This window comes from Eutrigla gurnardus (assembly GCF_963514095.1).
Source record: "Eutrigla gurnardus genome assembly, chromosome: 21".
Lineage (NCBI taxonomy): Eukaryota > Metazoa > Chordata > Actinopteri > Perciformes > Triglidae > Eutrigla > Eutrigla gurnardus.
The window spans coordinates 3,055,701-3,176,333 of NC_139932.1; the positions used below are offsets into that span (position 1 = coordinate 3,055,701).

The 120,633-nt window shown below is 41.9% G+C and overlaps 3 protein-coding genes across 9 annotated transcripts; 1 reads left to right on the plus strand and 2 right to left on the minus strand.

The window, feature by feature from the left end:
• Positions 1-8,634: 8,634 nt before the first annotated feature.
• On the plus strand, positions 8,635-20,405 carry tymp (thymidine phosphorylase). Of its 2 annotated transcripts, none has more exons than XM_084038380.1 (10): positions 8,635-8,669; positions 11,115-11,238; positions 11,315-11,517; positions 11,600-11,698; positions 13,094-13,223; positions 13,761-13,879; positions 17,360-17,522; positions 17,929-18,156; positions 19,318-19,458; positions 19,541-20,405. In XM_084038380.1, exons 2-10 carry the CDS (start codon positions 11,121-11,123, stop codon positions 19,684-19,686), a joined length of 1,347 nt encoding a protein of 448 aa, XP_083894506.1. In that variant the 5' UTR covers positions 8,635-8,669; positions 11,115-11,120; the 3' UTR covers positions 19,687-20,405. The 2 variants fall into 2 exon arrangements, with proteins under 2 accessions (XP_083894506.1, XP_083894507.1); XM_084038381.1 differs by lacking the exon at positions 8,635-8,669 and adding an exon at positions 8,752-8,841.
• A 2,386-nt stretch (positions 20,406-22,791) lies between these two features.
• Positions 22,792-26,694, minus strand: lsm8 (LSM8 homolog, U6 small nuclear RNA associated). The gene is made up of 4 exons (XM_084038780.1): positions 26,514-26,694; positions 26,211-26,251; positions 25,265-25,392; positions 22,792-23,219 (listed from the first exon to the last, which is right to left on the minus strand). The coding sequence occupies exons 1-4, from the start codon at positions 26,542-26,544 to the stop codon at positions 23,129-23,131; spliced, it is 291 nt and encodes a 96-aa protein (XP_083894906.1). The 5' UTR covers positions 26,545-26,694; the 3' UTR covers positions 22,792-23,128.
• Positions 26,695-27,367: 673 nt separating this feature from the next.
• On the minus strand, positions 27,368-109,722 carry grip1 (glutamate receptor interacting protein 1). Of its 6 annotated transcripts, XM_084039189.1 has the most exons (26): positions 76,377-76,587; positions 54,292-54,372; positions 52,490-52,625; positions 50,435-50,580; positions 48,848-48,931; positions 48,694-48,769; positions 48,433-48,578; positions 47,919-48,066; positions 46,961-47,130; positions 46,205-46,342; positions 45,902-46,051; positions 44,732-44,918; positions 42,953-43,098; positions 42,033-42,113; positions 41,719-41,788; positions 40,022-40,167; positions 38,625-38,769; positions 37,101-37,240; positions 36,759-36,950; positions 36,533-36,677; positions 35,356-35,394; positions 35,007-35,118; positions 33,291-33,401; positions 33,070-33,186; positions 32,812-32,958; positions 27,368-32,723 (listed from the first exon to the last, which is right to left on the minus strand). In XM_084039189.1, the coding sequence occupies exons 1-26, from the start codon at positions 76,507-76,509 to the stop codon at positions 32,424-32,426; spliced, it is 3,486 nt and encodes a 1,161-aa protein (XP_083895315.1). In that variant the 5' UTR covers positions 76,510-76,587; the 3' UTR covers positions 27,368-32,423. The 6 variants fall into 6 exon arrangements, with proteins under 6 accessions (XP_083895315.1, XP_083895319.1, XP_083895317.1 ...); XM_084039193.1 differs by lacking the exons at positions 46,205-46,342; positions 76,377-76,587 and adding an exon at positions 109,538-109,722; XM_084039191.1 differs by lacking the exon at positions 46,205-46,342 and having other exon boundaries at positions 76,377-76,590.
• Between the last annotated feature and the right edge of the window lie 10,911 nt (positions 109,723-120,633).

The window sequence follows — 120,633 nt, forward strand, 5'->3', positions numbered from 1 at the left end:
TGGTCCAGAATTGGTTCCATGAGCACCCTGAATTTGAAGTCTTATACCTTCCCCCATACTCCCCCTTCCTGAATCTAATAGAAGAGTTTTTTTTCAGCATGGCGGTGGAAGGTATATGACCTGCGGCCCTATGACCGTTTGCCCCTCATTCAGGCCATGGAGCAGGCCTGTGATCATATCGAAGCAGCTTCTTTGCAGGGGTGGATTCGTCACACGAGGTGATTCTTCCAACGGTGCCTTGCCAATGAAGACATAGCCTGTGATGTGGGTGAAATCTTATGGCCTGATCCAGCCAGACGGAGAGATGATGAATACTTACAGTATTCTTGTTGCACATGCTATTTCCTAAAATTAGTTTTTTTACAAATGTGTTTTTTATTTATCACAGCAGTGTGAAACTGGCTGCAATAGTGTCTGATCATTGAGGACTGTGTTGGTTAAATGAAAACTAAAATCATTTTCACAAATATGTGTATATGTTTTGACTGAAGTGAGTATGTTTTGACTGAAGTGTGTCATTTTGCAAACAATCTAGGAATTATGCAAATTGAGTGTGGTGTTTGGATAATTCTGATTATATTTTGAAAAAAAGAACCCGGTTTTCAAAATTGCGTGTAAACAATTGAAAAAAAAAAAAAAAAAATGAATGGCCAAAAGTTGAATGTTTATAATTTAAAAATAAAATGTGGAGTGCCACGGGTTGCCTGGCAGTGCTGCGGCCGCCTCTTGTGGCTTAAACAGTGAAACAAGTGTTGACATTCAAAGCCACATGTCTCCCTGACAGCTCTCTGAGGTGCATGTGAAGTTCGGAGCAGATCAGACAATGTATATAGTCATCATGCTTAGCAGATGTTCAAAGTTTCATGACCGTTGATCTGGTGTAAACCACAGTGGAACTGCATTTAACAGTGACAGAGGTCACATCTTCTCCATGCCTCCTTGAAAGCTCTCTGACGTCCCCAGGTGTTTCTTGCCCCCTCCCCCTCTGTTTCTCCTCTCTGCAGGGTGAAATGACAGAAATTAGTGAAATAAGCAGGTGGTTCAAAACACCTTGTTTTTTAAATTCCTGTTGACTTTAGAGTAAGGGTCCAAGAGGCGGGGCTGCATGGTGGTGTAGTGGGTAGCACTGTCGCCTCACAGCGAGAGGGGTCCCGTGTTCGATTCCCAGGTTGGGCCCGGGTTCCTTCTGTGTGGAGTTTGCATGTTGTCCCTGTGTAAGCGTGGGTTCTCTCCAGGTTCTCCGGCTTCCTCCCACAGTCCAAAGACATGCAGGATGGGGATAGGTTAATTGGTGACTCTAAATGTCCCGTAGGTGTGAATGTGAGCGTGAATGGTTGTTTGTCTCTACATGTCGGCCCTGTGATAGATTGGCGTCCTGTCCAGGGTGAACCCTGCCTTCGCCCAATGACAGCTGGGATTGGCTCCAGCCCCCCCGCGACCCTGAATACAGGATAAGTGGTAGACAATGGATGGATGGATGGTCCAAGAGGCTTTTTTGTATATCTCTACATTCGTTCTCTGTACAAATAATGTCATGCAGGCAGGTACATCCAACCTAAAGGGGGGAGGGGGCTGTTACTTAGAAAAAGACACAAAATCAGTGGGACTCTAATCAAGCATGCAAAGTTTGGACCACATCAGAGAAGAAACACTGAAGTTAAAACAGCTTTGATGTTTTTGGCAAACGTTCAAAAATCGTAGCGCGGTCATGGCGTCGCCCTGGCCACGCCCTTTACAGTTTTTCTCCATTGGTTTGGCTCATTTCTTGAAACAGAAATTACATTCTCAAAACTCTAAGATCATTATGCATAACAGTCTTACAGTTCACCACAACACCATAGTTCACTTGCAAAAGCTCATATCTCTCCCAAAACTGTTCACTTATGCTTCAAAACTTAATTCCTTCCCCATATAAAGAGTCAGTGCCACAAAATTGCAAAGATCCTTCTCAATTGCTTTGGCTCATTTCTTGAAACAGACCGGACGTTCTCAACACTCTTGGTGCTTTTGCCAAAATAACCTGGATGGTTCAGCACAACACCATGGCTCACCTGCAAAAGCTCATATCTCTCCCAAAACAGTTCACTCATGTGTCAAAACCAAATTTCTTTCTCATAAAAATAGTCAGTGCCCCCAAAATGCATCATACCTTTCGCATTGTAAGGACTGCAAGTCAAAATGTTTGGATGTTTTGTCACCATTGGTTTGGCTCTTTTCTTCCATCCATCCATTTTCTACCGCTTATCCTGTATTTAGGGTCACGGGGGGGCTGGAGCCAATCCCAGCTGTCATTGGGCGAAGGCAGGGTAGACCCTGGACAGGACGCCAGTCTATCGCAGGGCCGACATGTAGAGACAGACAACCATTCATGCTCACATTCACACCTATGGGCAATTTAGAGTCACCAATTAACCTATCCCCATCTTGCATGTCTTTGGACTGTGGGAGGAAGCCGGAGAACCCGGAGAGAACCCACGCTTACACGGGGAGAACATGCAAACTCCACACAGAAGGAACCCGGGCCGACCCGGGAATCGAACCCAGGACCCTCTTGCTGTGAGGCGAGAGTGCTACCCACTACACCACCGTGCAGCCCAGCTCTTTTCTTGAAACAGAAATTACATTCTCAAAACAACATGGACAAATCTCCAAACCACTTGGCAATTGTCCACAACAGAATTGCATTTCTCATTCATTAATCAAATTGCAATTGTCTTAGTACATGTCTCAATATCTCATTACATCTTTGCAAATGATTAAGTACAGGTAGCCTACATTTAGCACAATTTCCAGGTGAATAGATCTTGTTGATCTAAACTAATTGTCGATTCTCAGTCTAATGGTTGTTCTCTTCAAAACATGTCAGCATCATTTCATTGTGTAAGTCATCACTTGCACAATAGTCTGATCAATTGTCAAAATTAGTCAAGAACATAATACCATGAATACCATATATGAATGTCTTGGAACATTTGATAAATTGAGTACAGTAATTGACAGTCAGGTGAAACTAGAACTTGACTAACGGAGGATGAGTTTCACTCATCTCAGATGACCAATCAAACCGTATGTTTAGTTACCTGACAGGTGCTGTCTATGATTGTGAATGCTGCCAAACATATACAGTAAAGGTTGACCAGGACCAGTACCATTTCTGAACATCGAGGCACCTGGCCAAGCAAATGAACAAGGGCAACTGCCTGCTCCATGAAGAAGAAGAGGAAGAGGAGTAAGGGTGCGTGGTGGTGGAATAGGGGGAAGAGGCCGAGGAGCACAAAGACACCATGTTGTCCCGGATGAAATTCGGGCCACAATTATAGACCATGTTGTCAACCACCGTCTCACAATGGTGGAGGCAGGTCGCAGAGTGCAGCCTAATGTGCCTCGCTCTACAGTCTCCTCCATCATCCAAACCTTTTGCAGGGAAAACAGGTATGTACTCATATCAGTCAATAATTGAATTATATGTTGTATACTGTAGGACTGGACACTGTGCATAAAGCAAGAAATGTGCATTTACCTATTCATTTAGTGTGCGTGTGTGTGTGTGTGTGTGTGTGTGTGTGTTATAGCCCTGTAGTAATGTACCTCAATGGGATACAGTAGTATTCCAGTCACTGTTCATTGATGCATTAGAATAGTGGTAAAAAGTAAAGCAACAATACAATTTCATTGGTAACTCATTCTGTAAGAAATACATAAGAAATACATTACGAATGGAGTGTTGTCCTTTGAATTCTATGTTGAACGACAACCTGACACGAGTGGCTACTCTTACCGTAAAATCCTATTTTTTTCAGTTTTACACACAATTGTATTCTGTTAGCTAGACAAAACAACGAGTACAGTAACCGTCAATGAAGGACTGGGCTAAGACTTAGTGGTGGACATGAGGGATATTTCAATTGTCCTCTGCCATAGTGACAAAACGTCTAAACATTTTGACTTGCAGTGCTTACAATGCCAAAGGGATGATGCATTTTGGGGGCACTGACTATTTATATGAGAAAGAAATTTGGTTTTGACACATGAGTGAACTGTTTTGGGAGAGATATGAGCTTTTGCAGGTGAGCCATGGTGTTGTGCTGAACCATCCAGTTTTTTTTTGGCAAAAGCACCAAGAGTGTTGAGAACGTCCTTTCTGTTTCGAGAAATGAGCCAAAGCAATTGAGAAGGATCTTTTGTCTTTTGGGGGCACTGACTATTTATATGGGAAAGGAATTTAGTTTTGAAGCATGAGTGAACAGTTTTGGGAGAGATATGAGCTTTTGCAAGTGAACTATGGTGTTGTGGTGAACTGTAAGACTGTTTTGCCAAATGATTTTAGAGTTTTGAGAATGTAATTTCTGTTTCAAGAAATGAGCCAAACCAATGGAGAAAAACTGTAATATAATAAGATTTATTAAAATCAGTAATAATGATCACAATCAATAACACTGCAATTAACAAAGCCTTATTACCTAACTACCTAACACACAAAGCTAAGCTAAACAAAGGGAGAGACACACGTGAAGTGTGTGCGTATGTGTGTGCGTGTGCATGTGCGTGCGTGTGTGTGCGCGTGTGTGTCGAGAGAGAGAGAGAGAGAGGGAGAGATGGCTATGTGCGGCCACCAGATGGAGCTATTCCTCACAGCGTTCAGGGTCGGAGCCACTGACGTCAGATGGCGTAGCGAGAGAGGGAGAGAGAGGGGGAGAGATGGCCGAGTGTAGCCACAGGATGTAGCTATGTCCCTAGCGTCCGCCGGGAACAGCTGGCTTAGGACACGTGTGTGCGGCGTGTATGTGTGTGTGTGTGTGTTAGCGGGACACAAACAAAGAGAGAGAGAATGCGCGAGCGATATTCTGAGGCTCAGAAGGCGTGCCGCTATCACACGGGCTCGCGTGAATGAACTGGCGTTTATTCCGCGAGACCGGTCTTTTAACTGATAGTAGAGGCTTTCTGAGCTCGCGAATATGGCGGAGGTTAGTCGAAAACACTGTTACAGAAATCAACCCAGCTGCGTGGGTACACGATCAGCATTCACATACAGCAGCACATGAACAAACGGACTCGGCGGTCCGCGATCAGAACTTAAAACACATTAACAAGAATTACAAGCATGTCCTACACTATCGAATCTCTGCTTCTGCCCAGAGAAATAGCCTCTTACTTTTGTCGATGTGAGATGCGTCAATGTGAGGGTTTCGTCCCGTGCGGTGATGGCGTTCCTTGACGCCGGCAACGGACGGTAGTTCGTGGGCGCTCGTTCAGCGCCGGATCCAATTGGTTGAAGAAAACCGTTAGTTATTCTTCCTTCTGCAGGGAAATGAGGGACAATCGCGGGGCTCGGCGATTTAGTCAGCTGATTTCAGACAAAGACGGGTCGAGTTATCCGTTCTGCTGGCAGCTGGGACGAAGAAAGTTTTTCTTCTTACCGCGGGGAACGGGAGAGTCGCGCTGTCGCGGTGGTCTCCTCGGGATCCAAAATGATAAACAAAAGAAAAATAAGTAGATAATAGTAGAGAAAAAGAGGGGTAAAACAGTCTGTTGCTCGTCCAGCGAGTTTGGGGGAAAGACTGCGGCCTAGGACAAAGGGAAACGCTGCAGACGTAATGTTCACCTCCTGGTGTAACGCGAGTTACTTTGGAGAGAGAAAGTTTTTCTGGTGGCGCTGGGATTTATAGCTCACGGCTGGTCCGGGGGACCCCCTGGAGTCCCCTGCAGTTGTCAGCCAATAGGGCACCAGTTGTGTGACGTCAGATCTCGCGACCAGGTGGAGGTGACACTAAAATGGTGGTTGTAGTTTTTATCTCCTTTGTTCCTTTGTCCGGCCGCATTGTGTAGGCTTTGTAGGCCGCATTGTGTAGTCCTAACGGTTAGGTCCCAACATTACTGTACTAGTTTTTTTTGTCTAGCTAACAGAATACAATTGTGTGTAAAACTGAAAAATCTATACATCAGAGTCAAAGAAAAGGTATACAGCATAATATTCTGTAATATAAACACATAAACAAAAAACAAGGGACATTATAGGCTAATGAGCACACCATTAGGCTACAGTGCTGTAAATAAACACTTCATTGGTCCCTGTCCTCATCCTCCTTCTCCTGGCCACCGTCCTCGCCCTCCTGGCCATCCACAAGCTGCTGTCTGTCTGGCCAAAGATTCTCATCCACATCACAACGTATATTTTCCCTTGCGATGCAACGAGGGAAGGAACGGCGTGGATGTCGCAACCATCCCATACACTGATCTCCTGTTATGTCTTCACACGCAGCGTCCATTGCCTGGAGCAGGGACCTTTGATTTTCCGCCTGATGCTCATACACTCTCCACCTCCAAGCAGAGAAAAACTCTTCAATGGGGTGGCCAGGTGCCTCTATGTTCCGAAATGGTACTGGTCCTGGTCAACTTTATATATATATATATATATATATATATATATATATATATATATATATATATATATATATATATATGTGTGTTTGGCAGCATTCACAATCATAGACAGCACCTGTCAGGTAACTAAACATACGGTTTGATTGGTCATCTGAGATGAGTGAAACTCATCCTTTGTTAGTCAAGTTCTAGTTTCACCTGACTGTCAATTACTGTACTCAATTTATCAAATGTTCCAAGAGATTCATATATGGTATTCATGGTATTATGTTCTTGACTAATTTTGACAATTGAACAGACTATTGTGCAAGTGATGACTTACACAATGAAATGATGCTGACATGTTTTGCAGAGAACAACCATTAGACTGAGAATCGACAACAGTTTAGATCAACAAGATCTATTCACTTGGAAATTGTGCTAAATGTAGGCTACCTGTACCTGTATCGTTTGCAGATGTAATGAGATATTGAGACATGTAAGACAATTGCAATTTGATGAAATGAATGAGAAATGCAATTCTGTTGTGGACAATTGCCAAGTGGTTTGTTGTTTTGAGAATGTAATTTCTGTTTCAAGAAAAGAGCCAAACCAATGGAGAAAAACTGTAATATTCTGGAGGATATTTTTCAGGCCCCATCATCGTTGAGCCTTTCGAACAGGCTAAACTTTGTTCGGTATTAATCGGATCAGTGATGTAGGAGTAACTTGGATAAATAGAACCCTGAAAATTGGCCAGAATTTTCTCAAGTAAACCATTTTTTCAAAACCTTTTGCAACCATGGCCCCAGCTTGGTCTAATGAGTGCCAAAAATGGTTTTCATCAAATACAAGATGGCGGAAAATGTTTCTAGGCGGACTTTAGTACTCAAAGAGACTTTTGTGTAGAGCACCCTCAGGTCAATTTCAGGTAAATCGGGGCTGGGCCTAGCTGGCGCTAGGTGGTGCTAGCGAGCCACTTTTTTGTGAAAACTCTGCATGCGCACACCAACTCTGATAATTTTATGGTCCAAAAGGCACATCAAACTCATGAAAGAATAATAAACATACGAAATACAATAGGGCCTTGCCGGTCCCGACGACCCTTAACAAGGACTGGGGTATGGATGTGGACTGTGGGTCAGCAGGCTTTCATACTGCAAAATGTGACTGGATGCAGCATCCTGGTGTTTCTGTAATACTGCATTTGACATACTATGTAATGGGACATACTTTTTCTGGTACTAGCACTTCTCAGGATCATGGTTAGCCTAGCTTAGCATGAAGCCTGGAAACAGAGAAAAACAAGGAGCCGCATGCAGGATTATTACAGCTTTTAGGTTATCACCCAAATTTATCATCATCGTTTAGTGTGTAGACTGAAAGAATTTAATAAATAATTGACCAACAAAATTTGTCCTTGAGTCCAAGGCTATTTTCTTTTTTATTTTTTATTTAATACAATACGTTTTCAAGGATTAAACAACAGAACAAAAAAATAGAGCTCTCATACAGAGTCACTTCAATCCTACAAACAGTCAAACAAAAACAAAACCAACCACCACCATCTTGGTTTTTGTCCGTCGGCATATTTGTTTTCGGCCGTCACCATTTTGGTTTTGGCCACCACCATATTGGTCTTTGGTCGTCGCCATCTTGGTTTTAATTTAAGCCTTCACCTCATGGTTTTTGACTGTCGCGATCTTGCTTTTTGGCTATCACCCTCTTGGATTTACAGTAAGCAATCATCTCTTTGTCGCCACCTTAGTTTTGGGCCATCAACCTTTTGGATTGGATTAGAACTACATTATACTCCAGAGGAGTATTGAAAACTAATCTCTTCCACAGAAAGGTAATCCAAATAAACAGATATGTTTATATTCTATTTCATGGCCATTTACACACACAATTACAAAGTTTGTAACAAAGGCTCTGCGGTCACAGAATCTGATTGGACACAGTCAACAAAACAGAGATTTACACACTTTACACAGGATGATTTGCCTGATTTTGGCATTAACATGTTTAGCAGTTTTCCTCTTTGCTACAGTTTGAGGATGCAGACGTCAATACTTCACATCCAAAGGAGGCACCACCTTGTTGCAAAGTCGCTTAAACGTACAGGATCACATAAAGGGGTGTTTAGGGGGGGGTCTGAGGACGCTGAATAACCACAACTGGATCCGGATTGGCTGTTAACCTCCTCCTCCTCCGTGCTCTCTTGACCGATGGACTCCTGACCTTGGACACCTATAACGAGCTGCAGGGTGAGCCTATCTCATTTTCATTGAGTGAAAACACCAGAACAGGTAAGCTCCTCTAAGTGGTGAGTTAAACAGTCACGTTTTCATGTTAAGGTCAGAAGAGTGGTGATAGTTAGGTAAAGTCAGGTTCATGCCAATGCAACATACAGCTAAGCAGAGGTGGAAGAAGTATTGAGATGCTATCCTGCAGTACGAGTACTAATACCACACTGCACAAGTGCTGCTTTCAAAACCTTACTGAAGTACCAAATAAATATTAGCAGCTAAATGTAGTCAAAGAATGTAAAGTATTGATGATGCAGTAAAAGGTTTTACCAATAATTATGTAATTATCGGATGTTTCTGAATAAAAATTACCGCTGCATTAATGTGTATGTTACGTGTTTAAACTAGTTTCAGCATCACATTCTATAAGCTGATCATATGTCCTGTGAGAAGCACGTATCTCTAAAGTCTTTCGGGTTCTCGGCGGTGCAGCTGGACGCCGTCTGTTGGTGCTTCTGTCGACGTTTACAGAAGTCCACAAATAGATCCATCGGTTTCTGTGGTGTTCAGGACCAGATCATTGTCTGCACCAGATGAGACCTCGTCTTTGAATGTGTCTCCATGTAGTGGTGTCATGAGCAAACTTCACTATCGTATAGTGTTATACTATACTATAGTATTATAATAAAGTATAGTATAGATGGGGGGGGGGGGTCAGGATGAGGGTCAAGGATGTATCGGTGGCTATTGAAGTGAAACCTTGTGATTAAAGTGGAGCTTGGAGCCGTGGATCGAACCAGCAATCTTGCGGTTACCAGCCAACCCGCTCTACCTCCTGAGCTAATGCCCCCCAGTAAGCAGGTGTCATATTTTGAATATCAAGACAAATGTCTGCTAAACTATTTAGCTGTGATTTAATATCAATAACCAAATGGAAAGGATGCTGAAATACCTAATAGTGATGTGATCAGTAAAAAGTCTGAAGTCATGCTTTGTTAGGTCTGTCTGCAAGACCATAAGCCATCCATCCATCCATCCATCCATCCATTGTCTTCCGCTTATCTGGGGCCGGATCGCGGAGGCAGCTGCCTGAGCAGGGACTTCTCTCTCCCCGGACACTTCCCCTAGCTCCTCCGGGAGGACCCCAAGGCGTTCCCAGACCAGCCGAGTGACATAGTCCCTCCAGCGTGTCCTGGGTCTTCCTCGGGGTCTCCTCCCGGTGGGGCATGCCTGGAACACCTCCCGTCCGATACAGATGCCCGAGCCACCTCAACTGGCTCCTCTCGATGTGGAGGAGCAGTGGCTCTACTCTGAGCTCCTCCCGTGTGACGGAGCTCCTCACCCTATCTCTAAGGAAGCGCCCCGCCACCCTGCGGAGGAAGCTCATTTCGGCCGCTTGTATCCGGGTTCTTATTCTTTCGGTCACGACCCAAAGTTCATGACCATAGGTGAGGGTAGGAACGTAGATTGACCGGTAAATCGAGAGCTTCGCCTTTCGGCTCAGCTCTCTCTTTACCACGCATGCCGATACAGCGATACCATAAGCCAACTACTTTTAAAATGCTTGTTTTCTGAATGGAGTCTGGTTGATGGGTGCTAGGCTATGCTAACATTGTAGCTGCTCATCAACATTACAAATAAGGTCATCTAGACATAAATACAGCAGAGACCTTGTTGATTGAACCAGACAGTCTCTGGTATTCATGTCTTTGCATTGACCTTGGCTCCTTCATTATAGTATAATTAGTAGTTTGAGTAGTTTTAACTCATACTATTCCAAGTGTCATGAGGTAACCTGTATTCTGTACTTATGTCATGTCATGAGTTGTAAAATGCATCTTGTGACACCAGCACAGCTGGCAAGTCAATATGGATCTATGGACACTGATGAGTGGTTCAAACACCACATTCTGGACAAAGTTCTCCGTCTACACAAACAACGGTATAAAAAGCCCTTCTCAAGACTGAAGACTTGGTCAGACTCTTAAGGAGTCTGCCCCTATCTGGCCAGATAGTTTGCTCTGAAGCTGTATTTCGGTGATGCGGTCCGCTTGGACACCCTGTTTGCGAGGGCTTTGACTTATTAGACTTTGTCTGTTTACAGTCTGTCTGTAGCGACTGTTAGCCTGTTTTTGGACTCTTTATAGAATAAATTACTAAAAGCTCTGTTAGGAGTTGTATTCTTATTTCTCATCAGTTGATCATAAAGTGATTTCCACCACAATACCAGGTTGTCCACCAGTATTAAAAAACATCATCATGACTGCACGATCAGACTGCATCCTCCATAGAACTTTTCTGTTTTGGTTTTTGATATCTGTGTATGATTATGTTGTTTTATTATAAGAGCTCTGTATTTTTGGTCTAAAACAAATTTAGCTATTGACCTTTGACCTTGGTCATGCAGTTGTATATGGTTGCACAGTTTTTCAGTCCGATAAAGTTGTATCTTGTTGTTCGGATACTCTCGCTAATGAATTAATCGAGTGGTTTTTGTTTTCTCAGGTCGACATGTCGACCATCCCAGAACTGATCAAGAAGAAGAGAAATGGAGAAGCGCTGAGCGATGAGGAGATCAGAACCTTCATCCACACCGTCACTCACGACACCATACAAGACTGTCAGACAGGTACGAAGGGTTCAACTCGCACATGAAAACACTCCGCCGAGGTCCTCTTCATGCTCCCTCTACGTTCTTCGTTAAGGTGCCATGCTGATGGCCATCTGGCAGAAGGGGATGATTCACATGGAGATTGAGACCCTGACGAGGGAGATGATGTCATCGGGAGAAGTGATGTCATGGCCAGAGGAGTGGGCTGGGCTGATGGTCGACAAACACTCGACGGGAGGGGTGGGGGATAAAGTCAGTCTGGTGTTAGCGCCTGCGCTAGCTGCCTGTGGCTGTAAGGTATACACATGTCTGCACTCACACGTCACACCTGTCTGTCTGCTCTACTGTGATGTCATAACACCAGGTGTGTCTTCGTCAGGTGCCTATGATCAGTGGGCGGGGCTTGGCTCACACAGGAGGAACTCTGGATAAGCTGGAATCAATTCCAGGATTCAACATCCACCAATCAGGAGCTCAGGTGCAACAAACTAACAGTGATAGGAGAACTGTGTAGAAATACTCCACTATAAGTACTCAGGTATTAGCATCAGAATATACTTCAAGGACCATACCAGTGTGATTCTGACTTCTCTCCCTTAGCAGAGGTCCCTCCTGTTTTCATCAGTGTTTACTTTAGTAGAGCTCCGCCTCCCTGTTTGAACCTCTGTTCACTGACGTTCATGTTGAATCGGTGTTTAATATAGGTAGTTTAGAGAAAGAGTGCAGTTGATGTTAACTTGACTGATGACTCATGTCATGTGACGAACGGCTTGGGACAAAAATGGGATTCTCCCATTGAATTTTGGATTATTGCAGAAAACAAGCTTGTGATAAACATTTATGAGACTTGGTTCCCTCCGTCAGGACCATTTTTAGAGCTCCCTTTATCATATATATGCTCCAAATTTGGAATTCAAAACTGGCAAAGGGTTATTAGTCATTTAAACAGCAATGCTCCTCTGAATTTAATTAGTTGTTTTTTTAATTCAATACAAGTGGAGATGTGATGTAACGAGAGACGAGTCCGCCAAGTTTCCTTCACGACAGGTCATGTTGTCAACAAACATGTTTTATCTCGACAGCAGGACTTTGACTTCACACAAGTTGATTTAGTGCAACAGAACTTTACTCCTCAGCCGAAAGCAAATATAATATTCCCGACATTAACCTTTCCTTATTGCAGCTCTCAAAGTATCTTATTAGCTGTTTTCAGAATATAACCAGGAATCTTTGAAATTTGGAAAGAATAGTTGCAGTCTAGATGTATGATGAATGATATACAGCATATTCAGGTCGGACTACCCAGTCGGTAGGTTTCAGGTTGAGAACTCAATAGTCCATAATGCATTTTAATAGGGTTGTGAATTTATCAAATATGAAAGCTAATTTCAGAACCTAAACACAAATTAATCAGGAGACATTGTGGTGACACTGTTGAACATCATAATCAATAAAAACTCAAAGTCACCAAATAAACACTTTTAAATACTTCTCATTTCTAAAAACTAGTTTGTAAAATGTTAAATATTACTTGTATTAAGAATTGAATAGTAATATTAAATATATGTGTCATATGGCCAAACATTTCCTCTATTTTAAGCTTCAAGCTGCTATTTGTATCTACAGATGCAATTACAAAAGATGTATCAAAAAATATCACATAGAAACCATGTGTTCAATTTAACAAACTTCTCAAATATGAATAGTTGTCTAAACACAACAACCAACAAACAAATAACCAAATTAAATTTAAAAAAATGGCAAAATGACAATTTAAAAAGAAAACCAGCTGTTTTCAATGCTCAACAGTTTTTCACACTTGTGAACCTCCCTGTTGTACTGATTAGTTGTAGTTTAAATATGCTGACTGCAGATTCTGGAGATCATGGACTCAGTGGGCTGTTGCATTGTGGGTCAGACGGAGAAGTTGGTTCCTGCAGATCGAGTCCTGTATGCCCTGCGGGACGCCACCAGCACTGTGGACAGCTTACCGCTGATTGCTGGTACTGAACTGATTTTACTTATGGAAGACTAAAGCTACCATTATAATACAGAAATAAATGACTCAATTAATAAATAAAGTCAAAATAAAAGCCTCTGCTATGTGCAGGTTAAACTTTGGACAAATATTAAAATATATATTTGAATACAAATACATTTTTATTTGGCACATTTTGTATCCATTTTTTAGTGATGTCCAAATGAAGCTTCGTGAAGCATTTTCTTTATTTTCTGAGCCCAATAGATGGCGCTCTCTGTTCAACAAAGGGTTGAAAGCAATGGAAATATATCGGCCTTCAACCCTTTGTTGAACAGAGAACGCCATCTATTGGGCTCAGAAAATAAAGAAAATGCTTCACGGAGCTTCATTTGGACATCACTACCATTTTTTAATATTTAATTATTTCCCAAATTATCGGGAATCATTTTCCGACCATTTTTCTAATTATTTATTAGTCATTTATTTATTCTAATGGCAGCGTCTGTCCTCCATAATTACTAACACGACCACAGAATACTACATGTGTTTGTTATTTCAGGCTCGATTATCTCAAAGAAAGGCGCTGAGTCACTGTCTGCTCTGGTGCTGGATGTGAAGTTTGGACGAGCTGCTCACTACAAAGACCTGGAGAGTGCTAAGGAACTAGCAGAGCTACTAGTAAGTACTACAGGTAGTAATCACACTACCATGTACTCATGTACCACTGGTACTACACAGCTGGCAGTTTGTCTACATGCTTAAATATGATGTTACATAAAGAGTGTGTTCTCTAAAAGTAATGGAAAATACTAACATCATGGTAAATATAATTTTACCATATTATATGTTTTATTGTTTTCATAAAATAAAAAACATAAAACAAAAAGGTCCTCATAAAAAGGCCTAAATAAAGTCTACACGAGAAAAAAGGAACAAATCATTCAATCAATCTTTGTATTGAATAGGTAAATATGATCAGGTTCAGGTTCAGAGACAATAATCAGCAATCTGAAAATAGATGATGATGATGATGATGATGATGATGATGATGATGATGACGACGATGATTTTGTTGATGATGAGGAGGAGGATGAGGATGATGATGATGAGGAGGAGGATGATGAGGAGGAGAAGGATGAGGAGGATGATGATGAGGATCATGATAATGATGATGATGAGGAGGAGGAGGAGGAGGAGGATCATGATGATGATGAGGATGGTGATGGTTATGATGAGGAGGAGGAGGCGGAGGAGGAGGAGGAGGATGATGAGGAGGAGGAGGAGGAGGAGGATCATTATGATGATTGTGATGATGATGATGATGAGGATGAGGATTATGATGAGGAGGAGGAGGAGGAGGATGATAAAGATGAGGAGGAGGATGAAGATGCAGCAGCACACAATTAACATAATAAGGAAAGACAAGCTAATAAATAGATACATAAAACAAAAACATGAGCAGACAAATTGGAATGTTCGGTTCAGATATGACTTAAACTCAGTGAGTGAAATGAAAGCAGGGAGTTTGATAGATGCAGCTGGTGCACTTTGAATAAAATCAGTCTTTCCAGACTCTTCATTAATGGAACATTTAAAAGAATAGATCTACTTGAGTGCAGATTATACTCTTGTCTGTCGACTGTTAAAAGACTAGTTATGTACAAAGGAAGCTGGCCAACTACAGCCTTGGACACAAGTATTAGCCAATGCTTGTGCCTTCTTATATAAAGTGAGGGCCAACCAACCATTTCATACAGTGTGCAGTGATGAGTGGAATGATTTGTATGAGTTATAAATCTGAGAGCAGAGTGATAAACAGAGTCTAATAACTGCAGAAGAGCCTTGGTGGTATGTCTATAGAAAACATTTCCATATTCTAAAACATTCTAAAAAAGTAGCTTCCACCAGCTTTCTCTTGGCTGACTGTGAAAAACAAGCGCTGTTCCTGAAATAAAACCCCAATTTTAACCTTAGCTTAGTCAACAATTGCATAACATCTCGTTTAAATGATAAGTCCTCCTCCAGCACAAAACCGAGGTATGGGGAGACCAATTCTATTGATCTACCCTGCAGTGTGTAAAGAGGTGGTGGAGTGGTGGAGAGGATCCACACTTCCGTTTCTTTGAAAAAATCATGTATTTTGTTTTCTTATCATTTAAATCATCATCAAATATCATGTACATTATGGTATCATCTGCATATAAATGAATGTTTGCATCTAATTGGTTATCACTAAGATTGTTTATGTATATTGTGAATAGCAAGGGCCCCAAAATGGACCCCTGTGGCACACCTGTTTCAACAATAAGCTCATCTGAAAGATACCCCTTAATTTGCACCCTTTGGCATCTATTATTTAAGTAATTCCTAATACAGTCTAATGCGGTTTCAGAAAGACCAATACCATCCAAACGTGATAGAAGAATGTCATGATTGACAGTGTCAAATGCTTTAGCTAGATCAATAAATATTGCAGCATGAATTTCTACTATCTAAGGCGTAGGTTATGTCATTTAGAACTTTCATAATGGCAATGGCATGATTCTTTCTGAAACCAGACTGAAACATAGACAAATATTCTTGCCAACCAAAATTCCTTTAGTTGTTCGCTGACGATAGATTCTAAGATTTTGCCTATAGCTGCTAGCTTAGACATTGGTCGATAATTATCTAATCTGGTTAGATCACCACCTTTCAACAGGGGTACAACCAGAGTAGATTTCCAAATATCAGGGACAATATCCTGTTCAAATGATATTGAAGAAAAAAAGGATTAATTTCATCAGGCCCTGCAGAGTTTTTATGTCAAGATGTTTTAAGGCCCCGCGACAGGATAAGCGGTAGACAATGGATGGATGGATGGATGGATGGATGGATGGATGGATGGATGTTTTAAGGCATTTAAAACCTAATTTCTTGGGATTGGAGAAAAGCTAAAGGTCTATCTTCTCTCAGTGGGGAGATGGAGTTATTATATTACAATCAGCAATCCCATTAAAAATAGAACCTGAAGAAATAAAGCTTATTAAAGCTGTTTACCATCTCTGTCCTGTTAGTGATAAAACTTAAATGTATTAATAGTTGACCTGGGAACTCATTAGATAAAGTGGAGGGATAAAAGTGATTTGATGGTTTTACAGAATTTAACAGGATGAAATTGATTATGTGATGTTTCGTTTACGTAATATTCAGATTTGATTTACGTACAAGAGCTGTAAATTTGTTTCTCAGTACTCTAAATACCACAGAAATCCCTCTCTGTGTCCGATTTCCTGGCTGTGGCCCAAGCCAAATTTATTTCATGAAAGAGTTTGGATAATTCATTAGAGAACCATGGATTATCATGGCCTTTTACTCTGAAATTCTTAACAGGTGCATGCCTATTCACAAGGTGTGGAAATACTGCCATGCAGTGGTCACATCAGGAATTAGAAACAGTTTTTCCCAATCAGATGCAAACAATTCATGCAAAAACCCTTGAGTGTCAAACATTTTAAAACTCCTTTTTGTAATAATTCTAGGGTAATTCTTTGGGGATTTTACAATTTCTTACAGTTACTACAGTACAATGATAAAAAAAATACTGTATGGGTGAAATCATGGGGTTTGTTTGTAAGTATGATATCAATTAGAGTGGACTTGCTTGGGTTCTTATGATTAGGTCGTGTAGGTGATTCAATAAGTTGAGTAAAGTTCACAGAATCACAATATGCTTTAAAGTGATTTGAATTTGATGACAACCAATTCCAATTCAAGTCATCCAGTAATACAAGATCTTTAGAAAGCACGTCAGTCATGGTGAGGACGAGGAAGAGGAGGAGGAGGAGGAGGAAGAGGATGTTGATGATGATGATGAGGAGCAGGAGGAGGAGGAGGATTATGATGATGATGATGAAGATGAGGAGGAGGAGGAGCAGGATGATGATGATGAGGAGGAGGAGGAGGAGCAGGATTATGATGATTGTGATGATGATGAGGAGGAGGAGGAAGAGGAACAGGATGATGATGATTGTGATGATGATGATGATGATGATGATGATGATGATGATGATGAGGAGGAGGAGGAGGAGCAGGATGATGATGATGATGGTGATGGTGGTGATGATGATGGTGATGATGGTGATGATGATGATGATGATGGTGGGTGTCTTGTTCCAGGTGACTGTAGGGAACGATCTGGGCATGCGTACGGGGGCGGTCCTCAGCTGTATGGACGGTACGATTGGTCGATGTGTTGGTAACAGTCTGGAGGTGATGGAGTCTCTGGAGACGCTGAAGGGAAACGGACCAGACGACCTGATGGAGCTGGTCACAACTCTGGGTAACCACGTTATTCTAAAACCATTTAGGACTCATGAACATGGACATATACATTATATATAAAGATGAATTATTTCTGATTATTTTACTTCTTTATTTCAGACATGATAGTAGATGATTAATAAGTTAATTAGTAATTAGTTATTGATCAAAAACTCCTTTTTTAATGTTCTTTGAAAAGAGTTCAAAAGCGTATTTATAATAATAAGTAATTATTCAGTATATTACAGGATCGTTTAAAATCAGGATTTTAGTTATTAATCAATTAATAGGTCATAATCATTCTGGGACCAAAAGCAGCTAATTTATTTGTTGTAAGTAGAAAATAAAAGGGAATAATATTTATTTTAATTCCAGTTGTCAAGAGAAACAAAGTGATGTGTTGAGTAATGATGCCGTTTCTGTAGGCAGCATGTTGCTGAAGATGACGGGCTTGGTGTCTGACCAATCAGAGGGCAGAAGGCAGATTTCTAATGCTGTGATTGGTGGACCTGCTCTGTCTAAATTCCAGGCCATGATGGAGGCTCAGGGCGTGGCCAGTGAGACGGCTCGGTCGCTGTGCTCCGCCCACACAGATTACTACAGCATCTTGAGAAAGGCTGAGCATCAGCTCCAACTGAAGACGCCTGCAGATGGTAAACCCATACATAAATAACAATAAGACAGAAATACACCATTTTGTTAAAGATTATTTTTGGGCATTTTGCCTTTATTTCATAGATGAAAGAGGAGGATTGCAGAGAGTGGGAGGCAACACACATGAGGGAGAACGAGAGGAGAGCTTAGAGCAGGGAAATAATCTAAAAATAAAGCTTAAAGAGCAGACGTGACACCAAATGGATTCTGAAACTACGCTGTTCATTCATTCAGCTGTGTGTTTAGCAGCTTAGGTAGTGGGATGAAGTGGACCACCTTGGAGAATCGGACCTCCACTGTGAGTATCGTGGAATAACCTTCAGAAAGGTCATCTAGGGCGCTGTCGGACCAGGCAGATGTGGGACTAGGAGAGACTGCAGAAGACCAGGAGACCAGGATCTGGGCGATGGGACACCTTGTTTCAGGCACAATCAGTCATGCAGCAACATACTGTATATGATAATATATGATTATATGATAATATGTTCCCGTGGAAGGCTACCAAACCGCTGTCTGACTGCAAACAACATCCTAGAGGTCCCGGGTTGCAACAAAGACAGAACTTCTCTGTTCCCACATCATCATTTCTCTGCAGGCGTCACTCTGAGTGAGAGCAGGTTTATCGCCTCGAGCCGACGGCAGAGAACCAGCAACCACAACCTGCCGAGACGGATCAGGAGCGGTGCGGAGGTGAAGAGGAGCGTTGAGTGTTTTAAGGCCTCTACGGCAGCGAGGCTCCAAACAAAAGTGCACTTGGAGGAAGTAGAGGCATCCAGAGGGGCATCCAGGGACCCGACCTCTCTCCACGCTGGAGTCTGAAAGCCGAGGAACCATTGACCTCCTTCCCGCTGGATGGAGACGGCCAATCCACACGGCTCTCAGCTTCTCCTTGCCATGGAAACCCTTGGACACGACGGAACCTCGGAAGGAGACGTGGAAACACTCTTAGCACTTCTCTGCTTTTACAAATAACTGACGTTCCAGCTCAGATCTAACGCGGCCGACATGATAATCAAATATTAGGTTCTTAAACTTCCTCTGGTGGACCTTTTTAATCATCACGTTTTGGAAAAAAGACGTGATGAACCCTAAAAAAGGGATTATTAAGATAATTAACGTCCACATGAAATGTTAAGGCCTGTCTGTGTGCCTTCCTGCAGGTGTCGTCATGGACATCGATGGCTTCATGATAGCTGAGGTTCTTCACAAGTTAGGGGCGGGCCGAACGAAGGCCGGAGAACCTGTCAATCACAGCGTAGGGGTGGAGCTGCTGGTGTCGTTGGGTCAGAGGGTCAGTGAAGGTGAGGATCTGTTCATGATGATGACGTTGTGACTTCCAGGACTCGTTAAGCCTGGAGGATATTTGATTGTGTGTATTTCCAGGCGCCTTCTGGCTGCGGCTCCATTACGAGGATCCGGCTCCGAGTCCAGACCAGATCCATCGACTGCAGAGCGCTCTGACGCTTGGAATACATGAAAGCACAACAACACAGACTTTAGTGAAAGAACTACTGCTACCTCCGTTTTAACCCTTCAAAATAAAACCTCTGCAGACTGTTGAGTACTGTCATGTGACTGTTTGAGTGTAAAGAACTGATCTGGTGGTGAGGTTGCCAGTAAATCCTCCTCAATTCTTCATACTGTTCCTTTAAGTCCATCAGGCCATTCTCACATGGAACATCATAGAGCTCACCATGACGATGACAGATGCTGAAGACAAAAGCAGCGTTTCATTTCAGAAGTAGTAGTTCCTACTATTACTTAAAGTACTATCATATTAGAGGCAGAATAATATCATATTATTGGATTATGATTATTGATGCATTCATGTGTTCATGACTTAAACGTTGGAGCTCCTTTTACCTGCTCTATAAACTGCTATGATGTTTCATCTATAATTATACATCATCATTTATCTGTTGATTATATTCTGTTTTAAAGTCATCAAAGTTAATGAGTAAATGTAGTAAAGAAAAAAAAGTGCAATAAGTGCAGAGTAGAAATATAACATTGCAGAAAATGGAAATACTCAAGTGAAGTATGTACAGAACTTGAGTACATGTACTTAGTTACTTTCCACCCATAGACCGCTTGTATGCAGGAAGTGGGCCTTGTCATTGTGACGTCACCTATTAGTTTTTGGACGACATGTTGGATGCCGCCATCTTGGTTTTTGGATGCCGCCATCTTGGTTTCATCCTCTTGTTTTCGCAAACAGAAGTGACACGTGAAGGTGAAAGGACACAGGGATGCTGAAGAAGACATTTATTAATACTTTTCATGGATTTAAAATGCAGCATGTGCAGGTCAGTAGAGCTGAGGCCTTTGTACACTGAGTCCATTCTGCAGGGTTAGGGTTCTAATCCCTTTGCTGCATGTCATCACCTCTCTCTATATTATTCACAAATGTTCTGTTGGACTCTAAATGGACCTGTCAATCAGCAGGTAGCCCCGCCCCCTAATGCCTCCCCTGCTTCCTGGTCTGTTGGACTCTAAATTAATCATAATGTACTAAATGAACATCATGCTGTATTGAAGAAGACTTGAAATTAAATATTGTAAACTCATGTTTACAATATTTACTGAGATAATACATCAAGAGAGAAGGACCATTTTCTCATAGACTTCTATACAACCAGAGAGGAGTCGCCCCCTGGTGGCCAGTAATAATATTATAATAATAATAAACTTTAATTGTGTTGCACCTTTAAAAGAAAAGTTAACAAATTGCTTTAACAGACAAAGAAGCATATGCATATCTATACACATCTTTGAGATAGTGAAATCTAATATTATTAATATTAATCCCTTTAAAGGACAGTAAAAACAACAAATGAATAACTATGACTGAAATGAAATAAACAGACATCACATGAAAGCAAGTCTATGAAAGTGTGTTTGTGGATGGTGACCAGGACAGCAAGTATGTTCTTTAAAAACCAAAGTCATAAAGAAGGCTTGGAAAGAAATACAGAATCAGTTTACTTATAATATGTCGTATATGAAGTGCTGAAAAAGGTATTATATACAAAGGTCATAAAAAGTAACAGTATTTTTTAGACATATTACAATACTATAACAAAAAAGTCAAAAGACAGTTTAATATAGTTATTGAAAAGTCATAAAAAGACAAACTTGAAAACAGCCACAGTCATAGCATACTGTGCCAAAATTGGATAAAAAAAAAACATAAAAATGGAAATAGTACATTGAAAAGAATAATCTAAAAGTCATGCTTAAATATGTCTTGTGTATGTAATTAAAATGTATGTAATTAAAAAGGGATAAATGATGTATGAAGCCAAATCAACAGTCCACTAAACTCCCAACAGTCAGTTTGAACTGAAGAAGCCTCTTAACAAAAACCTAAACCAGGTCCAGCTTTCAAAGAGAACCAGGACCTGGAGAACCTTCACAGACCGTATATAGTAGAATATAGTAAAAAGGTGATGTCCAAATATTAGTATGTCAAAGAAGTTTAAAATAGTATAAAATCATAACAATTCAGTGTAGATTTTCTTTTAATAAATATGAAGTTTGTCAAAAAGTTAGTCAAAAGCAAAAGTTTAGTGTAAAATAAAAGTATATGTAGAAATGGCCATGAAATATATCGTAGTAGTTCTGTCGTAAAAAGGTCCTGGCATAGTGTGTCATAAAAATATTATATGTATGTTTCTCTTCATGATGTACTATATGGACTCTTGTAGGAAGTAGAGCACTTCAGCAGGACCGGCTCCATGGTGGAACTACAGGCCAACATTTTCACTTATATAACACTATTTAATACACAAAAACATCATCTGTGGTTGTTGTGCATTACAACTAGTGATGTCCAAATGAAGCATCGTGAAGCATTTTCTTTATTTTCTGAGCCCAATAGATGGCGCTCTCTGTTCAACAAAGGGTTGAAGGCCGATATATTTCCATTGCTTTCATCCCTTTGTTGAACAGAGAGCGCCATCTATTGGGCTCAGAAAATAAAGAAAATGCTTCACGAAGCTTCATTTGGACATCACTAATTACAACTTGAACCAGACGGGTTGTAATGCAGCAGTCTGGCCAGCAGGTGGCGTCGAGAAAACGCACTTACAAGAATCTTAACGAGGTAAAGCATGTTTCCATCTTCCACTATTAAACATCAGAAAGCAGCAACCCTGCCGTCATTTATGTTGAATTTAAACTTAAATCCTCTTTAGGATTTATTAAATATTTGTTTGCCGTTACATTTTCACCACAATCGATCAAAACCTTAAAGCTGTTCAGTCACATGTTTAACTTTAGTAAACAAGTACTGTACTTGGATACAATTGAGGTACTTTATTGAAGTATTTCCATTTTATGAAACTTTATACTAAGATCTCCTAACATCTCAGGTAACTATTGTAAAAATTGTTACTGTTAAAAACTTAAACTAATAAATAATGAAGCTATTATACATTACACTACCATGCAGTATATTAAATAATTAAACAGATGAACACATTAATGCATCAATATACTGTATATCATATATAATATTCTGCAGTTTTACTTGGTTTTGAGTATTCCTACACTGTGGTATTGCTACTTTTCCTTAAATAAAATGTCTGAGCACTTCTTCCAACACCGTAAAATAAAACAAAGAGAGAAAGATGTTTTGTTCGAAATATGAGAAAAGAAACTTTATTCAAACAAATCTCAGACAAAAACTGACTCGAAGCATAAAAAAATGTATTCAACAACTCTAGCAATTCTTTATTATATAAAAAATACAAAGAGAAAACTGTCAGTGGAGGAGTCTGATCGCTGTTTACTGAGTCTTCTGGAAAAACATTTGAACTTTGATTTTAATTTAACATAATTTTAGGAGATCTCAGCTCAGTAAACAGGCCCTGTAACACATGCTGTCGTTGGTTACCATGGCGATAGAGAGAGAGAGAGAGAGTGTGTGTGTGTGTGTGTGTGTGTGTGTGTGGGAGGGGGGGTCAGAGGTCAGTGGACCACAGAGTTGAGCGGCTCGGCTCTGATGTTTCCTAAATCCAGAGTTGAGTCTGTCTCCTCGTCGATCTCGCCGATCACCGCCCTAAAACACACACATACTTCCTAGATTAAACGTGAACATTAAAGATAGAGACGCACAGATTACGAGCTGACAATGACATTTTTCTTTCTAAAACTGTAACTGACAGGAAGACTCCAGACTCAATGTATTCACCACCTCCCTGAAAAATCCTTTCAACCATCCTGAAATCGTTTACACCCCCCTTTACACACAGGGGGGTTTAGCTCAGAAGGTAGAGCGGGTTGGCTGGCAACTGCAAGATTGCTGGTTTGATCCCCGGCTTCTCCTAGCTGAGTGCCTTGCGTCCCTGAGCAAGACACCTCACCCTAATTGCTCCTGACGAGCTGGCTGTCGCCCTGCCTGGTTGACTCTGCCGTCGGTAGGGGTGTAAGAAAATATCGATACACTTAAATATCGCGATATTTTATTTGACTATACCGTATCGATGTATACGATATACTGTATCGATTTTTTTATTAACAATTAACATGCAAATATTCACGGTGTTTGTTCATTTTTGTGTTGCAATTAAACCTCCGGCCGCTAGTTGGCAGCAGTCATTAGGTCCTCCGCGCCAAAGGAACAATAAGATCCCGAGATCCCGCGAGAGCGCTAGTCTGTGGCAAACTGCATGCTAACCGCTAACTTAGCACAGTTCACCGGCGAACTATTGAAGAAGTTAACTTTTCGAAACTACCAGCGACCTCAACTCGCACAACCAAGATAACACAGCCAGTACTTTTATTTGTAAAGACATGCGTCCTCTGAGTGTTGTGGAGAATGAGGGATTTCGTAATATGATGACAACACCGGAGCCCCGTTACACCATCCCTTCCCGACAACACATCACGGACATCGCTCTCCCGAAGTTGTACAGAAAAGTCAAAGCGACGGTGCTGGACTCGCTCAGCTCAGCAGAGAGAGTCGCTTTGACATGCGACGCTTGGACTTAAATAAAAACTTAAAAGTAAATTCCTTTATTGAGATTACACTGAAAAAGTGGATGTTGTAGGGCTTTGTACTTTATTTTGTCAATAACAGTTTACATTTTTTGTTAATATTTTAAGAATCCTACAAGCACTTTCATATTTGATTATAGAGAGAGTATATGCTAATTTATTTGTGGTAACAGCCAGAAAAAGTGTTATGACGTTTGAAGGTATAGAGACCATATTTTCTTTCGATAACTACTTTGAAATCAAAAACTCCTCACTGTTTGTGAACCTCTAAGCAGATATCTTAAAATATCTACAGCCTTAATTAACATTGTTTACATATTTTTTCTTCATTTTAAGCTAACGACTGTTGATATTGCAGGAAAAGTATTGTTATGTTAGATTATACAGGGACCGCATATATTTGCAAGTATTTGAGACTTTTACTGAAAGGCAGATATTAATTTCTTCAGCCTGCACATAAAGAGCAGATGTTGCAGTGACTTTGCATTTTCTTTTTCAACTTCAGAAATTTGAACCTGCTTATTACAGTTAAGGGATGCTTATTACTTGTATTTCTTCTCTTGTGAAATACAAATATAGATCCCTTTGTTCGAATCCAGTAAGCTGATGTTAAGCATGTAACAGCATTGTGTGTGCTATGTGCTACAGTTTTGTTACAATTAAATTAAATTCTTTCAAAGAAACTCAATATATCGTTGTTCCTACAGTATCGCAATATATCGCAATATATCGCATCGTTGCCCCTGTATCGTGATACGTATCGTATCGCCAGGTTCTTGCCAATACACACCCCTAGCCGTCGGTGTGTGAATGTGTGACTTTTTGGAGAAAAGCGCTATATAAATGAGGACCATTTACCATTTACACCCATATTTGAGTAACTTATATTTTTATAATAAATAAAACAAATCTATTCATCATCATTATTATTATAAGTCATGAAAACATTCTGAACCGTGACCCCAAAACCATGACCTTTGTGTCCGGTTCCACCTCCAAGAGACAGACAGATATTTATTTATCCTGAAACACCTTTAAATATTTTCTATGCCATCTCTGGCCGATATGATGGATTACTATGTTTATGATGATTAACAGACAACTTACACATTGTCTCCTCTGACGATGTAAAGTCCCAACACCACCTGCTCCACCCCCTGACTGGAGCTGAACACCCGCTCATGACTCTCATCCAGGATCAGGTTGATGGTTTGGTCGAAGCCCTTCAGAGTGCCCTGAAAACACAAACACTTCACTTTCTGCACGGATCTCCAGATGTGTGATGGTTCACACACACCTTGCCAGCTCAGTTACACACCTGTTTACTTTCTACTCTACTTTCTATATTTTCTTTTTGTCTGCCCCGGATTGCCTGCAGATACCAACAGAATTGAATGTTCTGGTACGGCCACATTTTAGGCTAAGTAACAAAAGGATTTTTTTTTTTTTTTTTTAATGTTTCTGAGTGTTGGGAAATATGATTTTATTTTCTATTATATCCCACGATAATGTAATGGTTTTTAATTAAAACATCTTAATTCAACAAACAAATATTGATGGTTGTGTGTTTAAGCATGTTTCTGCCAGTCGTTATCATGCCTCCCTCCATCAACCACAGAAATATGTATCTACATCCTTCTCTGCACACCTGTGACCGGGAGCCACGGAGTAACTCACGATATCATAATATCACGATATTTTGCCCATGCCAACGATAATGATATCATGATACATCGCAAGATAATCATCTACAATATGCATCACAATATCTGTATCTGAAGGAGAACAAACCAGTGAAAATGGAAAGGGAATTAATCGTATACCGTGTTGATTCACTGCATTGTGGCGTCATCTTTACAGAATTTGTCCACTGAGATTAAACAATGTGACAAAGTGCAGTCTACTTTTACTTTAAGTACATTAGACTGCTGACAATACGTATCTTACTTCAGTAAGGTTTAGAGCTGTGGTGTTTTATTTTCTTAGTGTGGTATTAACACGTTTTCTGTTAATTTACCACAGAACACACGTAGTTAGCAGTTAATGAACTCACCACGATCATCCTTCCGTCCGAGGTGACGATGGCCACAGTACCTGAATCACACAGAGTTAAAGGAACAACACACGCTGCTGGACAAAGAGTTGAATTAAATTAACATTATTCAGTCAACAACTAACACAACTGCAACTCCTGACGCCACTCCCGCACTTCAAAGCAGAAAAGCTGCACCACTCTACGGAAATAACTCAAGAAATCTCTCTCCTGGCTCCCACGCTAAGCTAGCTAGGCATTTATTCATTCACTCAGACGGACTGTTAGCATGTTAGCCAGCTAGCGGCAGCAGCAGCAGGATACGGTTGATGTAGCTCTCCAGGGCGGTGGACATGCTTCCTGTCGGGCTCGGCGTTTATTTATCCAGAAAGACGTCGGTTTAATGTTTCCACCGGTTAGCTGGTGCTAAAACGGTGCAGCAATGTGACGGGGAAACAGCGACAGCTGCTAGCATCGACAAAACAACGGAGAACAGGCCGAACTAATCCACTACCGATTCACCGAGCACACAGGAGAGAAGAGCGCCGAGCGAGAACGTCACATCCGGTTCACGTTTCAACAGAGAAAATGCAGCTTTATTCCTGCATTTAAATCCACCTGCTGGACTGCAAACAAAGATGTTTAACCTATTTTCCAGTTGTTTTGATTCTTATTTCCAAATCCATACTGGTGGCAGGACATCAAGTTAGTGTGTATGAAAATTCAAAAATAATGGCAGGTACTGTACATATATACAGATATGACTAATACAAAATGAAACATGGTTTTACAGAAGAAATGTCACTTCTGGCGGCCGTCTCTGCTTTGGCTTCAGGAACTGACGTGGTCCAGATTCACACTCTATGTATAGTACATACACTCCCATATGTATTTACTATATTTACACTGTAAAATGTGCAAACATCAAAAATAAAAAATGATATTGTGTTGCATTAACCTCACTCCCACTATGAACCAATATCTCTCTAGGTATATAATATAATACATTATTTGTATACAACTACCTGTTTATTTCATTTTTTTCCATTGTCATTTAAATCTTAATGTAACTTAGTATGTACGGGCTACAACTTAAGCTTCAATGTGCAACACTGTGCTGTAAAATGACAAATAATTAAAATGATGTTATTTTAAAAAACAAACACGGAGTCCAGTCCTCCCAGCAGGTCTTCATCTTTATTGTTGCTCAGTAGTCGTCCATACAAAGGGGGGTGGAGGAGAGCAGTGGAGCCCAACAGGACAAACACCAGGAACGTCATGCTACCAAAGTATTAAATTTGTACAAAAATACTTTACAACATCCCTGTTCCTTTAAAGAAAAATACAGTTTGGTTGGTTGGTGAAGCTACATGAAATCTAATCTGACCCACTATTTCAAATGGCAGTGCAATGCATGTGTGTGTGTGTGTGTGTGTGTGTGTGTGTGTGTGTGCGCGTGTGTGTATGTACGTGTGTGTGTGTGTGTGTGTGTGTGTGTGTGTGTGTGTGTGTGGGCAGATGTCTTGCTGTGGTGAATCACTAGAGTGCAAATCCCTGCAATGTTATATACACACACACACACACACACACACACACACATGCACGCACACTCTAACACACACATACAGATGGCTGCCATTATAGGAAATAAATGAATGAGTCAAATAAATACAGGGAGTAAATGTACAAATAAAAGCCTCAAATATCAAATAAATGTGCAGGTTAATTTGAAAGGAAATACATATGCACAGAAAGAAATTAAGTAAAATAAATAAATACAATTAATCTATTTATTTGACAAATTGCTTATTTTTGTATTAATATATTTTCATATTTAATTATTTCCCCAATGTATTATTTTCTGTATTCTTCATTTTTCTATGATTTATTTCATTTATTGAGTCATTTATTATAATGGCAGCTTTAGTCCTCCACACACACACGCACACGTAATACATGCACACAAACAGTGTGTATGGCTTTAGATCTCAGTCATCAAACCCTCCTGAAGCCACGCCCCTCAGCTCTGTGGCGTTTTCCCATTGGTGGAACAGTTTTCACTAAGCATCTGGCAAGGCTACCACCCAGTTACCGTAGCAACCAATACCAACAGGATTGTTGGATATGAATGCTAACCATGTGCTAACTGAATACTAGCTGTGTTAGCCCTGTGCTAGCCATGTGCTAACTGAATATTAGTGGTTGCCCTGTGTTAGCTGTGAGCTATCCAAATATTGGTTACATTTATAATGCGTTAGCCTTGTTCGAGCTGTGTTTACCAGATGTTAGCCCTGTGCTAGTGGTGTTCTAACCATACGCTGGCTTTGTTAGCCAGGTGTTGGCCAGGGGTTAGCCATGTGCTAACATATAGGTATGTTGGCTAAATGTTAGCCCTGTGTTAGCTGTTTGTTAACCATATATTTATGGTGAACATATGTTTGCTAGGCAGTACCATAGCCAGTATTAGCATTGTGCTGTGGGTTTTAACCCAATGGGAGCCACAAGTTAACCGTACACTAGCCCTGTGCTCAATGTCTGCTAGCTACAAGCTAACTATACGCTTGCTCTGTGCTTAGGTTTCAAATCATCACAGTTGACAACATTTTGGAGGGAGTCCAACAGCCAATCGCAACTATTCACACACAAACAGCCAATCACAGCTCTCCGATCCAAGCACAGAGTGTGATTGGTTGTTAAAGCTTAGGGGAGGGTTTCCACTGGTGGTTGGTGCTGAGGGAGGGTTCGGATTGGCCACCTTAAATAGTGAGTTCAGACTGAGATGAGAGCACGAAGATGTTGAAATCTCTCCAAAATAAACACACACACACACACACACGCACGCACGCACACACACACACACACACACACACACACACACACACAGGTATTTACTGTCACAGGATTCCTGTTCTTTCAGGATTTTTTTCTTGTGTAACATCATTGTTTTCGTGGTAATGAGGTGAAGGTTTTGGGGGTTTGATGGTCTCGATGTGAACAGCGACAGGACTGAACTGTTTTTTAATATATTTTACATCTTTTCAGGTTCAGCCGCCATAGAAACAAACAAACAGAGAAAATTGACAACAGTCAATCCAAAAAACACACAGATCGATTAGCATAATAGATCACTGTTACTGGGGTGGGGGGGTGGGGGGGAGTCAGGGTGGGGGCATGCTTGGCTTCTTCCTGGTAGCTGATTGGTTGGCTTGTGTGTTGAGGAGAACCAATCACAGATGGACAGGGAGGATTCTGTTGTCTGATTGGTTCCAGCCAATCAGCTGAATTTTTCAGAACTGCCATCTGCCATGCCTGGACGGGTGAAGAAGGGGGGGGGGGGGCAAAGCCAAGACGAGGACTTGAGGTGAGAGGGGCTTAACTGGCCTTGTGTTTAACAAACATAACATACCAACACACACACAGACACGCACACATACATACACACAGTGTGGCCAGTCCAACAGGTGTAAACAGTAGAAAAAGATTCTTATTGAACTGCTCAGTGTTGTCATCATCATCATCATCATCATCATTATTATCATAATGATTATTATTACTCTTCCAGCCTGCAGCTCGTTCATGGCACAGAACTAAAATCTAAACAGTAAACCCTCTGTCTCATGTCATTAGGGATGCTCCGATCACAGCTGATCATTTCTTAACTTGATTTTTGTCTTTTGACGGATCTTTCTTTTCCACCAATAGGACTGGAAATCCTTTTAGATTTGCGCTACCAATGCAAAAAAAAACATACCTTGAGAAATATATAATATAATATAATATATGCAGATGAATAAATGGATGGAGTTTACCCAGTTCTCATGGCAAATTTTAATTTTTGTCTCAGGAATTTAAGGACTTTTAGTCGACTTCAAAATTGCCAGTGGTGCTAGTCAGAGAGCGTGTTATGAGCTGTTGGGGACATTTTGAAGATATAGACTACACAAAAATCTAATTCAGGCAGCTGCATCTCCTGTTTACACTTCATTTTAAAATGCGTCTTGGACAATCAGATCAAAATTGGAGTTTAAACGCCAAGGACCAGACCCAGTCTGTATTCTTTTTCATTTCGGACAGACTCGGCACAGGAAGTGCATTTCTGCCTCCTGTCAGTTAATAACAACATGCTTTGTGTTTTTTGCATAGGGCAGGGAAATGAGATCTTATCACCGTGCTGTGTGCACAACAAACAAGAAGTGCATTTGTCGATTGCATTCAAAGTCAATGCAAAGATGCATCCAATAGATATGGATTTGTGCCGTATTGTTTGTGGTCACCGCTCTACGATAGTAGCTCTTAGTAGACCAGAGACCAGACTATGTGGAGACTATGTGTACTATATGTTGCTGCCGTATTTATGCCTAGATAACTTTATGTTAAGGGTTGATGGAGCAGCTACATTTTAACATAGCCTAGCGCCCATCAACCAGACTCACATTTCACATTCAGAAAAAAAAGATTTTAAACGTTGTTGGAATCACCATCATTGTGCAGTTACTTCAGCAATTTAATCACAGCTTAATCGTTTATTTGGGTACATCCAGCTGTGGTAAACCAATGAATGTGCCAATGAATACAACTGCTGCTTCTCGTTTGGTGTGAATAAGCACAAGCTGTCACCAGAGACATGCATGATGTCTAACGGCAGGTGTACACTGAAGATGCATTTCGGTGCCATGTGGGAACAAGTCCTTGTTGTGGTCTTATGGATTCCATCCTGAACTAAAGAGCAAACTAAAGCAAATCTTCCCTTCACCGCATCCATATCTGATTTTAAACTTAAACAACCATTTTCAGATTCGTACATACACTTGTCCTTAACCGTAACCATTTATAATCTCAAGGTACGCTCACACCAAAAGTGAGGCAACATTTTCACGCAGAGCAATTGCATATAAAGTCAATTCAAAGGCCTGAATACACACTAATGCTGACTGATGCAATTTTTTAATTTCGCATATAATTTGCGCGTGACGCGTGTTGTACGCGTGGGACAGCTGTACGACATAAATACATAAATAAAAAGGACCTGGAGTGAATATGTGCGAGCAAGGACATTGGACTATCTAGTAAGTTATGGAAGTATGTGTCTATTCTTCTAGCGGTCTCATTTCTCATTTGGTTGATGGTGGAAAGAAATTACAGAAAGAAATGGGGATAAGCCCCTCCCCCTCTACGACGCGCCTAGAATAAGTGACGGGAAAAAACACAACCTAACCTCCATGAATAATGCCAGGTGAAAATTTGCTTCCCTTTTGGTAATGAATGTACCTTTAAGCCTTAACCCAACCTTCGAGGCCAATAAAGGTACTTCTACCCAGAACTTGCGGCATATCCATAAGACTTTGACATAAATCAATAAGAACAGAAACCAATCAGCAATCAGCATTGGTTGGATGACATCGGAGCATCCCTAGTCTCCTTGGCAACCTGTTTGTCCACAAGCAGGTCGTAGATTCTGAAGTCCCATCAGTTTTTGTGCTGCTGTGGTCCTTGGCCAGTACAACTAGAAGCCATGGTTTTGATTCTAGCAAGATGGAGTAAATTGAGCCACAGTTCAGTACCCATAATTCTGTGGCCACGGCCATCAAGAACAAGAACCAAGTGTTGGACCAGTAAGACCAATGGGTCTGGCTTTAGTTGGACCAGTACCAATGGTTCTGTCAAGACTTTGGACCCATTTTTGAACCATTTGTTTTGGTTTCAGTAGGGCCATGGTTCTGTATCCACTAACACCAGAGCCCATATGTCTTGGCCCAGTAAGACTATTGGCTCTGGCTCGGACTTCAGTAGGACCAGTAGCCCTAGCCATAGACTTGCAGAATCAGTAACCATTAATCATAAACCAGTAAAACCATAGGCTGTGGCTTCAGTAGAATCAATAGCCATGGTTCTGGGCAAGTACCCATTCATCTCAGACCAGTTCGACCAGTAGAATCAGTAGTTATGCTTCTGGCTCCAGTGACAGGACCAATATGCAGAACTGGTTCTAGTGAAAAGTGAGAAGTTGCTCTGGTCCATCAGTGTGCTTTCAGGCTGCTTTAGCAGTTCAAAGGTCAAACTTAAGTGGTCAAAGGGCAAAGTTCATCCAGAAGGTGTGTGTAGCACCATGGGGGTCACTCTGAACCAGTTTGGACGGATGTAAAACCAGTTTAAATCAACTTCACTGTATGGTTGACCTCTCCAGACCAATCTGGTTGGAACTGGTTTAATCCTGGTTCTCCCAGTTTTTGTCTGCTATAAGGAATTATTATTCATCTGAGCCATGCCAAGCCCCGTCCCTAGCCCGTCGCCCGGTTGGCTCCACTTGATCGGACCACCATCCTCTCCCTGGACAATGGAGAGTTCCATTGGTCCCAAATCGCTGCTGATTGGCTGAGAGGAGTGGTTGCTGTTGGCGATGCCATCAGTGTGATTGGCCAGCAGGGAGGAGGAGTTGGGGTTTCGGCTGATGACAAGTTCCAGATGGTTTGGAGATTCTGCAATCAGTGGAACGACGAGGCAGCAGTCAAAGTCCCTGGTCCGTACATGGTTAATCTGAAAGTCATAACAGGTAGATTGATCATGATGCTGAGTAGCCTTCACAGAGAAGCTAGCATGGCTGTAGATAGTCGTGTTTTTGTACCTGTAGTATTCGGTCGTAGGCTTGGAGGCTTCCTCGCTCTGCCGGGCCTCCCGGTCGGATGTTGTTAACGTAGACGCCGCGGTCCAACATACCATCAGAGACACTGAAACCAAAATCCTCCAGATCGGAGGCCTTCTCTAGAGTCAGCTACACGCACACACACACACACACACACACACACACACACACACACACACACACTGTTAGGATCACAAACGGTAGATTTATGTCCACTCACTTTGAAGGATTGCACGTCACCTTGTGGAGCTCAACAGGGTTCTGGTTTAGGATCTCATTGACTTCCTGCCTCATCTTCCTCATTGCAAAGGCTCGGCGCTGGGGGTCAGATGGCAAGGTGTTGGAGCGAGTTGTCACCTGAGAAAAGACACAGGAAGGATTCCTCAAAAAGACACAAACACTCAGTTTAAAGACGTGACATATTACAACACGAGCAGAGGTCAGGGGTCAGCCGGGGTTACCTGTGGCTTGGAGTTGCTGCGTTCCTGGAAGCTCGCCTGCCGTCCCAGTGTGCTGCGCAGGGGGGTGGGGTCATGGTTCAGACTGAGGCTGGAGCCTGACATGATGGTTGCCTGGAGACAGGGAATCAAAAATATCCAATCACAGACAGCCACTAAAAATCTAATTCAGTTAGGTCCATCAAATACATGGAGGGTTCATAGGGTCCGACCTTTGACCCCAGCTGCCATGAACACACCAGGACAGATCTGTAGGAACAGGATCTACTCACAGATCCTATTCTACCTTCTTCTGATGGGATCTATTGCTCTTCTACTGCTCTGACTGACTGATTTAGTATTTCTAGTTGAGTTGGGTGATATGGAAACCAATCTTATCACAATCATTTTTTTCATATCAGAGGGTATCGATATTTATCACGATATAAATCGTTATTTTTCTTAACCAACACGATCCATATATTGTTGTTTGTATTGACAGGATCTACTACTGTAAGGGCCGACGTCCGACAGGATCAACCTCTGAATCTACTGTTGTTTCAACTGGCAAGATCTACTAACCTGATATACATCGTCATATCTTCTAAAAGGATCGACTGTACTGCAGAGATCGACTTTCCCTTTTTCTATCTAGCATTTTCTACAGACTAGATTTATTTGAATTTAAATTGGTATGATCTTCTGACTTAAAGGGATTTTTTTTTCCTTAAATGATTGACTGTTGTTTTGACAGATCTACTGTCAGGATCTGCTGAAAGGACCAACGGCTGTTTGGACTGAATTTGCAAAAACGTATTTTGAGAGATTTTGTGGACTTTTTCAATTATCATGTTCTACCTGACAACAGTGTCTTTCTTTTACCGAAGTCTTCTCACATCAGTCAACACTCCTCAGTCAAAACCAGAACCAGGACTCATCACGTGCATGCACCACTTGGCAGATCTGCTTCATGACTGGCAAAACAAACTACCCATCAGGCCTTGCACAAGCTCTCCCACCATGCCTTGCTTAAACTGCCATGCCCGGTGCAACATGACTCGTGCCACGTGATTGGTCAGAAGCTGGGTGATGTCACTAAATGTCACAATGACGTCACCATGGTGTGTGTAGCTTTGCTGCTGGGTGCAGTTAGAGTCACATTCAAAGAAAACAGCTAAACGTCTCCACGGTGACAGAGGGGAGAGGACAGGGGAGAGTTAGTAGTTATAGAGGGAGGAGGAGGAGGATACCAGAGTGAGGAGGTGCGTTTCCTCTCCAGCCTCCTGGAAGAGAAGGAGTCATTTCTCTTTTCAGCTTCTTGTTACAGAAAAAAGTTGAAGGAATTGTCATCTGACAATATCGATGTTGTTTCCTACGGTGTGTGTGTAAAGTGTGATGTGACGCAAACAGTGGATTATTTTTCAATTACATTAACAGCTTCTGTGTCATTTTGCCTACATTTACAGAATAATGTATATAATGACTGTCTGTCACGATATATTTAGACAATATCAAAATATGAGAATGTTTTTTTGTTTTTTTTCTGTAGAATGAAAAGTAAGGTATTGATAAAATATATTATTGTGGTATAAAACTGTAGTAGTATCAAAGTACTAAAGATATGAGAATCAAAGAATTTCAAATTTATCCAGCCCTACATTTAAAATTCTTATTCCTACTACCATCGCTCGTACAACTACTACAACTACTAGTACTACTATGTCTTACTGTACTACTCACTTCCAGCTCTCTGAGGATGCCACTCTGGCCACAGGTCTCCAGATCCTCCAGAGCCTGAGACCAGAAGTTCTCCTCCTGGTCCGGTTCTGTCCCATCATGTCCCACGGTGAACCTGGAGTCAAAGGTCAAAGATGAGCCAATCAGAGAGAAGAACATCCTGGCGGACTCACACACACTCACACAGACGACAAACAGGTCATGCTGGTGAGAGTTGTGAGGGACGACAAGTGCTGCGACTACATACACATCTATCAGGTGTATGTGTCAGTGAGGACGGGGTCAAAGGTCACCAGGTGAGGGTTTCTGACAGAGGACTGTGGGGGTTAAAGATCAAAGGTCAGTGTGGTACCTGCTGTCAGTGATTAGACCGCTGGGCAGATTAGAGCCGCTGCAGACAGAGACACACTGCTGTTACTGCTCTTAGCTCGCTGCTAGCAACTCCCACTGATTTGAATACGGAACGCTAACATGCTAATGGTATAGATGAGTAAAGCCGCCATCATAACAAATAAATAATTAATTCAATAAATAAGAAAGAAATGATCAAGATTTCAAAAATAATAAATACATATGCACAGATATATAGATTTAAATAAATAAAATATATGTATTTTTTCAGGATTAGGCAATTTGCTTATTTTTTCATTCATTTATTTCATATTAAGTATTCCCAAATTCATTCTCTTCTGATATTTCTTGGCTATTGTTTTGAAATAATCTCTTACGGACAGAAAGTAGACCCTGCTGACTTGACACACGGTGACATTAAATATTGAGTTTGAATGCATCGCTGTTAAATAAAATATTATTTTTTGTATTTTAAAAATATACAAAGTGATTTTGGAAAGCTATTCATTTTGGACATATTCTGAAGTATATTTATTCCTTATGTTTTGCGGCCTACATTCAGGGCTAACAGGCTGGTTAGCTGGCTGGTTGGGTGACTGACTGAGTGAGTGACTCCCCATGGTTGAGGATTGAACAGTGACTGAAGGCTTAAGCTGTTGAACTTCTCGCTCCAGAACTGTAAATATACCACTTTGATTTTTGAAAATGTTGCAGTAACCAAGGAAAAGTAAGATTCCCAAGTTTGTCAAAATAAAGTCTGTTTCTAAATGTTCTGAATCAAACCCATTGGAGACCTTGGAGAGTCTTCCTTCCTATTTATTGGTAAAGTCAACGTGATCAAAGGTGATAAAGTGTAAACAGTTCTGCTGTGTTCAACATATGATACACAGATAGCTGTGTACATGAATCGTAATTCATCATCACATATCCCCACTGGTATGGATCCGGGTCTGGCTTTACTAGGCTGGTCTAGTGCTTGTTTATTCTTGTCCATTGTAATCTCAGAAATATCAATATTGTTAGATTTTTCAGTATTATTTTATTCTTTATAAGAGTCATCTTCACAGATATAAACCTGTTCCAATATTGACAGGTTTCTTTCACTTTTATTCTGAATCATTGTTTAGAAATTCTATCATAGTAAATAATCGGTAGATATTATATTCTCTCTCTCTCACCCTCCGAGTGGTGGGCGGTCCCAGTCGTCGTCGCTCAGGCCCAGATCTGACAGCGGATTGGCTCTCTGACGATTGGAGGAAGATGATTGGCTGTTGGTTGTCTTGGCGTTGCGCCACTCATGGAAACTGTACGACTGAAATGTTGCTACACGCAGAGAAATATTTTTTTAGTACAGTGTTGATTTAATACTTCAGGAGGTCAAAGGTCAGGGGGTCAGCTCCATACCCGGAGTGGTAAAGCTGCTGTCCATGTTGGATCCGTCCCAGGACTCCACAGCGCTGTCGACAGACGGCAGCGTGTTGAACGCTCGCTGGCTTGACAGAGGCGCAACCATGACGACAGGCTCGTCCACCCCGTCCTGGTGCTCCTGGACAAGCCCCACCCCCGCACCAATCACGCAAGACTTTGGGCTGGACACTAAAGAGAGATAACACATTCCTATACTTCCTGTCTTGGCGTGAGGAATGTCCAAAGAAAGCAGCAGGTTTTGTCTGGATGTTGATGGAAGCAGTCAGACTCATGTGTGTGTATAAGTGTGTATAAGTGTGTATAAGTGTGTGTACATACACTCGCCCTGCTTCTTGATCTTCAGCGTCACCGTCTCTCCTGCCTGCTGCAGCAGACTGATGGCTTCACTCAGAGGTTTCCCTTTCAGGCTGTTGCTGTTGATGGCTAGAATACGATCACCCACGTGGATCGCACCGGTCCTACAACACACAACGAGCCGGCGGTCAGGGCACCCTCGGGTCTTCACAACGGGGACGCTTACATGTTCTTTAGTCACTATTTGCAAACTCCACCCTCTTTGTTTTAAACACCATGCAGGTGTGTTATGATTTAAAACAGACACATTTGACATATTTAAATGAAATGCATTATTATTATTATTATTATTATTATCATTATATGTTTCATCCTTGTCTTTTACATTACTTTTTTCCTTTCTTTTACTACGACAGTTATGGAGTTAACAGTAAACATGATTTGATTCCTGCAGCAACATCTCAGAGCTGTAAGAAAAATTACAAAACCAATATAATATTTGCTCTATTCCATAAAAAAAAATAGAAATGAAAATAAAAGGTAAATAAAAATGTATTTAATGTAATTTGACAACATTTAAAGAATCAAATAGCAAAACATAAATACATTCACCATAAAGAAAATAATATTACAATGTTATAAGATGGATAGGTTCATTGATGACTCTAAATTGCCCGTAGGTGTGAATGTGAGCGTGAATGGTTGTTTGTCTCTACATGTTGGCCCTGTGATAGACTGGCGACCTGTCCAGGGTGTACCCTGCCTTCGCCCAATGACAGCTGGGATCGGCTCCAGCCCCCCGTAACCCTGAATACAGGATAAGCGGTAGACAATGGATGGATGGATGTTATAAGATCAAAGTGTTATTTATCATGAACAGCAGAGGGCGACATTCTCCTCTTCATCCTCTGAACACAATCACTGTTTAAAGCTTAGAAGAGAGAGAACGTTTATTTTACATCTGCATCTGTTTCAGAGTCAAATAAAGTGGGTCGTCTTATTCAAACTTCACTTCCTTGTGCATCACCACACATTTTTATATTTATGTTTAATCATTGTGGTTGAGTTTATGTATATTTTGGCAACGTAAAAACACTTAGACTAAGACAAAGACACACATGCATTTTAATATACTAGAGCCCCTTTTCATCCACATTGGGCCATTTTCAGTGGGGTAACATTCAAGCCAATATTAGTAAATATATATATATATATATATATATATATATACTATATTATATATACAGTATAATAATAAGGAATAATGAAATGTTGCATTATGAAATAAAAGTCTACAGGAATGTATACATAATTGTCTCATTTTTTATTTCAGGATTTATTATTTATTTCATTGGAATATTTAGTTATTCATGTATTTTTTTATTTATACATGCATATTGGATTTATAGACATATAAACTCATACATATTGGCTTGGAAACACTGTGAACCCGTTTTGAACTGAGTGAAATGAGAAAACAAGATGAATTATTAAAGATGTGTTATTATGGTAAACATATGTGAGAGTTGTGTCGTCAGAGTGATGTACCTCTCAGCCAGCCCTCCTTTGCTCAGTGAGGAGATGATGATGGGATCAAAGGGCTCTTCGGTGCCTGAGATCGTGATTCCCAGCGGGCCTCCGTACCTCTGCAGCTCCACCGTGTAGATGATGCTGCCAGACACTTCCTGTTCATCTGAAATGTTCAATAAAGATTCATTCAACAACAGGATGACTGCTTTAGGGCTCCTTGAGGACATTTGAGAAATGCAGCTGCTGCGAGCCACGTTTTGGTGCCCTAAATCCAGTGGTGGACAGTAACGGAGTAAATTTACTTACTGTACTTAAGTACATATCCAGAGGATTTGTACTTTACTTGAGTGTTAGATTTCTTTGGTACTTATTACTCTTACTTGAATACATTTCCAAGACAAATACTTTTACTTTTACTCAAGTTAATTTCTAGAAAGGCTGAAAAGTACTCGTTACTTTCAGGTCTTCTCTTTTGTTTGTTTCTTTTTTTTTTAATACTATTGAACACAAGCTGTGTTTGTCAAAGAAGGAACCCTATCACAGTGCACGCTCTCCACTGGGATCTACGTAAAAGTGGAAATACGTACCCCTTCCCATAAGGATACCGCCAAAGTAGCCACGCTCTCGACTGTGTTTGTCAACACAAAACCACGACAACGGCTGAGTCTCAGACTGAGTGTGATAATGATCCGGAGGAACTTTCAGAAAATGTTAGAGCTATGTTCGATGCAGCATCGAACATGGCTACGACAGTGCAGTTTCCTTGGCAATATTACACTGTAAGATACATTATGATAATCTAGTCATACTAGTTAAAGGTATATGTACTGTATTATATTTTACTTATCTTGTGTGACTGTATTGCGCATAGGAGTGGTTGGTATTTACTGGTGGTGCAGGAAGACATGAACCCCCAAAGACTTTTTTACACAAATATTTATTAACTATGTTAAGCCTAGAACCATTCATTTGATTTGAAATGTACTCTTACTCTTACTTAAAGTACATTTAAAAGCATGTACTTTTGGATACTTAAGTACCTTTAAAAGTAAGTACTTTTTACTCTTACTCGAGTACCATCTCGACTGAGCTACTTTTACTTGTAACGGAGTAAATTTTGATCAGTAGTATTTGTACTCTTACTCAAGTACTCTAGTACTCTGTCCATCTCTGCCTAAATCTAACATTTTTCACCAGATCTGATGTACCTGCAAATTTGCACGTTTAGCCTCTCAAAAGTCCTGAGACATACTACGAAGAACAGAAGGCATTCCTTGACATACAGTAGGACCTTCGGTTGGTGCTCGGGCCCTAACGACAGCACAGTTTACAGTCTAGTTAGTGACCTCCAGAGCATGCCATGTCACTACAGCACACAAACAGAAAACAGAGATAAAGTCAGATACAAATCCTACCGGAGTTATCTTCGTCCTTTCGTATCTTGAGTTTGACGAGCTCCTCACACTGCTGGAGGATCTGAACCGCTTCCTCCATGGAGCAGTTCTCCACCCGGATGTTATCGATGGCCAGCAGCTTGTCCCCGAGCTCTAGTGTCCCCGTCCTGAACACACAAATAATATTCTTGAAACACCCAAATAATACACCTGAACACACAGATAATACACCCAAATAATACACCTGAACACACAGATAATACACCCAAATAATACACCTGAACACACAGATAATACACCCAAATAATACACCTGAACACACAGATAATACACCCAAATAATACACCTGAACACACAGATAATACACCCAAATAATACACCTGAACACACAGATAATACACCCAAATAATACACCTGAACACACAGACACATTATCTAGCCTTTATATTCTGTAATGTTCCCTCGCTGTAATTTTCTGCTTCACACTCCAAAATACATGACCTAAAAACACAACAAACAAACACACACACACCCACACTCACACACACACACACACACACACACACACACACACACACACACACACACACACACACACACACACACACCACACTCACACACCCACACTCACACACACACACACACACACACACACACACACACACACACACACACACCCACACTCACACACACACACTCACACACACCCACACACACACACACACTCACACACACACACACACACACACACACACACACACACCCACCCACACTCACACACACCCACACACACACACACACTCACACACACACACACACACACACACACACACACACCCACACTCACACACCCACACTCACACACACACACACACACACACACACACACACACCCACCCACACACACACACACACACACACACACACACCCACACTCACACACCCACACTCACACACACACACACACACACACACACACACACACACACACACACACACACACACACACCCACCCACACTCACACACACACACTCACACACACCCACACACACACACACACTCACACACACACACACACACACACACACACACACACACACACACCCACACTCACACACCCACACTCACACTCACACACACACACACACACACTCACACACACACACACACTCACACTCACACACACACACACACACACACACACACACACACACACACACACACACACACACACACACACACCCACACTCACACACACACTGACCTGTTAACCTAATTAACCATGACTGCAGACAGCTGACAATCACTAATTTAACTCCCACTCTCACAATGTGACTCCTCGACCACAGATCCAAACAGTGAGCCAGAAACAAACATAGGGAGAGCAGCTCGGCAGCCACTAGGGGGCGCATGCGGCGCTCTGCTGCAGCAGGAATGAACCCTGGGAGCAGAATGAGAGGAGCAGGTGACCGCTCTACTCGCCGTGGTCGAAGTCTTGGTCGAACTTGAATGTGACGTCATAGGTGAGTTTTACCTGCTTCACCTGGTCACAGTCACATTGTGGAGAAGGTTGGACGTCCACAATACATCAGCACGTTTATGGTGAAGACTTGGTAAGGCTAGGTCCTGTTTGAGTTAAGTAGTGCCAGGGTCTCCAGGAAATGAATGCAAGTCAATGAAATGTCCCCAGATGTCATCAAAATGTGAGTGTGTGTACCTGTGTGCCACGCTGCCCTTCTTGATGTCGGAGATGATCAGAGGATCACCTGGTTTCCTGTTGGACGGAGCTGCAGACAGACAGACAGACAGACAGACGGGTTACAGATGATTTCACACAAAAGATCAAACAGAAAACTGTAAATAATTCAGTCTGTTTGCTTCACCACTACTAGAGATGGTTATTAAATGTTAAAAAGGAGAAACCAAATCAAAGTAGGTCATTTCATATTGAACTGACAAACGTGTCTCCCAGCATGAGGAGAATATGTTATGATGATGATGTTTGCAGATGGAGGAAGGCGTCAGACTCACAGCTGATGGTGATGCCGAGCTCCACCCCGGGTTTCTTTGGGAGCTTCACATGGAACGTTCCTGAACTGGGAATCACCGACTCTGGGAGACACAGACAAGTCATGATGTTCATTCATAATATTAATATTGCTCATTAATGAATAATGGCCTGGAGGTTTGGACTAAACAAACATCCTAAACATTCTCACTATTTTTACAAACCAAACAATCAATCTAATGGAGAAAATAATCAGCAGATCCATAGAGAATGAAAATACTAAGTTGAAAATGAGCTTGAGACAACAGCAGCATTAATGCTGAGTCATGATAATGTAATGATAGAATATAATAGTTTATAAGAGTTAATCATTACTAACGAGTACTGTAACAGAGTATTTATACTGTCTAGTATCAGTACTTTGTCTGTAACAGAGTATTTATACAGTGGGTTATTAGTAAATGAATGTGAGTATTTTTACTGTCTAGCATTAGTACTTGTACTTAAGTAAAAGATGTGAACACTTCCTCAACCACTGACTTAATTTCCATCCTTCTGGTCATGGAGCTGCTGATCTGCATCCTGTGATGAGCATCAGAGAAACAGTCACTCCTTCCTTGGTTTTTCTGAAGAGTCTGGATGCTTATGATAATTAAAATCAAGGTTGTTTCATAATTTGATTAGGCCGTCCACTGCAGGCATAATTCACAGCAAGCAGTCACAGCTTGTGATATGAGGATGTTTCAATCTCGAAATCCTCAAAGAAAATATTTACGTATATTTATTTAATATTTCCCTTCTCTCTCTGCTCCGATATTTGTTTTTCTTTTTACCTAAAGGCTAAGCCGTCATAAAAACAAGACCAAGACTTAAAAAGGAACTTTGAAAATGAGAACTTCTGGTGAAACTTTGTGTGTGTCTTTAAAGATAAAGAGAAAGTTACCAGCCACGTCGAACTCGATCTCCAGTGTGAGCTGCGACGTGATGGACGAGTCTCTGAGCAGCTGATTGGTTTCTTCCAGTGTCGAGTCTTCAGTAGGAACTCCATTTATGGACAAAATCCTGTCACCAATCTGCAGTATACCACATCTATACACACACACACACACACACACACACACACACACACACACACACACACACACACACACACACACACACACACACACACACACACACGTTATTATTCTTGTTCATTATTATTAATAATGTTGTTCTGTATTGTTTTATATAATCTTAATATTTGAATATCTATTGATACATGTCCTGTGTTTATCAAAGAAAATAAAGACAATAAAGCTGAACCTTAAACCTGGAATCTTATAGAATTAAAGAAATTATACTTTACAATAGTAAACAATAATAAAATAACATTTAAGTATATTAAGGAAGTTTCCATGAAATACTAAGAGTTTTTTTATATGTCAAATATAACAAAAAATACAATAAAATACAGAAGTAAAAATAACTACTGAAATATATGAAAATCAATCAAATGAATAGAACTAAACTATTTGCTTTTAATATTCTACTTTTCCCACTAATCCTGACAGTAGAACATGAGACAGACAACGTGTGAAAAAATCCTCCTTTTAGTGCGTCTAATGGCGTTGACAAGATTCTGCGGGGCCCGAGGGAAAACAACCAATCAGAGCTGAGAAGTCTCGAACACAAGCGTGAAACTCGGAAATTGTCAACCCAGTCAAACTACAGGCAGCTCATCAAAAATAAACACCATTCTGCTCCCGGCTGCCATGTTGAAAACAGTCGAGCCAAACCCAGCATGTGTTCATGCAGCCTCAGAACCGTGATACATATTTGATCTGAATTTACAAGCGTGTTGACGGCTGTGTTAGAGACTCTTTGCTCTGATTGGTTGTTTTCTTTCAGAGACTAAAAGGAGGGAAATTAACCTGATTATCTGTCTCAGTGTGACAGTTTGAGCAAATATTGTAAAAAGTTATTTTTTATAAAAATGACAAAATGCAGCTTTAACTATGACGGCGTGTTAGGGCCACTGTGGGGAAAACAAACAAACGGAGCTGAGGGGGCAATGCTCCAAGAAAAAAGGCAAATATGCAAGTTTATTACGTGTCAAATTTGCTTTTTTTCTCTGAATATCGCCCCCTCTCTCAGAGACGTGTTTATGTAGGCCTAGAAAATGATTTTTTTATGTTGAACGTGTACATATAGCCGCTATAAACAAGTTGCTTGGTTCCGCTAACACCGGATGTTTGCCGTTGCTATCAAGTGAAAGCTACCGCTAGCATCTTAGCCCAACCACCCGATCAATAAACACCCATAAACAATTTGACAATTTGACCCATAGACAATTAAAAAACAACAACAACCATCAACAGCCGTCACCCGTCAGGACCTTAACGAGGAAAATAAGAAAAAAAATAAAATAAATAAGAAAAATAAATGCGTAGATTCATGGATTAGCTAGCATAAATGACGGTTAGAATCGTAAATGTATGACTTTTATAAACTCGCAAATTTGCGACATTTTTTCTCTCTGAATATTGCCCCCATCTAGGAGTATTATAATAAATAAAAAATAATAATAAAAAAGTAGAAGAAATAATGTCGAAATAATAAGGAAAAGCCAATAAGGAAAAAATAAATAAATAAAATGTATGAATGTACTGGCATTGGCAGCTTTCGTCCTCCATATAGAAGATGTTTTGTACTTATGATTATGAATCATGTTTAGACTCACCTCTCCGCTGGGCTGTCGGGGTCGATGTAAGCGATGAGAGGCGGCGAGGAGAGCGTCTCCGTGGCGAAGACCCCGCCCTGCAGCTGCAGGCCGAACCCCATGATGCCGTCGCCTAGCAACGTCACCTCCGTGGTTTCCGTGTGAACAACCTGACCGGCGAGACCTACGGTGCTGGAGGCCAGAGACACTGGAAGAGAGACAGGCAGGTTCATATTTCATATTGTTATCACATGTTTTTGGTCTTTTTTGTTTTGTGGTTGACTTGTAACTAAAGCATACGTAATAATACCACAGTAAACATACCCACAGAGTAAAAATACTCTGTTACAGTAAAACTTTCAGTAGAAGTATGTCAGTAAAATCAGTCAAATGTAGTTAAAGTATTAAACTGTGACTGTTCTACTATCATATATTCTATTATTAGATTATTAGATTATTTCATTAGTACTAATTGGTTTTGAACTGTTAACTAATGATTATTTTCATGATGAATTAATCTGCTGATTATTTTCTCCATGAACTCAGTAAACTTGATTGTTTGGTTTGTAAAAACAGTTAAAATAGTGAGAAATGGTGTCGCAATGACCCATCAAAATAGTTTCATATTCTATGAATTGCAATCCACTAATTCATTATAATCCTTCAGCCATATTTGTATACTGTTAGGTCATTTAATTCATCACAAAACTTATTTTACAAACTTTTCCTATGTTTTGTGTGTAAAATTCTCAATTTGTAAAGTAACTAAACTTGTCATATACATGTAGCAAGAAAGGTAAAGTTAAGTGAAGTGAAATCATAACTTACACAGACTCTGACTGACTCAGATTGTTATTATTTGTTCACGCTGAGAAGTCTTGTTCTCAAATGTTGCATTACATCCACATTTTGGCAATTAGCTAAATATTCAGCCATGACACTGATAATAATGTAGACTCAACACATCCTGTTGTTGATGTGATCTGTAGGCGTTTGTCAGCCACATATTGGTATTTAAATGTATTCAAACTGTATTTGATTGTCATTTTATGTGGAAATGTGTGAATCAGTCATTTTGTTCCATCAACAGGTTGTTCCCTTTAAACACAGTGGTTTAGGAAATGCACTTAGCAACATTCACTACTGGTCACATCTGGAGTGTCACAGTCAGAGGTCAGAGGTCAGACTCACAGGAACTCTTGAAGTCTTTCTTCTTGGCCTTCCTCCTCATCAGCGTGCCCCGTGGACTTGTGGGATACATGTTCCTGGGCAGGGTGCTCATGTTGAGGGACGAGAGACTGTAGGCCGACATGGACCCGGGAGAGAACGAATGGCTGAGAGCTGTAGAGAGAGAGAGAGAGAGAGAGAGAGAGAGAGAGACACTGACAATGATGGCGAGACTACATGTGATGATGACAACGGAACATCACACTACAGGAGGAAGAGAGAGAGAGAGAGAGAGAGGGAGGGAGAGAGAGAGAGAGGCGGACGTACGAGGGTTGTTTGTATGGCGGTTGTGCGATCTGGCAGCTGATTGGTCGGGGTGGTACGTGTTGTAGTGGTAGGGGGGGAGGATAGGGGCGGAGCCTCCAGTCTCCCAGGGGAGGGTGCGGGGACTACGCTGTACCTTGACTGCACACGCACACACACACACACACACACACACACACACACGCACACACAGAGGAGGGTGTTAAGGTGAAGACAGGAGGAAAGGTCAAGTGTCAGGTGTCTGTATCATCAGTTTATAAAAGATTCCATCTTATGAATGTCATCTTTTATTGAAGCATTTATCTGTGTGAGTGTATGGTGTCTCAGGCTGACTGAGACATACGTTAGGATGTTTTTTCAAATGTGGGAGATGGATTTGTGTTTCCTGTAAGTGATGAGTGTCTTATCTGGCCGAGAGATGGATTGTTTCATCATCCAGTCTGTTGAATGTGGACAGACTGATTGCTGCCCTTATGCTGTTGGATATACAGGCTTATGATCTGAATCCTCTTCTGCATTTGTGTTTATTTTTTTTCAGCTATTTTTTATTTAGTCTTCTGGGACGAATCCAGCAAAGCGTATTTTTCCCAACTGACAAGCTTGGAACGCTTCAGATGCTTTGAAGGTGCAGCGTTTTTTTCAGCGCTTTGGATGTGTCTGTGTTTGTGCTAATTTGCTGAAAGGACACTGATGCGTGCTATGGTGATTTCATGTTGTGGTGCATTCAGGGCCAGTCGGGCCCGGTGTATGTGATTATACCGTGCTGTGGTGCGTTCAGGGCCGGTCGGGCCTGGTGTTGTGGCAGGATCTCCATGCGGACGGTCTGACAGGAGGCAGCGAGCAGCTGAGTGGCTTCAGCCAGAGAACAAAACTCCATTGATTTCCCATCAACAGAAAGAATGTGATCTCCTGCATGAAGAGCGCCACACCTACAGAAGAAGAAGAAGAAGAAGAAGAAGAGAAGTAATTTTATGGAAGCCCATATGAGACATTGATAAATTGATCATATAAACATGAATATTATATTATATAATTATGCCCAAATGTGTATATGAAAATTAAAATGCAAATTGGATTATTGCATTTTAATTGTTACTTAAATAACATATGGAAAAAGCATAATACTAGTGCGGAATTACACTTTTATTTTGATACGAAATACATTTTACTGTATGGCTTTTTTCTGAAATCTCTCACTACTCACTATATGGTGTGTTCGCCATGCTATAGTGTTTACTCCCCTCTCTGGCACTGCATTTTATATATGTTTTACCTACCTTCTACTAGCTTTGACAGAAAAAAAACATGTCAAATATTAATAATCTATATCTAAATTAATGGCAAAGATTTATTCCCATCATGCAGTATTGTGGCTGAAATCTTGATGATAACTCTGAACTGATGCTGATGTTCTGTCATCCAACATGGACCATCACACTGAACCAGTGCACTCATGAACGTGGATTGACAGCTTACAGCAGCCAGCCAGTTTATTGACTTTTTCATTCAACTTTTTATAATATCATTATTGTAGGTGTGCGGTGATTTAAGATGGGTTTTTGTATTAATAGAAAAAATATCTCAAGTATCTTTTATGAATATAACAAGAGTGTGTGTGTAGACAAAACTATGACGAGGAAGTTGGTGCACTGTAAAGATCTGAACGAGGTCAGCGGATAAAGCGTTGGTTGGGAGTCAGAGGTCGGAGGTCATGTACCTGTCTGCTATGCTGGCTGGTTTCACCTTGTCGATGACGATCACCTGCTTGCTGCAGAACATGGAGGTGGACAGAGCCACGCCCAGACTGGAGCCTGTCGCCTTGGCAACCTCCACCAGCAGGGGCCCCGACGCTGTGGCAACCGAATCTGACAAGAGGAACCACAACAACCTTCCATGAGGATCAGCTGCTGAACAATCCACTAGTTTATTCTATGAATGTCATTCTGATTTAATGGTTCTAGAGGGACCGCGGGCTACGCTAACGTTAGCTAGCCTGTCGCTTCTGAGCAAAGTCACGTGGAGGGACACAGGCTACCTAACTATGCTATGCTAATTACGCTATGCTTACTACGCTAAGCTAACTACGCTAAGCTAACTACGCTAAGCTATGATGCAATGATGCTCTGACAGCCAAGTGTTGTTGGTCAACTGCAGCCATCAAGTAGCAGCTATGTAGTTTAAAGACAGTTTAACAGCGCTACGTCGAGGTGTGATACTGGCATTAGACTGACCCATCACTGAGACGTCGTACTCCAGCAGCAGCGTGGCTTCCTGCCCACACTGCTTCAGGATGCTCATGGCCTCTGACAGCGTGCTGCCATGGAGACGAATCCCGTCGATGCTTAGCAACCGGTCGCCCGGCTTCACGGTACCTTCTCTGGAGAGAGAGAGAGAGAGAGAGAGAGAGAGAGAGAGAGAGCTTTCAGTTTCTACAGAGGCTCCCGAGGGACAAGAAGCCTTCAGGTGAGACGGAGAGGTCAGAGGGCACGCACCTATCAGCCGGACCGCCGGGCCTGATGGTTGTTATGACTATCGGGCGTGACTTGTTCCTGTCTTCGTGGACGCCACCTGCAAACACAAGTATGTATTTTAACACACACACACACACACACACACACACACACACACACACGGATCTCGACTCACCTCTGATGACGAAGCCAAAGCTGTTTCCTTCTTTGTGAAGCGTGACCTCTACGTTCTTGAACATGACCCCTGACCCCTGGACCGCTGCAACACACCATGACAGCAACACATCAACATCAGCTCTCACCTCCAGCACCTCCAGAGCCTTTATCATGCAGTTAAAGTACTAATACCACTCTGCAAATACTTTACTACACCTAAAATACCTGCTTTCAAAACAGCCCTGAAGTAAAAGTATATAACAAGTAGGGGTTTGATTGCCTATTTACGGGCAGGATTCCGAGCGGCGCGCTAGAGTTTACGGTTCTCCGGACGGAGCAGAACTGCGGGTTCGCGGTGCGTAATTGTAAGCGTGGCCGTGTGCTGGCCGGTGCTGTTGTGAGCTTCAAGCGCTTTTCACACAGCATTGAGGGCATGAGGACCCACTTTTCGGCCGGGCTCGATTGCCTATTTACGGGCAGGATTCCGGGCTGCGCGTGTTTACTGTCCGCCGGAGGGTCCGCATGTGTGGATCTGCGACGCCGTGTGCTGCCCGGTGTTGCTGTGAGCTCCAAGCGGTTTGAGGCCCGACTTCCCAGGTACTGGATGGGTGAACATAACTCTGCACATAATTGGTTGCATACTGAAATGTGCCCAATATTTCATTTAATTCTGATGTTATTCTTATCTTGTTTAGCTATTGTTAAACTAAAACGGGCCCAAGTTTACATAAAACAAGTTGCTACTGACTTTTCAGTATCAGAAAGCACTGTCCTGGTTTACATAAGACATGTTATTAATGTTCATGCACTTTATTGTTTATTCATTTGTACATTGTACGAAGTTTTGGAATTTATTTTTTATGCATATTTTTTCTTTTTCAGTCACATATCGTGATATATCGTTGATGAAATTTCTTGCAATATATCGAATATCGCAGATATCGTGTATCGTGATATTATCGTTATCGTGGGCCAAATATCGTCACAGTATCGAATCGTGAGTTACCCGTATCGTCCCACCCCTAATAACAAGTAGTTCAAGTATTGATTGTGCAGTAAAATGTTTATTATATCAGATGTTTCTAGATTTATATTACTGCTGCATTAATGTGCATGTTGCATCCTTTTCACTCATTTAATCTGCAGCAATGCATCATATTTTATAAGACCATCATCATATGTCCTGTGAGAACCACGTATCTCTAAAAGGAAAGCCCTGCTGTTCCTAGAGACTTCTTAAAGAGTTTCAAATCCTGACATTATTGTGGCACATGAGTTAAGGGTTGCCATTGAATGGGAAAAAAAAGTTAATATTCAGATTTATTTTTAAATGAAAAAAAAAATGTTTTCATTGAACATAAGTCTATCACTTAAATGTGTCCATAACAGATCATTAAACTATGTGTATTCATTTATGTGTTCCTAATGAATCTAAATGAATGCGTGAATTTCTCATACAGGAACACTTCACTCCTCAGTTCATCACAAACATTCAATGAGGTGGTTTGAACTTAAATAACTAAAGATGTCAGACAAATGCAGTGGAGTAAAGAGTACACTATAATAATGAAAGTATTCCACCACTGATACAAGTATCTGTACTTACAGACAGGCGGCAGTTCGTACTCGACCTCCAGGACGACTCGCTCCCCGACGTTCTTCAGCAGGCTGATGATCTCGTCGTGTCTGAACTTGGCCAGGTTGATGCCGTTAACGGCCCGGATGTAGTCGCCCACGTTCAGCTGGTCGCTCCTGACAACAACACAGCGTCAGCTCACTCAGGACGCTAACTTTGTTTAAGTTAATGCTGAAGCTTCTAACAGCGTCAATAACTACATCTTTACTGGTTTAGGATCAAATAAAAAATATATGCAGAATGTTGACGATTGATGAATACGAAACGATGAATAATGTATTGTTCTCCTCCATGTGAAGTTTGATTTAGTTCAAATAATGAATGCTATGACATGAAAATAACAATAATATATAAAAATAGATTGTATGTGTAGTGCACTTTTCATTCAGTGATTCTCAGAGTGCTTACATTACAATAAATAAAAAACATCAAATAAAATAAGCATAAAAGCATAGGCATAAAAACATGGCATCATATCACAGGGGGCAGTCAAAAGCCTTGATAACAATATGGAACCTTTTGGAGAAGCCAAATTATGGTTTTACATTGTGTTATTATCTTTCAAACGTCTGACATTAAGGGGATTTATTGACTTTCTTATTGAAAGTTATTTTGTAAAGTTTATAAAGTTATTTGTAAGAGATATTGACGTGATGTGTTGTAGTGACCAGCAGAAGCCACCAGAGGTCGTCTGTGTCATCTTACAGGCTGCTGAGCTTAGAAAGATGGAAACTCAGCACTGCCATCGTTTTGAAACATTTCCACTGTTCTGTCACGCCTGCTTTATAATTGGCTCTGAGAGCGACACGATGGTGCTCCGTGACGCCCGGCCCGAGTGTGACGGCCGTATAAGTGTGTTTCCAGCTGCAGCGTGTCCAGTCTGAACCACTCCATTGGTTGGTATATACATATAATGAACCAAGACCGACTTGCTAACCAAAAACGTCCTAGTAAACCGCTGACATCCCGAGTTTATAGTCACATGATTTATTCAACTGCCAGTGTGCCGCCACCATCTGCTGTGTTCGGCCAGTGATGTGCCGCCACCGTTGGTGCCAGCTGTGTGTGTGGTTGAGAGATAGAGAGTAACTTGAATTTGCATTCTCTCCGCTGGCCATTATCTCAGTAAACATTGTAAACATGAGTTTATGGTCTCAATCTCTAGTTCCAAGTCTTCTTCAATCCAGCATGATGTTCATTTAGTACATTATGGTCCATTTAGAGTCCACCAGACCAGAAAGCAGGGGATGCTTTAGGGGGCGGTGCTTACCTGCTGACTGACCACGGCTTGCTGTCATTGCTACCAAGGCTACTAAGATTAATTTTAACACTGTTGTAAAGTTGACGATGAATTATGGAAGCTAACTTTGTCAACAGTTTCACACCAGAAGGCAGCTGGAGTCCGATGCAGGAAAGTTCGCTCCTGAGCAGTCGTAATATAGTCACTATCGTTAACTGGTTGTAAAAATTCCAAGATGGCGACGGCCAAAATGCTGAACTCTGGCTTCAAAACCAGAGTCCACAAACCAATCGGTGACGTCACAATAACTATGTCCACTTCTGATATACAATCTACATCAAAAACTGTGAGAAAAACGTGATGATTGGCACAAGCAGTAGACGCCAGTATAGGAAAACTATGATCTATCTGGTTCCAAAAAAGGGTCTGGGACTCTACCAGTTCCTCTAACTGGATCTGATGCTCCATCTGGTTCCCTAACTGGATCTGGGTCTCTGTCAGCTCCTCTTACTCGGTCTGAAGCTCCACCTCTTCCTTTGACTCATTCAAAACCTTTGTTTGAACCTCATCCTTCAATAACTGGTCTTGCTGGTTTTCAGTTCCTGCAACTGGTTCTGAAGCACCAACAGTTCTGCAAACTAGTTAAGATCCAGTCATCACTGTAGAAACAGCAATCTGGGGGATGTCCATCATTGTGACAGCTCTCTACTATCACTGACATGTGGAGACAGCTGACTCAGCTCAGTGATACAATGTTGTGGTTGCAGCAGTGTGATAGTTGTTACCTGGCAGCGATGCCTCCCTGTCGCAGGTTTGAAACCCGGGGCTTCCCATCTTTGTCGATGCCGCCGGAGACCGTCAGCCCGAGCGTCGTCCCCTCCTTCTTCATCAGCTCCACCACGGAGCAGCCGCGGAACTCATCTACAGGGACAGGTGGACAGGTTACCTCCCAGACTATCACTTTGACTTCATCCCTGTGTCCAGTTGTTCTATGTCTGCACTCCATAGTTTTATCCCCTAGGAGAAATAAAATAATCATCTGGAAAAAGGAGAGAAGTCATTTTCTTTTCTGTCATCCATCTATATTTCATCAAATGGCTGAAATATTTAACAGCAGGAGAGAGGGAAAGAGAAGGGAGATATTTCAGAGCAGACCTGGTACAATCTGATGTGATGATGATCCGCCTCCAGGTGATCAAACAGAACGCATGATTTCATTGAACTGTTGTGTTTTAATATTAATCAGGCAGAGCTTCAGCCTCTTTCTTTCAGACAGAATTAAGATGTCTGACCATCACCGGCTTCTTCTCATCTTTGTCCTCCAAAGATGATTTACAAAGAGCAGCAGTGGCCTTTTCAACATTTCTGAAAACGTCAGCTCTGACTTACAGCCTCCAACGTCCTCCACCCTGATCATAATAGAAGAAGCCGTTTCCTGTGGCGGCGGAGGAGAACTTTTGAAAGTGAAAGTGACATTTAACTTCACGCTGAATGAACGTGAACAACAACAAAGCTTCTCCCAGAGAAACAGAGCTGCACAGCTTCAGATGTTACTATCCGTATGAAAGTTTGCCTGCAGCATCGGTGCATTTCAATTCTATGACCACGAAGTGGTTCCAAACATCTTGTTACTTAAACAGTTACAAACCTCTACCAGTTACTGTAACTGGTTCCAAACCTCTACCAGTTACTGTAACTGGTTCAAACCTCTACCACTAACTGTTACTGGTTCCAAACCTCTACCAGTAACTTCAACTGGTTCAAACCTCTACCAGTTAGTGTAACTGGTTCCAAACCTCTACTAGTAACTGTAACTGGTTCCAAACCTCTACCAGTAACTGTTACTGGTTCCAAACCTCTACCAGTAACTGTTACTGGTTCAAACCTCTACCAGTTAGTGTAACTGGTTCCAAACCTCTACTAGTAACTGTAACTTGTTCCAAAGCTCTACCAGTTACTTCAACTGGTTCAAACCTCTACCAGTAACTGTTACTGGTTCCAAAGCTCTACCAGTTAGTGTAACTGGTTCAAACCTCTACCAGTTAGTGTAACTGGTTCAAACCTCTACCAGTAACTGTTACTGGTTCCAAACCTCTACTAGTTACTTCAACTGGTTCCAAACGGGGGCGCCGGATAGCTGAGTTTGCCTCACTTCAGTGGCCCTGGGTTTGAAGTTTCTACGTGTCATCCCCTCTCTCCCCTTCCCAAACTAGTGCTTTAAAATCCAGTCATCACTGTAGAAACAGCAATCTGGGGGATGTCCATCACTGTGACAGCTCTCTACTATCACTGACATGTGGAGACAGCTGACTCAGCTCAGTGATACAATGTTGTGGTTGCAGCAGTGTGATAGTTGGAAGTGGGCCACCAGCTCCAGGTGGGAGGAGATAAACTGCATGTTCAAGCATCTTCCTGCAGGTCACACAGATGGAGAACATCAGCTCTCTGCTCATGAGGGTTCTATTTTCAGAGATCTTATCTTTATCGCTAATTATCTGCTGCTGGAACGTCGCAGAGAAGAACAAACAGATCACAGAGAATAAAACAAACCAGACCATAAGAGCATAATAAAGGTTAAGTGGGTTACCGGGAATACTCTGCCTCCTGATAGCCAGCGCTCCATCTGGAGGTCTTGACCCGGCAGAGTGTTTGGTGTATGGCCCCTCATCTGAAACACAAAGAAACACACGTTATTATGACTTCTGACACTTCCTGTAACTGGTGCTGAAACTCAGCCATTTCCTGTTTCCTGTTACTGGACCTCCGTTGCTCTAAAAGGGTTCCGAAGATCCGCATCTAATCTGTGAGGTTCTCTACCAATTTCTCTTAATTGGTCCCTGTATGGAGCTCCAAAACGCCATCACTTCCTCAAAGTGGTCCCAGCCAGTTCTTCTAACTGGTTCTAAAGCGTTAACAATCCCAGTAACTGGTACCAGACCTTTACCAGTTCATTGAACTGGTTATAAAACATGACCAGTTCTCTGAATGTGTCCAATGCTTGCCCAGTTTCTCTAACTCGCTCTGATGCTCTACCAGCTCCTTTAACAGGTTCTGGAGCTCTAGCTGGAGCGTTAACTGGCTTCAGATCTTTGGACAATTGTGAAGCTCTACCAACTCAACTTTTGGGGACTTTTATGAACTTTAAACTCTAGATTTAGGTCAGATTAGGTTAACGTAAGAGGTAGGTCTAGATGTTCTAATGCCTCTTAGTGGCTCCAAGTCACAACCAGTTTCTTTACCAGCTCCTTCAATTGTCTTCGAGGCTCTAGCAGTGGGTTTAACTGGTTTTCCTTTAACTGTTTCTGAGGCTTCAATCGAACCATCACAGAGCTTTAAATTAACGCCAGAAACAGACAAACCACAACAGACAGAAACCTCACAGGTGTCAGCATCTGCTCTTCTGATTGGTGTCAAAATGAAATGTTATTGAGAGACTCCCATAATGCATCGGTACTCACATCTGTTGTCATCAGACATTGCAGAGCTTCCACCACAAAAATCTCAGTGCTCCTACCCTGCTACTCTAGCCAGAACACATGCAAGTTCACATCATTGCTTCAGACGATGCTACTTGTTAGTCTCTATCAGCTCCACAAACTGCTTTGCAGTCTACAGCTGCTGCTGAGAGGCTTGTAGAGCCATCCTGTGCTTATGAATAAAGAAATTACTGGCAGAAAGGCATGACCTCATCAGTACAGCGACCAATCCCTGTGGAGAACACAGTGGTCTATCTAAGTCTGGTCTAATCTCAGCAGTCTGCTGGGAGAACTCTGGGTGAATTCATCATACAAGCAGAGGCGGAGCTAGGCCACAAACCACGACACGATTCATTGGAATACAGAGATTTGATTGGATAATATTGATGATTAAAATTATTGGGAAACCGGAGGTGTTGTATTTGTGGTAATGAAATAAAACCCACAATATTCTCAGTCTCAAACCACCTCTTACTTGTAATGATTCTAAAATAAATGATAGCCATAAACTGAATGAAAGCTGTGCTCTCCCCAGATCACTGGACTGAGAGGCTGAAAGAAATCCACACAATGTACTGTATAAGGTAGTAAGCTTATTCAAATTCCACATGTCAGATACCATTAAAAACAATACAATAATGACTATTGCTCACTTAACCAATGAATAGTTATTGTCAGCCACCTGAACCTCTATGACATAAAGATAGTAAAGTTATGCTATGGACATTATATGTGTCAAAAAATATGTCCAGTCTGATATCAGAAGATGCATATTGGCCGATAAAAAGTGCTGATCCGACACAAAAAACAGGTTAAAAAAAGGTCCCTCTCTAATATCTAGTTTATATGATAATAAGATCTCCTTCTAACAACTGGATTTATTCAAGTTTCCCACCAAAAACTATATTTACACAATTACATTTGAAGACACCATGATAGCATTATAATAGGGATGTGAATCTTTGGCTTCACAGCGATTCGATTCGATTCGATTAACGATACAGTAGTTGGCGATTCAATTCAAGGATGATTTTTTTTTGTAACGATTCGTTTCGATTCTGTAAACCACGATTCGATTCAGTAACTTGTAACCAAAATTCTATATCCATTAAATAAATATGCAATGATGCGAGTGAGACTATCTGTATTCTTCTGAAAGGTTAAAAATAACATATTTATTCTATAAAAAAGTAAACCTGCATAATATTTTATGCTGAATACAAAAATGTAATGAAACATTGCTCAGTTATTTGTAACATTTTTCAGTAGACTACATGCTGGCAGGGGAGAGAGTGTCTTAAACGTATTAAAACATTAATCATAAGTAAGAATCACGATTAATCCGATTAAATGCATTTATATCGATTATTGGTGTAGCCAAAACGATTCATTCTATTTATTTATTTTAGCAGATCGATTTAGTTGAATCTATAGGACTGACAATCGATTCATCGATTAATCGAATGAATCGTTAAACAACTACATTATAACATACCTTTGCCCAAAACAAAGTTTTATTGACTAGAGCCTGATGTATTGAGAATGTAACTCAATGCAACCTCCGTTAACGTTAACCGTTAGCTACATTATTGTACACAACTGTGTGCTTGTTTGCCCACCAGCTGCTGTGTAGTATGTTTGCACATGTGCAGTAGCGGTAGAGTAGAGAGTGACACATGTTGTTCCCGTGTAGCACCGTTTCATAGCCCCGTCTACGCTTCCTTTTCCTTGTGGGCATTTTGCTCCTTTTTTACACAAAAGGTACCGAGACGGAAAGTGGTGACAGAATCGTTACTCCTCCGAGTCGCCAACGGAGGTCATCACAGAGAAACGAGGAGGGCCGGCCTCTTCATGAGGTCACACAGCGAGGCGGGAAAGTTTTGCTTTGCGTTACGACACAAACCAAAGTTCTTTATAAACGGTGGGATTGCAGCAGAATCTCTGTGTAAAAACACCTGATGACTGTGTGACGGTTCAAACCTTTCATTTTTAGTGGAATCGTGGCAGAGTTGTGTTTTGTCTTCTTCCATTTCAGTGTTTTTGCTCTTCCGTTTGGTTCTTTTTTATGTCGTTTTGGTCTATTCTAATCTGCTCTACATCTAGTCTGTTCTGTTTGGTTCCAGCAGCTGAGCTCAGAAACACAAACACACACACACACACACACACACACACACACACACACACACACACACACACACACACACACACACACACACACACCACAGCTAACTGGAGATGAAAGCTGAGCCTCCTCCACATGTTGGACAGCATCATCTATTTCAGGCTCCGGCTTCGCCACACATCGCCTATATAAGGATATGCTGCACACTGGTGGTGGGAATCCTCAGTCACCTCACACTTCCATTACGATTCAGATAGTCACCATTCCATTATTAAACGATTCACCACACATCACCGTGCATCTCTATTTTGCATTTTAATATAATGAGAATTTGTCCTTCAAATGTTTCAAACCAATTCCTCTTTGAGTACAGCTCTACAGCTGATGTGCTTCTTATAGAAAATGTGCATGGATGCAGAATCGTTCAACAAAGCACGGCGATGCATCATAGAATCGATTCTTTCTCCCACCTCTACTGCACACTGTGGGATACATATTATTATTATTTACTCTATTCTCTGCATCTATTGTGATATATATTGTAGAATTCTGCACATAATAAAGGTTTTTACTATATTTCTTTATATAAGAGCACCTATGTAACAAACAATTTTGACCCTCCTGCATCAATAAAGTTGTTCTGATGCTCATATAAAATATAATGTGAGCTTATATTACTTTTAAACAAGGTCACACATAAGTATTAAGATATTTAATTAAAAGTATTAATACCACACTGTCAAATACAGCAAAAGGACAAATACTACTACTACTGGGGGGGCTGTGGCACAGAGGTAGAGGTTTGCATCCCGGCATGCTGAAGTGTCCTTGGGCAAGATACTGAACTCCTAAGTGACCCAAATGCTTCCATTAGATGTGATGTGTATGAATGGGTGTATGAATGTGTGTATGAATGTGTGTATGAATGTGTGTGAATGTGTGTATGAATGTGTGTGAAGGTGTGTATGAATGTGTGTGAATGTGTGTATGAATGTGTGTATGAATGTGTGTATGAATGTGTGTATGAATGTGTGTGAATGTGTGTATGAATGAGTTAGATCCTGATGTGTATGAATGTGTGTATGAATGTGTGTGAATGTGTGTATGAATGTGTGTGAATGTGTGTATGAATGTGTGTGAATGTGTGTATGAATGTGTGTATGAATGTGTGTGAATGTGTGTATGAATGTGTGTGAATGTGTGTATGAATGTGTGTATGAATGTGTGTATGAATGTGTGTGAATGTGTGTATGAATGAGTTAGATCCTGATGTGTATGAATGTGTGTATGAATGTGTGAATGTGTGTATGAATGAGTTAGATCCTGATGTGTATGAATGTGTGTATGAATGTGTGTATGAATGTGTGTATGAATGTGTGTGAATGTGTGTATGAATGAGTTAGATCCTGATGTGTATGAATGTGTGTATAAATGAGTTAGATCCTGATGTGTATGAATGTGTGTATGAATGTGTGTATGAATGTGTGAATGTGTGTATGAATGAGTTAGATCCTGATGTGTATGAATGTGTGTATGAATGTGTATGAATGTGTGTATAAATGAGTTAGATCCTGATGTGTATGAATGTGTGTATGAATGTGTGTATGAATGTGTGAATGAATGTGTGTATGAATGTGTGAATGTGTGTATGAATGAGTTAGATCCTGATGTGTATGAATGTGTGTATGAATGTGTGTATGAATGTGTGAATGTGTGTATGAATGTGTGAATGTGTGTATGAATGAGTTAGATCCTGATGTGTATGAATGTGTGTATGAATGTGTGAATGTGTGTATAAATGAGTTAGATCCTGATGTGTATGAATGTGTGTATGAATGTGTGTGAATGTGTGTATGAATGAGTTAGATCCTGATGTGTATGAATGTGTGTATGAATGTGTGTATGAATGTGTGTGTGAATGTGTGTATTAATGAGTTAGATCCTGATGTGTATGAATGGGTGTATAGACATGCAGGTCCAATTACCAGGTCTATACACCTTAAAACAGTATCACAATAAAAGTACTTGAACCACAACATCAACAAAATCTGCTACAGGTCAAATGACTAATACCACACAGTAAAATACAAATACTAGAAACACTCAATAACACACCTTAAAAAACACTGTTGAAGTAAAAGTCCTAATAAACTTCCTGAAGATGTAAGACTTGCCCCGACTCTGACCACCAACTAGACTGAAAACTTTCATGTTCACCATAGCTTTCTGCCTAATCTTTTAATGTCTGCACTGTTTTTAATTATTGCAAATATGTTTTTATTCTCCTTTTCTTTGTGTAATGCATTTTTAATTTTGCCTTTATTTTATTTTAATTCTTCTTTTTCACTTTGTTGTATGATGTGAAGCACTTTGAGTCTGCCTTGTGTATGAAATGTGCTATACAAATAAAGTTGCCTTGCCTTGCTTTGCCTAATACCACACTGTAACATACTCTGTTATAGTAAAAGTACTAATACCATAACAGTTGCGGTAGCTTTATTCCTACTGACAAGTACCACTTCCAGGGTCACACCTGATGTGGAAGAGATGAGCTTCATGCTGGTGTCGGATGTTCCACAGCCATGAACTCACACATGTTCAACGTGGTATTTAATACCCATCATGTGAACGGGAGGCTGCTCAGCTCAGGACAGGCCTGGAAACATTACTAACTACATTACCAAGTACAATTTTGAGGTACTTGTACTTAGATAAGTTTAGAGTGTACTAGTTTATAAAGTGAGCTCCACCTTTTTACTTGTAACAGAGTATTTCTAAACTCTAACATCACTACTTTAACTGATAAGAACACAGAAATCATGTTAATCGTGGTAATAATGGCTCTGACACTCCCTCGTCCTCAGCCTCCCTACTCTTAGTGTACGTTTAGTGTACCCTGCTGGTGTAAGAACCAGGCCCAAGGCAGAGAGAGAAGCCACTGATATCAGGACCAGGAAGCTCCTCACCATGCGAGGAGAGCAGCACTCTGAGATTGGTTGAGAATAAATGAAAAGATGTGAGAGAAACCCTACTTCCAATAAAGGTCACAACTGTACTTACAACCTCATGACGTCTGCTAGCCTGGTCTCCTAAAAATCACCTTCCCATACAACAAAACGGGCCATTATGTTTTGAGGGAAATGTATTCCTTTTTGATGGATCATAAACTAGTTTCTCATCAATATGGGTGTGTGAAATCAATTTAATTGACTTTTGAAGTCAATTCAATTTTAATTTATATCAGTGACTAAATTAGGTAACAGATGCACTTACAGTAACCCGAACCTCACCAGGTTTTGTTGGTTGTGTCAATTCTGTGATCGTAAAAGTAAGATGCAGTTTGGTTTTCAAGCCTCTGCAGCTGTGGAACCATGGAAGGAACATCAGCTGTTTAGCCAGAAGAAAAGATGGAAACTAGCAGCTCTTGGATAAATCCGGTCTGGAAGTAACACTTTAATTATTCATTCATATGCCAATCAATTGATTCTTGGTTTGGTCTATTACAGATCAAACAATAGCAACAAAATTATATATATATATATATATAATATATATATATATATATATATACATCAAAAGAAAAGTCTTTTTTTGTTTACAGTTGTTTAATCTTCAAATTCTCTGCGTATAAAAGACTGAACTCTCTCAACAAATGAATCAAAACAGCAGAAAGACAACGTGATAAAGAGTCAGAAGCCTAAGTTATAAAATGCACAACCAAACTCAGGACACAAGACTATATTTCAGACAAAACAAGACATTTAAAGATGTCAGCATCATATCCGACCGGCTGAAGGCAGCTGGATATGCCTCTGCAGATTTTAATAATCAGGTCACACTGACCTAAACAGCAGCCAAACGGCCTCTTAAAGCAGCTGGGTTGGACAGAATGTGGCTAATATTCACATTTAGAGGCAACAAGAATCTGCCTCTGGTCCATAAGCAGCTGTCTGACCTTCAACAGCAGAGGTCAACTGACCAAAAACACTTGTGACTCTTCCTCGTAAGCACGGTGGTATTACTACTTTTACGGGAGTAAGAATGAACCAGTGCTTCTTCTAGGGCTGGGGACTAAATCAATACAGCATCGCATCAGAATCTTTTGTGTGACAATATATGTAATACACTGTTGGAGTATCGATATTCTAAACATACTGCATCATTTCAGGACGTATGTAATTGTAGTACTTGTATGATTCCCACCGCTGACGTCGGACGCTCTCACCGACATTCACACCGTTTGAAAAGAGGAGGAACAAACACCTGGAGCGTCGTCACGGAAACGTGCACGCGTTCACTCTGCCCTCCTTTCTCCTCCATTAATACACACCATTAATATTACATTAAACAAAATAAGAAGCGATGCAATCCCCGCTCTCTCTCTCTCTCTCTCTCTCTCCCCTAATCACACTCACTCTAAAGGTCTCTCATCCAAATCAACCTGCAGCCATCGACTGAAGGAATCCATCAGGAAATCATTTTCCACGCCACACACTCAAATGCATGCTCTCTCTCTCTCTCTCTCTCTCTCTCTCTCTCTCTCTCTCTCTCTCTCTCTCTCTCTCTCACACACACACACACACACACACACACAGTTGCCTTTGGTCATAAACCATTATTTCTCTCTCTCTTTTCAATGTCAGCAGTTTAAACCAAATGCCACTCGACCATCACACACACACACTTATGTATTACATGCAAACATGCTTAGCCCTCCATCACACACACACACACACACACACTCTCTCTCCCAGTGTTTCTCTACGTCTCTCTACCTTTGTTCACCCTGCGCAGGATCTGGCAGCGACATTTAAACGACACGGCGATCATGGTGAAGCCGAGCCGAGCGTCGCCTCCCCCCCAGCTCCATGCAGATGCAGCCGCCACAAACTACACCTCCTCTACCTCCTCCTCCTCCTTCCTCCTCCTCCTCTTCCTCTGTGAGCAAGCGTGAGATGGACAACGTCCTCAAACCGAAGCCATCATGGAGACGCTTCCTGAGGCTCGGCTTAGAGAGAGGGAGGGAGGGAGAGCGCTGCAGATGTGAAGCTCCTCCATGAGATGAGGCAGTGGAGGAGGAGGGAAGAGGGAGGGGGGAGGAGGGGGGAGGCAGAGTCTGCGCAGATGGTAGGATGAAGAGGAGGGGGGGATGGCGGAGAGTTGCCGTATCCCCCTGCTGGTTTGTACTGTGTTTCTTTGCAGCTGGATAGAAGGACGGAGGAAGAAAAGGACGTGGATGTAAAGGAGAGGAATAAACAGATGACTGTCTGCAGCTAAAGAGGAGAGAGAAGACATCTGAGAGGAAGGAAGCAGGGAAGGAAGGAAGCAAGGATGGATGGATGGAGGGATGGATGGATGGATGAATGGATGGATGGTAAGGGATGGATGGATGAATGGATGGATGGATGGAGATGGATGGAGATGGATGGTAAGGGATGGATGGATGAATGGATGGATGGAGGAAAAGTAATGAAATGGAAAATGGAAAAGGATGCATGCAGGGAGGGTGTCAATAAAAAGGAGAGAAATAAGGAAGGAAGGAGGGAAGATGTAAATAAAGGAAGGAAGGAAGGAAGGAGGCATGGAGGTAAAGTGTAAATAAAGGAAGGGAGGGAGGGAAGGAAGGTGGAAGGAAGGAAGGAAGGAGGCAGGCATGTGTGTGTGTGTGTGTGTGTGTGTGTGTGTGTGTGTGTGTGTGTGTGTGTGTGTGTGTGTGTGTGTGTGTGTGTGTGTGCTTCAAGCAGTACTGATACACTATAAGAAGTAGCAGAGGTAGTACTGCAGGTCGACATAGCTGACGTTTAGTCTGTAGTGAGTCAAACTCCCAAAACACAGAATCCTATATTTCCCATAATGCCACCAGGATAACTCTGATGATGACGTTACCATGACATCGGGGTTATCCAAACTTGGATAATATATTAGTATGAATTCTTCCAGGAACACAGACGATAAATATATATTATTAAAAACAAACTTTATTTACTTATATATCCCCTTTCCAAGGAAAATACAAAATTACAATGAAAATGAATAACATAAAAATAAAAATGGAGGATTAATGCTAAACTGAAAAAATAAATATTACAGTAGATGCAGTAACAGTACACAAGTTACTTCTAGTATTTTTTGAACAGCCAGAATAGTATCAAATACATATTATACCAGGGTATTATGATGTTATTGTAAGTACTAGAGATGATATTATCAGCTGATTATATGTATCATATACTTTATATGATTATTAATATTTAGACGGTGTTGGTGTATATAAAAGCCAAATAAAAAGGGCAAATAGTTTTATCATAATGTGTACCTGTGAAGTACTTGAGAAAAGTGATATCAACAGATAAAAACACAATTTAATTATTTTATTAAATGTTTTGGTCTTGATGGTATTACTATACTTTGTACTAGCATATAATAAAGCATTCAATCATTTCAACATGGTACTACTATTATTTTTATAGTAGTAATAATTAGTTTCAAAGAACACCACATTTTTTAAGCAAATCTGACTTGGTTGTAATACAGTACAAGTATGTATACTCATAGTTTTTCCCTGCCAGTGTGTGGACCAATAAGCAAACAGCTGTTCTCTGTGATGTCACTGAGATCGGAGCGTTGTGAGTCCTCGATCAGCAGGAAGTGGTCAGACATGTGGGTCAGTGTCCCAGCAGCAGATTACAGGGGATTAATGTGTGTGTGTGTGTGTGTGTGTGTGTGTGTGTGTGTGTGTGTGTGTGTGTGTGTGTGTGTGTGTGTGTGTGTGTCTGTTGAAAGTATTAACAGTGATATTACCATAACTGCACTAGAATGCAGGTGAACGTGCTGCCTTTTAAACACGGGTATCGATCTCTCTCTGTAAACACAGGCATGATAAAAATGTGTTGTTATATAACTGAGATTTTGATTTGATCTGAACTGTGCTGCCCCCTGCTGTTCACACAGGTTATCTGCTGTATCTGAGTCTGTTTCGCCCCCTGCTGGAGACAACATGGCAGCACAGCAGGAAAACAGCATGGCAGGTCAGTGGCCATACTGTATTTATCTGTGCTCACTGTTTATGTATGTATGTTGTACTACTACAGAACTTGCTCAATAGCAGGTTTAAGAGCAGATATTAAACTCAGGATTTATATATTGTGTAAGAAATATCTATCTATCTATCTATCTATCTATCTATCTATCTATCTATCTATCTATCTATCTATCTATCTATCTATCTATCTATCTATCTATCTATCTAGTTTCTGGGAAAATGCTATTATTACTGCTGATATAACAAAAGTAATAGATCATCAACAATAAAACCAGCTGCTATAAATATAATACATAATAATCAATTTATAGTAAAACTACTGCTGCTACACGTAGGTCTACTTCCACCACTAAACCAGGACCAACCAAACCCATGGAGAACCAGAGAGACCAGAACTAACCAAAACTATGTCGAACCAGAGAGACCAGAACCAACCAAAATATGCAGAACCAGAGAAACAAGAACCAACCAAAACTATGTAGAACCAGAGAGCAGAACCAACCAAAACCATGTAGAACCAGAGAAACAAGAACCAACCAAAACTATGTAGAACCAGAGAGCAGAACCAACCAAAACCATGTAGAACCAGAGAAACAAGAACCAACCAAAATATACAGAACCAGAGAAACAAGAACTGACCAATACTATGCAGAACCAGAGAAACAAGAACCAACCAGAAATATGTAGAACCAGAGACCAGAACCAACCAAAACCATGTAGAACCAGAGAAACAAGAACCAACCAAAATATACAGAACCAGAGAAACAAGAACCAACCAAGACTATGCAGAACCAGAGAAACAAGAACCAACCAAAACTGTGTAGAACCAGAGACCAGAACCAACCAAAACCATGTAGAACCAGAGAAACAAGAACCAACCAAAACCATGTAGAACCAGAGACCAGAACCAACCAAAACCATGTAGAACCAGAGAAACAAGAACCAGGTTTTTATAAGAATGATTAATTAATTCACGTATTATTAAGTAATTTAAGAAAAACATTTTCAGTAAGAATAATGACTAATGGGAGTTAAACACGAATACTCGTGCTGTTATCATCAGTAGTACTACTCCTAATACTACTAATACTACTAATACTACTACTGCACTGCTGCTTCCTGTTTATAGTCCCAAAGGTCAAACAGTCGTCTGCATGCATATGAGATTAATAACAGTATAATGAGCTGATGAAGCCCATCCTACTGCTGTCACATCACACATCCCCAACACGCACACACACACACACACACATGCACATGCACAACGGCTGCAGTTGTTACCATGGAAACAAGCTGATGAATAATTGAGGGGAAGAGAGCAACCCTGCACCGTACAAAGAGTGATTCTGAGAGATGAAAGAAGTGTTCACACACACACACACACACACGCACACACGAACGCACGCGCACACACACACACACACGTGCACACACACACACGCGCACACACACACACACACCACAGGTTATCATCACAGCCTCCAGCGTTTCAAAATGTCCAAATCAGAGCACTGACAGTGTGTGTTTAGCATGTAAAGTTAAACACGTGGGTTTGAGTCACCGTGACATCTCCTTATGCAAGCACACACACACACACACACACACACACACACACACACACACACTAATGGTGATAATAACACCGTTCCAGAGACGAAGAGGAGAGGACGGATGTGTAAACCTTTAATTAGTGCGAACAGTCACAGTCGGATTTCAACTTCAAGTGTGTGAGGGCCAGATGGTACAATCCAATAGTTCTGTCATCAACAAACTGAGAACACTTTAAATTATCAGCTGGACTCAGACTCGGCTGGATGCTCTACTCTAGGTATAAACATGGAATTATAAATACATATATTTAAACTCTTGGTGTTATTAGGGATTATTTTATTGTCAACAAGTTCCCTAAAAAGACTGAAACAAACATTTCTTAGTTGATTTGTCAATATTTACTGACGTGAAGTGTCTTTACTAATTACTACTACTACTGCCAATAGTAGCCTAATGCTACAACGAGCACCCCTTGTCTGTTAAAGGAAAACACCACCGCATTTCCATACTGAACTATGTTCTGCTCTGATCTTAGACGAGGTGATACATACCTCCCTCTCCTCTGTGCGTGCACTAAATGGCTCTTGAGCGCACTCCGCGCAGCGCTAATTTGCTAGCATGTAGCTTGTCCTTAGGATCCAAAGGGGGGTGAAGTTAGAAGCGACCAAGCACTTCCACGTTGTCCCTATTTAAATACGGTTACGTGAGTAGTTACACGACCCAAGTTTGGTTACACAAAATGAAACATGCTAATTTTTCTAAGCGGATAACAACGATAACTATATAGTATGGCGGAATAACAACTGGAAGCACTTCGACGTCGGCGCAGTAATATCATCACTCAAAACATGACGGGACTATATACCTTCTGCTTGTTTTCACAACCCTGTACGATGCACGTTATAACCATGATGTTTGATTGTTCACAAACTATCTTACTACAACCTGATGCTTCCTCAACTGTGCACAAACTACTACAGGTAGTGCAGGCGACGGCGTGCAGGTCACGTAGGTTCTATTGACGGAAGTAAGAGGGGGAGCGGAGTGATGATATTACTGCGCCAACGTCGAAGTGCTTCCAGTTGTTATTCCGCCATACTATATAGTTATCGTTGTTATCCGCTTAGAAAAATTAGCATCTTTCATTTTGTGTAACCAAACTTGGGTCGTGTAACTACTCACGTAACCGTATTTAAATAGGGACAACGTGGAAGTGCTTGGTCGCTTCTAACTTCACCCCCCTTTGGATCCTAAGGACAAGCTACATGCTAGCGCTGCGCGGAGTGCGCTCAAGAGCCATTTAGTGCACGCACAGAGGAGAGGGAGGTATGTATCACCTCGTCTAACATCAGAGCAGAACATAGTTCAGTATGGAAATGCGGTGATGTTTTCCTTTAATTAACATGATGGGGTATCTGGATGGGCGAGGTCGAGCCGGAGGCAGAAGCATTTTGCAAACACTGTCTAGTGTTGTCTTGTTGTGGCAAAAAAATACAAAATTGGGCCGTGAGTTACTTAGTAAAGTTAAAGGGATACTTCACCCATTTGCATGAAGCTTTGTATGGTTAGAAACCCGGTAGTATGTTTGAATGGTCGTGCATCATTCCCCCATTTTCCCCAGAGACAGAGATCTCCATGTTTCTATTCTGAAAAAGAGCCTCTGATGACGCAAATATCGTCATGTTGCATCATCGGAGGTTCTTTGGTTAGAGGGGGTACCGTAAGACTACAAAACTACTTCCTCATGTTTTCAATCCGCCTACAGGGGGCAGCACCCACTGAGACTACAGACCTGTCACAGACCAGTGGTGGGACCCACTGAGACTACAGACCTGTCACAGACCAGTGGTGGGACCCACTGAGACTACAGACCTGTCACAGACCAGTGGTGGGACCCACTGAGACTACAGACCTGTCACAGACCAGTGGTGGGACCCACTGAGACTACAGACCTGTCACAGACCAGTGGTGGGACCCACTGAGACTACAGACCTGTCACAGACCAGTGGTGGGACCCACTGAGACTACAGACCTGTCACAGACCAGTGGTGGGACCCACTGAGACTACAGACCTGTTACAGACCAGTGGTTGGACCTCACTTGCAGAAACTAAAGGAACATCCGCCATCTTACTTGGAAGCTGCGGTGCTGTGCATTGTGGGAGTTGTTGTCTTTCATCCACATGCGCCAAAAAGCCTTCTGCCTTTTCTTAATAAAGAAGGCACCAAATTCGAAATTTAGTTTATATTTCGACTACTTATATGACCCGCTTTCAATACAGATTCCTGTTTCCACCAGTGAAGTGTTCCTTTAATGTTTACCAACGGGAGCAGCTTGGCTGAACGCTGACTAAATGACTAGCCGACACACTGATAGAGAAACCAAGCATGCATAGAAAAGGGAACATCCATCATTGAATGCCTATTAACGTTTTATCCTCATCTCTCTAATGGTTTCTTCATGTCATCTTTAGTATCCACCAGGAGAGAATCTTGTTGCAGCCGGGGTTCGCATACCAACAACATACAGAAGACAATGGCATCAACACCATTACAATCAGTTCACAGAGCGCAGGAATGGACATTCATACAGCACCAGAACGACAATGTGCAACTGTACAAATGTGCAGAGGACTGGGAAGTGGAGCTGAGTACAAAGTGTCTGGTGTGTATGCAGCAAGAGTGCTATTAAGTATCTCTATAGCCTTCGGATGAAGGAGCCTCTTAGTCCTGCAGACTGAAGCCCTGAAACGCCGAGCTGAGAGCAGTCACAGTCAGTCATCCAGTATAGCATCATCCATTCTATGGACCGGCCCATTGTAAATGTGACTCCCCCCTGAGATCTTACTGGCCAACTTAAGGCTTCCTGTCTTTATTTAGATTTTAAACCACGCAGTTATACAAAGGTTCAAACTAATTCAATAAAACTTCTATAAAAAAAAGTCATCATCTCAGTAGATATGTTAAAAGAGTTAATTCTTCTTCCAAAATAAAGTCTTTGCTGGACCTTTTTAGATGTGGCACCAACATGGGAGTCAAAACACAGTTTGTTGTCAAGATACCCAATACCCAGAGAGTTGTAGATATCCACAAGATCAATATCTGCACCATTTACAACAGTAGGCAGGGTGCTACCTGGGGACTCATCACACCAAACCACAAAGTCCACCACCACCGACCCGGATCCTGGACTTCAGGAAGGCTGACCACAACAGTGTCGTCAGCAAACTTCAAAATGAGTTCAGTTGGAATCAGTGGAACCAGCAGATGAATAGAGCCGGTTAATGTTAACTCTCACACACTGCAATCTTTTAATTAAAAAAATCCATTATCCAACCGTTCTTAACACATATAGGAATCTCATGTTCTCATGAAGAGACACGTCCGACTGGACTGAACACTTTAGAGCAGCTCAAACAAACGTATAACAGACGAGCATGAACAACACAGCTGGTCACCACTTGTTCTTTTAGCTTATTAGCGATGTTTCCTCTCCATCTTTGAACCGATTATAGAGAAGCTCACCGCAACCTCGGATCACAGTTCATTTTACCTCAAAGTCATGTGATCAAATTTCAATTTGGAACTCAACTTCTTTGATAAAACACATACACACAGCAATATGATATTTTGTGTAACTACTGTGGGGGGATTCCTGTTTGCATGCAGGCATTCCTTTGTGACGTAATCCTGACATCAGCTGTAGAAGGCTCTATAATACAAAAACTATTATAACTACTCCTAAAACCAAAACATCAAAATGACAGCAGGTAATGCTACTAAAATAGTCAGTGGTAGAAGAAGTACTCAGATCCTTTACTGTAGTAGAAGTACTAATACCACACTGTGGGGAAAAAAACTCAACTGCAAGTAAAAGTCCTGAATTCAAAACTTTACTTCAGTTAAGGTATTTAAGTATTATCATTGATGTTGTTGTGTGGTCGTGATATGGTGTTGTGTTTATGTCCTTTCATTTATTGATTGATTATCATTTCTAATGTTAATATTTGTATTATGTGTATATAATATATATATATATATGTGTGTGTGTGTGTGTGTGTGTGTGTGTGTGTGTGTGTGTGTGTGTGTGTGATACAACAGTCCATGTCGTGGTTTCATACTTGCTAGCTTGTCGGATGGCACAGGTTAAAAAAAAGAGTTTTATAAAACAGAAAAATGTTTTCAGCTTAGTTCATTCATTTGAGTTTATTTAGCTTAAGCTGCAGGAGTCTAGTGAAACACTTCTTCCTTCAATGTCCTAGAAAAGTTGACCATTACTAAAAATTAATGTCAAGGGTACGAAGGGAACATTTTCATAGAAAATGTTAAATATCTCTGAAAATATTAAAGGTATGATAATTAAAGAAATAGTGGAGATATCCTAATTGAGATGAACGTTTTGCTGTGGAAAACCGGGAAGGAGAAGGTTTATAATAATAAAGTTGTAGAAAGCATATGAATGCCTCCAGGGGTAACACCAATATGTTTTTTGCCTTAACAGATTGTCTTTAGTTGCTCGATTTGACCATAATCAGAAGAATAATTTATAATAAAAAATCTAAAAGTAACTCCTCCCTTCAGCTACTGGTTTAATCTCCATCATGTTGAACACAGGGCCGGTTATGCTAATGAAATCCTCCTTTAAAGCATTAATTAGCAACATTTTTCCATGTCAACAAGCTTCACATAACACATGACTGCTGAGAACCACAGCGATCTGAACTCTGTAGAACAGTCGACATCATTTCACTTCATTGATGTGCAAATTTATGTATCCTAATGTTTCAACACGTAATGAGATCAGCCAGTGTGCAGAGAAGATGGCAGAGCAGACAGACTCAGAGGCAGCTGTCTGCTTATGACAGAGGTGACATTACTGATGGAGGCAGTGATGTCACCTCCTCACAGTGACAGCTTTGACCTATGAACTGTGAACTCTGTTTTAAAATCATCAAGATCATGCAGTGATCTGCAGAACTAGCCATATGGATTTTTACAACCGTTATATTTGTTTGTAGTTTTGCATCAATATGCAGTCAGAGGGTTATGCTACATCGTAAACATATTAAATGTGTTTAACGTGGCAGGATGGTCACATGACCAATCATAACAGCCAGGTCCTCACATTTAAAAGAGGAACATATTATAATATTTAATTTCAATAACAAAAAAATAAATACATTTGTCAAAAAGAATTGTCTCGACAAATGACCTTCGGAAAACAAGTCGCTTTGGAGCCAACACAACTCACATGAGTGACACAATTGTTTGTTTGACTCCCAAAACTACAACACAATAATTCACCAAATCATCAAAATATGCTTGAAACTTAAAATGATAATTAACGATACTGGTATCACTTTACTTTTTGTTACCCGATAACGGAAATTCACACCAATCAACATATTGTGAGTGTTTGCAGCTGCAATTTGCGCACCGGCCGACTCGGACACTCGCCGATCTGTTTATAAATAAACCCAGTATTATTTTAATCACTTGTCATTATTGCTGCTTATTACTTATGAAAGACACATTGGATTTAGTGGCGGGACACCTTCGCCACGGGTCGCTTTTCGTTTTTTATTTTCCAGAACGTGTCATAAGGACAAATGATCGTTCAACCGGTTTGCATAAATAAAACCGGTTTAGTTCCGTACACCGAACCGGACCGGTGAAACTGGAAATCAGCCCAACCTTAAGGTACGTACCGGCTTATGGTAGTATAAGAAATAGCAATGAAATTGAAATTCATGCACATGGACATGACAGGACGACAGAAATGACAGGACGACAGAGAAGATGACAGACAGGACGACAGAGAAGATGACAGACAGGACGACAGAGAAGATGACAGAGAAGATGACAGACAGGATGTCAGACAGGACGACAGGCAGGACGACAGACAGGACTTCAGACAGGACGGCAGACAGGACGACAGGCAGGACGACAGGCAGGATGTCAGACAGGATGACAGACAGGACGTCAGACAGACAGCAGAGAGGATTACAGACAGGACGTCAGACAGGACGACAGATGGGAGATAGGCAGGACGGGAGAGAGGATGACAGACAGGACGACAGACAGGATGACAGACAGGACGTCAGACAGGATGACAGACAGGACGACAGACAGGACGGCAGGCAGGACGTCAGACAGGATAACAGACAGGACGACAGACAGGACGTTAGACAGGACTTCAGACAGGACGACAGACAGGAGGACAGACAGGACGTCAGACAGGACGCTAGAAAGGACGACAGACAGGAGGACAGACAGGAGGACAGACAGGACGTCAGACAGGACGCCAGACAGGACTTCAGACGCGACAACAGACAGGACGTCAGATAGGACGACGATGTGCAAATAAAAAATCAAAAGTTAGGTTCAGGAAAAATGTCATGGCTGGGCTTCAAATAACTACGTTCAGGTAGGTTTAGGCAACAAAATGAATGTTTTGTAAGTAAGCATTGACAGACAGGCTCCAGCTCAACTCTTTTGATTGGACAGGTTTTTTTACAGTCCTGCCACGGCCAAGGATGACATTTTTTTACTTTCTTAATGTATTGATTGCTATCGGCATGTTACGAGGATTTCAAATCATATAACAGAACGTGTTTCTGAATATTATACTCAACCTTTAACTGCAGGATACTGGATGAAACCTGGAAGTGACACGTGAGCAGGTTAAATAGGACGAACCAGACCAACGGCCCACTAGAAGCAGAAACACTAGAATCACACGAGGATGGCCTGAAGACTGTGTGTGTGTCTGGGTCAGTCAACCGGCCTTAAAGTGCCTTCATATAGAATCACACGCTGTGCTAAACACTCTCTCTCACACACACACACACACTCTCTCTCTCTCACACACTCACACACACACACACACTCTCACACACACACACATTCATATACAGTAGGAATAATAAAGTGTCAGTTATTATTTTAAATCAAACGTGATTTTTTACTTTCACAAAGATTCACAAACATGTTGGCATGAAAGCATTTTGGGGCTTTTCAGCAGCAAAAATAATCACATTTCTGCACAAATGACCAAGTGTTGTGATGTTTATACCAAAGTGAATCCTGGTCCTCGTTTGCTCGCAGCTCACCACCACTTTATATTCATTGTCAACAGCTGAGTGGACAGCGAGGGCCGGTCTTTACGGTGAGTTCAATACGGCAGATTCCTCTCTGGAGGGAGTCAGACGGAGACGTGAGCCAGAGTTCACCCATAAAAAGGCTCCAGATACACGATTTCTGCCTGTGATTGTTATGGCTGCACTAAATGAATACATTTACTTACTTACACACACATTTACTTTACACTTGTAATTTGTAAACCAAGTTATTTGCAAACTTAGTTTCAGACATAATTCGTTTCAAACTTTGTTATTTGCTGAGATGATTATTTGCACTTATTTTAGTCTAGTTATTTACAGACTTACTTATTTGTAGACTAAGTTTCAGACTTAATTAGAGTTGGTTATTAGAAAACTTAGTTAATATGAAAATGTAGGTATTTGTAAAAACGTATGTATGCAACAACAAAGTATGCAAGTTTTTCTTCAAATTTAGGCTAATAATTAAAAAGTCATAATTACTCTGTCGTGATTTTTTGAGCCATTATGGTTAAAGTGTGTGTAGAACCCTCGCTGGTTCTGCTTTTGACCTGCGACTCTAAAATCTAAAGAACAACAGCTGATAGGGATGCTGTGAGTTGGACTGGTTCATTAGTGGAGAAGCAGCGTGGTCGAGCTGAAAAGGCAAGCAAACAAGTCAGAGGTGCAAGACGTGACATGTTGAGGAGACTACAACTCCCACTGAGCAGGGACGTCTCAGGTCTGATCTCAGTCCTGTTGGAGCAGGTTGAAGTTGAACACGGAGCTCTGCAGGTTGATGATACATCCAACATTTCAACATATTGCAGAGTTTGATGCCTGACTGCATCAACACACAGCTAACGTCTTTTCCATAGCAGAGGCTAATGAGGCTCATGGGTATTGTAGTATTCAGTGTTGGTTCACTTCACATATGACAAACACCTCCATCGTGTGCTTCAAATAACCCGGCGTGCTAAAGAGGACTGAAGGTGTAAGAAGCTGACAACACATCCTGGTTCCTACTGTTCATCTCTGACATCACTTCCTGTTTAATACAACACAACAACCCAAACCAACCAGAATCAAGAACAGCATGTATAACACGACAGAATACACACACCAGAACTAAACATCATCGGTAACAGTCGAACTGAAACAGGAAACACATTCAAAGCAGAATCCAACATCTGGATCACAGTCCAGATGTGAACTGAATCTCAAAACACTTGTTCCACTGCTAATGAACAGAAACTCCACACGGTGCCTCTGATGAGCGTCATTTGGGAGTTTGTCAAAATATAATAATTTCCCCTGATGTTAGCAGAGGCACCTTTCTCTTTCTTTTCCCTGGTATGAGTCACAATCAGGTGTCAACCTCCAGGTCGGAAACGTGAAGCCAACGCTGAAGAGCCTTAAACTTGCAGTCTCCCTTTGGGCCATCAGGGGGCGACTCCTCTCTGGTTGTATAGAAGTCTATGAGAAACTATTTCTCTCTTGATGTATTATCTCAGTAAACATTGTAAACATGAGTTTATGGTCTCAATCTCTAGTTTCAAGTCTTCTTCAATCCAGCATGATGTTCATTTAGTCCATTATGGTCCATTTAGAGTCCACCAGACCAGAAAGCAGGGGATGCTTTAGGGGGCGGGGCTTACCTGCTGATTGACAGGTCTCTACCACGCTACCAATGCAGATAGCTACTAAGATGACTTTAACACTTAGCTGTAAAGTTGACCTTGCATTATGAAGCTGACTTTGTTAGCAGATTCCCACCAGAATCCAGATGAATCCAGACCCAGTAAGGGTGCTGCTTGGGGGGCTGCTTTGATGTCTTTATCAGATCCATCCGTCGCTCCTCCGCAGCCCAAATATTTACATTTACATTTACATTTACATTTACATTTACATTTAGGTCATTTAGCAGACGCTTTTGTCCAAACGACTTACAATAAGTACATTTGTCAAAAGAAGGAAACAAAGAAACCACAACGTATCATTGCCGATAAAGTAAGAGCTAAAAAAATAGAACAAGTGTTAGGTCCTGATCTGAGTAAAGTAGTACTTCAAGAGCAACAGCGCTAAGATCAGAGTGCTATAGGTAAGGTTTTTTTTTTTTTGGGGGGGGGGGGGGGGTTGTTAGTGGGTCATGCTATGTAGAGTCGAGGTGAAGTCTGAACAGGTGAGTCTTGAGCCTTTTTCGGAAGATGGCAGTGACTCAGCTGTCCTGACATTAGTCGGGAGTTCGTTCCACCACTGAGGACCAGAACAGAGAAGAGTCTGGACTTTGCTGAGCGACATTTGTTTGATTTCAAATATGGTCACTTCCTGATGGTGACAGCCAAAATGCTGAACTCCAAGCCCCGATGTCAACGCCCACTTCTTCTATGCAGACTACGGTCACAAGAAGAGAATCAATCTGTAACATTAAGTGAAGATCAGCTTTGAGTAAATTACAAGGTCTGCTATTTTTACTTTATTCACGCACTGATGATTTATGATGGCCTTATTTAAGATTGCTTGTTTTTAATGTAAAGGGGTGTATTCTATCTGTGACGCTATGGAGGTATGGGTTTCATTTGTTTGCATTGCCAGCGGCTTCATGAGGTGGTGTTAAAGGCCTTGACCTCGCCGCCTCCTTCGGTCTCGCTTCACCCTCCGCCCGCGGGCGAGAACGGGGCTCTCAGAGCAACCGCCATTAGTGGGAGGAGCTTGAAACACGGAGCCTGCATGCTGTTTGGGTGTTTCACACGGATACAACCATGAGTATGAATACATTAGTTCTGGAGAACGAATGACTCTTTGCAATATATATTGCAGAAAAAGATGCTACTGAAGATTACGTTGGTTGCTCTTATAAATGCAGTGCACACGACATTCTCACTTCAACACACATTTTGCTGGATTCCAAAAGAGAACCTGGACCAGAACCAGGAGAACAGCAGCACAACAGACAACAAAACCAGAAACTGTACGGAAATAAAGCAAGAGATGATACATTAATAAAAACAAACCGAAAGCAACAATCAGAAAGATGTGTGTGTGTGTGTGTGTGTGTGTGTGTGTGTGTGTGTGTGTGTGTGTGTGTGTGTGTGTGTGTGTGTGTGTGTGTGTGTGTGTGTGGATGTGTTAACATTGTCCACATTCCTTTCCACTTCCTCCCTTGTTATTACCCACAAACCACCTGGCCAACCTGTCACCTGGATATCTGAGTGTGTGTGTGTAACCGAGCAGCACTTCGCTAACGACCTTCATCTATAATACAAGACCTTACACACACACACACACACTTCTGATAATCTGTTGATAAGTCGCTCTCTTACAGCAGCACAAAAACACAAAGCCTCTCTCTCTCCAGTGTTTCTCTATAGGACTCACTCACTCAGTAGGTGTGTGTTGTACTTGCTAGTGTAGTAGTAAACGTCTTCGTATCCTTCCTGGTAATCGTCATCCGCTCGGTACCTCCTCCCTCTCCTCCTGCCCAGGAGGCGCAGCAGGGCCAGGAACCGCTCCATCACCAGGACCAGGTCCCAACTGGACCGACCCGGGCCAGGCCAGGCTATCAGCTCCCAGCAATAACGAGGTAGTCCACAGAAAGGGAGAGAGAGAGCTCCAGTTTCCTCCTCTACACTCACACACACACCTCTGTATGTCACACACACACACACACACACAGATCAGCTAGTGTGCAGCAAACACACACACACACACATCAGCTAGCGTTCAGCAAACACACACACACACACACTCGCATGCTCTTTGTATTCTCTGCTCTCTCTGCAGCCTCCCTCTCCTCCTCTGTTCCCGTCTTCTTTCGGCTGCTGGTGCAGCTAGCCGGGCTCGTCCAATCACAGGGCTCGCAGCTCACACGCACACACACGCACACACACACACATCACTCCTCCACCTCAGCACTCCATTGTGTGTGAATGTGTGTGCGCACACTGTAAATGTGCACTTGAAGAGTCAGCAGGGAGAGGAGAGCTTCCATCCTTCATTAACTCCTTCCTTCCTATGCTGCATCCTTTCTTTCTTCCCTTCCCTCCTTTGTTTCTCCGATTCTTCCTTCTTTCCTTCCTCTATCCTTTTCCATGTTTTCTGTTTCCTTTCCTACCTTCCTCTCCTCTTTGTGCACACACTTTTAACCAGTGAGGGGGAGGGGAGAGTTCTTCAGGCATGTGTGTGTGTGTGTGTGTGTGTGTGTGTGTGTGTGTGTGTGTGTGTGTGTGTGTGTGTGTGTGTGTGTGTGTGTGTGTGTGAATTCCAGAGAGTGGTCTGTAACTGAACACTAGGAGGGATAAGGAAACAAGGAGATGAAACAAGGAGAGGAGGAAATTATAAGAAGAGGAGAGAAAGCGGAGAAGAGGAAACAAGGACAGGGAAAGGAGAGGATGACTAGGAGGAGATAAAGGTGAAGTGGAAGAGAGAAAACTAGGACAGAAGACAAGGAGCTTAGGATGAAACACAAGGAGGAGGAGAGGAACCTATGACAGGTGGGAATGAAGGAGATGAACCAAGAGAGGAAGATGAAAGGAAACAAAGAAAAGAAAAAAGCTCAGAGGACACATGATAGGAAACTAGGGAAACAAAGAAGATGAGGAAGAGGAAAGGAGGGGATGAAGATGATGAAAGGAAAGGACCTAGGGAAGGAAACAAGGAGAGGAAACCAGCAAGAAATAGAACTTGGGAGGAGATGAGGATGAAAGTGTGAGGACACAAGGAGAAAGAAGAGGAAACAAAAGAAGAAGAAGAGGGGAGGAGACTAGGAGAGAAAGAACAAAAGGGGACGAGGAAGGCAGAGGAATCAATGAGACGAGAAGGAGAGGAAGGTGAACGGAAAGGGAGAGAAGGATAAAAGGAAATGTGGAAATGAGGAAAGGAGAAAAATAGGAGCATAAATGGAAGGAAACAAAACTAGAAGAGGGGAGAGATGAGGAAGAGAAGGAGATGAAGATGAAAGAGCCTCGGCAAGGAAAATAAAAAAGTAGGAGGAGAGGGTGAAAAGAAAAGTAACAGAGGAAGGAGAGGACACAAGGAGGCGAAATGAGAGGAGAGGAAAAGAAGGAAGAAAAGGAGATGGGGAGCCGGTCCCAATCATCATCATCATCATCATCATCATCATCATCATCATCATCATCGAGGATGACGAGAAGAGACGGCGGATCCTTTAAAGGACGTCTTTATTTATTTAGAGCCATGTTTTTATTTCGTGTCCATCAGTCTGTAACTGATCAGGAATCAGTTTCTCAGCCGTGGGAGGAGCTACAATGTGACTGTTGCCCTGGGAGACCGTGACACTGTGCTATGTAAACACCTGGTTTCTAGATTCATAGAGGAGGTGGTCTGCAGCACTGGTTCACTGGCAGCCCGATACTGGTTACAGTGGAAGTATTAAGTATTAAGTATTAATTATGTATCTGGCACAGAGGAACAACAGCTGTGGCCGACTGAACCAGGCCCTTCTGGTATGTGGATCAGTTAGCATATGACAGTTATGAGCTTTAATTATTAATATGATATGAATGAAAGGTTATCTATAGAACGTGATGTCTGAAAATGACGTGAAGAAAAAAAGAAGAGGTGTCACTGTTGGAATTTGTGGGGACTACAAAAATAAAAACCCAGTTGAGTTGAGAAAAGAGGATCTGCATTGGTTGGGTTTACTTAGCGGATATTGATCCTTTTAAATATGCCCAGATATATCTACACTGTATGTTTAGAGATAGTCATGTCAAGAAGTTATGGATGACAACAAGCTTATCCTTGAATTTAATTTGCTTTATTTTTTATTTTAAATTTTTTTCATCTCTTCATTTAATTCCCTTTTTCTAGCTAAAATAAAATGTTTTATGTTTCTTTTTTGAAAATAGACAAAGTACTAAAGAACATTAAACAAGAGACATGTGATTTACCTTATTTTCCACCCATTGCTGCTGGGCAGATAGGTAAACTGTTAAACATAATACAAAAGACTCAGGTAGTCTTGGGTATGACTGAGAATCTTCACAGATAAGACAGCAAACAACAATTTGTTTCACAGCATGGTGTTGCTAAGCCCGGTTAACTGCTGACCCAAGCAGCATGTCTGTAGTGACCAACGTGGGTTAATGTTCGGCTGCCACTGTAATTTGTCTGCGTCTACCCCATGTGGATCTGGCCCTGAAGGCTGTTAATGAGGCTCCATGTGGTGCAATAAACCTCCAAACGCCTCTTAATGCACCACCCAACATCTAATCATCATCTCCAATGAATTGGCTTTGGCTTCAAGACTAACGGTGGTCCTCAAGTGGGGAGCCAGTAATCAACTGTTCTGATGGATGGAAGTGGCCTGCCTTACGTCAGAAAACAAACTCAAATTGATTTAGGAGCAAATAATTACATTATTCCTTAGGATGAATGTGAAAGTGCTGTGTAGGAATTAAGCCTTTAAGATTTAGCCCAGAAACCTGAAAATGAGTCCGTTTCACTTCCCGTTGAAGTCAGTGTGGTTTGTGTTTTTGTTTAGATACACGACACAAAATGTGTAAGTATCATAATTATATGCCAAAGTTTATTTTTTGCAATTAAAACAATTCAATGGAAAAATTGCATTGGCTTTTCTCCTTTTCAATCCAGCATGATGTTCATTTAGTAAAAATATGGTCCATTTAGAGTGAGATAGGGCGGGGACCTCGCAATTGACAGGTTGCTACCGCAGCCGCAGCCTCGCTACCACGGCCTTGCATACAATGCTCCGCTACCACGGCCTCGCAACCATGGCCTCACTAACAATGCTCCGCTACCACGGCCTCACTACCACGGCCTTGCTAACAATGCTCCGCTACCACGGCCTCGCAACCATGGCCTTGCTAACAATGCTCCGCTACCACGGCCTTGCTAACAAAGCTCCGCTACCACGGCCTCGCAACCATCCATGGTTGCAAGGCCGTGGTAGCGGAGCATTGCTTCGCAACCACAGCCTTGCGAACACTGCTCCGCTACCACGGCCTCGCTACCATGGCCTTGCTAGCAATGCTCCGCTACCACGGCCTTGCTACCACAGCCTTGCGAACACTGCTCCGCTACCACGGCCTCGCTACCATGGCCTTGCTAGCAATGCTCCGCTACCGCGGCCTTGCTAACAATGCTCTTCTAGCAGAGCCTTGCTAACAATGCTTGACTACCACAGCCTTGCTAACAATGCTTAGCTACCAAGGCATCGCTACCACGGCCTTGCTAACAATGCTTCGTGACCACAGCCTTGCTAACCAGACCTCACTACTGCAGAGATTTGAAAATGGTGACGGACAAAATCCAATGGTGCAGTGTTTCCCCTACCATTGTACAGGCCTGGCCAGGCCAAAAAAAAAATATCAATACGCCAAAAATAAGCTACCTATCAATTCATTCATAAATCAATAATCATTTACATTAGGAGCGCCTCCGCGCAGCACAGTAGACTTGCTCCGCAAGATGCGCGGCCGCAACAATCCTCGCCGCGCGCTCCCGCTACGTTCTTCTTCGTGTACTTTACACGCTTGATATTGTTCTGATGCCGTTCCGCCTCGTCAAACCACCACGATGCCGCTTTCTACTTTGAAAACACGGAAAGTTGACACTGTATTTTGACAAGCTGTTGCACTCTAGACTCGTGGTGTGAGCGGAACCGGACCGGTACCGGAACCGGACCGGTGCATTTATAAGAAAAATGCCGCTGTGTTTCTCCGTCCAAAATCCGCTTTCCTCGCGCTGCCTGCTCGCACAGATCCGCTCGTGCGCACATTCGCTGATGCAGGTCGAGTGTTTAATATAAATATATGCAGAGACGGCGCTCCTTCAAAACAACATCAAGCCATGCGTGTGTAGTATTAGGACGTGATGACGTTTGTACAACCGGCTAACGGGCCAAAGCCCGTTTGGGCTGGAGCAGTGTGAATGCAAAGCCGCGGGGGACCCCCCTGGGGCAATCGTGCCGAGGCACGCTACTGATCGCGCCCTTAGGCAGCCTATGTTAATAAAATAAGGATTGTTTTTGATAAGCTGTGGAACTCTGAGTTAACCTATTTCTACCTGAATTTCTATGAACTATCAGGCTGTTGAGTAAACCTATAACTTATATTTTACTTGATAAAATAAGACAATATATGCACTCATATATCGTTATAGTGTTTTACAGTATCTGTAGCTATTAATGTGATGCTCATCATTTTCCAGACATATTTTTCCAGCCCCTAATTTTGGATCATTTCCATCAACCGGCACCTTAATAAGTCACTCTCCCCTTGAATCCTTGAAAACCTTGAATACACTCTGGTTGAACAAAAATGTTGAATGCAAATATAATAATTGCAGAATTGCAGACTGCTTGCTGTGCCACCTGACTTAATCCAACTGCACCAGTACACCATCCCACGCGTCTCGTCTGTATAAGGTTTTTTCGGCGGGTACCACCGGGCCTGAAAAAAATTCTAGGGGAAACACTGTGGTGGCATCCAGTTGTACCTAGTTGCACCCTGTCGTGTAGCTTTTGGTTGCACAAAACCAAGATGGTGACAGTCAATTAACAAGACAATGAGGGCTGCAAACCAAGATGGCGATGGCCAAGATGTCGAACGTAGTCGGCAAACCAGTGGGCGACATCACCATGACTCCACTTTTTATACTTAGATGTTCCATTGTTGGCATTCTGTGGACAGCGAACGAAGAATTTCATTGTACAGGGAAACGTTTCTTTTCTGTGTAGATGACAATAAACCCTTTGAATCTTAGTTATGGCATATCCAAGCATTAACCATAGTGGTGCAAGTTCAGAAAATGTTTTTATTTTGGGAGAGAAACCACCTACAAGTGTTGTTCTACAACACATTTTGTAGTTTCATTTCAAGGTCTTGTGGGCTGGTTACTATGTAGGCTAATCCATGCTTTTCCCACATAGCATACTGAATGCTTCCCCATTCCTTTATGAATGCAGCTGAATCTCCAGCAGCAGCTCATCCAGGAGGCTCCCATGTGGAGCCTGTTGGCCGAGGACATGAGAGCTGGAGGTCTGTGGAGAGCAGACTGTGATCAGAACATTATGATCAGGCACACAGGAGGACGAAGAACCAGGTCACTGATGCTTTCATCCCAAATAGAATCAAATACACCACCAAGATATAAACAGGGTCAGATGATCTGTTGGTGTTTCTGAGCAGAAACGCCGTCACGACGACAGAATGGGTTTCATGTTGAAGCTGTTTAGTTTGGTTCAGACTGATGCCGTTGGTCTATTTATAGCGGTGTGTTTTGTTATATCGTTGATTTCAAAAGCACTTCAATTTATCTGCTAGCCGTGAACTGTTAAGCAAACGATCGTCTCTTAATAGACTGCAGCACAAACCTTCTTTCTGTTTAAATGTGGTGTTTTATGGAGATCAGCTCCACTCATACCATTACATTTATAGTGTTTATCGTAGAATTAGATTCTGTGGCGGCTGGATTGTTTCTGTTTTGTTGCAAAGTCCAAAAGTCGACATGTATTGAAGGAAATAAAGATGTAATCATTTCAAACATGTTTTATCTCATATTTAATGAAATACTCAGCTTTAATCTCTATTTGTTGACTTTTAGCCTTTCAAAAAAATATACTGATTCTATTCATTTAAGAATGTGATTTCATGATGAAATATATATTTTTTATTCATATTGATAGATTGTTGTCATGAGTTGGTTGAAATCAAATATTGGCTTTTGATATAAAAATAGCCCTGTGATAGACTGGTTACCTGTCTGTCTCTACATGTCTCCCTGTGATAGACTGGTTACCTGTCTGTCTCTACATGTCAGCCTTGTGATAGACTGGTTACCTGTCTGTCTCTACATGTCAGCCCTGTGATAGACTGGTTACCTGTCCAGGTGTACCCTGCTTCACCCAATGACAGTAGGGATCAGCTCCCCGCAGCCCTGAATACAGGATAAGCAGTAGATGATGGATGGACTTAAAAATGTGATTAGTCATCAGAATTTGATTTCCCCACGTGGGTCTGATGATGTCAGCATTGCTTCACTTAAAGGAGAAATCCGGTCATTTTTGACCCCATTTCCGTTGTCCCCAGGGTCATCCCGACTATTCGAAGCAAAAAACCAGACAAAAATTGACGTTGCCTAGCCCGAGATCTGTACCTGCCTGGCAGCCTTCCAGACTCGCTCCAATGCTAACCCATGGGGGCACGTTATATCTGCTTTCCTGGGACTCAGAAAACAATTCCAAGACCTATGCAACACAGGTTGGGTCCGTACGAGACACCACGGCGCTCGTTTAGCTCAAATAGTGTGGCAAAACGACATAAATATGTGTGTTCTAGCATGAAGTTACTCACCTCAAATCACCCCGTAGACATTAGCAGTAGCCGAGCGCCTGTCGTCCCTCCCAGTCACCGCAGAAACGAAAACGTTTTCCTCGTAGTTTTGATTTTGTATCCATAAAGAAACGATTGCGCTGTGCAGTCGTCCTGTCCGTAATAAATCCATGAAGCTGTTACGTCCATATGTATGACTATGTTACAACATAGCAACGATAGCTTCAGCTAGTAACGTGCCGGGCGCTCGTCCGTCCCACTCACCACAGAAACGAAAACGTTTTCCTCGTAGTTTTGATTTTGTATCCATAAAGAAACGATCGAGCAGTGCAGTCGTCCTGTCCGTAATAAATCCATGAAGCCGTTATGTCCATATGTATGACTATGTTACAACATAGCAACGACTGCTTACAGCTAAACAGTAGCCGAGAGCCAAAACAATGCAAGTCTCGCGCAAGTTCCCGTCTGCCGTTCTCAATCTGGAGCTGTTTTCAAGCCAGTACAGTGAACTTTGATCTCACTCTGTTGATGAGAGACTGCAGTCTGCACACGCGACACGCGACTCCCACTCGTGCTGTCAACACAACTAGCCTACTGAGACTGCGTGAGATTTGTTGTCTTTGTAGCAGGTTCAACTGTCACACAGGCTAAGCAATCTTACTATGTAGGCTAGCGCTAGTTACACTGTCATATGGACATGACGGCACTGCTCGATGCAAAGAAGTTTGTCACTCTACTGGCTTGAAAACAGCTCCAGAGTGAGGACGTCGGCAGACGGGAACTTGCGCGAGACTTTTGGCTCTCGGCTACTGTTTAGCTGTAAGCAGTCGTTGCTATGTTGTAACATAGTCATACATATGGACATAACAGCTTCATGGATTTATTACGGACATGAGGATTGCACTGCTCGATCGTTTCTTTATGGATACAAAATCAAAACTACGAGGAAAACGTTTTTGTTTCTGCGGTGAGTGGGATGGACGAGCACCCGGCACGTTACTAGCTGAAGCTATCGTTGCTATGTTGTAACATAGTCATACATATGGACGTAACAGCTTCATGGATTTATTACGGACAGGACGACTGCACAGCTCGGTCGTTTCTTTATGGATACAAAATCAAAACTACGAGGAAAACGTTTTCATTTCTGCGGTGACTGGGAGGGACGACAGATGCTCGGCTATCTACTGCTAATGTCTACGGGGTGATTTGAGGTGAGTAACTTCATGCTAAAACACACATATTTATGTCGTTTTGCCACACTATTTGAGCTAAACGAGCGCCGTGGTGTCTCGTACGGACCCAACCTGTGTTGCATAGGTCTTGGAATTGTTTTCTGAGTCCCAGGAAAGCAGATATAACGGTGCCCCAACGGGTTAGCATTGGAGTGGGTCTGGAAGGCTGCCAGGCAGGTACAGATCTCGGGCTAGGCAACGTCAATTTTTGTGGGGTTTTTTGCTTCTAATAAGTCGGGATGACCCTGAGGACAACGAAAATGGGGTCAAAAATGACCGGATTTCTCCTTTAACAGTCAGTGTAAACAAGAACCAGACTGCAAGTCTAAGAAACAAACTACAGCTATGAATATCACACAGTAAAAATAATACTTGCAGTAAAATTCCTGCATTGAAAATGTTCCTCCACTCATACTTGAGTATAATCAGTCAAACACAGTCAAAGTATGAAACTGTAACTGTTCTACTATTATATATTCATATCATTAGATGACCATGACTCATCATTCATGTAAACTACTGTTGTATCGGAGCTGGAGATCATTTTAGCTGTGTTACTGTCAGGCAGTGAGGCAGTTTTCTGTCTGTCAGGCAGTGAGGCATCATGGGATACGAGACAACAGGAGTCAGAGGTCAACACACACGCACACTTGAAAGGTCAGTGTTCAGAGGGTGTGTGTGTGTGTGTGTGTGCTTCCTGTCTGTTCATGCATACGTGTGTGTGTGTGTGTGTGTGTGTGTGTGTGTGTGTGTGTGTGTGTGTGTGTGTGTGTTGAACTACTTTACCAGCAACACAACAGCAGCTGTGGGAAGTGGAGCAGTCACCATCAGGTGTGTTGTTTGAACAGGTGAACCGCCTGAATACATTTCATAAAAATATTGTTTTCATGCATCAGAGGCGCTGATGTCGACTGATGCTCCAGACCTCAAACACTCTCCTCGTCGTTCCCAGGAATGTCCCTCTGCTGGGAACAGAAGCTGTCAGGTTCCAGCTTGACTAAATTCAATGTTAACTACCCGCATCACTGGCCCGAATCAGACCACAGCATTATTATTATTACACATGACATCATCAGATTTGCTCAGTGAAGTTCATTGAGCTGTATTCCCATGTAGACGTGGAGGTTCATCAGGTCTCTGTACTAGGGGTGTGAATCTTTGGCTTCAAAGCGATTCGATTCGATTAACGATACAGTAGCTGGCGATTCGATTCGATTCAGTAACTTGTAACCAAAATTCTATATCCATGAAATAAACATGCAATAATGCGAGTGAGACTATCTGTATTCTTCTGAAAGGTGAAAAAATAAACAGACCACAGAATTACTTATTTAACATATTTATTCTATAAAAAAGGGGTCCTGCATCATATTTTATGCTGAATACAAAAATGTAATGCTGTTATTTTCAAAATTTTTCAGTAGACTACATGCTGGCAGGAGAGAGTGTCTTAAACGTATTAAAACATTAATCATAAGTAAGAATCACGATTCATCCGATTAAATGCATTTATATCGATTATTGGTGAAGCCAAAACAATTCATTCTATTTATTTATTTTAGCAGATCGATTTAGTAGAATCTATAGGACTGACAATCGATTCATCGATTAATCGAATGAATCGTTACACCTCTACTCTGTACACATGTGAGGTTCTATGGTAGAGTTCTGGGAGACCACAGACATGTTGTATCTGTGACGTCATGAGGAGAATCTCAAAGCTGATTGGCTTTCACGCCACAGCATCAAGTAAATGGTCTTTGCGCTGACTTTGTATGGACCAGCACGGCGTGATGGAACATGGAGACAACATGGATGTTATCGGTCCTGCTGTATCTAAGGCACATTATGTATGGTTTAGTTTCATTTAGGTCAAACATTTGTAACATGATTGAAATAAATAAAAATACCATTAAATTATTATTACTGTCCACACATTTATCAACGCAGTTCCAATTACTATATGTCTGCATGAAAGTCATTGTTAAATATGCACATATCGTTTGTTTTCATGAATTGCCGAGGTGTGTTAAATGTTGCTCTTGCAAAGAATTGTGGGTCGGCGTAATCTCCTTTCCTTTCGCATAGGAAGGTCCGTTGCATCCGATGCTAAAGGAGCTCTGAAAGGAAGCATTGGAGCTCCTTTCTTTGCATTTAGAGAATCAGAACGGCTCTTATCATGGCGGCCACTTGTTTACTTCCAGGTCACTTCTTCAGTTAGGAACCTTCCTAAGCAAATAGACTATTCCACCGCAGCCGGGGTCTGGGTTCCTGCTGGATCTGGGACTTCAACGTGTACAAAGCAGCACTAGTGGAGATGGTTGGTGTCTACATGGAGGTAAGCCTCTCTGGAGCATCGAGTGCTATTGACGCATATCAAGCCAAAAGATCCTGCGGTCACACCAGCGCCACACATTTAAATGTATTTAAAAATGGTCAATGTCTCTGAGAGAATATCACAACATAGATCTTGGTTGAGAAAAGCCTGATTTAATCTGTAAAGTGAGATCAGTTTCGCTGTTAGCTCAGCAAAGTGAGGGAGGCGTCACCTCGTTTCTCAGCCCTGCTAACCTGTGAGACTTCCCCGAGGGCTTCAACACCCCACAATGCTTCACACTGACAGAGCTGACAGCAGGGCAGATGGTCGAGTCACATTCACCGACACAGGCGGGAAGAGAGGGAGAGAGAGAGCATGTGTGTGTTGCTGCTAAAAATGACATGCATAGGATCATTTGCATATCGCTCTCAGGCCCCTGCAGCTCTGTAACACCATTGGACGCCTCATCGGTGTGTGTGTGTGTGTGTCTAATCTGATTCTTCACGCTCCACACACACACACACACACACACACACACAAACACACACACACACACACACACACACACACACACAGTGTTTATCCTCTCACTCCCCCTGCTGGTTGCACAAAAGACATCAGAGACATCATTCAGCACTCTGAAGAAACCCACAAATTCTAGATGCTTCAGAGGTCCGAGTCCTGCTGACAGCTTCCCATGATTCAATGGAGCAGGCAGACAGACAGTGATTGATAAAGCCTGAGGGACAACAAGGCAGACAGAGAGAGACTGAACAAGAGAGAGACAGAAGTGAATCTATGGTCTTAATGGACTGTTGAATGACTGACCTTGATTTCTAAATGGATGGACACACACACACACACACATACACCCACACACACACACACACAGCATTGACATCCATTCATTCCCCATAGGCTCGTCCAACCTGAACCTTCACCCTCGAGAGAGAGACAGGACAAAAAGGCCGACGACACCTGCACTGAAGACAAACTGAAGCCACTAATCATCCTCTGAAATAGACAACATGTCTGCAGTCGACTGGTTCAGGCTCCACACTAGCAACACTGTATGGAATAGGAATAATATATAATCAATAAATTGAATGTATTTATCCATCCAAGTGATTTAAGTTAGTAATTTAGAAGAAATTTAACATAGAACTTTCGAACATTTTTGATTAAAATTTCTCAAGCGATGAATTGATCGAACGATAATAATCAACAGTTGCTTTCACTTTGTATTCAGACTGACATGCATGTTAAACTCTGGAATTCACCACTGGGGCAAAACCCCAGGCGGGCAAAAGAAAAATACTTAAATACAATATTAAAAAAAATACTAGGACTAGAAAAAGAAAATCAATATGACAACTGAAAACGTGGGATAGACAACATGAAGGGAACGTGAACAAGCGGAGACCGAGCTGAAGTCCCAGCAGACAAAAAGCAGCCATGAAGTCAAACAAACTGTATAATCCTAATCCCGAGGCCTCGCTCACATGGATTAAAATAAACACGCTGCCCTTTGTCTGCTCGTAGCTGCAAGACTCAAACCTTTACAGCTCAGAGCCGAAGTCTTCAGCTTCACAGTAGCGATGAGAAAACACACATGTACACACCAGCAACGAGATGTTCCTGAATATGTCGGCCAAAACACATGCAGGAAGTAGTTCTAATGATGTAATGTGATGTCATGTAAATGATGATGTCACCGTACATGGAAGGAACACACTGCTCATCAATTACTTCATCAAAATGTCCATCACTATCTTCTTCAAGTTATATATTCTGCCCAGCCAACAGTCCAAAACTCAAATATAGTCAGTTTACAAACAAGTTGTCATATTTAAGAAGATGAAACAATAATGGATTATTTCAATGGTTTGCCGATTGATTACCTGTCACCAAATCACTCAAGGGACAGACGCATGATGGCTTTTCTTTAAAAGCCCAGAACCACACGTCTTCTTATCATTTATGCATGTTTCTTTGTTCCTGGTAAACGCTGGTACCCACAGCTCACTCACACATAACATGCCTTATGCTAGTTAGCAGCTAGCAGAGCTCTCACTTCTTTCTAACTCCATGGCTCCACTTTTGGTTTTATTTTCAAACTTCAAATGGAGGAAACAAATAGTGAATCGTCTGGGGTCCCGCAGAGCTCTACCATAGTGCCTCGTATTATTCCAGAGACCAGACCAGACCATGTGCGTGAAGCAGAGACGGTCTACCAACAACAAGGTCGCTGCCGTGTTTATGTCTAGATGACCTTATTTGGAGTGTTGATGGAGCAGCTACAATGTTAGCATAACCTAGCACCCATCAACCAGACTCCATTCAGAAAACAAGCATTTAGTAATTTCAATACCACACTTTCTATCTGTTTATTTCAATTAAATCACAGCTCAACCGTTTAGGTTCATCCAGCTGTGGTCGAACTAGATCCAGTGAATCCAGCTTGGTGAAATCCACCAGCACCTCTGGATGATGTCATGAACTCAGACAGGACGGGGTCTGGGTTCCTGCTGGATCTGGGACTTCAACATGTACAAAGCAGCAATAGTGGTGATTTCAGCCATGATGAGGAAACCTTGTCTGTGTCGACCAGGTAAGCCCCGCCTCCTCTCTGGTGAGTCTAACGTGTGATAAACAAAAAGGTCGCCGCAGTCAAACTCAATAATGTCAATAAGCAAGTGACTCATTTGTCCGTCAAGGTGAAGTCGAGCTAAAATGGCGTATCTATCGTCCGTATGGTGCCGTGCTGCTGAGTGAAACAGGAGAGCAGGCGGGACATCACGTTGGGAGGAATTTGATTTGATGACTGAAAAGCTCACAACCTTCTGTTTGATTGATCGATGCATGGGTGTCATGATATTATTGCTTGAAATTGGTTGGTGCTAGCACAATTCATATTGTGTTTTCCACACAAAGCAAAAAGAATAAGCAAACAAAATACAAAGAAATAAATAGCTGAACAATATCCCCAGATATCTAAACGGGTTCAAACGTTGTTTTTGTTTTATTTCATCTTGACTTAAACGTCAACCACACTCGTTTCCTGAATCCAAGTTGTTTTGTTGCCTAAAATCTAACTTCCTCTGAAGTTTATTTTGAAAAGACACTATTCATGTATAATCACTGACACGTGTTAATGTGACACTAGAGGGCGACATAGAGCTTTGGAGTTCTGACCAAACTGAAATATTTGACCAATTAGTGTGAGAACGTGTCCAGTTAAACACCTGCAAACACAAACTGGTTGTTCATAAAGCTCCCCTCCTTCCACTAGACAACTATGTACTCCTGCTCACAACGGAGGCCATTTGCACAAAGCGTTCCTCTCCATACAGTGCCTGAGTCTTTGGATAATAAAGTCATTTAGATTGACATGGGCGTCCTGCTGCCTCCCTGCTCTCCGACTCCACATGTGTGGAAAAAGGCTTTCAAGTGGACTCGAGTCAGCCGAGGACAGCCTGCTGAAACTCCTCTACCTTCCTCAACCTCGGAGAGAAGAGTTATCTGAAGGCTGCAGCTGGCAGACACAAACAAAAGAAAGACACACACAAACATAAACACACACACACACACACACACACACACTGGTACATGTGTGTGAGCTTCTTAAGGACAATAGCGGATAAAACAAGGCTCAGAAACTTGTGGAAATACTTTTCTCTCTCTGCAGGTTTCAGTGTCAAACCAACTGCTGGACCGTTAGTGACACACTGAGACGTGTGTGTGTGTGTGTGTGTGTGTGTGTGTGTGTGTGTGTGTGTGTGTGTGTGTGTGTGTGTGTGTGTGTGTGTGTGTGTGTGTGTCCATGCTGGGCTTATCCAAGTAGAAAATGAGTGTATGTGTATGATGCCAGCAGCTTGGCAGTCCACCTGGATGCTGCCCAGGGCTGTGTGTGTGTGTGTGTGTGTGTGTGTGTGTGTGTGTGTGTGTGTGTGTGTGTGTGTGTGTGTGTGTGTGTGTGTAACAAATGATGATGGTCAGTAAAAGCTGATTTCCTGTTGAAAGAATGGAGGTAAATTGTGTTTCTTTCCTAACTATCTGGCTCCTGTTTCTGTCAGTTCTGACGGCGTTTCACGTTTTTTTCATCCACCTTTCACACTCATTATTGGGACTATTTCCCAACAGAAACTCCGGAGCAGCACGTTGTAGCAGCATGACATTTATTGAAAACTATAATAAGAGAACAGACAGACGGCTCCTGTCTGTTCTCCTCATGGAGACGTCTCTGACTCGCTTCTCCAGCTCTAGGAAGTAGGAAGTCGGAAGGAATCTCTCCCCTCCCCCGATTCAGATGACATTTGGTTGCAGTCGAATAGTCAGAAAATAAGGTCCTAACTCCTATTCCTATCTCCTATTCCTTGACCTCTGGGGAAAACGTCACAGGGTTAAGGAAAGGCGATAGGAGAACTCAAAAGGATTTAGGAAAAGTCGACTGTGGTGCTCAGAGAATCCGACCGGACTTTCACTAAGCTACGTCATTATAATGCTGCTGATGATCGGCACCGGTGATTGACGTGCGTCTGCACTGGAGAAACTACAATAATGGACTACAAAAACCGCGTCGTCCACTTCTCTACATTAGGGTTGTCACGATACCAGAATTTCAGTAGTCGATACCAATACCTGTGAATTTCCACGATTCTCGATACTAATTCGATACCACAATTTAAAAAAAAAAAAAACAGGACCCATGTACTTTTAAATTAATAAATGTATTGAAAACTGCTTCAAACTGTCAAGTATTTAACACCACTGTGCTTTAAGATCTTTTTGCACAGAATTTAAATTGCAGTACCAGCTGCCAACAGACCTATAGCCATCCAGTATAAAAACAAACAATACTGTGCTTATAAGGCTTTTTGCATGTCGGCTTGTTTGAATCAAGAATTGCTCCGGATTCATCCGCCTCGAATGCTAAATATTTCCACACGCGACTCTTCGCACCTGTCTTGTCGACGAGCCGACGTGTTGTGCTTCCGCTCCCACCTGCTGAAGCCATTTTTTTCGAAGACGGCAAGTTTTCTTCTTCAGCGCCGCTTACTGCTCTGTGCTGCTCACACGCGTATACTGCCCCCGTCAGTTCCACCAAGAATCGACACGGCTCGCCGAGTGAAAAGTTGTATATTCGGTTCTGACGTTACCAGAAAAAAGCAAGCATCGAATTATTTTTTTCGTGTCGGCATCGAATTTGTACCGAAGTATCGGTTCTTGTGACAACCCTACTCTACATGTTGGTTTTATAAACAGCTGGTTCACTGACCGGCTTCAGTTCCAGCAGCTCCTCCTCCCTGTTTGACCGTTTGCTGTATTTACATTTCATTTGTGGTTTTAGTTTTGTTGTTATTTACATTTCATTTCATTCAAAATTCCACCGCAGCCATTTGAAACCTCCCCCACAGGGACACGCCTTCAGGCGAGTCACAAATAGATTAAGGGCCCGGTCTTTGCCTTTGCACTAGTATGTACCGTACCCCAGCACGATTGAGCTCCAAAGTCCAGCTTGTTTGACTAATGCACGTGCCGTGGACGTGACGTAGGCTGTAATGGATAGGCCGTCCCACTCATTATCACTCAGTGTAGGGCTGGGTTCAAATCCATCTTCATTTGAATTTTCCGATATGGATTATAAAATCCCAGGACCGAGCTTTTAATGTGTGAAGTCTCGCCCCTCAGCTCACTCTCACTCAGCGCATGTGATCACGAGCAGGCAGCAGATTTTGGACGGAGACACACAGCGGCATTTTTACAAAAGTACCGGTCCGGTACCGCTCACACCATGAAGCCCCATGCCAGACCCAGAATCCTGCTGGCTCCTACACAGTCATCAACAGTATGCTCAGTCATACATCGAGTTGAACACAGAGAGATAATGAGAGAGACGGCCTATCAATTAAAGCCTACGTCATGTCCACATTGCGTCCCCGTGCATGTGCTCGAGCATGAACCGTACCGGACTCAAATCCAGTTCTTCCAGTTCAAGTGTGCCGGGCCGAGGAAGTGGACCGTTCTTAAGTACAGAACAGAGCATCACACCGGCCAAACAATCCAGACTTCAGACTCCATCGTGGCTGGGCGCTTTACGGTTGGTGGAGTGGGAGTGGCCCTATGAAGACAAAGAAGAGCTGGACAAAAAATAAAGCCATATGTAAGCTGTGCAAAATGGAGGTGAAATATTATGGAAATACCACAAATCTATGAAACCATTTAACGAGACATCACCCAGATACGCAATCTGCAAAAACGTCCGATCCGAAAAAACAAACCCAACTGGAGAAGGCATTTGGGATGAAGTTAGCATCCAATCCTCCACATGCCCAAAAAATAACTGAGGCTGTCGCAACTTTCACATACAAGCATATACACCCGTACAGCGTTCCGAAGCCTCATTAATATACGAGAACCACGCTACGTTTTACCAACATGCAAACATCTGAGGGAAGTGGCAATCCCAAACCTTGCATCGCAACTTGACATAAGTCGGCAGAGAGAGTCGCCCAAACTTGTGACAGCTGGACATCCAGAGCAACGGACTCGTACCTGACAATTACTTCTCACTATCTGGACGATGACTCTTCATGTCTCATGTTTGACAGACCAGGGCAGTTGAAACGAGCCACACGGCCAGTAATCTAGCTGACCTGTTGTCCGAGGCAATACAAAAGTGGGAGTTTCCAAAGACCCAGCCATCGTAATGGACCATGCTGGGAGTATAGTCCGTGCTGTGGAATTGTTGGCGTTGTTACACAGTGGCTGTTTCAATTCAGCCCCACAAGCAGCTCTCAAAGTTCCAGCTGTTGGGCGCTTGCTTGGCCGAGTGAGGCACAATGCTTCAATTGGCAATTGAATTCAAGGTATGCTTACTTAATGTGTGTGTGTGTGTGTCAGACCTACAAACTCTGGAGAAGTGAAAAAGGTGACAACATGCAAAACTAAAACCCTCTTCATTCACTTCTACTACCCTGGTTGACATAAAAAAGGTGACTGTAGCCAAAAGGTGACCAGTTTGCAGGTGTGGTGTGTGTGTGTGTGTGTGTGTGTGTGTGTGTGTGTGTGTGTGTGTGTGTGTGTGTGTGTGTGTGTGTGTGTGTGTGTAGCCTTGCGTTATAATGGGCAGAAACAAATACATTGAGCTTTGTTTATAAAATACAAAAGACAATGCAATGGGTTTCTAGCCAATGCTAATTTGTAATCTCTGTGCTTGGTTATTTTACATTATAGAATATTAAAATACATGGTGTCTGTGTGTGTGTGTGTGTGTGTGTGTGTGTGTGTGTGTGTGTGTGTCTGTCTATGCATGCATGTGTGTGTAACTGTATGCATGCTGTGTGCATGTGTACATCCAATGCAATGATGTAAAAGTGATTTCATGATGTGAAATCTCTTTAAGACATGAAGGACAAGCTGTACGTAGCGCCAGCATTAGATCCTCGCTTCAAGGCCCTGCCTTTCTTGTCTGATGAGTGACAACACTTTCTCTAGACTGAAGCTGCTGATCTGGAGCAAGTGGAGGCGTCTAATGTTATAGAAGTATAAAGTTATAGACGTATGGAAATAACTGATTGTTCCTGTACACTACAGTATTAATACACATTCTAAATAGTCTTTGAATTGAATTGGCCAGTGAGTTCCCAATTGATTTTCCAAATAAGTTTATTCCTGAATATTTTCATCTTTCATCAGCAAGAATCTGATGGTGATGGAGCCTGGGTAACTGTTCCTGTACAGCAGGAAGACAACTCCCTTGGTCCTGTTGAAGTGGATGATGGCCCTACTCCACCAAAGAGGTCAAAGGATTCTTCTGCATTGATGGCTCTCTCATTGATGGTTTTCTCAGCCGCTGGCGATATTGTTACTGCACAAAGGAGCTGCCTCACTCTGCAACATGTAGATCAGCTCCTTTTCCTGCAGAAAAATCTTACAATCTCCAAGAAGTGAAAAGCAGTCATGAAGGGGTTTTAGTTTCATGGACTTTACAGTTTACAATGTCCAGAGGTTTTACAAGACCGGTTTTCAAAATGTTAAAAACAATTATTTCTTGCACTATTTTATTATTATTCAAAGGTAATTCAGAGCCTTTTTCAATTTCTGATTGTTGGTTTACTTTAACTTATATCTTCATTTATGGTCATTTATCTTCTGATACACACTGTATTTACTAGTGGGTATCCCAACCACTGTAGTTGGTGAGACAATCCCAGCCAAGTGTATGTTTTCCTCAGGTACGATGTTTACATTAGCTAAGTTTGTAGCACTTATTTATTTACATTGGCTGCCTGGTTACATTAAGTTGTTGTTTATAATACACTGCATATGTGTATACATGGTTCATATATGGGATTTGTTAACCTATTGAAGGTAGTTGTCTCTCTATCCCAGGTGCTGCTCAGATCCTTTCACTACCTCCCTGTTCAGTTACAGAACTTACTTGACTTCCATACAGACACAAAGAAGATAGAATGTAAGCCTGACAGGCTGTTGGTCATGTTTAATCAAAAGTACATCATGTTACTGCTTTGGGGTCAATTATTAATGTAAACATGAACATTTTTAATAATGCACCAGGATAGACGGTTCCTTGTACAATTTACAGCATTAGTTCTATGAGAATCTATTTCATATCCAAGCAAAATTGGTATTGTACCTGAAATATCCCAAACCAAAGCGATATTGAATCAAATCGAATCGGAGATTAAATCAAATCCGGACCTTGTGAATTGGAATGGAATCGATTCAGTAAATCAGGGGCGATAACCAGCGACACTCAGTGTTCAACTCAGATCTCCCTCCGCTATCGGCCAATTTCTGACATCGACGCTATCTTGGAATGTTGGACATGAATGGACATGACCATATTTGGACTATGAAGTTGTGACGAGTGGATCTTTTTTTTGCTACAAAGGATGTTCACAAACAAAGGTGTGTCTCATGTTTGTTTTCTTAATGGTGCAGTGATACTAATATGTTTAAGTGCCATTTCAAGAGTTTAACCAGATTTTGATGATTGTCAGGATGAACCTCAGTACAGAGGACAGGACTCTGGTGGATTTCTTATGGTAATTCTCACTATTTATGTTGTTTACTGCAGCACTTTGCTTCATTGTTCATTCTTTGGAACGAGTGAGCACACTGAACACCGGCGCCACATCGCTGTGTGTGAAAACGTACTTGGCAACAAACTCCTTTCTGATTCTGATTCTGTGTTCACATCACTGATGCTCAAACACTCAGAGTTGATGGACAACGTTTCCCCGATGGTGAATGTTTGATGATGATTCATGAATAGAATTATCTCTCTGTCTTTACGTTCATGCTGCTGTTCGACCCGCCCCTCCACCTCTAGATCACAACCCAGTCTTCATCACCTTCATCACCTTCATCACCTTGGGCACCCCATCAGGCGAGTCCAAGCATCTGTCAACACGATCATAATAAACACATTAAATACATTAATAAACAATAACAAATACTTTTCGTTCATCCCTTGCCTAACTCTCTCTCTCTCTGGTCTTTGTGTGTGATTGCTTGAAGCGTCTGCACTGCTGCATGGTTTTAATGGGTTCTTTAATGAAACTGTTAAGATGCCTCCTGCTGGCAAACAACAACTTCTGCAGCAGCTGACTGTCTCATATCGACTCCAGTGTGTTTCAAGCAGACAATCGTTTCCTTGCAAAAAATACCCAGTAAAGTAAAGTCAGTTGTGATGTTTCATGATGTTTTTTTTCCAACAACGTAGCTTCAGAGCCCCGGACCGTATCCCCATGAACGCAGTGGTGTGAGTCATTGCTGTCAACGTTTGGTAGTATCCCCAGGGTTAGGGGTGCTGGGACTGTACAGTCCTGCATCGTGCTGCTCTAGAGGACTTCAGGTGGTGATACCCGACTGTGTGGGAACAAGCCTTCAATACAGTGAACACTACCCGGCGTCTCTATGGCCTATCCCTACTTCATGTGCAAAATGATCTTTAACGTTGACAAACATCGTGTGTCATCCATCCAATATCAATCACAGCGTATCCTGTATTCAGGGTCGGGGGGGCGAAGGCACCCGGGACAGGTCACCAGACTACCACTTGGCGGACCACCATTAACATGTGCAGAAATATGCAAGTATGTGCCCCTTTTAGTGGTTTAACAATTCATGTGATGCATCGATGAAACGATCGTCAGTCCTAAAGATTCAACTAAATCGATCTGCTAAAATAAATAAATAGAATGAATCGCTTTGGCTTCACCAATCATCCATATAAATGCATCAAATCTTACGAATCGCGATTCTTAATTATGATTAATGTTTTAAGACTGAGTTGACACATTTTTTTGTGAAATGCAGCTCAGTAATCCGTAACTCTGTGATCAGCTAGTCAGCCTGCAAGGAAGTTACGCCAAGAGTTTCCCCCCCCGCCTTCTACTGGTGCATTTCAACAACAAACATGGCAGAGAGCGGCAGCGAGATCGTTGATGCACCAGCAAATTGAAATCAAAAGTGTGGAAGCATTTTGGCTTCGCAAAGAAAAAAGGCGAAATTGACAAAACGTCTGCAGTGTGTTGGATTTGTAGAAGAACAATTAAATACCTCGGGAACACTACATATCTGGCCAGCCACCTTTTAAGGCGCCACGGTATCACAGAAGCGTCCGCTTCAGTAGCTGCAGCTAGTTCGGCTAACCCTTCTGCTAGCGGTAACGTTGCTGCTAACCTTTTTGAGCAAACGCTCGGAGTAAATACGCCACGGGCTAAAGCCATCACCACGTCGATTTCACAATTCATTACGTCCTTACAGCGTAGTGGAAAATGCTGGATTTAGGGAAATGGTAAAAACTCTCGAGCCAAGGTACAAGATACCCAGCCGGCACTTCTTCAGTGACGCATGCATTCTGAAGATGTACGAAGACGTCAAGAAGAAGGTGAAGCGCTCCCTCTGTGAAGTGGACCGGGTGGCTATCACCACCGACGGATGGACGAGCTGCTCTACGTTGGGGTACGTCACCATGAGCACACATCTCATTAACAACGAATGGGCCATGCATAAACTGATTTTCAGAATGTAACCATAGCTTTAAGTACAACAATGTCAAGGGGAAAATGTACTGTGTAACTGCACTACATTTATTTCCTAATTAAACTACCGGCAGTATACACGGTAATTATATCAGCAGCAACATGAAAGTGATGGACACATTAATGCACCAATAACTAATAGTAATATAGAATATTATATCCTTTCACGTACTGAGATGGGAGTACGTTGTCTTCCTTTCGGCATATTCATGAACGTTGTGTCTTTGGGCCGTGGAGGTAATGCTGCATGAAGCAGCTCGCTGCTGCCTCCTGATACTTAAAACACACATTTAAATGGATTCAGTCAGGAGTGATGTACACACACAGTCAGCAGTTTGTTTCACAGCGTCACGGTGAGGGGAGAGAGGGGGAGAGAGGGGGAGAGAGAGGGTAAAATGTGTCAGAGACGATAGGGATAATACATTAAGCTGGATGTACACACACACACACACACACGCACACGCACACACAGACACACACGTAGAGCCAAGTTGGCTTCAGTAATCCTGAGGAAAAAGATGAGCAGAGTTCTGACATCAGCACCTCTTAAAGGACAGTGTGTGTGTGTGTGTGTGTGTGTGTGTGTGTGTGTGTGTGTGTGTGTGTGTGTGTGTGTGTGTGTGTGTGTGTGTGTGTGAGCCATTTTGTCTGCTTCCAAGTCAAAAAGCTTAAAACGGTGAGATGATGTCATGCTGTGACTCACACACACACACACACACACACACACACACACTTTGTCAAATATGCAACCTAAAACATGCTCATGTGCAGCACCATCCAATTTTTTTTATTATCATTATTGGTTTTAACTGTATTTTTATTTCAAATGTGCCACTTTATTAGATACACTGCATCTAATCTGGTCTGAGTCAGAACTCTGGTCCTATTTAATGTGGGATGCATCAGATGACACTGACCTTCCTGGTCCGATCGTAACCAGATATATTTCTTGCTCAAACGAGTTATAATTATATATATACTGTATGTCTTAGACTTATAGGTTCTTTGCTATATTTGCTGCTTCCTCTTCCTCCCTGCAGTTGATTGGATTTGATCTTTATTTTCCTCAAATACAAAGAACAATAATTACATGACATGAAATACATCATGCAATTATGAAAAATACAAAAAAAGGAGGGACAGGAGGAAGCTATGTGTCTCATGTCCTGCCCCTTCATTACATTATCACAAAAACAAAACTAAATGTAATACCTCTAGATCACTTTAAATCTGCAACTCCATTCCTTTATATCTGTCCATTTGAGTTATCATTTATGAAGCCTATAATTCAATTCAATCAATTTGAGTTTGATCTGACTGCTCACTACTCAGTGAGATCACCATTTTGTAGAGCTTTCTGAATGTAGGAATGTAAAGCTTCCCACAATGCATTGTGAAAATGAGTGTGATGAACACATTTTATTTCCAGTTGCAGTTTAACCTTCCTCTCTGCAGTGTGACTTGTGTTTATTGGACGCTAGCAATGCTCCGCTAATTCATCAGAAAGACTTTTTCCTAGAAATGAATGATTTAGTTGAAGACTTCACTGAATCCCAAAGATGGGACGCCAAAATAAATCCTCAATGTTCTCACACAGTGACAAACAAATGCACACCTGATGACGTCGCATGATGAAACAACGAGTTAGTAGACAGATAGAAGAGCAGCGCCGTGCAGCAGGAAGTTAGAGAAACACACAGAAATCTACTATTGTGTCATGTTTGTAACGTACGCCTGCATGCTGTCAGAGTGACCCCCCTCCCTAACACCGTGCACATACATGCAGCAGTGAGAGTGAGTTACTCGGGTTACGTGCACGTAACTCTAACCCGAACCACGGATCCACCGATTTAGACTGACTTTGTTCACATCGCAGACCCTCAGAGTTCTAGTTCCTTCCTTTCATGTTGCTTCTTCCTTCATATGTCCACAAACATTTAAAAAGACTTCTTCTACATGGCATGTCTGATCATGTGCAATCATGGCGATTGTTGCGATGACTAGTATACATAGGAAAGTGTTATATGTCATTCATTTATATTTATTTATATTTTATTGACTTTTACCTTATCTCTGCTGATATGTTTGTTGTATTTGTGTACCTAACCATGTTAATATTCTGCTGTTAAAAGCACTGTAAACTGTTGTTTATAACTATATAAATAAAGTTATTATTATTATTCACATTTATTTGAATGCAATATTGACTAATTTCCTTGGTTATTGATGCCGCCAGGCAAGTGGACCTCCTCCATGATCGATGGCGTCCTGGAGACACCTCGTGATTTCTCTGTCTGCACGGTTGGTTCCACTGCTTAACTGGTTCTCCTCAGTGTCAGTGTTCTGGATCGATTTGATTGGTCAGGACAAGAAGGTTACCATGACATGATGCACTGGCTGAATGTTATGTGTTTGCTCTGCGCAGAGACCTGAGGGGTATTCCATCAAACTCGCTAAGCTCAAAGCCGGGCTAATTTCGATAAGCCTCGCTACCTTTAGTGAGAGTTGCGTTCCATCAACGTGACTTGAGGCACTCTCCGCTAAGTAACCATGGGAATTTATCCAACCAAACTAGCCTGCCCCGGGGCAGGCTAACCATCAGGCTTACTTTAGCGGGGGTTTCAGAGAAGTCCGTCTGTCGGAAACAACTGTACCAGCAGAAGGTTCCGCCAAGCCTAGTCCTCGTGATTTCGTCACGTGAAAGACCAAAAATTACATATATGAAGTACAAACTATATTTGCATCAAGTGTCTAAGAATACATGCTTGCAATTAAAAAATATGAATAAATCGTTTATTTTGTTTAAGACCGACTGGCCATATTATTATTTAAAGCCCCCAGTTGGGTGAGTGGTGATGCACCTGCCCTTGAATGTGGGCGTTGCAGGTTCACATCCCGGCGAGGGATGTGTGTTTTTTTTTGTTTTTTTGCCTGTCTTTAGATCAGAGAATTAGACCAACATTTTACCTTAACTATAAACCTTACCTATAAATATGTCATACAATTTCCCCAGAACCCAAATATAACTTGCAAAAACATGATAGGCATAAAGATGTTATTATTAATAGCATGTATATCCCAATGACAAAGGCATTGCTGCATGCAATTTTCAGCCACATAAATTCCTTTCAGGTGAGTTCATTAATAGGTTCATTGAATGTGTTCATTGAATTGTTGAGATTAATGAGTTGGTCAATGTAGATGCATTTACTAGGCCTATCTAAAAAAAGAGAGAAAGAGAGAGAGAGGGAGAGAGAGAGAGAGAGAGAGAGTTCCAGCCAAAGAAATAAGTTTCACAAACTTCCATAGTCGGGAATTGAACCGCGGCCGGCCGCGTGCAAAGCCGGCGCGTTACCTCTACACTGTCCTCACGTTCAGAAACTCTTTGTCAGTGTTATATTAGAACATGTTACTCTTAACGGTACTTCCGTTTTTAATCGCTCTGCAATTCTTGCCCAAGCAGCCTCGTGATTTTTATTTATCACTACAGTATTACCTTTATTGGTTATGATGGGTTTGTACTCCTCGTACAGTTCCATCAATAATTTTTGCTCTGGTCTTTTCTGCCATTTTCTCGATGATTCGACATTCACGGTTCTGGTCTGGCTTCATATCCCGTGAACGGCGTAACACAAGACAACTTTAACCTGGCTTGAATAAGCCTCAACAAGGCGCGGCTGAAATGCGTTAATGGAATGGGTTTAGCCGCAAGTGGAAGTTAGCGTTAGTTCTAACCAGGCTTAACCAGGTAAGCGCCGCTTTAATTAGCGAGTTTGGTGGAATACCCTTCTGGGCGTTTTTGTTCACGTGTGGAGAATTTAAAATGAAAAACAAATGTAGAGTAGCCCCGCCCCCTAAAGCATCCCCTGCTTTCTGGTCTGGTGGACTCTAAATGGACCATAATGTACTAAATGAACATCATGCTGGATTGAAGAAGACTTGAAACTAGAGATTGAGACCATAAACTCATGTTTACAATGTTTACTGAGATAATACATCAAGAGAGAAGTAGGACCATTTTCTCATAGACTTCTATACAACCAGAGAGGAGTCACCCCCTGGTGGTCAGTAGAGAGAATGCAAGTAAGGCACTTCAGGTTTGGCTTCACTTTATAGAACTGGGGTTTGCCACCTGGGTCTCATTTAAAAGGTATTTAACATGTGTACATGTTTTTGGCGTGCAGTTGGTGGAGTGGTTAGAGCGCATGCCATGTATGAACGTACATTGGCAGCAGACCCCGGATCAAAGGTCGGAGGTCCTTTCCTGCATGTCACACCCCCTCTCTCTCCTGTGTTTCCTATCTGTCCACTGCAAATAAAGGCGTCTATGCCTAAAAAAAATCTTTAAAAAAAGTGTATACGTTTTCAATAACACATGATTAATCAAACAAATATATCTCTGGTTTATCTATTCAAGATCATTTAAAGTAATGTGGAAATAGCAATAAAAATGTTAAGCGCCATTTATTCTCACTATTTGTAGATCAGGTGTATTAATGAACTATTAAAAGTAGTTCCCCAGAAACAAAGGTTTGGGAATCTTGAACTAAAATATGAATGGTTTAATTTACAAAAGAATTCAAATCAATGCAGCATCACCGTCCTCAAAGAGGCTGCAGACATCAGTTCCACACTTTAAAGGATTAAAGAGGCCACAGTTTGTTTGTGAGAAGGACACAGCAGAGGTCTGGACTCAGCTCCGGGTCTCACTAGGGCCTGAAGGCAGACAGTTGCTGGTCCCTTCTGGACTCGCCAGGTAAGAAATCCAGGTCAGGGACCTGTAAAATGTCAGCGTTTTCCTCAGTGTGACAGGTTTGCAACTTATTTTAATACACTTAATTACTTTCTTTACTGTTTATTTAAAGCCCACAATGCACTAGGGGAGGTGACATCATTTTATTCAACTCATTGAATCAGATGTGGAAGGAGCACTCAGATCTTTTACTTACTACTGAAAGTAGCAATATCACATTCTATAAATGCTCTTTTTTAATAAATGTGCAAAAGTGAAAGGACTCATTCTGCAAAATTGTATATTATTGGATCATAATTACTGATGCATTAATGTGTTCATCACTGCAATCAGCATCTACCTACATTCGATTCATAGATCTCAACTTGAAAACATAACTTCTATGTAAAAAGTATATTTCAATCCATGTTTTTATCACTGATTGGTCTTTAAACGTTGGAGAATGATGCGATCTATTTCATTTTTCTTCTTTAAGTATGACTATCAATATCTAATAACGGTGGTATCTTCATGAGTTATGTTTTGGATGAATCAATCAATCAAATACTATTGTGTAGCATCTTTCATACAGGTGAGTGCAGGTCAAAGTGCTTTAGATAATTGACGAGCTGAAATACATTACAAGTCAAGCCAGTGCATGCAAGACCATAAAATGATTAAAATGTAATGAAATAGAGTTAAAAGCTAATAACAGCGTTAGTAGTCAAACAGCGTGTCTAATAAAACCAGATGATTCCAACAGAACAGAAAGATGCTGTTATATTGGAGTAAACGTGTTCTATAAGCACGTCTCTTATTTGTTTCTCTTTATTTACCTGTCGTCTGAGTGTTTCACATTTAATATCGGGTTCTTTTTCAGGCTCACTGTGAAGCTCTGTGACCGCAGTCTAGCTGGAAGCCCAGGGATTATATCATTATCTCTCCGTGATTACTACAGACAGGTTTACAGCGCTAAATCAACACGGTTATATTTTTACAACAGCCACGGAGGCTGATAACGTTTACCATCCTCCCGTTTACACTGAGAACCCAACCACACTGTAAATCATCCTTTTAATCCCAACGACGGCAATCGACACGGAACAATTAGTCATTAGACAGAAACATAATCCCCAAATATGATTGATGATTTATTCAAAATGTCACTGTTTAAATAAAGCAAAACAAGTCGATTATTTGTATGATACAGCTACTTAAATATGGTCATTTCTATTTTATTTGTGTATTCTTTGAACTGAAAGAAGACATTAGAACGATCACATATTTCACTATATTTCTGATTACATGCAAGAAATGTGAAGAGATTAAAACGGAAAGGTGCAAATCAACATGTATAACAAGGTCAAAGGTAAGCGGGTTAACAGGCCGAGTAGAGCTGCTGCGATCATTCCACTCATCCATTAGTCCATCCACAGAAAAATAATCGCCAACTATTGATGATTTCTTACAGTTTTTCACAATTGTTAACAACAAAAAGCCAACCTTCGGCACAGTTTGCACAACCTTCACTTCATGTAACAATCACTCGACCCAATTTAATACAACTTCACTCCTTATCTGCATGAGACTCTGACGTTCCTTCTTTACACTCTGATCTCAGTTACACATCACCTTGTTGTCAAAACACACAACGTTCAGTTGTTGCTCACACTTCTCAATCAAATCTCAAAGCATCAACCTGCAACACACAAACCTTCAAATCTCTCAACATTCAGGTCTGTAGCCGTTTGTAATCAGGACTGCAGCATGAAAGAGTGGTGAACCTCCATTTAGTTTGGTGAAGAATGGAGAACTTTGAAGAGAGAGACAACCAGAGAAGGAGAGGAGGAAGAGAGAGAGGAGGAGGAGGAGGAGTGAGAGGAGGAGTGAGAGGAGGAAGAGAAGGACAAAATGGTAAATGGTCCTCATTTCTATAGCTCTTTCATCCAAAGCACTTTACAGTAATGACTGACATTCACACATTCATACACACATTCACACATTCACTCACACATTCACACACTGACGGCAGAGTCAACCACGCAGGGCGACAGCCAGCTCGTCAGGAGCAATTAGGGTGAGGTGTCTTGCTCAGGGACACCAGGCACTCAACTAGAAGGAGCCTGGGATCGCACCGGCAATCTTGCGGTTTCCAGCCAACCGCTCTACCTCCTGAGCTAAACCCCCCCAAAGGAGGAGGACAAGGAAGAGGAGGAGGAGGAGTGAGAGGAGGAGGAGAAGGAAGAGGACAAGAAGGAGGAAGATGACAAGGAGGAAGAGGAGGAGGGAGAGGACAAGGAGGAGGAGGAGGGAGAGGACAAGGAAGAGGAAGATGACAAAGAAGAGGAGGACAAGGAGGAGGAGGATGACAAGGAGGAGGAAGAGGACAACGAAGAGGAGGACAAGGAGGAGGAAGATGACAAGGAGGAAGAGGAGGAGGGAGAGGACAAGGAGGAGGAGGAGGGAGAGGACAAGGAAGAGGAGGAGGAGGAAGAGGAGGAGGGAGATGACAAGGAGGAGGAAGATGACAAGAAGGAAGAGGAGGAGGGAGATGACAAGGAGGAGGAAGATGACAAGAAAGAGGAAGATGACAAAGAAGAGGAGGACAAGGAGGAGGAGGATGACAAGGAGGAGGAAGAGGAAAAGGAAGAGGAGGACAAGGAGGAGGAAGATGACAAGGAGGAGGAAGAGGACAAGGAAGAGGAGGACAAGGAGGAGGAAGATGACAAGGAGGAAGAGGAGGAGGGAGAGGACAAGGAAGAGGAGGAGGAGGAAGAGGAGGAGGGAGATGACAAGGAGGAGGAAGATGACAAGAAGGAGGAAGATGACAAAGAAGAGGAGGACAAGGAGGAGGAAGATGACAAGGAGGAGGAAGAGGAAAAGGAAGAGAAGGACAAGGAGGAGGAAGATGACAAGGAGGAGGAAGAGGACAAGGAAGAGGAGGACAAGGAGGAGGAAGATGACAAGGAGGAGGAAGAGGACAAGGAGGAGGAGTAGGGAGAGGACAAGGAGGAGGAGGAAGAGGACAAGGAGGAGGAGGACAAGGAGGAGGAAGATGACAAGGAGGAGGAGGAGGGAGAGGACAAGGAAGAGGAAGGGGAGGAAGAGGAGGAGGAGGAGGACAAGGAGGAGGAGGGAGAGGACAAGAAGAGGAAGAGGAGGACAAGAAGGAGGAAGATGACAAGGAGGAGGAAGAGGACAAGGAGGGAGAAGACAAGGAGGAGGAAGATGACAAGGAGGAGGAAGAGGACAAGGAGGGAGAGGACAAGGAGGAGGAAGATGACAAGGAGGAGGAAGAGGACAAGGAGGGAGAGGACAAGGAGGGAGAGGACAAGGAGGAGGAAGATGACAAGGAGGAGGAAGGGGAGGAAGAGAAGGAGGACAAGGAGGAGGAAGATGACAAGGAGGAGGAAGAGAAGGAGGAGGAGGACAAGGACAAGAAGAGGAAGAGGAGGACAAGAAGAGGAAGATGACAAGGAGGAGGAGGAGGGAGAGGACAAGGAGGAGGAAGATGACAAGGAAGAGGAAGAGGACAAGGAAGAGGAGGACAAGGAGGAGGAAGAGGACAAGGATGAGGAGTAGGGAGAGGACAAGGAGGAAGAGGACAAGGAAGAGGAGGACAAGGAGGAGGAAGATGACAAGGAGGAGGAGGAGGGAGAGGACAAGGAAGAGGAAGGGGAGGAAGAGGAGGAGGAGGAGGACAAGGAGGAGGAAGATGACAAGGAGGAGGGAGAGGACAAGGAAGAGGAAGATGACAAGGAGGAGGAAGAGGACAAGGATGAGGAGTAGGGAGAGGACAAGGAGGAAGAGGACAAGGAAGAGGAGGACAAGGAGGAGGAAGATGACAAGGAGGAGGAGGAGGGAGAGGACAAGGAGGAGGAGGAGGGAGAGGACAAGGAAGAGGAAGGGGAGGAAGAGGAGGAGGAGGAGGACAAGGAGGAGGAAGATGACAAGGAGGAGGGAGAGGACAAGGAAGAGGAAGATGACAAGGAGGAGGAAGATGACGAGGAGGAGGAAGATGATGAGGAAGAGGAGGAGACCAAACTAAAGGATGCCTAACTCATTGTAGTGAAGGGGAGCAGACGTTCTGTGTGTTCACTGAAATGAATCTGCTTTTGCTGCATATTTGTGTTTTCTGTTTGACGATGAAACAAGGACTAGTAGGAGTCATCGGCATTCATATGGTGTGTCCCATTTCAATGTTGCACTTCAGTGTGCTGTAAATGCTTAGTTGTGTGTACTTAATGAACAGTGTGTGTGTGTGTGTGTGTGTGTGTGTGTGTGTGTGTGTGTGTTACATATGGTTTGTACAAATGAAAACAGGAGTTCCATTTAGTGAACAGGTAAGAGATTTGATGGAAGAGTCGTCTTGCAAAGGGAGTCTGAGCACGTTGAGTGTGAGGTTTCCAGGTTTGGAGAAAGCCCTTATTGTTTTGAGAAACGTGTTACCAATGGTGGAAAACTGTATTCATTTCAGAAATGTTTCATATCACATTAAAAATGAATATCTTTGGGCTTTGGACTGAAACAAAAATGGACATTTTATAAACCAAAAAAGTTTGAATCTAATCTAATGAAAAGTATTGTTGGTTGCAGCGCTCAGTATCAGTGATCATCATCATGAAATATGTTAATGTTAGATGCATTTAAAGGTTAATCTCACATGCAAGATGCCACAGAATGAGAATGTCGTCTGTAACGTTGCTGCTTCCAGGAAACTTCATTGACATCAGAAAATGTTATTGTAAAGCAAAGTGTATAAACACATTTTAAAAAGACAAGAAGCAGATGGGACTCTTATGAGCCTTTCAAATGGAGAATGTTTTTAAATGTGAGCTCAAAATGCTGAATCTGACTCCGTAAGAGGAGAATATTACGCTGAGTGGTGACACGTCTGTTTTTGTTCATTTATCTGCTTCATATTCTCACTTATTACATTCACATTCTTAACGTGAGATAAGAAAGAACACAGCGTTGGCCTACATAAATACTTGTGAATTATGTTTAAAATCTACTTTATAGCACATTGGACTGGAAATATCTCAAACATGTATCTTCAAGGATCTCAGATATGTTGAAATCAGCGCTGCAATAACAACTATTTACTCTTTAATCCATTAACTGGTCTGTAATCTGTCAGAATGTCCATCACAATTTCCCAAAGGCCAAACTGAAATATTAATGTGTCATAATAAGTCTGACCAGCAGTCCAAACTCAAATATTCAAATTTGGAGAAAAAAAAGGAATTGCCATTTAAACATAAAAAGTGACATGAACAAGTAATCAATCAGCACAATAGTTGCTGGTTCATTTTCTGTTAATTGATTACAATTGTTTCAGCAGTACGTCATGAATTAAGAAATCTGACACATTTTTGATTAAATCAGCTTATTGAACTGAAAATATAATAATCGATGCAAAATCCAAAAGAGTCAGAACCTAAATGGGGCATTCCACCTAAAACCACGATGTCTTAGTTCACCCCACACATGAATCAGCTTCTCCACTGTCCAGTACTAGTACACCACATTGAGGCTCCACACTGCACTCAATTTATCTTTGACACATTTCAACAAACATCAGATTTGTGAGATTTAATGATCAAACAGAAGACACAACTATGGGTTTACTTTATATCTTGTACTATATCACAAAATACTCACATTATCTCAGTGGTGGAAGAAACTTGCTACAAGCAAAAGTATTCACATCAACAGAAACTTAAACCACAAAAGTAAAAGTACTCGTTATGGAGAATGTCCATTTTATTATATTATTGATTATTATTTATGTTAAGTGATATACATCAATGATGTTTATGTTAAAATAGGGACTGGTTGTAATGACTTGAATACTGCTGGGTAGCTTACACTATAATAAATCAGAATCTATTTGTTGTTTATATTAAGAATCTGAATCGGCAAAGTTGTACTGGAATAGAAATATGGAGTAGCATAAAATAGAAATATTCAAGTTAAGTACAAGTACCTCAGAATTGTATTTAGTATCTATAATGAGGCTATTATGCAAGGCTGGTAATTATACGATAATGTACAACACCACCAAATATTCCACTACACACCACAGCACCCAGCACAGTGTTACCTCAATGGAGGGTGTTATGACAACTAATGCTGGAGTCACGTTAACGGCTGTAGAGCAGGAACCGGAGGGCAGCGGGGCTCGGCTCTCCCGTAGACCATGAACACCTCACCGGATAATGTTCCTGCAAACCACCACCATCGTGTGTTCCCACCTGACCCTCCAGCACGGGAACCGACGGGTCACACATTCTACCGTAACACCAGTAAACACCGCGGCCCGGTGAAGGTGGTCGTCACACACACACACACACACACACACACACACACACACACATACATACACACACACACACACACACACATACATACACACACACACACAAGGGCAGACCCTCGGTTGACCACCACCAACCGTTATCCGTTGGTAAGCTTATTTGCAGCCTCTGCTAACTTGGCTCCACTGCACGTTAACCGGTAACCGGTGACTGCTCTCAATAACAAGCACGTTAGTAGCCTATAACGTCAAATCACCATAACGTCACTGTAACCTCACCCGTTGCGTCAGATTAACGCGAGACAACGCGCGCGCGCGCACACACACACCCACGGTATCAGTTACCAACTTTTACTCATTTCACGCCAGTCACCGTCCGATCAGCACTATCGGCGGCGCCGACACGCTGCACGGAATGCACCGGCGATGATTAGTACACGCGCACACACGCGCACACAGAGGTAGGCTATGTACGCGCGCACGCACACACAGATGGATACACTCGCCGGTCGGTATGAACCTGAGCGGATCGGTTTGGTCTGGTCTTACCTCCCTCCTGGTCCGGTTGGAGACAGGCCGGGATGTTTTTCTTCCAGCCGGGCATGATGCACCTCAGGGCGGATAGGGAGTCCAGGGCGGCCCGCTAGCAGACACACACCACCAGCAGCAGGAGAGGCAGCGACAGCAACATGGCTAGTTAGCTTTAGCTTACGCTGCTTCACTTCATAGGGATCCACCTTCTCACTCTACCCCCTCTCTCTCTCTCTCTCCCTCTCTCTCTCTCTCTCTCTCTCTCTCTCTCTCTCTCTCTCTCTCTCTCTCTCTCTTCCAACCTCTCACGGGCAAGCGAAGCTCTCTCTCCCCCCTCTCGGTCTCTCTCCCTTTCCCCTCTTTGTCTATGTCTCTCTACCCCCTCCCCCTTCTGGAACTCTACCCTGGAGCCTCGCTGGTCTCTGGAGGAGTGGGAGAGCGAGGTAGAGTAGTGGGCAGAGAGGGAGGGGGGTGACGTGATAACCGTGAAGGAGCGAGCGAGGCAGAAGGGGTACGGTTCAAACGTCGGAGCCGAACCCCGCCAGCGTCACGATTCTATCGAATCATGCTGCCTCGGTTCTCCAGTTGCTTCACCCACATCATGCTGTTCATGCCGTCCATTCTCGCAGCCATGTCAGTGGTTTGCCCGGCAAGCACGCGCCACAGCGAGCCGGCCCCTCAAGCCATTCATTCCAGAGAGAGGGAGTCTGGTAGAGAGACATAGCCAGACTCCCCCAGCTGAATCAGCTTTCTACAGAAGCCAATGCGAGATACAGATTTATGGGTTCGTTTAAGTGTTCAAACAGTGACACTGAGGCAGATAAAATACTAAAATATAGTCACACCGCTTCGAAGAGAACTAAAAAAGAAAACGCCTTAATCCTTTTAAAGCCTTCACATGGACTATTTGCCCATCAAATCATCATTTAATTTAATTTAAACCATTAAACAGCAAATCTATCTATCTTTCAAACATGTTTTTGTGATTACAAAGATTTGCTGGCATCTGAAGTATGCAAACAGAAAAATACCTGCTGCAGATAAAGTTAATGATTCTACCTCCAGTTAAAGTTTGACAAAGTCGATGACAAATATGATTATTGGCTTTCTTCCAGGGTCAGATGAAGAAATGAATTCCAATCCCTTCTATCTATTTGGTAAATATATAATATTTGGCTAGTTATCTTAGCTTAGCATTCAAATACATTCAAATGAGGGAAACCTCTAAAGCTCCACTAATTACATGACTGAAAATATATATCAAAAAGGGCTAAGTGCAGAATTTAATAAAAGTCTAGTTTATTAAATAAAACATGATTTTCCCCGTTAAGTTGGATTCACATACCCAATTTTGCTGTGGATATGAGATGATCAGAGATATCAGCAGCTCTCTAATATAAATAAGCGATATCAAGCTTATAAGTGTTTGTTTGGTGGCACCCACCTTTACGTTATTAATAATAATAATAATAATAATGTCTAATTTTAACATTGTTGTCCTCCCTGAACACCACAGTTTCTTACATTAAGATCATGGTGATGTATTTAAAACCAATCAAAGTCTTTTTTTTTCTCAAATAAACACATTAGTCTAGATGACTTGTATTAACTTAGAGAGGCAATGCTAGAAAGTTAGCCAATACAAAGTAGTTATATGAAACTAATAGGAACCCAAAAATATACAAATACACTAATGATCTCATGCTAACAGCTGTTTCAGCTCCAGCAGTTACAAACATGGAATACATGAATACAAAATAAAGACACTTTTCAGATTCTGTTTTTTATTCGGGTCTGCTGCTAATGACCCTGCAGACAACCTGAAACCACACACACACACACACACACACACACACACACACACACACACACACTCACACACACACACACACACACACACACACACACACACACACACACTCACTCATATAGAGGTATTTGAAGTCTGGTCCTGTCCTGACCTGCCTCTGAGGAATTCCCCCCCAACTCCACCCAGCTGTGGATTAAAGGGCAATTCTGCTAAATTTCAGTCTTTTTTTTCTCCAAGTCAAACGAGAGAACAAAGCAGTGGAGATGATGATACATTAACATTACAGAAGAAGAACCGAATGCCATGGCGAGACGTATAAACTGCCTTTCTCTGTGTCATTTCAGCCTTTCAGCGTGTCATTAATGGCATTTTTCACGTGTTCGCCATAAGGTTAACACCGTGAAGTGTCTTTTCTCACGTCTAACGTAACACCATCATTATCGTGTCTTAGTTTTTACGTAAAAGTTGGGCTAAAAACAACAACGTGAGCTTAGTAAATAGGTATATTAACTATAGTGGAGGCCTAATGATGCAATAGTACCGTATATTTAAGACACAATACAATCTTATTGCTATTTACATTTTTTTGTGAAATGCTTAATAATGTATATTGCAACATACTGTATATCACAATATGTTTCCTTTTTCCAACTTGTAAAGTTGTTATTGCTGACTCGGTTGGTTTGATCAAAGGTAGATCATCAGTTGACGGAGACGTCTTCTCCATCTTCTGTGGTTGAATCGTAAAGAAGATGTCCCGGTTGCTGCTTTCTCTCGTGGTGGAGGCGTCTGACAGGTGGAGGGGGGATGTTTCATGTCTACTTTACAGGCTTTTGGCTTCAGGGTCGGATTTATTAAATGGGTTGAGGTACTTTATTCAGCACCGCGGGCCGAGGTTCTTACCAAGGGCATTACATCCACCTGCTTTCATTCAGGCCGTGGGAGCGTGATCCGCTGCTCTTCACTCTGTTCGTGGAGCCGCTGGCTGTTTCCATCAGCCATGATTTGAGAAGTAAGGGAGTGCTGGCGAGAGAGAGGGAGCATGATTGTTTTTGTATGCGGATGACATTTTGCTTCCTCACTTCCAAGTGTCATGGATGTTGTTTTCCTGAGATTTCAGGTTAGAAAATGAATCATAAATCAATAATAAATCAGAGGTAATGCCTGTCTCCATGCGTTAACACATTCATTTCCATTTCAATGGGGGCGGCTGGTGGTGCAGTGGTTAGGGCAGCCGCCCCATGTACAGAGGCTCAACGTCCTCGACACGGCGATCCCAGGTTCGACTCCCGGCCTGGGATCAGTTTCCCACAATGTCCTCTACCTCTCTCTCCCTGTTTCCACACTGTCTGTATGAAATAATAAAAAAGGCTTGAATGGCGCTCTAGCTGAAAAAATAATCTTTAAAAAAAAATCCATTTCAATGGCTCCCATCGGGGCTGAAATCATGGGTATAATATTACAGACTTAAAGGAGACTGTTCAAATTAATCTGAATCCAATGCTTCAAAATATTAAGACCAGCTGTCCAAGTGGAAGCCGCTGAATGTATCTCTGTGGGGGGAATAAATACAGTTCAAATGGTATCTTCCAACATAAACTATATCTCTGTGATGATTCCTTTAAATGTCGGTGCTTAAACAGGATAATGAGGTGGTTGGGATTACCTGTGGAATGGACAGAAACCCTGAATCAGTGGGATGAAGCTGTTTACCACCAGAGGGAGAGGGCACTGGCCTACTGATGCTTTGAAATGGTTGGACGAGGCAAACATTGGTCGGGAGGGTTCACATCGGGGCTGCTTGTCCAGAGGTCTCTTACCGGCCCTTATGAATTCATAGATGCTGTCTCCAAACACATCACCGTCCCCTCCTGAAGGAGACGTGAACACAATGCTTCAACACTCACAAAGTCCATCACGTGTTTGGCCTGATCTCAATAGAAACAAGGTTACTCATCTCTATGAGTAAACCCTGGTATTAAGAGCGTATGTTGGAGGGCACCTGTGTGCAGATCTGCAAAGCAGCTCATGCTGTCAAATACATGCAGTGGAGGATGAAAGAGATCAATAACGTGTTTTAGTGGAGATTGTGTTCGTGTTTTTACTGGACTGAATGTGATGGTTTGACAGAAGGTTAAAACACAAACAAACTAAAGAGAAACACCAAAGTGTCAGCAGATTCAATGTGCGGTAGCAGCGGTGATGAACTGACGGCGTTCTTTGTTACCGTGGAGACGGGTGGAGGAAGAGGAAGCAGTGAAGTGGAAGGATGAGTCTCTGCAGGCTACAAGACAGAAAGCAGAGAGACTGACCTCAATATGGAGACAAACATGGATCACTGCAGCCATTTAGACCAAATCCAGAGCTGTTTGTCTTTGTTAGGAATTATTCAGTTGGAATCAAATTATTGTCATTTGACCTTTTAAACTGATGGTGTATTAATCTCAGTGGTGAATTTACTCAATACTCAATTTTAAGGTACGTGAGTATTTCCAACTTATACTCACACACGTATTTGTTGAACGACTTTAACCCTTTGACAGTGTTTTCACTGTGAGCAAGTTCATTGTAGCCACCGGGGACGTCACCAGGATTTAAACACAGGGCGTAGCCCCCCGGAGAAGCAACCTTTATATATACAACATACTGTATATATATATATATATGTGTCTTAAAGTGATACCAAGAATGTACTTTGATTACACCAGTTATTGGTTCAATCAGAGTGGGATTCTGCTCAGTCATGTTTCTGTCATAAAGTATACAGTAGAATAAACCAAGACTGGTTTTAAACGTCACAGTGGAATCTGACTACATGAATATGATCTTTACCCAAATAACTATATTGTGTATATATTTATTCATTCCAGCAAATGAGGATTTAGTGTCTTTAAAAACAAAATCAAAAACAAAAGACAAAAGTGTACAGAAATACTTCTTTCTAAAGTATATTCTTTCTACAGACTATGATGCTATAATATAATCCTAAAACTCTATGTATTCCCTTTCATCACTATGAGATTATTCTGAAAATAAAAAAGGCAAATTATTTGGGGGGAGCTTGGGAACAATTTCGGGTAGCTCCAGCCCCCATAAAATATAGTCCTAACAACGTCACTGGTAACCATGACGGCGACGGCCAGAAATCTGAAACATTAGTACAATATGGCCGAAGTATGAAAAGCTCATTCTAATTCTAACAGAAACAAGGCAAACAAGTCCATTCTTACTTAGTTTCACGTGTTATGTTCTAATGAAAACGTAATATACTACAACTATGAATACTATATTCCTTTTCTGTTAATAGATCCCCTAAATACTACACACTGGCCCTTTAAGTAACGTGCTATTTATCATTATTTCATGTACAGAATAAAGCCTCACTTTCAAATCAAAACTCACAATCTTCAGCAACATGATCGTTATAACATCATTTTCATCTTCCCACCCACCGTGCCACTACCAAAGGCTTAGAATGGGATCCTCATCTTCCCCATCCTCGTCATCCTCACCACAGTCACAATCAGGATGCTTTCCTGACAGAATTCTGAAGAACACTGAGTGTGTGTGTGTGTGTGTGTGTATGTGTGTGTGTGTGTGTGTGTGTGTGTGTGTGTGTGTGTGTGTGTGTGTGTGATGCAACTGAAGCCTCATTTCATAGATTACTTTCAAATGCTGTCAATGCTTTTACACACACACACACACACACACACACACACACACACACACACACACACACACACACACACAGTGAAATTACAGCGTGCATATGTCAGTAGCTGCATTATATGTCAACAGAGAGAGAGAGCGCCTGGGGGTTTGTAAACATCCCTCTCAACTGATCTGTGACTCATCTCTCACACACACACACACACACACACACACACACACACACACACACACACACACACACTGAATGCATTCAACCAGCATGAATAAACAACTACAACATCTTGAATATCCCGAATCTCTGCATGGATGAATGTGTGTGTGTGTGTGTGTGTGTGTGTGTGTGTGTGTGTGTGTGTGTGTGTGTGTGTGTGTGTGTGTGTGTGTGTGTGTGTGTGTGTGTGTGTGTGGATAATATGCTCCATAAAGCTGTAAACACACGTAGAGATGAACTCGTGCAGTGACAGGCCGGTGTTGAGCAGACACACCTGCTGCAGGTGATCACAGAGAGAGAGCGCTGCGACAGCACCGGTACTGATGCAGGTCACACGCAGGTTAAATGGCTTCGTGGATCCAGTCAGACTGAGGTCATGCAGAACATTTGAGGGGAGGAGTTCATGTTCCAGTGGAGGGATGAACGACCAGAAGGGACACGTGTTGGACATGTACTCGAGTACTGTACTTTACTTTCCATTCCGTTGACTTCTACTCCACGACATGTCTTTACTTGTACGCTGTGAAAATGAAAAACTAAAATATTCCATTAGCAGCTGAATCACCAAAAATGACTGTAAAATAATAGAAAATGTATGTATATTATAATATGTTTTATGTGTACATGTTGGTGTGTATGTGTGTGTGGTATGTGGGTATGTGTATATGTAACAGGTACATTTAAAGGTAAATAGTTGTAACTACAACAGTATAAACCTGTCAAATGTACATGTTGTTCTGTAAAGTTTGTGTACATTTTAACAGTATTTTTGACAGAATTATTCTGGCAACCATAGCTGCCAGTTTTCTTTTTGCAAAAACAACAGGATTTTTTAAAAATGGAAAATGTTGGATAAAGCCAATTAAAGAAGACATCCCTCTGCAGAAACTCAGGGTTGATGCAGGTCTGATGGATGTTGAAGCAATAACATCATCACAGGGTCAAAACGAAGGAGGGGTGTTGTGGTGTACGACGTTATTAAAATTATTTATTATTATTATTATTATTATTATTATTATTATTTTAAAGAAAAGGAAAATGATATACTGTATGTCCAATTTCGATTTCAATAAAAATTTGAAAGAAAACTAACAAAACAAAACTGAAAATAACCAACCCATAAAAGTCATTTTCCATATTTAAAATAGAGATTGTAGCTTCATCGGTCACAGGGGACAGTTTTACTGGAGAAAGAGTATTTTTTACTTGCGACACTTGGAGTACATTTATTCAGAGCTCTGTATTGAATGCAGGATTAATGTGTTGTACTAAAGTGAAGGACGTGTTTCCTCGTTTGGGCATTTGAGTTCCAATGAAGGAAAATCTTAAACATGCAATGATATTTTAGACAGGATCATTTTCTTCCAGCTCTAAAAATATCTCCCTGCACCTTCACTTCTGAAAGCTTTGTTTAGCTTCACTCCAAATGATCTTCAAGGTCAACTTCAAGAGGAGAGCATCTCTTTAAGGATCTTTGCCTCGACACAGTCTGTCTTTTAAAGCCATGAGGAGTGAAATAACATCCATACATAATACATATAACATCCAGGAAACTTGGAAACATGAGCACACTTCCAAACCTTTCCTGTGATTTCACCAAAACGTAACCAAGAACACAGAGGAGGTGAATTAACTGACAGTTCTATCTATCTACTGCTTATTTTCTTTACAAACAAATTCATTGTTTTGTCCATAGAACATAGAAAATACTAAAGCTGCCAATCGTAATATGAGAAAATGCAAATTCCTTCTTTGGTTGAACCAAAACACAAAGATATTCAGTTTCTAATGCTGGAAGACAAAGAACAACAAAAGAAAAAGAGAGCTGCCAATATTCCCGTTAGAGAAGCTGGAACAAGTTATGAAGAATGAACCGACGCGAAGACTCAGTGATCCAAATGAATAGCTGTAAGGTGAGAAGCAGAACTGCAGTCAAACACAATCAATCAAACAATCGGCATGGAGACGACACACACACTGTCACTCAGAACACACTGAGAGGAGAACACGACCATCACACACCAACACACAAGCTGGAGTGACTTCACACAAATCAATATTTTCTTTGAAGTTGTTTCATCTATTTAATTATCCTTTAAGTTCCTATCTGTCAAAGAGTGAGTGAAAGAGTGAAAGTGCTTGTACTTGCTGCTTTGCCCCGAAACAGGATCTCCGTGGCTGTGGTCTAAAAGTCAAAGAATTAGGTCCTAACTCCTTGTCCTTGACCTCGGGGGAAAGGTCGTGAAGGAAAGGCGATAGGAGAACCCAAAAGGATTTAGGAAAAGAGGACCGCGGGGTTCAGAGAATCCGACCGGACTTTCACTAAGCTACATCATTATAATGCTGCTGATGAGTGACAGCTGATGATCGGCACCGGTGATTGACGTGCGTCTGCGCTGGAGAAACTACAATAATGGACTACAAAAAGCATGTCGTCCACTTCTCCACATGTTGGTTTTATAAACAGCTGGTTCACTGACCGGCTTCAGGTCCAGCAGCTCCTCCTTCCTGTTTGACCGTTTGCTGTATTTACATTTCATTTGTGGTTTTAGTTTCGTTTTTGTCAGATTTGTAACATGATTTAAATCTATAAAAAAGTACCATATAATTATTATTACTGTCCACACATTTATCATCACTATTCCAATTACTATATGTCTGCATTAAAGTAATTTTTAAATATGTAAATGAGCATATCATTTGTTTTCCATGAATGGCAGAGGTGTGCAGCACTTTAAATGTTGCTCTACTAATGGAGCGGACCCACAATTCATTTCGGCATAATGTGACGCAAGCCCATGCAGGTGTAGTGTGAATGCAGCCTAAAGTGTTTGACCAGGTACATTTCATTACTGCTGACTCACAATGGAGGATCAACAGGCAGAGAAAGAAGACCCAGGCCCGGTTCTACGGGGGTGCATGAGCATGCATTGCACCCCCAAAAAAATAGTTTGCACCCTCAATTAAAAAAAAAAAAAAAGATTTTCATTTTTAGAAATATGATAAAAATAATAAAATACTTGCTCACAAAAAAAATTGTAGTTAAACTTGTGACAATTTCCATTAAATACCGTTGAGATATGAGCTTCCAACATCACTCTGACTGTTCACCAAACTGTCAAAATCACTCGCATTTATGTATGGTGTTTTGTTTATATGTTGCTTGGCAACAGTCCGCTCAGTGGGGATCTATTTTTGTTGGCGGAAGCAATTTCATCCGTTTATATGATTAAATAAAGAAACAAATCACAATCTATTGTCAATTATTATTATTATTAACAGTACATTTTACGAAATATAACTGTTGTATAAAGTAATATCACGCTCGAGGTCGCAATGTTGTCGCTCTATATCAGCGCTGCTGTGATAGCCTTCGGCGGCCGGTGGCCGGCCGCGTCGTGTGTCGTGTGCAAAATGCGCGCACCCTGATACCATCTTTTAAGCACAGTAAATGTTTGTTGTCCCAACATGTCAGTAGAACTACGCAGAAGTGCTTGTCTATGGTAGAGAGGCCTGTGTGTATAAAAGCGAAGCCTGAACTGAAGCTGGGTAGCTGGTTTTAGTATAGTACTGGTGCACCCTCTGTAATCTCAGATGCACCCCAAGGCATTCTGTTCTGGAACCGGGCCTGAGAAGACCGTTCAACTTCCAGTCCAAGAAGAAGAAACAACAAACTAATGGAAGTGAAGAAGGAAAGTCATCAAGAAGCAAAGTGACGCCAACGAGGGGAAACCACGGAGCTCCTTTCAGTGTGGAGCATTTGAAGGCATCACGCAGATGAGAGACAGTCACACTGTTGGTGAGGGAGATGAGTCCCAGAGGCTCGCCTGCAGTTCCATCTACCGCCACAGAGGCCGCTAGAAGCAAATCTTATCGAGTACAACTTTAAATAAAAGAGTGAAATTCTTTCAAATTGTTATTTTTATCACATACCAGTTTTTTTTGGTTAACAAGAAGGAATGAAAATCTTAAATAAATATACATGTTGATTTTGTTTAGGGTGAGGAGCTCCGTCACACGGGAGGAGCTCGGAGTAGAGGCGCTGCTCCTCCACATCGAGAGGAGCCAGTTGAGGTGGCTCGGGCATCTGTATCGGATGCCCCCTGGACGCCTCCCTCGGGAGGTGTTCCAGGCATGCCCCACCGGGAGGAGACCCAGAGGAAGACCCAGGACATGCTGGAGTGACTATGTCACCCGGCTGGCCTGGGAACGCCTTGGGGTCCTCCCGGAGGAGCTGGGGGAAGTGTCCGGGGAGAGGGAAGTCTGGGCGTCCCTGCTCAGGCAGCTGCCCCCGCGACCCGGTCCCGGATAAGCGGAAGAAAATGGATGGATGGATGGATGGATTTTGTCTTCTGTAATTGACAAAAAAAGTTACAAACTAAAGGTATTTAATAGTAACAGACAGAATTGTGGGGCTAATTCTGCCTCTCTCTGGCATCCGGCCACAAAATTTCATCAACAGATGTCCTCTTGCCATGCACCCGGGGAAGAACGTTCTGGAGTGCCTCATCCATCCCTGGAAGTCCTCTGGAGGACCAATAGAGACATTTGGTACAACACCATAAATCTGCCATGTCTTACAAACCACTGACAGCTGCAGTGATGAAAAGCAACATTATCGCAGGCTATCCTTCGCTGCCTTTCTGAGCTTTCCCTATATCTATATGAGTTCACTACCAAGACTAAAACCAGACACCTGCTGAGGCTTTCAGCTGAAGTTACGATCATCAGTGTTTGAAAGTCAACAGGCTGAAATCATCCTGTGTTGAATGTGAGGTTTACAGTTTAGACAGCAGTGTGTTAACATTTAAACAAAGTGCTGTAAATCCAGTGTTGTGCAGGTTGTGGTTAAAGTCAGGAGAGAAGTGTGGAGAGTTTATGAAACTGTGTTCTAACAATGAAAAAGGAGCTAGAGTTTGGTCACATGAACTGCTGCTGTGCAGACTGGAGTTAGAGTTTTACACATGTGACTTTGTGCCTGCTGTCGTTTAGCAATCGGAAAAAAGCTGCAATTAGTAAGTTGTCGTGTTTGTGTTGAACTGACATGGGGCTGTGGATGTTAAAGTTGCAAACTATTTATTTTCTTATGCATAGTAATGACAGAGAAGCAGTATCATATTTACATGTATGTGTAAATATCCGAGACATCAAATAGTGCAGACATAAAAATACAGGTATGAAATATAAAATGGTCCTCATTTATATAGAGCTTTTATCCAACGCGCTTTACAGTAATGACTGACATTCACCCATTCATACACACATTCACACAACCATGCAGGGCGACAACCAGCTCGTCAGGAGCAATTAGAGTGAGGTGTCTTGCTCAGGGACACCAGGCACTCAGCTAGGAGGAGCCGGGGATCGAACCAGCAATCTTGCGGTTGCCAGCCAACCCGCTCTACCTTCTGAGCTAAACCC

Bases quoted from the DNA above. Each gene is read 5' to 3' on its own strand.
- tymp (XM_084038380.1), top strand. From the start codon at position 11,121: ATGTCGACCATCCCAGAACTGATCAAGAAGAAGAGAAATGGAGAAGCG. The intron at 11,239-11,314 runs GTACGAAGGGTT...TTCTTCGTTAAG, and splicing joins CATACAAGACTGTCAGACAG to GTGCCATGCTGATGGCCATC. The intron at 11,518-11,599 runs GTATACACATGT...TGTCTTCGTCAG, and splicing joins TAGCTGCCTGTGGCTGTAAG to GTGCCTATGATCAGTGGGCG.
- lsm8 (XM_084038780.1), bottom strand. From the start codon at position 26,544: ATGTCCACCGCCCTGGAGAGCTACATCAACC. The intron at 25,393-26,210 runs GTGAGTTCATTA...TTGTGTTTTCAG, and splicing joins CGGACGGAAGGATGATCGTG to GGCACTCTGAAGGGCTTCGA. The intron at 23,220-25,264 runs GTAAGTTGTCTG...TGTGTGTTTTAG, and splicing joins ATCGTCAGAGGAGACAATGT to GGCGGTGATCGGCGAGATCG.
- grip1 (XM_084039189.1), bottom strand. From the start codon at position 76,509: ATGGAGCGGTTCCTGGCCCTGCTGCGCCTCCTGGGCAGGAGGAGAGGG. The intron at 48,932-50,434 runs GTAAGTACAGAT...GGTGTGTTGCAG, and splicing joins GTACGAACTGCCGCCTGTCT to CGGTCCAGGGGTCAGGGGTC. The intron at 40,168-41,718 runs GTACACACACTC...TTGTGTGTTCAG, and splicing joins AAGGGCAGCGTGGCACACAG to GACGGGGACACTAGAGCTCG.